This window comes from Rana temporaria, chromosome 3 (assembly GCF_905171775.1).
Source record: "Rana temporaria chromosome 3, aRanTem1.1, whole genome shotgun sequence".
In the NCBI taxonomy this organism is placed as follows: domain Eukaryota; kingdom Metazoa; phylum Chordata; class Amphibia; order Anura; family Ranidae; genus Rana; species Rana temporaria.
In genome coordinates this window covers 492964271-493073386 of record NC_053491.1, presented here as the reverse complement: position 1 = coordinate 493073386, position 109116 = coordinate 492964271, and the positions used below count along the sequence as shown (strand labels likewise).

The window sequence follows — 109116 nt, the reverse complement described above, 5'->3', positions numbered from 1 at the left end:
TGATGATCCTGCTCGTCAGACCTGCCTACTTAAGCCGTCCACCTCAGATGATCTCTGCCTTCACCTTGGTCAACATCACAGAGACTATCTCCTGCGTTCCTGTTGAAGACTTGCTTGGCTGACGTTCCTTCTGGCTCCAGATCCTGCTTGCTGTTCTACTACGTTCTTCTCTGGTTCCCTGACCTTTGGCTTGGATGACTATCCGATCTGGTTCCTGATCTCTGGCTATGTTTTGACTACGCTTACTCTGTTTATCTTTTTATTATTATTATTATTACTACTATTAAACAAGTGTAATTTAACTGTACTTCTGTCTCGGTCTGATTCATGTTTTTTTTTTTAAATAACTAACAAGTTATACTTACCTCCACTGTGCAGCTCGTTTTGCACAGAGGGGCCCCGAACCTGGTCTTCTGGGGTCCCTCGGCAGCTGTCTCTGGTCCTCCCCGCAAGAACTCCACACATTCATGCGAGCGAGCTCGCATTGTGTGGAATCCCTGCGGGAGGTCTCCCGTGATACAGCGAGCGGCCATAGCCGCTTACTGTATTACTCAGCCCCGCCCCTGGCGCGCCGCATCATTGGATGTGATTGACAGCAGTGCCAGCCAATGGCTGCGCTGCTTTCAATCCATTCACTCTAGCCAATCAACGGCCAGGCTGAGCGGCGAAGAGGATGTCGGGGTCGAGCGTGGGACTTTCGAGGAGCCAGGTAAGTAAAGTGGGGGGTGGGGGGGTGCGTTATTGTCTGAATTTTTTCATAGAATGCATTAAGGTGAAAATATTTTTACCTTTACAACCCCTTTACGTTTCTGAGCATGTGCAGTAACTCATAAAAAGGGTGTTTACGTGAAAGTTTCACAGTCATGCTGGCCACTTCTAACTTATTTATAGGTTGGACCACGTGGACAGTGGGTGGGACCTGGGTTGGGCTGACAAAAAAAGTGGATGTGTCAAGTGCGGGTTGTGGGTGGGAGTGACAGAGTCATTGGATTGGGACTAATATTTTGGTAAGAAAGGATCAATTAATAACTGTGAGAAGGTCTGTGGTTGGTTCAGAGAAAATTAAGGTTAGGAGGGAAGGTGCGCCAATTGCCGAAACAGGAAAAAACATACCATTTGGGTTGCGGATTCCATCTGTTAGTCTCCCCACTGCGGCCAAAATCCTCTGATTGTCGCTGGTAAGAGAACCTGTAATATGAACAACGAAAAGATCAATATGTCTGTTAACGAAAACCCATATTTTTCGGAATATTCGTAAATTTGTTAATTCGTAAATTTCTAAATTCGAAAATTCTAAGATTCGAAAATTCAAAAATCTGAAATAATAACAAACTATTAAATTATAGGTATTGGAATTTCCTTTCAAATTTGGCTGTTAGTGACCGTAACTAATACAAATTTATCCGAAGTTACAAATGATCAGAAATAACAAATGCCGCATCTAAACGAATGGAGTGTAACAAATTAATAATAATAAATAACCATAGTAATAATAAAAACTTTTTATTATTACTTTTTATTATTAATTTGTAGACATGTGCAGACAGGAATATTTTGTTTCGTTTTTTTCGTTTTCGTTTGGAAAATAAATGTATTTAGTTACTCCCGAAAATCGTTTTGATTTATTTCGTTTTTCGTTGGGGAATAGCTTTCGTCCGAAAATCCAATAATACTTGGTTTCTGTCGAATGGTCAAAAGAATATTCGACGGAACGTTGAATATTTGTAGTTTCCATCGATTGTTCAAAAACTAATATTCGACGGAATGTCGAATCTTTACGTTGCATCGTACATTTCCGTTATATTTGCCTACAAGAATTCTAATGTTGTATGACTAGTGATAATGTCGAATCTATTCTCTATAATGTCGAATCTATTTTCTCATAAATCGAAATCTATTCTCTGTAATGTCGAATCTATTATGTCTATAATGTCGGATCTTTTCTCTATGATGTCGGATCTTTTCTCTATGATGTCGAATCTCTCTATATCGAATTTTTACCGCAACGAAAACGAAAATAAAGCATTTTTTATGTCGGATCTTTCGGTTTTTTTCGTTTCTTGCACTTTCGTTATCGTTTGTTAAACGATAAAGAAAAAAACAGATTTTCAGACGAAAATGCATTCTAACGAAAACGAATGCACATGTCTATTAATTTGTTCCATTCCATTTGTTTAGATGTGGCATTCGTTAACTTGGATAATTCGTAACTTCGGATTTGTATTTGTTACGTTCACTAACAGCCAAATTTGAAAGGAAATCCAATACCTATAACTTAATCGTTTCTATACATCAGTAATTTAGTTATTATTTAGAATTTTCCGATTTATTTTCTTATTTTCCGATTTATGAATTTTCAAATTTACGAAATGCGAGCAGAACGAATGACCCGAAAAACAAAAACAAAAAATATTAAATATTATTTCGGATTTTCGTTCTTTTGTATTTTTTGTATTTATTTACTTATTTTCTGATTTACGAATTTACGAATTGACAAATTATTACAAATTTACAGATTTTCGAATTTATGAATTTTTGAAATTTACGAATTTATGAATTGCGATCATAAGGAATGGCCCGAAAAACGAGAAAAAAATAAAAAACAAATGAAATGAAAAACAAACACATTTTTTGGCAGTGCACATGTCTAGTAAATAGTCATTTATGAATTGCATAACTTTATACAGGCTTTGATCAAAATCATCTCATAGTCGGGAAACTAAAATGGGCCTGGTGTGGAATTTGGGGGGCCCCCATGCATTTTGGTTCGAGGTTACCCTTAACCACTTCCCGCCCGGTCAATAGTCAATTGATGTCCGGGAAGTGGTGGTGAAATCCTGACTGGACGTCTATCGATGTCCTGTAGGATGTCATGCCAGCGCACGCCCGTTGGGCCGCGGTGTGGCGATCGGTGATGCGGGGCGTCAATCTGACACCCTGCATCTCCGATCTCAGTAAAGAGCCTCCGGCGGAGGCTCTTTACCACGTGATCAGCCATGTGATCACGATGTAAACAGGAAGAGCCATTGATCGGCTCTTCCTCACTCGCGTCTGACAGACGCGAGTAGAGGAGAGCCGATCAGCGGCTCTCCTGACAGGGGGGGGGTTCGCGCTGATTGTTTATCAGCGCAGCCCCCCCCTCAGATGCCAACACTGGACCACCAGGGAGTGCCCCCCGGTGCTCAATAGAGCAAAAAAAAATTAACACAATCGATGCCAATCAGTGCCCACAAATGGGCACTGACTGGCAACATGGGCACTGGCTGGAATGATGCCCAGCAATGCCATCAGTGCCACCCCTCTGTGTCCATCAGTGCCACCCAGTGTCCATCAGTGCCACCTCTTAGTGCCCATCTATGCCCAGTGCCCACCTATCAGTGCCCATCTGTGCCACCCATAAGTACCCATCAGTGCCACCCATGAGTGCCCATCAGTGCCACCAAAAAGTGCCCATCAGTGCCGCCAAAGAGTGCCCATCAGTGCTGCCTATGAGTGCCCATCAGTGCAGCATACCAGCGCCGCCTATCAGTGCCCATCAGTGCTGCCTATCGGTGACCATTAGTGCCACCTCATCGGTTCCCATCAGTGCCACCTCATCGGTGCCCATAATTGAAGAAGAAAACGTACTTATTTACAAAACAATTAACAGAAAAAAATAAAAAATATATTTTTTTCAAACATTTCGGTCTTTATTTAGTTGTTGCGCAAAAAATAAAAATCGCAGAGGTGATCAAATACCACCAAAAGAAAGCTCTATTTGTGGGAACAAAATGATAAAAAAAATTCATTTGGGTACAGTGTAGCACGACCGCGCAATTGTCATTCAAATTGCGACAGCGCTGAAAGCTGAAAATTGGCCTGGGCGTAAGTGCCCCCCGGTATGTAAGTGGTTAATATTCATACCAGACCCAAATGGCCTGGTAATAGACTGGGGGGAACCCATGCCGTTTTTTTCCAATGACTTTTATCTGTATTGCCGGGACCCGACAATACATTGTAGCCGCGAGTAGTTTTAAATGACTTTTTGTCCTTTAGTAGACCTGGACACCAAACACCAAAGCATAGCCTGGAATACCGGGGGGCCTGGGAAGCTTGCATTGGACAGATCTAACCCAAGCCATTATTATTACAGTTACCTGAGATTTCATCCGACAGAAAAAGGTTCACCAGAGACTTGATATTCGTCACTTTACTCGTCACGTCGTGTTCTGAGGAGACAGGAAATCAATCTTTAGTCCGATAAACTGGACACATGTTCATCTTCTCAGATGTTTCTGCTGCCCACAAATACCCTTACCCAGGAGGGCTGACCCACATACAGACTCTTCCCATCTCCTCCTCCCCATAACATTGGGGAAGGGGTTCTGTAGTCCAGCAGAAGAATACTAGGCTGGGATGGCAACGTTACTTGGGATTTCAATATAGAAAAGTCACTGTGTTGTCAGATCTCTGTAGTAAGGAGCTCACTGGATTTCAAGGAGATCAAGAGGTTAAATGATACCTCGACATACAATATAGTTTAACTGAACATTGACCTTGGTGATCTCCAGGATGTGACCAACCGGTGTTTATGTTTTCGTAATTTTATACAGAATATTTCCCCAATTCTACTGTGGCCTGGAAGGATCTATATGATATAAGTGTAGCGGCCTGCTACTTTTCTAGCTGGCACTGCCTTAAATTTAGAGGGTAGTCAGAGAGTTAACTACCTCTGACTGTATTGTTTTGCCAAATTTGGTCTTCTGTTCCAGCCATGGCTGTACAGTAAAGCCCAGACCAGGGGAACGCAGTGTACTGTGTGAAGGGCTGGCGTGACTGACATCACAGGGGACAGAAAACAACCATTGGTTGGCTAGCACCTGGGGGGCGGAGAGAGGAGTTTACTTAAGGGAAGTTTCCCGCCCCCCGGCAAGCACAGCGCTTAGGAAAGTTCCCGCCCACCCTCCCCTTATTATTATTATTATTAGTATGGTATGTGTTGTATTTATGTGTTGGTTGTGTTTTTTCTGTTATTTTTCATTAGCAGGGTCAGGAATTGGATTGTCGTGGCAGCGTTGGTTGGTCTCTGCGGGTAAGGAGTAGACTTTAAGTGGAATTAATGACCTGTCGGTGACAGGGGATGATGATGGTGATGCCAGGAAGGCAATAAGGTTAATTGGTTAAGGACATCTGTTATACTAGAGTCATGTGAGTGACCACTATTGTTGTCTGGGGTGATGGTACCACCCTAGCAGGGGCGAACTGAACATTGAGGCACTCGGGCACTGCCCAAGGGCTCCATGCCACTAGGGGACCCCATCAGGGTTGCCAGGCTCATTAAAACAAGGGACAGAGGGCCAGATTCTTGTACTTTTTCCGCGGCCATAGCGTAAGCCATTTACACTACGCCGCCCCAACTTACTGGAGCAAGTGCCATATTCCTCAAGCACTTGCTCCGTAGTTTGCGGAGGCGTAGTGTAAAAGGCCCGGCGTATCCCCGCGTATTTCAAAGGGGGCGGCTTATATTTAAATTAAGCGCACCCCCGTTCCGATCGAACTGCGCATTCACCGGGCTAAAAATAGCCCAGTGCGCATGCTCCAGTTCTCGGCGGAAAACGTCAATGACGCCGACGTGTGCTTCATTGACGTAAAGTCGTATTCAAGAACGACTTACAAAAACGACGTACCCGACGGGAAAAGACGACGCGGACCCGACGCCATACTTAACATGGCATACGTGGGACTGGCGTAAGGTTACCCCTCATATAGCAGGGGTAACCTTACGCTTACGCAAACGACGTAAGCAACGGTTACTCAACGCGATTTCGTTCGGGAATCGGCGTAACAGGCTCATTTGCATAAACAAATGAGACCTGAACGTAAACGCCACCTAGCGGCCGGCAGCGAATTACATTTAAGATCCGACAGTGTAAGTGACTTACACATGTCGGATCTTCAGCGTATCTATGCGAAAATGATTCTAAGAATCACTCGCATAGATACCCGGGTCAAAAAAGAGAGATACGACGGAGTTTCCTGAGATACTCCGTCGTAACTCTTCTGAGAATATGGCCCAGATTGTCAAAATCTGTGGTTTTTTTTACATCTGTCCCTGATATGTCCAAAATCGACATGCTTTTGATGTGAAAATCCTGAGATTTTAGTTGCCCCGCCTCTGTAATGCCTCCTGGCTTGGTGGCCATCTGTAAGCCCGGGGGCCCCATAATCTTCTATTGCCCAGGGGCCCCATGAGTTGTCAGTCCGCCCCTGCACCCTAGGCCAAGGGTGGCAGCAGTCGAGTCAGGGTGTATTGGGTGTTCTTCCTTGGCAGCCAATCAGTGAGAGTTGATCATCTCGCTGTGCATGCTGGGGGATGGTACTTAAGAGACAGATGTCATTAGTTTGGGGTCGTCGTCCGTCCTGGTCAGTCATCCCACCACCCCCCGTGTGTGGCCCTCCTGGCCGGGGGTGCGTGTTCATGTGTTCCTGGCTCCGGGATCACGTTGGTCCGGGGTTGTGATCTACCAAGTAGGCCCGGTAGTCAGACTGGGTCTACGTTTGCAGAGTGGTCCTGTGCTGTCCGTCCTGGAGGGAGGAAGCCACTCTGTGAAGAACCTGTCTGGGGGAGCACCGAGCACGAGGCTGGTATGCTCAGGAGAGGCCTTGAACTTCATTGAAGGACGCACCATTACTGAGAGGCTGAGTGATGGTCGCCTGTCAGTTCTGAGTTCACAATAATTTATTCAAGAGAGATCCGAGTGCTTAATCCTGTGCTGAGAGGATTCTGGACTGAATATATATGGGAAGGTCTGTGGCAGAGACTCTACCAAGTTTCCGTGTGACACTCTGGCTGCTAGGCTAGTGAGAGAGGCCTATCCGGGGGCACAATACCCGCTCTGGCTAGAGTGGCGACAAAAGCTGTGTTGCTGGTGTTTCCGGACAAAGTTATACACCTGAACCTACTACCTGTTACCCTTCCACCTTTTCAACTACTTATTTTATTCTTTTAACTTTTTCCTGCTGCCTGCCCTGACCTCAGACTGTCTCTGGATTATGCTTTACCTGCTGCCTGCCCTGACCTCAGACTGTCTCTGGATTATGCTTTATCTGCTGCCTGCCCTGACCTCAGACTATCTATGGATTATGCTTTACCTGCTGCCTGCCCTGACCTCAGACTGTCTCTGGATTATGCTTTACCTGCTGCCTGCCCTGACCTCAGACTGTCTCTGGATTATGCTTTATCTGCTGCCTGCCCTGACCTCAGACTATTTATGAATTATGCTTTACCTGCTGCCTGCCCTGAGCTCAGACTGTCTCTGGATTATGCTTTACCTGCTGCCTGCCCTGACCTCAGACTATTTATGGATTATGCTTTACCTGCTGCCTGCCCTGACCTCAGACTATTTATGGATTATGCTTTACCTGCTGCCTGCCCCGATATCTGGTGGTTAAAGTAAAAAAAAATGATTGAAATTTTTTTTTTATTGCTTTTAAGTGTAAATATGAGATGTGACGTCTTTTTGACCCCCAGATCTCACATTTAAAGAGGACCTGCTTTTTTTCTATTACAAGGGGTGTTCACATTCCTGTTTACATCTGCCCTAGCTGGAGGTGACAAAAATATTTGTCGCTTGCAGTCTACTAGACCACAGAGGTGGGATTTTGTTTCCAGTCCCCTCTATTGTAAGCTGGCACAACTGCCAGATCAGATCCTGGGCTCCTTACCGGGACAGGAGGGTCCAGAGAGGCACCGGAGGGAGGCGTGGGGGGACCCCTTTCCATTTACTATAGAAGCGATCCAGTGGCAATTAGCCGCTAGGATTCTCTACACACAAAATATTCATCAGCACTCTGACCCCTCTACACCACAGATATCCCCCCAGCACTCTGACCCCTCTACACCACAGATATCCCCCCAGCACTGTGACCCCTCTACACCCCAGATATCCCCCCAGCACTGTGACCCCTCTACACCCCAGATATCCCCCCAGCATTCTGACCCCTCTACACCCCAGATATCCCCCCAGCACTCTGACCCCTCTACACCACAGATATCCCCCCAGCACTGTGACCCCTCTACACCCCAGATATCCCCCCGGCACTCTGACCCCTCTACACCCCAAATATCCCCCCAGCACTCTGACCCCTCTACACCCCAGATATCCCCCCAGCATTCTGACCCCTCTACACCCCAGATATCCCCCCAGCACTCTGACCCCTCTACACCCCAGATATCCCCCAGCACTCTGACCCCTCTACACCCCAGATATCCCCCCAGCACTGTGACCCCTCTACACCCCAGATATCCCCCCGGCACTCTGACCCCTCTACACCCCAAATATCCCCCCAGCACTCTGACCCCTCTACACCCCAGATATCCCCCCAGCATTCTGACCCCTCTACACCCCAGATATCCCCCCAGCACTCTGACCCCTCTACATCCCAGATATCCCCCCAGCACTCTGACCCCTCTACACCCCAGATATGCCCCCAGCACTCTGACCCCTCTACACCCCAGATATCCCCCCAGCACTCTGACCCCTCTACACCCCAGATATCCCCCCCAGCACTCTGACCCCTCTACACCCCAGATATCCCCCCAGCACTCTGACCCCTCTACACCCCAGATATCCCCCCAGCACTCTGACCCCTCTACACCCCAGATATCCCCCCAGCACTCTGACCCCTCTACACCCCAGATATCCCCCCAGCACTCTGACCCCTCTACACCCCAGATATCCCCCCAGCACTCTGACCCCTCTACACCCCAGATATCCCCCCAGCACTCTGACCCCTCTACTCCCCAGATATGCCCCCAGCACTCTGATCCCTCTACACACAAGAAATCCCTCAGCACTCTGACTCACAATTTTGGGGCAGCATGGGCTCAAGGACCAGCTGCTTCGGAGAAAGTGCAGGGGCCCTGCATGCAGCTGGGGCCCCTGGGCAGTGCCCAGGTGTGCCCTCTCATTAAGGCCTCATACACACAATAGGTTAACCAGAGGACAACAGTCTGATGGACCGTTGTCATAGGTTAACCGATGAAGCTGACTGATGGTCCGTCGTGCCTACACACCATTGGTTTAAAAAACGATCGTGTCAGAACGCGGTGACGTAAAACACAACAACGTGCTGAAAAAAATGAAGTTCAATGCTTCCAAGCATGCGTCGACTTGATTCTGAGCATGCGCAGGTTGTTTTTTTCCCATCGGTAGGAGTCCATAGGTTAAATTTAAAGCAAGTTGGCTTTTTTTTAACCTATGGTTAAATAACCTATGGGGCCCACACAAGGTCGGTCCATCAGACCGTTGTCCTATGGTTAACCTATTGTGTATACAAGGCCTAACACAGCCCTGCGATGCACAGACATTCGTCTGGAGGGGATATGTTCACTCTGCATGGACATTATCGGTTATAGGCGGATGTACGCTCTTGTCTTTGCTGTGTCTATTCAGCTCAGGTCGAGATTCGTGGCGTACACCGGCAGATAGCCTCCCATCCACAAGGAACGGTAGTATAATCCGGGTATGCGTTGTTCTCTGGAACAATGCAGAATAAGGATTCCTATCAGCGGTCTTTGAGTTGTTATGGTCAGAGACGGAGTCCATGTTTGTTTAGCCATGCGGCTTCTTTTGTTTATGTTTGTTTTCTTTTGTTAAGGTTGAGCAACATGGCTTCCAGGTAAGGCATGCACCCGTCTCTGCTCAGACACGCCCATTGGACTCCTTTAGCCATTATTCATTGGTTGCTTGTATTAACTCATCGTGTTGGAAGGATTTCCTGTTAGGTCATTTCCTGTGTGGAGGTTACTTCCTGTGAGGTCACTTCCCATGGAGGAAGCGATTGGCTGTTGGAGTCGTCACTTCCTGTTTGTGTTTTCTTTTGTGGTCTCGGAAAAAAAATGATTAGTTGATGAAAAGATAAGGAGACCACAGAGAGACGGGTCATGTAAGGTGTAGGGGGCCTTGGTGGTCTTTGCATCAATCTCCTCTATGTCCTGAGCATCTCATCAACTGATAGAACTTGCTGGGGTCCAACTGCCCTTTGTTTACATCCTGAACGTTATCACTACCCTTTGTTTACATCCTGAACGTTATCACTGCCCTTTGTTTACATCCTGAACGTTATCACTACCCTTTGTTTACATCCTGAACGTTATCACTGCCCTTTGTTTACATCCTGAACGTTATCACTGCCCTTTGTTTACATCCTGAACGTTATCACTGCCTTTTGTTTACATCCTGAATGTTATCACTGCCCTGTGTTTACATCCTGAACGTTATCACTGCCTTTTGTTTACATCCTGAATGTTATCACTGCACTTTGTTTACATCCTGAACGCTATCACTGCCCTTTGTTTACATCCTGAACGTTGTTTACATCCTGAACGTTATACTGCCCTTTGTTTACATCCTGAACGTTATCACTGCCCTTTGTTTACATCCTGAACGTTATCACTCCCCTTTGTTTACATCCTGAACGTTATCAATGCCCTTTGTTTACATCCTGAACGTTATCACTGCCCTGTGTTTACATCCTGAACTTTATCACTGCCCTTTGTTTACATCCTGAACGTTATCACTGCCCTTTGTTTACATCCTGAACGTTGTTTACATCCTGAACGTTATACTGCCATTTGTTTACATCCTGAACGTTATCACTGCCCTTTGTTTACATCCTGAACGTTATCACTGCCTTTTGTTTACATCCTGAATGTTATCACTGCACTTTGTTTACATCCTGAACGTTATCACTGCCCTTTGTTTACATCCTGAACGTTGTTTACATCCTGAACGTTATACTGCCCTTTGTTTACATCCTGAACGTTATCACTGCCCTTTGTTTACATCCTGAACGTTATCACTCCCCTTTGTTTACATCCTGAACGTTATCAATGCCCTTTGTTTACATCCTGAACGTTATCACTGCCCTGTGTTTACATCCTGAACTTTATCACTGCCCTTTGTTTACATCCTGAACGTTATCACTGCCCTGTGTTTACATCCTGAACTTTATCACTGCCTTTTGTTTACATCCTGAATGTTATCACTGCCATTTGTTTACATCCTGAATGTTATCACTGCCCTTTGTTTACATCCTGAACGTTATCACTGCCTTTTGTTTACATCCTGAACGTTATACTGCCCTTTGTTTACATCCTGAACGTTATCACTCCCCTTTGTTTACATCCTGAACGTTATCAATGCCCTTTGTTTAAATCCTGAACGTTATCACTGCCCTGTGTTTACATCCTGAACTTTATCACTGCCCTTTGTTTACATCCTGAATGTTATCACTGCCATTTGTTTACATCCTGAATGTTATCACTGCCCTTTGTTTACATCCTGAATGTTATCACTGCCATTTGTTTACATCCTGAATGTTATCACTGCCCCTTGTTTACATCCTGAACGTTATCACTGCATTTTGTTTACACCCTGAATGTTATCACTGCCCTTTGTTTACATCCTGAAAGTTATCACTGTTCCTTGTTTACATCCTGAACGTTATCACTGCCCTTTGTTTACATCCTGAACAATATCACTGCCCTTTGTTTACATCCTGAACAATATCACTGCCCAGATAGATCACAGGTGACAAACCCCCCAAACCTACCATTGAAATCATTCATGAAGCTTTCAATGGCTGTCAGTTTCTTCATCATCCGTGACTCTGGAAAAGAAGAACATTCACAGGGTGAGAAAACTAGAACCTTCCCACCCCCCCCCCCCCCCCCCCAGTGTCACCCTCCCCCCATAAAACCCAAAGTCCACACTTACTCTCTTCATATAGTTGGTCTACGCTGGAGTGCACCTCGATACTCATATTCCTCAGCTTCACCTCCAGGCTCTTCTCCGTCTCACCCACCCCCTGACCTGTTTATAAACATTGTTCAGACAGCAGATAGGGAGATACAAAGTAACATTGTTTATAAACATCTATCAGACAGCAGATAAATAAAATGCAAAGTAACGCTGTTTATAAACATTGATCAGTTAGGAGAAAGAGATACAACATAACATTGTTTATAAACATGAATCAGACAGGAGATAGAGAGATACAAAGTAACATTGTTTATAAACATTGATCAGACGGGAGATAGAGAGATACAAAGTAACATTGTTTATAAACATTGATCAGACAGGAGAGAGAGAGATACAAAGTAACATTGTTTATAAACATTGATCAGACAGGAGAAAGAGATACAACGTAACATTGTTTATAAACATGAATCAGACAGGAGATGGAGAAATACAAAGTAACATTGTTTATAAACATGAATCAGACAGGAGATGGAGAAATACAAAGTAACATTGTTTATAAACATTGATCAGACAGGAGATGGAGAGAGATACAAAGTAACATTGGGGTGGATTCAGGTAGGGGCGCGCACTACTATGGCGGCGCAGCGTACCGTTTTTACGCTACGCCTCCGTAAATTACTTGAGCTACGCTTCATTCACGAAGCATTTGCTCCGTAATTCGCGGGGGCGTTGCGTAAAAGTGGCCGGCGTAAGCACGCGTAATTTAAATGATCCCGTAGGGGGCGTGGATCATTTAAATTAGGTGCGTTCCCGCGCCGAACGTAGTGCGCATGCTCCGTCGGGAAACTTTCCCGACGTGCATTGCGGTAAATGACGTTGCAAGGACGTCATTTGCTTCGACGGGAACATAAATGGCGTCCAGCGCCATTCACGATCCACTTACGCAAACAACGCAAATTTCGAAAAACGCGACGCGGGAACGACGTCCATACTTAGCATTGGCTGCGCCTCCTAATAGCAGGAGCAGCCTTACGACGGAAGCGCCGTACGCAAACAACGTAAAACTCGAATCGGCGTGAGTATGCAATTTGCATACTCTACGCTGACCACTACGGGAACGCCACCTAGCGGCCAGCGTCAGAATGCAGCCTAAGATACGACGGCATAAGAGCCTTATGCCAGTCATATATTAGGCTATAGTCGGCGTATCGAGCTTTCTGAATACAGAAAGTCGATATGCCGGCGCTACTCTATGGATACGCAGGCGTAATTGCTACCTGAATCTACCCCATTGTTTTTAAATAAGTTCAGACTCTGTTAGCTAGATTCACGTAGGGTTACGCCGGCGTATCTGTAGATACGCCGTCGTAACTCTGAATCTACGCCGTCATAATTTTAAGCGTATTCTGGAAACCAGATACGCTTAAATTAGGCTAAGATACGAGCGGCGTAAGTCTCCTACGCCGTTGTATCTTAGGGTGCATATTTACGCTGGCCGCTAGGTGGCGCTTCCGTTGAGTTCGGAGTAGAATATGCAAATGACTAGATACACCGATTCACGAACGTACGTGCGCCCGTCGCAGTAAAGATACGCTGTTTCCGTAAGAGGTACGCCGGCGTAAAGATAAAGCTGCCCCCTAGGTGGCCTAGCCAATGTTAAGTATGGCCGTCGTTCCCGTGTCGAAATTTGAAAATTTTACGTCGTTTGCGTAAGTCGTCCGTGAATGGGGCTGGACGTAATTTACGTTCACGTCAAAAACCAATACGTCCTTGCGGCGTACTTTGGAGCAATGCACACTGGGATATGTACACGGACGGCGCATGCATGTGTTTTACATAAAACACGCCCCCCTCATCCTGATTTGAATTAGGCACGCTTGCGCCGGCCCCATTTACGCTACGCCGCCGTAACTTAGGAGGCAAGTGCTTTATGAATACAGCACTTGCCTCTCTGACTTATGGCGGCGTATCGTAAATACGATACGATACGCCGCCTGAAAGATGCACCCATCTACCTGAATCAAGGTATGTCTCTCTTTCTCTGGCCAAAGCCTAAGGCCCCGTACACACGACCAAACATGTACGCTGAAACTGGTCCGCGGGCCAGTTTCAGCATACATGTTTGGTCGTGTTTAGGCGCGAGCGGGCCGAATTCCAGCAAACATTTGCCCGCCGGGCCTTTTCCCAGCGGACAAATATTCCTGGACGTGTTTTAAAACCGTCCGCTGGAATCCTGCCCGCTCGGACATGTACGGTCGTCAGTACAGACCTACCGTACATGTCCGAGCGCCCGCCGTCCCTCGCATGCGTCGAATGACTTCGACGCATGCGTGGAAGCCTTTAAATGGCAGGCCCGCCCACGTCTCCGCGTCATCGCCGCGTCATCGTCGCGGCGACGACGCGGACACGCCCCGCGTATTGTTTACGCACGGACTTCTGTACGATGGTTAGTACAACCATCGTACAGAAGCCCTTTGGCAGGCATGTATGGTGGAAACGATCCGACGGACCGCTTTCACCGTACATGTTTGTTCGTGTGTACCGGGCCTTAAAGGGACACTAAAGGTTCCTGTTTTTTTTTTTTTTTTAAATAACAAACATAATGTGCCAGATTCAGGTAGATCAGCAGATCTTTAGATCTGCGTGATCTATCTGATTTAAGATACGCTGCCGCAAGTTTGAGAGGCAAGTGGGTAATTCACAAACCACTTACCTCCAAACTTGCGGCGGCGTCTCGCAAATCCCCCGGCGGAATTCAAATTCCGCGGCTAGGGGGAGTGTACTATTTAAATCAGGGGCGTTCCCGCGCCGATTTAAATGAGCATGCGCCGTCCGCGAAATTTCCCGGCGTGCATTGCTCCCACTGACGTAACTAGGACGTCAGTGGTTTCGACGTGAGCGTAACTTGCGACGCACAGGTTTCTGAATCGGCGTACGCAAACGACGTAAAAAAATTCTAAATCGACGCGGGAACGACGGCTATACTTAACATTGGCTGCGCTCCATAGAAGATGGGGTAAGTATATGCCGGGAAAACCGCTACGGAAACGTCGTAACAAACTGCATCGGGTCCGCGTACGTTTGTGAATTCGCGTATCTCGCTGATTTACATATTATTCAGCGTAAATCAGCGGGAACGCCCCCCGCGCCATTTTCAAATTGAAAATAAGATCCGACGGTGTAACACAGTTACACCTGTCGGATCTTAGCCATATCTATGCGTAACTGATTCTATGAATCAGGCGCATAGATAGGACCAGCCTAAGTCAGAGATACGATGGTGTATCAGGAGATTCACCATCGTATCTCTCTGTGAATCTGGCCCATAATACTTACCTCCACTGTTTACACACACCTCTCCCCGTTCTTCAGCTCCTGTGACTGATCGCGGGACATCGGCGGCGATCGTGTCCGCTGGTCCGGCGGCCGCGAAACTTCGAACCGGGTCACGCGCGACCCACAGCTCGGCTCTTAAAGGCGACGTACCTGTACGTGCCTGTGCCCATCCGTGCCATTCTGCCAACGTATATCGCCATTAGGCGGTCCTTAAACCCCCCCCCCCCCCCCCCGGATGCCCAGTCCAATTTTCAGCTTTCAGCGCTCTCACACTTTGAATGACTATTGCGCGGTCATACAACACTGTACCTGTAACGGGAGGGCCCGTGAAACCCAGAATCCCTTGGAATCCCTTGGAAAGTGTGATGGTGACAATGTGGGGGGAGGACGGTGGGAACTCACGTGTGATGGTGACAATGTGGGGGGGATGGTGGGAACTCACGTGTGATGGTGACAATGTGGGGGGGGGACGGTGGGAACTCACGTGTGATGGTGACGATGTGGGGGGAGGACGGTGGGAACTCACGTGTGATGGTGACAATGTGGGGGGAGGACGGTGGGAACTCACGTGTGATGGTGACGATGTGGGGGGAGGACGGTGGGAACTCACGTGTGATGGTGACAATGTGGGGGGAGGACGGTGGGAACTCACTTGTGATGGTGACAATGTGGGGGGAGGACGGTGGGAACTTACGTGTGATGGTGACAATGTGGGGGGAGGACGGTGGGAACTCACGTGTGATAGTGACAATGTGGGGGGAGGACGGTGGGAACTCACGTGTGATGGTGACAATGTGGGGGGAGGACGGTGGGAACTCACGTGTGATGGTGACAATGTGGGGGGGACGGTGGGAACTCACGTGTGATGGTGACAATGTGGGGGGAGGACGGTGGGAACTCACGTGTGATGGTGACAATGTGGGGGGAGGACGGTGGGAACTCATGTGTGATGGTGACGATGTGGGGGAGGACGGTGGGAACTCACGTGTGATGGTGACAATGTGGGGGGAGGACGGTGGGAACTCACGTGTGATAGTGACAATGTGGGGGGAGGACGGTGGGAACTCACGTGTGATGGTGACAATGTGGGGGGAGGACGGTGGGAACTCACGTGTGATGGTGACAATGTGGGGGGAGGACGGTGGGAACTCACGTGTGATGGTGACAATGTGGGGGGAGGACGGTGGGAACTCACGTGTGATGGTGACAATATGGGGGGGGGGCGGTGGGAACTCACGTGTGATGGTGACAATGTGGTGGGAGGACGGTGGGAACTCACGTGTGATGGTGACAATGTGGGGGGGGGGGGCGGTGGGAACTCACGTGTGATGGTGACAATGTGGGGGAGGACGGTGGGAACTCACGTGTGATGGTGACGATGTGAGGGGAGGACGGTGGGAACTCACGTGTGATGGTGACAATGTGGGGGGGGGGCGGTGGGAACTCACGTGTGATGGTGACAATGTGGGGGGGACGGTGGGAACTCACGTGTGATGGTGACAATGTGGGGGGAGGACGGTGGGAACTCACGTGTGATGATGACGATGTGGGGGGAGGACGGTGGGAACTCACGTGTGATGGTGACAATGTGGGGAGAGGATGGTGGGAACTCACGTGTGATGGTGACAATGTGGGGGGGGACGGTGGGAACTCACGTGTGATGATGACAATGTGGGGGGGGGGGGGGAGGTGGGAACTCACGTGTGATGGTGACAATGGTGGGGGAGGACGGTGGGAACTCACATGTGATGGTGACAATGTGGGGGGAGGACGGTGGGAACTCACGTGTGATGGTGACAATGTGGGGAGGACGGTGGGAACTCACGTGTGATGGTGACAATGTGGGGGGAGGACGGTGGGAACTCACGTGTGATGGTGACAATGTGGGGAGGACGGTGGGAACTCACGTGTGATGGTGACAATGTGGGGGGAGGACGGTGGGAACTCACATGTGATGGTGACAATGTGGGGGGAGGACGGTGGGAACTCACGTGTGATGGTGACAATGTGGGGGGAGGACGGTGGAAACTCACGTGTGATGGTGACAATGTGCGGGAGGACGGTGGGAACTCACGTGTGATGGTGACGATGTGGGGGGAGGACGGTGGGAACTCACGTGTGATGGTGACGATGTGGGGGGAGGTCGGTGGGAACTCACGTGTGATGGTGACAATGTGGGGGGAGGACGGTGGAAACTCACGTGTGATGGTGACGATGAGGATGATGATGATGAAGATGAGTCCGGTGCAGACTGCTGACAGGAAGCAGATGAGGGAGGAGGAAAGTTCCGGGACCCGTCTCTTCATCATGATTGCTGATAATGGAACAAAACAATCATCGTCCAATGCAAATATAATACCAAATACACACCAATCACATATCTACTACAGGACAACCCCCAACTACTGATCATCACAAAGTACCCAACTCTGCACAGTGCTACTTCTCCTGTCCTGTATGTCGGGTGTAATTCTCTGTATCAGATTTTCTTACCTTGACGAATCTGGTTGGTTGCTCCGGCTCCATTCGATTGTTTTGTGTCCTCCTGAAGAGTTTGGAAATCCTCGTATTCCACAGACATGATCTGAATGTGGAGGATGAAATATTAAATCGATTTTTAGATAGATAGATGGATAGATAGATAGATAGATAGATAGATAGATATTAGATACTGTAGATGGGGGATTTTCTCTCACCTCGTAGTGTTGGGTTGTGATGATAGAAAAAGTTCCTCCCCTGTAGATCTTTCCTCCGTATTTTTTCTCCTCCCACAGTCATTTCCAGTGAAACATTTCATCATCCCGGAGGTCACATGACTGATATTCTTTCTATGGTCATTCTTTATCTCACACAGCAGAAGTCTCCTGTTATTACACAACAATAATAGTGATAATCACACAAGTCTGGCCGCTGTGAGTCATGTTGGATAATTTCCAAGTGATAGGTGTGACAGACTCACCCGGGACAGGGACTTTTGGAGGGAACTGAATGCTAGCCTCTTGCCTTGCGATCATGGGCCCTGGCATTTGGGTGCTCTTTGTGAGCTGTATGCCTGGGGACCATGTATATGCCATAAGAGTGACTGAGTCATACTGTTGGGACATACAATGTAAGGAGATGCTCATGCCATCACCTCCAGCCATCTGTCTGTTCTCTGTGCTAATTGACCCTGCTATTGTGTGAAGATGTCCTGTGTTTACACTTATAATAATATATATTGTATAGCAGGTGAGCAAGGAGACGTGACGTCTACCCTGAAAGGTCACCTCAACTGTATAAATGATCTAGTTAATTAGCTCATGTTAATTTATATTCTGGTTACCTCCTCTTTAATTGTATAAAAGACTGGCATTTTGGTTCTAATAAACACTCCATGTTCAGCAGACAAACAAGTCTTGTCTCGTTGTGTGCTTGTGAGCAGCTGCAATATCTGATATCTATATCCAGACTAATAGGAAGCGGTATTTGACGGAAGCACTCAAGCGAAGTGTGGGACGTTCCGTTACAGTAAAGCTCCCCATTCCAGTTCCTGGAAATTCTTGGGCTGTCTTCCATGAAGGGCACGTTTGAGATCTCCCCAGAGGGTCTCAATGATATTGAGGTCAGGAGACTGAGATGGCCACTCCAGAACCTTCACTTTATTCTGCTGTAGCCAATGACAGGTGGACTTGGCCTTGTGTTGTGGATCATTGTCATGTTGGAATGTCCGTCCCATGCATGTGCAGCTTCCTGGCTGATGAATTAATTGTTCCTCCAGTATTTTTTGATAACTTTTTGCATTCATCTTGCCATCAATTTTGACCAAATTTCCTGTGCCTTTGTAGCAAAACATCAGCGACCCACCTCCGTGTTTCACAGTAGGAATGGTGGACCTTTCATCATAGGCCTTGTTGTCTCCTCTCCAAATCTAGTGTTTATGGTTGTGGCCAAAAAGCTCAACTTTGGTCTCATCACTCCAATTGACTTTGTGGCAGAAGATTTGAGTCTTGTCTCTGTGCTGTTTGGCGTATTGTAAGCTGATACTTTGTGACATTTGCGTAGTAATGACTTTCTTCTGGAGACTCGACCATGCAGCCCATCTTTCTTCACGTGCCTCCTTATTGTGAATCTTGTACAGCCACACCCCATGTTTTCAGAGAGTCCTGTATTTCCCCTGAAGTTATTTGTGGGTTTTCTTTGTATCCCAAACAATTTTTCTGGCAGTTGTGGCTGAAATTTTAGTTGGTCTTCCTGACGGTGGTTTGGTTTCACCAGAACCCCTTATTTTCCACTTCTTGATTAAGGTTTGAACACTGCTGATTGGCCTTCTCAATTCTTTGGATAACTTTTTATATCCCTTTCCTGTTTTATACAGTTCAACTACCTTTTCCCGCAGATCCTTTGACAATTCTTTTTCTTTCTTCCCCCCATGACTCAGAATCCAGAGAAGTCAGTGCAGCACTGGATGAAAGATGCAAGGGTCTGTCAGGAGTCCAGAAACTCATTGACCTTTTATACACACTAGACATGTGCACACTGAAATAATTTCATTTCAGTCTGAAAAATACATTTATTTAGTTACTCCCGAAAGTTGTTTTTATTTATTTTGTTTCGTTGAAAATGTATTCGTCCGAAAATCCGAATGAATTAAGGTCGAATCTGTCATTGAAGGCTTATGGTGTCTGTCGAATGTTCTAAGAAGATTCGATGAAGCAGCTGAACTGTATGGCGCCGCGATCGTACATTTCCAGTCAAATGTTCCGCCCACAAGCTATAGTAGAATTCTAATGTTGTATGACACTAGTAATAATTATATTTATTATTTATTATTACTAGTCACCCAACATTAGAATTCTTCTATAGCCTGTGGGCCGAGCATTTGACTGGAAATGTACGATCGCGGCGATCGTATGTTTTTAGCTGCTTCGTCAAATCTTCATGTCTCTATAATGTCGATTTTTTTCTCTCTATGTCGAATCTTTTCTCTCTATGTCGAATCTTTTCTCTCTATGTCGAATCTTTCCTCTCTATGTCGAATCTTCATGTCTCTATAATGTCAAATCTTTTCTCTCTATGTTGAACCTTCATGTCTCTATAATGTCGAATCTTTTTTTTCTATGTCAAATCTTTTCTCTTTATAATGTCAAAGCTTTTCTCCCTATGGTGAATCTTTTCTCTCTAGGTCGAATCTTCATGTCTCTATAATGTTGAATCTTTTTTCTCTATGTCAAATCTTTTCTCTCTAGGTCAAATCTTCATGTCTATAATGTTGATTCTTTTCTCTCTATAATGTCGAATCTTTTCTCTCTATAATGTAGAAACTTTTCTCTCTATAATGTGGAATCTTTCCTCTCTATAATGTCAAATCTTTTCTCTCTATAATGTCAAATCTTTTCTCTCTATAATGTCAAATCTTTTCTCTCTATAATGTCAAATCTTTTCTCTCTATAATGTCAAATCTTTTCTCTCTATAATGTCCAATCTTTTCTCTCTATAATGTCCAATCTTTTCTCTCTATAATGTCCAATCTTTTCTCTCTATAATGTCCAATCTTTTCTCTCTATGTCGAATCTTCATGTCTCTATAATGTGGAATCTTTCCTCTCTATAATGTCGAATCTTCATGTCTCTATAATGTGGAATCTTTCCTCTCTATAATGTCGAATCTTTTCTCTCTATAATGTCAAATCTTTTTTCTGTATGTCGAATCTTTTTTTCTCTATGTCAAATCTTCATGTCTCTATAATGTTGAATCTTTTCTCTTTATGTCAAATCTTTTCTCTCTATAATGTCGAATCTTCATGTCTCTATAATGTCGAATCTTCATGTCTCTATAATGTCGAATCTTTTCTCTCCATGTCAAATCTTCATGTCTCTATAAAGTACATTTTTTTCTCTCTATGTCGACTCTTTTCTCTCGATGTCGAATCTTCATGTCTCCATAATGTTGAATCTTTTCTCTCTATAATGTCGAAATCTTTTCTCTCTATGTTGAATCTTCATGTCTCTATAATGTGGAATCTTTCCTCTCTATAATGTCGAATCTTTCCTCTCTATAATGTCGAATCTTTTCTCTCTATAATGTCAAATCTTTTCTTTCTATGTCAAATCTTTTCTCTCTATGTCGAATCTTCATGTCTCTATAATGTCGAATCTTTTCTCTCTATAATGTCAAATCTTTTTTCTGTATGTCGAATCTTTTTTCTCTATGTCAAATCTTCATGTCTCTATAATGTTGAATCTTTTCTCTTTATGTCAAATCTTTTCTCTCTATGTCGAATCTTCATGTCTCTATAATGTCGAATCTTTTCTCTCTATGTCGAATCTTTTCTCTCTATGTCGAATCTTTTCTCTCTATGTCGAATCTTTTCTCTCTATGTCGAATCTTTTCTCTCTATGTCGAGTCTTTTCTCTCTATAATGTCGAATCTTTTCTCTCTATAATGTCGAATCTTTTCTCTCTATGTTAAATCTTTTATCTCTGTCAAATCTTCATGTCTCTATAATGTCGAATCTTTTCTCTCTATGTCGAATCTTTTCTCTTTATAATGTCAAATCTTTTCTCTCTATGTCAAATCTTTTCTCTCTATAATGTCGAATCTTCATGTCTCTATAATGTCGAATCTTCATGTCTCTATAATGTCGAATCTTTTCTCTCTGTGTCGAATCTTCATGTCTATATAATGTCAAATCTTTTCTCTATAATGTTGAATCTTTTCTTTCTATGTAGAATAATCTTGGACTAATAGACATTCAACCACAGGTTCGATAGACACAGATCACTATTGTCACCGTCAAGTCAAATCTCCTATCTATATCAAACTGTTGTTGCAACAAAACGAAAATAAAGCATTTTTTATGTCGGATCTTTCCGAATTCGGATTCTGCGCGTTCGTTATCATTTGTTAAAACAAACACGGCCCTTAAATGGTTAAGTTCACAGTCCGCAGAAGTATGTGGCCTTCACCCTCTCTTCCTGTATTGTCCTGTTGTGGGCTGATCAGCACTGCCAAGGAGGTTGGCGTCTTGACAGACAAAACACACAACAGGACGAGGGAAGAGGATGAAGGCCACTAGTGATGAGTCCCCCCCCCCCCCCCCCGGTTCGTTTTGCAGCAGAACATGGGAATAGGCAAAAACTTTTTTCAAAACACGCAAACCCTGTTAAAGTCTATGGGACACGAACATGAAAAATCAAAAGTGCTAATTTTAAAGGTTAATATGCAAGTTATTGTCATAAAAAGTGATTGGGGACCCGGGTCCTGCCCCAGGGGACATGTATCAATGCAAAAAAAGTTTTAAAAAAGGCAATTTTTTCGGGAGCAGTGATTTTATTAATGCTTAAAGTGAAACAATAAAAGTGAAATATTCCTTTACATTTTGTACCTGGGGGTGTCTATAGTATGCCTTTGAAGTAGCGCATGTTTCCTGTGTTTAGAACTGTCCCTGAACAAAATGAAATTTCTAAAGGAAAAAAAAGTCATTTAAAACTACTCGCGGCTATAATGAATTGTCGGGTCCCGGCAATACAGATAAAAGTCATTGAAAAAAACAGCATGAGATCCCCCCCAGTACATTACCAGGCCCTTTGGGTCTGGTATGAATATTAAGGGAAACCCCATAACCAAAATTAAAAAATAAAATTGCATCAGGGTCCCCCCAAATTCCAAACCAGGCATTTCAGGTCTGGTATGGATATTAAGGGGAACCCTGCACCAAAATAAAAAAATGGCGTGGGGTTTCCCCCAAAAATCCATACCAGACCCTTATCCGAGCACACAACCTGGTAGGCCACAAGAAAAGAGGGGGGGGGCGAGAGAGTGCCCCCCCCCTCCTGAACCGTACCAGGCCACATGCCACATTTTTTTTAAATAAAGGACTTGTCCCAAGCTGTCTCCTGTGTTTTTTTTTTTACCATTTTTGGCACTTTTTTGTGAAATGGTAAGGGTACAATGTACCCTGTTACAATCACAATGGGGGGGTTGGGATTCTTTTGGGTCCCCTTCTTAAAGGGGGCTTCCAGATTCCGATAAGCCCCCTGCCCACAGACCCCCACAACCACCAGGCAAGGGTTGTGGGCATGAGGCCCTTGTCCCCATCAACATGGGGGACATGGTGCTTTGAACACCAAAGTATCCTCTCCATGTTGAGGGCATGTGGCCTGATAATAATTAATTTAAGACCTGAAGGGCCTGGTATGGAAATTGGGGGGGACCCCCACGCAATTTCTTATTTTGGTTCGGGGTTCCCCTTAATATCCAAACCCCAGACCCAAAGGGCCTGGTAATGGACTGGGGGGGACCCATGCTGTTTTTTTCAATGACTTTTATCTGTATTGCCGGGACCCGACAATTCATTAATAGCTGCGATCAGTTTTAAATTACTTTTTTCCTTTAGAAATTACATTTTGTGCAGGGACTGTTCTAAACACGGGAAACATGCGCTACTTTGCAGGCATACTATAGACACCCCCCAGGTACGAAATTTGAAGGAATATTTCACTTTTATTGTTTCACTTTAAGCATTATTAAAATCACTTCTCCCGAAAAAAAAAAAATTGCATTAATACATGTCCCCTGGGGCAAGCCTTTAAAATTAGCACTTTTGATTTATCCCATAGACTTTTTAAAGGGTGTTCCACGGCTTTCAAAACTGCCGCAAACACCCCAAATTGTTTGCTATTCGGCGAACACCCAAACCCTACGATTAAGACTGGAATGCCATTAAAGTCCATGTGCGTGTAAAGGCAGGCGTCCCAATACTTTTGACTATATATATATATATATATATACTGTATCTATCAATCTATATATCTATCTATCTACACCAAGGATCCTCAAACTACGGCCCTCCAGCTTTTGCGGAACTACACATCCCATGAGGCATTGCAAGACTCTGACATTCACAGACTTGACTAGGCATGATGGGAATTGTAGTTCCTGAACAACTGGAGGGCCGTAGTTTGAAGACCCATGATCTACACACATATATCTATTATATATCTTTTGATTAGTATTAATATCTTTTGGAGGTGATGGATATATGGGTACGTTTTGGCTCTTGCAAGACAATTGGGGGATTCTTAGGGAGTGGCTTTTGTGGGCTGGTCTAAGTTTTGTATCATCTGACTGATTGGTTCTCCCCACATTCTCAGTGAGGGGGGGGATTTGCCGGAAATGGGGTTGGATTAGCTCTGAAGAAGAGGGCACAACCCCCGAAACTAATTAGTCTTTCAGTCATTCCATGTTTGGATGGACACCTTTGCCTCGAAGGCTGGGGTTGTCCTTTGATGCTCTTGTTTCTTACAATCCTTGTGAGTACACTAACAGATTTCTATTCAATACGTTTTAATGGTGGTAATGCACAAGCCATTTGCACCTTCCTGTACGTTTTTACAACTTGTTGAAGATTCCCCCATCTGAGGAGGTTTGCATTGGGCAAAGTATTACGGTGACACCATTGGATGCGTTGTTGGTTGAGCACTGGAGTGTTTTCTCTATAAAAGAAAAGAGTATCTGTGGTCTTCAGGAGTTTAAGATATGTACTCTAACCCAGCGTTCCCATAACAAAGTCCAAAGGTCCTGGGCAGGGCAGGGCAGGCAGCAGACAATAAGCATAATCCAGAGTCAGTGAAAGGTTGGGGCAGGCAGCAGGCAATAAGAATAATCCAGAGTCAGTCAAAGGTTGGGCAGGCAGCAGACAATAAGCATAATCCAGAGTCAGTCAAAGGTTGGGGCAGGCAGCAGACAATAAGCATAACCCAGAGTCAGTCAAAGGTTGGGGCAGGCAGCAGACAATAAGCATAATCCAAGGTCAGTCAAAGGTTGGGGCATGCAGCAGACAATAGGCATATTCCAGAGTCAGTCAAAGGTTGGGGCAGGCAGAAGACAATAGGCATATTCCAGAGTCAGCCAAAGGTTGGGGCAGGCAGCAGACAATAAGTATAATCCAGAGTCAGTCAAAGGTTGGGGCAGGCAGCAGACAATAGGCATAGTCCAGTGTCAGCCAAAGGTTGGGGCAGGCAGCAGACAATAAGCATAATCCAGAGACAAAAAACATGTTTTGTTTTTAACATGTCATGTCAACAATGTGAATTTTAAACATAAACAAAAGTTTATTTTGTACTTCAATGCTATGGATGTGCCTTTAAAGTCCATGTCTCCTTCTCTTGAAATTTTTTTGCAATAATCCAGAGACAGTCTGAGATCAGTGCAAGTGGTAGAAAGAGAGAAATCCAGAGACAGTCAGCAGCCAGGGCAGGCAGCAGGTAAAGCATAAGTCAGAGACAGTTTGAGGCCAGGGCAGGCGGCTGACAAATGCGTGGTCCAAAGACAGTCCAAGGTCAGGGCAGGTAGCAATTGAAGCACAGTCCAGAGACAGTGAGAGGTCAAGGCAGGCAGCAGGCAAAGCATAATCCAGAGACAGTCTGAGGTCAGGGCAGGTAGCAGATGGAGTATGATACAGAGACAGTCTGAGGTCAGGGCAGGTAGCAGATGGAGTATGATACAGAGACAGTCCAAGGTCGGGGCGGGTAGCAGGTAAAGGGTAATTCAGAGACAGTTTTGAGGCCGAGGCAGGCAGCTGACAAATGTGTGGTCCATAGACACTCCAAGGTCAGGGCAGGTAGCAATTGAAGCATAGTCTAGAGAAAATCTGAAGTCAGAGCAGACAGCAGACAAAACATGAACCAGACACAGTCTGAGGTTGGAACAGACAGCTTGACCAAGAGTAATTTAGACAGTCTGAGGTCTGGGCAGGCAGCAGGCAAAGTGTTATTTAGAGACAGTTTGAATCTAGAGCAGGCAGCAAATGATGTAGTAATTCAAGAAAATGCTAGGGTCAAAAGAAGGCTTCTATGGTCAGAATAAGATTCAGAGCATATAGTACAGGGCCAGTGTAGACAAAGCTATCACAAGCACTGAGCCTTGTGGTTTTGATGCCAAAATAAAGTGTCAGAGCCCACGTAGCCAAACAGACAAGAGGAAAAGAAACCGGCAGCACTAAGCTGCTGACTATAAACAGGGAGACACTGTGCAAGTAGAGCACCACTTCTGGCCAATGAGAGCAGAGGGGGGGCATTGTCACAAGAGGATTGTGTCCCAACCACAAACTTGTAAATAACCCTGACAGTGTTCGCAGTACACCAGGAACCCCTTCCATGTCCTCCCCAACCACCAGATCTAAACATCATAGAAGATATGGAGAGACAAGCATGTGGTAGGCTTCCATCTTCATCATCCTACAGAGAGCTGGAGGCTTTTCTTCTTGTTGAGGTGTAAAGCTTCCACATACAGTGATGAAAATAAGTATTTGAACACCCTGCTATTTTGCAAGTTCTCCCACTTGGAAATCATGGAGGGGTCTGAAATTGTTATCGTAGGTGCATGTCCACTGTGAGAGACATAATCAAAAAAAATAATCCAGAAATCACAATGTATGATTTTTTTAAACTATTTTTTGTATGATACAGCTGCAAATAAGTATTTGAACACCTGAGAAAATCAATGTTAATATTTGGTACAGTAGCCTTTGTTTGCAATTACAGAGGTCAAACGTTTCTTGTAGTTTTTTCACCAGGTTTGCACACACTGGAGGAGGGATTTTGGCCCACTCCTCCACACAGATCTTCTCTACATCAGTCAGGTTTCTGGGCTGTCGCTGAGAAACACGGAGTTTGAGCTCCCTCCAAAGATTCTCTATTGGGTTTAGGTCTGGAGACTGGCTAGGCCACGCCAGAACCTTGATATGCTTCTTACAGAGCCACTCCTTGGTTATCCTGGCTGTGTGCTTCGGGTCATTGTCATGTTGGAAGACCCAGCCTCGACCCATCTTCAAAGCTCTAACTGAGGGAAGGAGGTTGTTGCCCAAAATCTCGCAATACATGGCCCCGGTCATCCTCTCCTTAATACAGTGCAGTCGCCCTGTCCCATGTGCAGAAAAACACCCCCAAAGCATGATGCTACCACCCCCATGCTTCACAGTAGGGATGGTGTTCTTGGGATGGTACTCATCATTCTTCTTCCTCCAAACACGGTTAGTGGAATTAACCCCCCCCCCCCCCAGGCAGTCACATTTTTTTTTTAAACTGTCTCTTTAAGAAAAAAAATGAAAAAGGGTCCTTAAGTGCTCTGTTGCCGGACGCCGGACGCAGTGCCCTGTGGGAAATGCCACGGCTATGCAATGATGAGATTGCAGACGAGGCGCTTCATTTGCAGGCTTTAAACCCCGCCCTGAGGCGCATTCCATCACACCGATCAGCCTCCGCCCGGCGCCGTAGTATTACTATTTATTATTTTATTATAGTATTATTATTTTGTAGAAGCCTTTATTTGACCTATACTGTAGTATTTTAGTCAGAATGTCAGTGAAAGAAAACACAGACACTTTTTTTTCTGAATAAGAAGAAAATAGGAAGTGATCTGAATGAATTCCTCGTCACTGTTTTCAACAGAAGGTCCTAACACTTCCTGAGATCGTGCCCCCCCCCCCCCCCACTGACACATGGCTGGCTTGTGAAACTGCGTGCACATTGGTGGCTCAATTACTCATTTCATTGTGAAATAAAGAACTGAAAGTGACCCGCTCAAACCCAAAATAAAACATAAGCATGCCTCCATCCCTATATATATATATGTAAAAATAAAAAGGGTTTTGGGACTTTAAATGAGGCATGAATATGTGTATGTAACCATAATAAATGAATGATTATTAAATCCAATAGATTAAATATAATTAATGCATATACAGTTGCAATAAAAAGTATGTGAACCTCTTTAGAATGATATGGATTTCTCATAAAATGTGATCTGATCTTCATCTAAGTCACAACAATAGACAATCACAGTCGGCTTAAACTAATAACACACAGAGAATTAAATGTTACCGTGTTTTTATTGAACTCACCATGTAAACATTCACAGTGCAGGTGGAAAAAGTATGTGAACATCTCCAAAAGCTAATTGTAGTGAGGTGTCAGCCAACTGGAGTCCAATCAGTGAGATGAGATTGGAGGTGGTGGTTACAGCTGCCCTATAAAAAACGCACACCAGTTCTGGGTTTGCTTTTCACAAGAAGCATTGCCTGATGTGAATGATGCCTCGCACAAAAGAGCTCTCAGAAGACCTACGATTAAGAATCGTTGACTTGCATAAAGCCGGAAAGGGTTATAAAAGTATCTCCAAAAGCCTTGCTGTTCATCAGTCCACAGTAAGACAAATTGTCTATAAATGGTGAAAGTTCAGCACTGCTGCTCCTCTCCCTAGGAGTGACCCTCCTGTAAAGATGACTGTAAGAGCACAGCGCGGACTGACCAATGAGGTGAAGAAGAATCCTAGAGTGTCAGCTAAAGACTTACAAAAGTCTCTGGTATATGCTAACATCCCTGTTAGTGAATCTACGATACGTAAAACACTAAACAAGAATGGATTTCATGGGAGGATACCACAGAGGAAGCCACTGCTGTCCAAAAAAACCCATTGCTGCACGTTTACAGTTTGCACAAGAAGAGCACCTGGATTTGGTGCCACAGCAGTACTGGCAAAATATTCTGTGGACAGATGAAACCAAAGTTGAGTTGTTTGGAAGAAACACACAACACTATGTGTGGAGAAAAAGAGGCACAGCACACCAACATCAAAACCTCATCCCAACTGTGAAGTATGGTGGTGGGGGCATCATGGTTTGGGGCTGCTTTGCCGCGTTAGGGCCTTGACAGATTGCTATCATCGAAGGACAAATGAATTCCCAAGTTTATCAAGACATTTTGCAGGAGAACTTAAGGCCATCTGTCCACCAGCTGAAGCTCAACAGAAGATGGGTGTTGCAACAGGACAACGGCCCAAAGCATAGAAGTAAATCAACAACAGAATGGCTTAAACAGAAGAAAATACGCCTTCTGGAGTGGCCCAGTCAGAGTCCTGAGCTCAACCCCATTGAGATGCTGTGGCATGACCTCAAGAAAGTGATTCACACCAGACATTCCAAGAATATTGCTGAACTGAAACAGTTCTGTAAAGAGGAATGGTGAAGAATGACTCCTGACCGTTGTGCACGTCTGATCTGCAACTACAGGAAACGTTTGGGTGAAGTTATTGCTGCCAAAGGAGGTTCAACCAGTTATTAAATCCAAGGGTTCACATACTTTTTCCACCTGCACTGTGAATGTTTACATGGTGTGTTCAATAAAAAACATGCTAACATTTAATTCTCTGTGTGTTATTAGTGTAAGCCGACTGTGATTGTCTATTGTTGTGACTTAGATGAAGATCAGATCACATTTTATGAGAAATCCATATCATTCCAAAAGGGTTCACATACTTTTTATTGCAACTGTAATAATGAATATGATATCTAATGTATTTTATAAATGTATAAAACATGGGGTAAGTGAAAAAACTGTATATATACTCGAGTATAAGCCGAGTTTTTCACCCCTTTTTTAGGGCTGAAAATGCCCCCCTCGGCTTATACTCGAGTCAGTGTACCTGGAGGGCCGCGAGCGTCCATTGTTTAATAGTCGCGGCTTCCCCCTGGTCCCTTCTGTGATAGGCGTTTCCCAACAGACACTGTGTTCAGTGTTCCGCCTATCACGAACGCCTTTTCATCCTCGAACAAAAGAACGTCCATGATAGGTGGAACACTGAACACAGTGTCTGCTGGGAAACCGAGTACGAGGATGAGAAGAAGTCTGTGATAGGCTTCTGAGAAACGCCTATCACGGAATGGGACCAGGAGGAGTCAGTGACTTTTAACTGCTCAAGGACCGCCTCCTGCACATATACATTGGCAGAATGGCACGGCTGGGCACAAGCACGTACAGGTACGTCCTCTTTAAGTGCCCAGCCGTGGGTCATGGGCGCGCTCCCGTGACCCGGTCCGAAGCTCCGTGACCGCGGGACCCGTGGACCCGATCGCCGCTGGAGTCCCGCGATTGGTCCCCGGAGCTGAAGAACGGGGAGAGCTGTGTGTAAACACGGCTTCCCCGTTCTTCACTGTGGCGCCGTCATCGATCGTGTGTTCCCTTATATAGGGAACCACAATCAATGACATCACACCTACAGCCACACCCCCTACAGTTAGAAACAGACATGAGGTCACACATAACCCCTTCAGCGCCCCCTGTGGTTAACTCCCCTCCTGCTCGCCCCCTCTCTTGCTGTCCCCCCTCTCCTGCTCACCCCCTCTTTTGCTCACCCACTCTCTTGCTCACCCCCTCTCCTGCTCGCCCCCTCTCTTGCTTGCCCCCTCTCTTGCTCGCCCCCTCTCCTACTCGCCCCCCTCTCCTGCTCGCCCCCTCTCCTGCTCACCCCCTCTTCAGCTCGCCCTCCTCTCCTGCTCGCCCCTCCTCTCCTGCTCGTCCCCCTCTCCTGCTCGCCCCCTCTCCTGCTCGTCCCCCTCTCCTGCTCGCCCCCTCTCCTGCTCGCCCTCCTCTCCTGCTCGCCCCCTCTCCTGCCTCTCCTGCTCACCCTCCTCTCCTGCTCGCCCCCTCTCCTGCTCGCCCCCTCTCCTGCTCGCCCTCCTCTCCTGCTCGCCCCCTCTCCTGCCTCTCCTGCTCACCCTCCTCTCCTGCTGACCCCCCTCTCCTGCTCGCCCCCCTCTCCTGCTCAACCCCCTCTCCTGCTCGCCCCCCGTCTCCTGCTCTCTCACATAGATAGATTCATGCATTGCATGAATCTATCTATGGTAGTCGCTGCCGCCCCCTATTCACGTGCCCGGCCCCTTGTCGGGCGCTGGGCATATGAATCACAGCAGTGGGGTGTTTTGGAAGCGCCTGATTAGAGCCTGTGTAATAGGCTTCTAAAAGGGTAAACATCGGGTGCAATGCTGTGCGATCACTGATTACTCAGTCTTGTGTTAGGGAAGCAAATACATTGCTTCCCTAACACTGACCCGCCTCTCAGCCAAACAGGTGCATGAACGAGACATGAAGGACCCCAGTCGACGCCGTCACCTGCTGCCCCACCAAGACAGGGTAAGTGCCGGGCAGAGGGTGAGTGGGCGGGGGGGTCACACTGACTGCATTTAATGGGCACACTGGCAGCTTTTGAACCTTTGAGATTCATAGAACCCTGGTTTTGGGAGGCTGCCTTAGATTTTAAACAGTAAAAACAAATGCTTAAAATTATCCACCAAAAGAGGCTTTTCACTGATGAAGTCCATCGATGAAATGCGTTGAACAGGACCCACAGAAACACATTACACATCAGGCATTTGAATCATTGTACAGAACCATTATACCCCACCCTGTGTTATAAATTTCACTCAATACGGGTATATTTATCTCTGTAAAAAAAGCTATAGTAGAACAATTATCATCATTGAATCATTTTTAATATATTTCTTTATTTTATTATTTTTCATACATTTCGATTAGGTTCTGAATAAAGCAGTGTTTTCAGAGTCTTTGTAGGTAGACAGAAGATACATGGCTGCCCACTAGGTGTGGTCTCTGAAGAGCAGTGGTTGGCACCACTCTTGGCTTTGCTCTGACCACACCCGGGAGGTGATACTTCAATGCTATTTCAATAAGAGGGACTACATGCTCCCGGTGTATAGGCTTAGAGACACATAGGACACAAGGGACACATGGGACGCAAGGGGTGCAAGGGACACAAGGGATGCAAGGGACACAAGGGATGCAAGGGATGCATGGGATGCATGAGACACATGGGACACGAGGGACACAAGGGATGCAAGGGACACAAGGGACGCAAGGGATGCAAGGGAAACATGGGATGCAAGGGACACAAGGGGCGCAAGGGATGCAAGGGACACATGGGACGCAAGGGATACAAGGGATGCAAGGAATGCATTGGATGCATGGGACACATGGGACACAAGGGATGCAAGGGACACAAGGGACGCAAGGGATGCAAGGGAAACATGGGACACAAGGGACGCAAGGGATGCAAGGGACGCAAGGGACACATGGGACACGAGGGACACAAGGGACGCAAGGGATGCAAGGGATGCAAGGGACACAAGGGACGCAAGGGATGCAAGGGACACATGGGACATGAGGGACACAAGGGATGCAAGGGATGCAAGGGACACATGGGACGCAAGGGACGCAAGGGAAACATGGGATGCATGGGACACAAGGGATGCAAGGGACGCAAGGGATGCAAGGGAAACATGGGACGCAAGGGGTGCAAGGGACACAAGGGACGCAAGGGATGCAAGGGACACATGGGACATGAGGGACACAAGGGACACAAGGGATGCAAGGGACACATGGGACGCAAGGGACGCAAGGGACACATGGGACACAAGGGATGCAAGGGACACAAAGGATGCAAAGGGACACATGGGACAGGAGGGACACAAGGGACGCTAGGGATGCAAGGGACTAATGGGACGCAAGGGACAAATGGGACACAAGGGACACAAGAGACAAAAGGGGACACAAGGGACTAAAGGGACAAAGGGGACACAAGGGACAAAGGGGACACAAGGCACTAATGGGACACAAGGGACTAATGGGACACAAGGGTCACAAGGGACAAAGAGGGCACATGGTACACATGGGACAAAAGGTACAAAGGGGACACAAGGTACAAAGGGGACACAAGAGACTAATGGGACACAAGGGACTAATAGGACACAAGGGACACATGGGACACAAGGGACTAATGGGTTACATGGGACACAAGGGACACAAGGGTTACAAGGGACACAGGGGACAAAAGGGACACATGGGGGACATGGAACACAAGGAACACATGGGATACAAGGGACACATGGGACATAAGGGATACATGGGACGCATGGGAGACATGGGACACATGGGACATGAGGGACACAAGGGTCTGGGAACAAACTGCACTTTGACAACAGACAATTTAGTTCCTTCATGAGAAGAAGATTTCAGTTGTGGACACCAAGTCCATCCCATTCCCCAGATACTACAAATCCCAGCATGTCCTGCATGGTCAATGGATTGTCCTTCGCTGTTGATGGTGGAGGGGTCATGAGCAGAGGGAGACGTCAGATGCTTTCAGGAGTTTCGGCGGAGCAGGTTAGGACATTATCTTCTCGCATATATATCCATAACTCCGGGAACACTGAGTGTCATACCAGCTATCCGCATCAACCAGGTGAGCGCAGTCTTCACCTCCCACTTCATCTTCGTATTCATTAACATAATTATCAGGCTGACCGGGCTTCCAGAACCTGCGAGAAAAAAAGAGGAAACAGTGGCCGGGCCAAAGTACCGACTAGAACTGGTGATTTTTTATTTCTTTTTTAACCACTTCTATACCGGGCCTATTCCGGCACTTCTCTCCTCCATATAAAAATCATCATTTTTTTTTGCTAGAAAATTACTCAGAACCCCCAAACACTATTAGCTGGATTCATGTACAGTTCCGACGGCGTATCAGTAGATACGCCGTCGTAACTCCGAATCCGCGCCGTCGTACATTTAAGCGTATGCTCAAACTGAGATACGTTTAAATGTTGCAAAGATACGACCGGCGTAAGTCTCCTACGCCGTCGTATCTTAGCTGCCTATTTACGCGTGTACGCCGATTTACGCCTAGAATATGTAAATCAGCAGGATACGCCTATTCACGAACGTACGCACGCCCGTCGCAGTAAAGATACGCCGTTTACATAAGGCGTTTTCAGGCGTAAAGATAAACCACCAAAAAGATGTTAAGTATGGACGTCGGAACAGCGTCGTATTTTTCACGTTTTACGTCATTTGCGTAAGTCGTTTCAGAATAGGGCTGGGCGTAGGTTACGTTCACGTCGAAAGCATTGACTATTTGCGACGTGATTTGGAGCCGTTCGTTCGAAGCGTCATTTACGTGAGGTCACAAATAAGGCTAAAATGTCGCCAGATGGCTCCACCCCTAACAATTTAAGAACTGTCAGACGGCAGAGCAGGCAGTCAGTGGTTAGCCTTCATCATGGCTGGAGGTTTTTTTATTTTTGGGGGGTACGGCGGTGCGCCGGCCATCGTGACTGATGATGGATCTACATTTACATTTTTATTTTTAATAAAGGAATTTTCAAAAACTGTGTTTGTTTTTATTACTTTTTGACACTTTTTTTTTGGTGAATGCGTAGGGTTACTAATTACCCTATACTCAGTCACATGGGGGGGGACAGGATCTGGGAACCCCCTTGGTAAAGGGGCATCCAGATTCCATTAAGCCCCCTAGCCCGCAGACCCACCTTGTAGGGAAAAGGTTCTTGTCCCCATGAACATGAGTATGCGGTGCTTTGGGGTGGGGGAAGGCCAAAACCCCCTCCTGCCCCAAAGCACCCCATCATGTTAAGGGCACGTGGCCAGACATGGTATAGATTTTATGTCATTTTTTTTATGTCATTTTTTCTTAAAATTTGGGCATGGGGTTCCCCTTAAAATCCAAACCAGACTCAAACGGCCTGGAATGGATGGGGGGAGTGCCATCATTTTTAACATTTTTGTATTGCCGGCAATGGTCTTTTTTTCAATCTGCCATCAGTGGGGAAGCCCGCTGACAGCTGATGACTGATCCGTTGTTAAGGGCGTGGCAGCAGGCTTCCCAGCCCGCTCCTTAACAACCAGCTATCCACTGTGCGCTCGAGGGGCGAACAACCCGATTCTCGGGAGCTCTACTCTACTCTATAGAGAAGGGGTCTCCAAACTTTCTACTAGAAAATAAAATACTTTGCGTTGATGGAACATTCAGCTTGTGCAGCTATATAAGAGGTAGTCTGATATTTGGGGGGGGGGGTCATTGTCTTACTTTGGAGTCTTGTCCAAAGGAGTCCCGTCCACCCATTGCCAAGATCCATCTTGTTTTTTAAGACCGATCCACGAAGTCGATGAGCGTGATATTACACGTAGAAAATCCTTCAGAAAATAATATAGAAACGGTTACAATGTGACTTCTGATATTTTCTGTTTATTTTCTTATCAACCCTACAGTACTGCCCATCTCTGCACCGCAGGAGCTTACACTCCAATCTCCTCATCACAGTCAGTTGGATCCCACACACCAATCAGCAGGTCTGAACCCTGCCAGGCAAAACCAGGATTAGGTGCCCCAAAAGTTACAGCGGGACCGGCATTCTGAGCATATGTGCAATTAGTTTTGCTACAAATTGATGATCGAAAGTGTAACGGTCACCACCGTTTACGATTTTCCATTCCATCTCCCCACGACAGCTTATCCGACAATCCAGCCGGCAGGACCCATTGGATTTCCCCAGAATAACGCGACAGCACACAGCTCTGTTACTGGTTCCAAAAAGAATGACTACTTTTAATGGTAACTCAGCTTGTTATATACAGTTGAAACTAAGAGTGGACAATGACTCAGCTCCACCCACCACTTTACACATTCTTTTAGATAATGACATTCAGGTGAGTTAATTATCCCCCAGACGTCCTGACTCCGACAATAAGCCATTCACCTGCATAATACACATTCTTGTGTCAGACGTTCTGTCTCCGACAATAAGCTATTCACACCTGATACACAATACACAGACGTCTGACCTTTAGAGGGTGCTCAGTCACATTCCACATCTATCATCAATAGACTTTTCACACAAAACAGTGTCATTAGCATCACACAATGGAATGTCTTTGGAGCCCGACTCATTTAACACCTCAACAGTCTATTGACCTGTTCATAAGGAACAACTTGTAATATTCTAAGATATCCTGCAAAACATGAATTATCATTAATGTCCCATCTCATGTAATCCGAGATATCAGTTCTCAGTTATTCTATGCCCCTATCGGACATAGGATGACCCTAGACTCAAGAGTCATTGGTGAAGCTGGCACAGGAGTACCCCACATCCTTCAGAAGTCTCTGGGTGTTACGGGCCATTCCGTTAGAAAGAAAATTTGATTTCCTGAGATTTGCATGGACATGAATCCGAATGGACATAGTAACACCCAGGATATATGTAAAGACTATTCTTGGTTTGTTTGATTCTGAACCCAACATGTTAGTTGAGAGAGATGATCACATTGGCCTCTATACAATGTAGGAGACGGGCTGACTCCTGCTGGAGCTCCTGCTATTGTGAGAAGGTGTCCTGTGTTGTTGTTATGATAATGTATAATCTGCTGTGTGAAGCTTGGTGGCAACAAGTCTGACCTGTAGTGAAATCCTGATTTATGATAACAATGCCCAGGAGGGCCCAGAGTCACATCGGCTGCTTTAGGAGATTAGTTAATTAGCTCATGTTAATGTATGTTTCTGGTTACAGGTGTATTGTTAGAGTAATATGAGCAGGAGTGGGAACCTCCTCTTCTACTGTATATAAGACTTGTATTCTGGTTCTAATAAACAGTCCATGTTCAGCAACTAAACAAGTATCGTCTTGTTTGTTTGAAATCGGTGTAGAGTCCTCCCAGACTGATATACAGAGCTCTACTCTATAGAGCAGGGGTCTCCAAACTTTCTAAAGAAGGGGCCAGTTTACTGTTTTTCGGGCTTTAGGAGGCCCGGACTGTGCCCAGTGGGAGTAAACCATGCCCGATCTTTGGTATTAAGGGTGTAAAAAGTTGGGAGCAGTGGGAAGAATAGTGACCCATTTTTGTTTTCAGTAGAAGGAATTGTGCCCCATTGATGGTGTCAGTGGAAGGAATAGTGTTCCATTGTTGGTGTCAGTGGAAGGAATTGCGCCCCAATGTTGGTGTCAGTGCAAGGAATAGTGCTCCATTGCTGGTGTCAGTGGATGGAATAGTGCTCCATTGTTGGTGTCAGTGGAAGGAATTGCACCCCAATGTTGGTGTCAGTGCAAAGAATCGTGCTCCATTGTTGGTGTCAATGGAAGGAATAGTGTCCCATTGATGGTGTCAGTGGAAGGAATTATGTCCCATTGTTGGTGTCAGTGGATGGAATAGTGCTCCAATGTTGGTGCCAGTGGAAGGAATAGTGCTCCATTGATGGTGTCAGTGGAAGGAATTGTGTCCCATTGATGGTGTCAGTGGAAGGAATAGAGCTCCATTGTTGGTGTCAGCAGAAGGAATAGTGCTCCATTGTTGGTGTCAGTGGAAGGAATTGTGTACCATTGATGGTGCCAGTGGAAGGAATAGTGCTCCATTGTTGGTGTCAGTGGCAGGAATAATACATCAAGGGCCAGATAAAGTCAAGCAAAGGGCCACATCTGGCCCCAGGGCTGCAGTTTGGAGACCACTGCTATAGAGGGACTTTGTGTTCCTCTGTATGCAGGAAATCCGTTAACATCTTCAGTTCTTGTCCTTGTCCGCATGCACACCCTCTACCATTCATTACCACCTTATTACACATCTCAAAAAATATAAATATTCATTACATTCTCCTCCTGTCTACACTCACCATCTCTTCCTGGCTATTAATGACCACCAGGTGGGCTTTCTTGTCCTCACAGCTTTTCTTGGCATCCATCCATGGTTGTATTTTAGGGAACCGGTAGTAGCAGCTTGTGCCTTGGTGCAGCCAGCCTTTATCACACAATGGATCCACCGAACCTGAGAGAAAGGAGAATAACCGAGAAGGGAAGAGAGTTATATAGTTGGTAAGGTTGAATAAAGATATCGGTCCCTCCAGTTCAACATGTGTGTTTATATCACGACCATTTCCATATACCTGTACATTGAGTTCACTAAGGAAAAGTCTTATGAGTTTATCTACACTCCCCACTCACACTACCAACCCTACTACTATCCTTACCCCTCTGACAGTATCACTATTCACACCCCACCCCCAACTGAGGTCCCCATATTAGGAGTCCTTCATCTTTCATAGCTAAGGTCCTCAAGCCCTCATAACTTAGGTCCTCCAGCCCCCCTAACGGAACTCCTCAATCTTCCATAAATGAGATCCTCCATCCCCCAAAACTGAGGTCCTTCAACCCCCCTAACTGTGATCCTCCATCCCCCATAACTAAGTTCTTTCATCCCCCATAACATGGTCCTCCATCCCCCATAATGGAGGTCCCCCAGCCCTCCTAACTGAGATCCCCCCATCCTCCATAACTGAGGTCCTCCATCCCCCATAACTCAGGTCCTTCATTCCCAATGTAACATAAGGGCCCATGGGACCCAGAAGCTCCCCGATGCCTCTTACAGTTGTGTTCAAAATTATTCAACCCCCCAATGCTGTAAAGGGTTTTAGGGAATTTAGTGTACATTTGTAATTGTATTCAGAATTAAATCCTACAAGGACTTCTTAAAGAACCATATGCAACTAAAATGACATCAATTGGTTTTGTAATACAGTAGTAAATGTTTCTTTTGTGAATTCTTCATTTACACAATTATTCAACCCCTTAAAAAGACTACCACTCTGAAGAACAGAGGTTCATTGAAGTGTTTTCAATCAGATATTGAAAACACCTGTGGATGTCAGGGAGCAGCAATAAAGCCTAATAAGCACCAATTAGGCAGCTTTAAAATGACTGTGATACTCAGCTCCTTCTAGACATTTACTGGTGTGGTTACAAACATGGTGAAGTCAAGAGAATGGTCCAGGAAGACAAGAGAAGAGGTGATTACTCTTCACAGGAAGGGCAATGGCTATAAGAAGATTGCAAAGATGTTAAACATACCAAGAGACACCATAGGAAGCATCATTCGCAAATTCAAGGCAAAGGGCACTGTTGAAACGCTACCTGGTCGTGGCAGAAAGAAGATGCTGACTTCGACTGCTGTGCGCTACCTGAAGCGTAGAGTGGAGAAAAGTCCCCTTGTGACTGCTGAGGAACTGAGAAAAGATTTGTCAGATGTGGGTACTGAAGTCTCTGCTCAGACAATACGGCGCACACTGCATAATGAAGGCCTCCATGCCAGAACTCCCAGGCGCACCCCCTTGCTGTCTCCAAAGAATAAGAAGAGTCGACTGCAGTATGCCAAAAGTCATGTGGACAAACCACAGAAGTTTTGGGATTGTGTTCTGTGGACTGATGAAACAAAATTAGAAGTGTTTGGGCCCATGGATCAACGCTATGTTTGGAGGAGGAAGAACAAGGCCTATGATGAAAAGAACACCTTGCCTACTGTGAAGCATGGTGGGGGGTCAATCATGCTTTGGTGCTGTTTTGCTTCTGCAGGTACAGGGAAGCTTCAGCGTGTGCAAGGTACCATGAATTCTCTTCAGTACCAGGAGATATTGGATGACAATGTGATGCAGTCCGTCACAAACCTGAGGCTTGGGAGACGTTGGACCTTTCAACAGGACAATGATCCCAAGCATACCTCCAAGTCCACTAGAGCATGGTTGCAGATTAAAGGCTGGAACATTTTGGAGTGGCCATCACAGTCACCAGACTTAAATCCGATTGAGAACCTCTGGTGGGAATTAAAGAAAGCAGTTGCAGTGTGCAAGCCTAAGAATGTGACTGAACTGGAGGCTTTTGCCCATGACGAATGGGCGAAGATACCCGTAGATCGCTGCAAGACACTTGTGTCAAGCTATGCTTCAAGTTTAAAAGCTGTTATAACTGTAAAAGGATGTTGTACTAAGTACTAAGATTGAATGTCACTCGGGGGTTGAATAAAACTGATAATGATGTGAGCACAGAAAAGACATTTGTGGTTATTTCATTATAAATGTTATGTTATATTTGTCTGACCTACACGTGCCTCTTTGATGTAATTGTAAGCAGGATGACTGAATGATCAAAATCAATGTCAAACTGGGCAAAACAATCAATTTCAGTGGGGGTTGAATAATTTTGAATACAACTGTATGTGTAGATCACCCTGTGTCTCTAATAGGGGCACATGGTGAATGAGAACCCCACTCGGTATATATTGTATATATTTTTTATATATTGTGTGTTGGATGTAGCTGGAGATCGCCTACAGACAGCTGCTAGACTCTGCTCAGCAGCAGGGTGGGGCTCCCTTTGCCTGGGACTATCAGGAAATATCAGCTGACAACTCTGAAATTCTGGCTGATGAGTCGGCAGTGGAAAATCTGAAGATTCCCATCCCTAAAGCCGCAGCGAATGATGTGGAGTTCCAGGGGGCTGGGGCAGTTGGCTCATCTCCCCAGCCACATATTACAGAATGTATGGACTTAATGGACTGTTCAGAGGTTGTTATGGATTATGCATCGCCAGCTCAAGTACTGGCAACAGGGCAGAGTGCTGCCAATCTCTGCCCAGCACCCAACAAGCTGAGGTTGTAAAGCTTTTACTCCCAGATGAATCACTGGCAGCAGGGCAGTATGCTACTGGCCGCTGCACACAACTGCAGCTTAAGCTGATATCGGTGGATGGGACTGTGGTCTCCACTCACAGCAGCCCAGCAGAAGAGCTGGCAACAGAGCAGATTGCCACAGGCCTCTGCTCCTAACTAACAGAAGAGGAAGTTCCTGTGGTAGTGGATGGGACTTCGGTCTTCACTGACACAACCCCAGAAAATGGTGCGGCACTGAGACTGGAGGATGTCAGCATTGCTTTGCAAGCACCGGGGGATTTTCCCCTACCACATGTGGATGGAACTTCAGTCTCCACTTAAACACCCCAGGGATGGGGGGCAGTTGGCCCAGATCCCCAACAGCATGATATACTGAGCCCAGTCACCCTGTCTTCTCTCCAGCGGCTGAAAGGACTCCAGGGAGAAGGGCCAGTCCAGGCCTCTCCCCAGCGGCAGGCATGTTCTCTGAGAGAGGCAGAGGTTGGCTGGGTGAGTAATGCTCTGTTTGGAGCAATTTATTTGGGGTACTGTATGGATACCAGCATTGGAGGACTGGAACTATGGACTAACTTCGGAGTCTACCCGTCTGGGGTCTCCTCCTGTGTTAGTCTCCTGCCGAAAGGGGAGAGATGTAACGGAAGGGCCCATGGGACCCAGAATCTCCCCGATGCCTCTTATGTGTAGATCACCCTGTGTCTCTAATAGGGGCACAGGGTGAATGAGAACCCCACTCGTTATATATTGTATATATTGTATATATATTGTGTGTTGGATGTAGTGTACTATAAAGCTTGCTGTGATTGCATTCTATTGTCTATTGTGGTGATTAAGTCTGCTACTGTGAAATGTGTATTGAATCCAGACTAACTTCTAAGGATCTTTCATTGTGGCTTGTGCTAATTGACCCTGTATTGTGTGAAGGTCTATTGATGAAATGTGTATTGTGAGTTATTGTATTGTGCTAGAAAGAGAGGAGGAGAGGAGAGGTGGAACCTTGACCAATGTCCAACTTGGATTGGCAGGGGGCAGGCCTCCTTTAAATACCCAGGGTCAGCCAAGCTGGGGGGAAGTTGTCGGGTGGAAGAGCTGGAGTGGGAGAGTGTGGAGGCTGTTGGGGCCCATCGGGAGCTCCCCAATCTGGGGGGGGGGGGTGACCCTGGGCTGGGGCTCGGGTGCATCCAGGAGGATTCACAAGATCCTGGAAGGAGAGGCACATGCGAGTGCAAAGAGAGGGCAGCGGGAGAGAACACTGTTAAGAGACTCCAGGGAAGACAACTGGTCGCAGCCTAGAGGGCTGGTGAGTGAGCACAGTTGGGAGGACTGGGGGGGGGGGGGCAGGCCTGAGAGAACTGTGAGTTTGATGGTTGAGAGATGGGTGCAGGACCAGAAGAGAGGACTGTGGGAAGGGCAGTGGAAAGAGGCTGGCTGTCAGGGCCTGAAGAGAGCTATCTGGGATTGGTAGCTGAATAGAGGACAGTTAGCACCTGAACAATTTCTACACCACAGGGGCCCCTGCCCGCAAAAGGCAATCCACTAAGGCCTGGCTGAGTTAGTGTCAGGCCTAACCATGCAGTGCTAGCTAGTCTGGAGGAGTAACAGTCTGCAGCAAGCGAAGTGATGGAGGAGTAAGGGAAAGAGGTCTTAAGCAAGAGTTTGTGCTGGAGAGAAGACTGGAGTGTATATACAGGAGTGTCTATAGAAGTCCCAAGCAAGTTACACTAAATCTCCTGGACATCCCATAATTTCCCTTTCCCTTCCAAGATCAATGCCCTCAATAAAACAAAAAAAACAAAGCTTATGGACTGTTCTATGTCTCTGAGTGCCTGAGAGATTGAATGCCGGGATGGGCAGGGTGTCAGGTGAACCACAAAATTCAGCAACCCCTACGGGGGCGTGGCTACATCATATATCCCAGACCTGAAAAGGCCGGGCAGAGTGGAGCATTGTGACTTCATTGGCATTTGGGGAAATGATGGCTTGGTAGGTAAGATGTATAAGATACACTTACTGTTCCCTTTCCAGATCTCATCAGCCAGGTCACCCAGAGCTGCCAAAATCCTCTGATGATCATTGGATAAAGAACCTGAAATAAAAATAAATGAATATGTCAGCTTTTCCTTTACAGGGGAGGAGAGATGAGTTTTAGATGATTCTGATGGGGCTTTAATGTAAGGTGTGAAAAGATGGAGCAGACCCCAAAAGTAAGACCCCGGGAAAAGAGAGCGCTAGGAAGAAATGGACAACCGCTTCATTTGTAACCAGTTCAGCTAAAAATGGTTCGAAAAAATGATAGATTTTGCCATTAGTAACATTTTGATGGAATGGAAACTCTCAATTGCCTAAATAAAAATTGGCTTTAAAAAAAAAAAGCAACCTACCTTTTATTTCAATTGTGTTTTTGAGGGGGGAGGGGTTGTTTGAGATGTGTTTCATTTGTTTTTGTTTAGGGGTCTTGTAACGGAATGACCCATGACAAACAGAGACTTTGCAAGGATGAGGGGTACTCCTATACCGGCGTCACCAAGGAGTCTTATGTCTAGGGTCACCTTATGTCCGATAGGGCCATAGGGTGACTGAGAAATTATATGCTAAATTACAGGACAGGGGACATCACTGATAGCTCATATTTCAGGAAATATTGCGAAGTGTTGGTTTATTCTATGACTCATCTCTCTGTGTAGACTGTTGACATGCTAATTGAGTCTGGTCCAGGATCTCTCATGATGTATGCTAAATACTGTTGTGTGTGTGGAATGGAACTTGTCAAGCTGTATGCGGAGACAGAACGTCTGTCTAAAGATGTGGTTTGAGGGGAATGCATTGTGTGATGGTGTTTTGTTTGAATTCTGTTAATGAAGGAATGTGACTTCTCGGGTGCAGTGATTAGGTCATGATAATTATAGACCGGCGCCGGAATGACTGGAATGTTTAGCAATTAGCCCATCTGAAGGTGTATTGAAGCCCCCCCAGGGTGTGATGTGTGGGTGGAGAGTTTGATTGTTCCTTTCATGCTTGAACTGTATATAAACTTGAGAGCTAACCATTAAAATTGTCTTGCATTTGAAACCAGAACACAGAGCAAGTCTCATTATTCTGGGAAATGGGATGTCTGATGTCTGTTGGATGGTTGGAGTGTCAGATGAGCTGTCGTGGGTTGATGGAAGGTCGTAAACGGTGGTGACCGTTACAGGTCTATTTCTATTAAAAAGACGTTTCACTGTCCAAGTGGAACTGAAGAAAGCAAACCCTTCTCTCTACAGATTTGGGTTCTTCACATCTCCACCAGGAAAGCCTGATTCAGGTATTGGGAGATGGACATTTTAGGTTTGTAGGAAGGTTCAAGCATGTGCTAGTTAGGTGCTGACCGGACAGGAGAATAAGGGTTAATATTCTTCCTGGTTCTCTGGTTTTGGCAGGTTGCCTTTAGGTCTGACCCACTGGTCTTGTGATAATAAAGACAGTGGTCCGGAATGGAGAGTTCGGGCCTGAGAGTATCAGATCTCTGGCCTGAGAGTATCAGATCTCTGGCCTGAGAGTATCAGATCTCGGGCCTGAGAGTATCAGATCTTGGGCCTGAGAGTATCAGAGCTCGGGCCTGAGAGTATCAGAACTCGAGCCTGAGATTATCAGAGCTCGGGCCTGAGAGTATCAGGCCCCGTACACACGGCCGAGGAACTCGACGTGCCAAGCACGTCGAGTTCCTCGTCGAGTTCTGGGATGAAGCCGCCGAGGAGCTCGGCGGGCCGCCTTCTCCCATAGAACAACGAGAAAATAGAGAACATGTTCTCTATTTTCTCGACGAGCTCCTCGGCGGCTCCATCGAGCCAAAAGTGTACAGACGACAGAGTTTCTCGGCAGAATCCAGGTTTTGACCGAGTTTCTCGGTGAATTCTGCCGAGAAACTCTGTCGTGTGTACGAGGCCTCAGAGCTCGGGTCTGAGAGTATCAGAGCTCGGGCCTGAGAGTATCAGAGCTTGGGTCGGAGAGTATGAGAGCCCGGGCCTGAGAGTATGAGAGCCCGGGCCTGAGATTATTAGAGTCCGGGCCTGAGAGTATCAGAGCTCGGGCCTGAGAGTATCAGAGCTCGGGCCTGAGAGTATCAGAGTCTGGGCCTGAGAGTATCAGAGCTCGGGTCTGAGAGTATCAGAGCTCGGGCCTGAGAGTATCAGAGCTCGGGTCAGAGAATATGAGAGCCCGGGCCTGAGAGTATGAGAGCCCAGGCCTGAGATTATTAGAGTCCGGGCCTGAGAGTATCAGAGCTCGGGCCTGAGAGTATCAGAGTCTGGGCCTGAGAGTATCAGAGTCTGGGCCTGAGAGTATCAGAGTCTGGGCCTGAGAGTATCAGAGCTTGGGCCTAAGAGTATCAGAGCTCGGGCCTGAGTGTATCAGATCTCAGGCCTGAGAGTATCAGAGCTCGGGCCTGAGAGTATCAGAGCTTGGGCCAGAGAGTATGAGAGCCCGGGCCTGAGAGTATCAGAGCTCGGGCCTGAGTGTATCAGATCTCAGGCCTGAGAGTATCAGAGCTCGGGCCTGAGAGTATCAGAGCTTGGGCCAGAGAGTATGAGAGCCCGGGCCTGAGAGTATCAGAGCTCGGGCCTGAGTGTATCAGATCTCAGGCCTGAGAGTATCAGAGCTCGGGCCTGAGAGTATCAGAGCTCGGGCCAGAGAGTATGAGAGCCCGGGCCTGAGAGTATCAGAGCTCAGGCCTGAGTGTATCAGATCTCAGGCCTGAGAGTATCAGAGCTCGGGCCTGAGAGTATCAGAGCTCGGGCCAGAGAGTATGAGAGCCCGGGCCTGAGAGTATCAGAGCTTGGGCCAGAGAGTATGAGAGCCCGGGCCTGAGAGTATCAGAGCTCGGGTCAGAGATTATTAGAGTCTGGGCCTGAGAGTATCAGAGTCTGGGCCTGAGAGTATCAGAGTCTGGGCATGAGAGTATTAGAGCTTGGGCCTGAGAGTATCAGAGCCCAGGCCTGAGATTATTAGAGTCTGGGCCTGAGAGTATCAGAGTCTGGGCCTGAGAGTATCAGAGTCTGGGCATGAGAGTATCAGAGTCTGGGCCTGAGAGCATGAGACTTCCGGCCTGAGTGTATCAGATCTCAGGCCTGAGAGTATCAGAGCTCGGGCCTGAGAGTATCAGAGCTCGGGCCAGAGAGTATGAGAGCCCGGGCCTGAGAGTATCAGAACTTGGGCCAGAGAGTATGAGAGCCCAGGCCTGAGAGTATCAGAGCTCTCAAGTATACTCTAAAAATTTAAGCCACATGGGAACCCTGGGCACAACATGTAGGTGTCACAGATCAGCTGCGGAGCCGATCTGTGTCTTACCTTTACTGCTGTAGGTTCGGTTGGCACCTGTTGTTCCACATGCTTGTGTTCAGCTCTAGCTGCACTCAGCAGCAACTATGTGTGTCACCGGCTTCACCTGTTGTTTAATATATCCTTCCTTCCTGCTACTTCCTGTCCAGCCCCCCATGTGCCTCGCTATTTAAATTCCTCTCAGACCAGTTTCTGGTTGCTTGAGCAACATTTGTTTCTGAGCACCCTTCCTGTAACCTGCTTAACCTGACTTCTCGTGAACTGAACTCTTGTGTACCGACTCTGCGAGTTCTCCTGATTACGTTGTCTGCTGCCCACCCCGACCTTGGGTCGCTATCCGGCTCTCCTTTGCTTTATCCATCTATCCATGTTTCTTCTGGTACTCTCCTCGCAAGCAGGGTGAACACGGGGGTCGTGACATGGGGTCAGCACGTAGCTAAGCCCAAACCCTTGTGAGGGGGTCCCTGGCAGAATACCAGCTGGCCCTTAGATTCCACACCCTGGGGGATCCTGTGTCACCTGCTCGCCTGTGGGCTCACATCAGTACCATTGTGACAGTAGGCATCTCTCTCTACCATCTCTAGGCCAGACCAGGATCCCCCACAACCTAATGTTAGGCAATTCCTAATTCCCATTTCTCTCTCCACTCTCTACTTTTTCTCTCTTTTCTCTACCTTTATTTGACTTCTGAATACATTGGGTAACAGAAGTGTATAGGAACGTTTGAATTTTTTTCACGGTTGTATTATTGAAATATCCTGTCCATTGGAAGCTGACATGTATAGAAGGGCGGGGGGTGTAGGACCAGGCATGGAGACCCACACCTGGCACAGCTAGATCCCCTTGGGGTGCCGGGTGCTAAAGGGGTTCCCCCGGGAGCGCCCTACCCTGGCCAGACCTAGTCGTAATCTTTGGCTTCCTGTCGCCCAACATTCCCCGGAGTACGACTCCGGATAATGCTTCGGGCAAGGTTGACAATTTTCGAGTTTTTCAATTGTTTGCCGATGTCCTCGAAAGGCTCCTCGCCTCAGTTCCTCCTAGTAATTGTTAATTCCCCTGGACTTCCTCTTGGAATCCCCCTGTTTCTTATCCTGTGAGAACAAATTCATTTCCTGTTGTACCAATGTTCAGATTGCTTATTTATGTTATTCTTTTTAATAAAATTAAAACTTTTGAAATAAGACAAAAAAAAAAGAGCCCCTGAACGAATGTGAATGAGAGCACGTAATGGAGAGTATTGTGGAGTCGCACCCATGAGCTATAGTAGAATTCTTATGTTGTATGACACTAGTAATAATTATATTTATAAATTATTATTACTAGTCAACCAACATTCAAATTCTTCTATAGCCTATGGGCCGAGCATTTGACCGGGAAATGTACGATCGCGGCGTCGTAAAGTTTAGCTGCTTGTCGAATCTTCTTAGAACTTTTGACAGACACCATAAGCCTTCAATGACAGATGCAACATTTGTATGTTTTTCGCTGCTTCGTGTAATGCAAAAAAATAAATAAAATAAAAAAACGGGAGGGGACCAGCCGGGCCTGTAAGGGGCCCTGGGGACCATTGGGCCCCGTACAGGTGTTATGCAAAAATAAATAAATAATGTGACAGACTCAGCTGGGACAGAGGCTTTTGGAGGGGACTGAATGCTAGCCTATTGCCTTGCGATCATGGGCTCTGGCATTTGGGGGAACGGTGCTCTTTGTGAGCTGGGGACCCTGTATATGCCATTAGAGTGACTGATTCATACTGTTGGGACATACAGTGTAAGGAGATGCTAATGCCATCCTCTCCAGCCATCTGTCTGTTCTCTGTGCTAATTGACGCTGCTATTGTGTGAAGATGTCCTGTGTTTACACTTATGATAATGTGTATTGTATAGCAGGGTGAGCGAGGAGACGTGACGTCTACCGTGAAAGGTCACATCTATGAGTCGCCTAGTCTGAGTAAATGATTTAGTTAATTAGCTCATGTTAATTTATGTTCTGGTTACCTCCTCTTTAAACTGTATATAAGGTTGTATTCTTGATTCTATTACTCCATGTTCAGCAGACAAACAAGTCTCGTCTCGTTGTGTGCTTGAGAGCAGCTGGAATATCTGATATCTCTATACAGATTGATAGGAAGCGGTATATGACGGAAGCACTCAAGCGGAGTGTGGGACGTTATGTTACAAATAATAATAAAAAAAAACAGGAGGGGACCACCCGGGCCTGTAAGGGGCCTTGGGGACCATCAGGCCCCTTACAGGTGTATTGCAAAAAATTGATACATTTAAAAGAAAAACAGTAAGGGGCCCTGTGGACCATTGGGCCCCTTACAGGTGTAATGCAAAACAAAAAAAACGTGATAGTGTGTATTGTATAGCAGGTGAGCGAGGAGACGTGACATCTACCGTGAAAGGTCACATCTATGAGTCGCCTAGTTTGGGTAAATGATTAGTTAATTAGCTCATGTTAATTTATGTTCTGGTTACCTCCTCTTTAAACTGTATATAAGGTTGTATTCTTGGTTCTATTAAACACTCCATGTTCAGCAGACAAACAAGTCTTGTCTCGTTGTGTGCTTGAGAGCAGCTGGAATATCTGATATCTATATCCAGACTGATAGGAAGCGGTATATGATGGAAGCACTCAAGCGGAGTGTGGGACGTTATGTTACAAATAATAATAAAAAAAACCCGGGAGGGGACCACCCGGGCCTGTAAGGGGCCCTGGGGACCATCAGGCCCCTTACAGGTGTAATGCAAAAAAATTGATACATTTAAAATAAAAACAGTAGGGGGCCAGCTGGGCCTGTAAGGGGCCCGGGGGACCATCGGGCCCCTTACAAGTGTAATGCAAAAAAAAACATGATAATGTGTATTGTATAGCAGGTGAGCAAGGAGACGTGACGTCTACCGTGAAAGGTCACATCTATGAGTCGCCTAGTCTGGGTAAATGATTAGTTAATTAGCTCATGTTCATTTATGTTCTGGTTACCTCCTTTTTAAACGGTATATAAGGTTGTATTTTTGGTTCTATTAAACTCTCCATGTTCAGCAGACAAACAAGTCTTGTCTCGTTGTGTGCTTGTGAGCAGCTGGAATATCTGATATCTCTATCCAGACTGATAGGAAGCAGTATATGACGGAAGCACTCAAGTGGAGTGTGGGACGTTCCGTTACAAATAATAATAAAATAAAACGTGAGGGGACCACATTTGGGCCTGTAAGGGGCCCGGGGGACCATCGGGCCCCTTACAGGTGTAATGCAAAAAATCGATAAATTTAAAAGAAAAACAGTAGGGGGGCCATCTGGGCCTGTAAGGGGCCCTGGGGACCATTGGGCCCCTTACAGGTGTAATGCAAAAATAAATAAATAATAATTAAAAAAAAAAACGGGAGGGGACCAGCCAGCCTGTAAGGGGCCCTGGGGGCCATCGGGCCCCTTACAGGTGTAATGCAAAGAATACATTTAAAAAAACAGTAGGGGGGGCATCTGGGCCTGTAAGGGGCCCTGGGGACCATTGGGCCCCTTACAGGTGTAATGCAAAAATAAATAAATAATCATTTAAAAAAAAACGGGAGGGGACCAGCCGGCCTGTAAGGGGCCCTGGAGACCATCGGGCCCCTTACAGATGTAATGCAAAAAATCGATAAATTTAAAAGAAAAACAGTAGGGGGGCCAGCTGGGCCTGTAAGGGACCCTGGGGACCATTGGACCCCTTACAGGAGTAATGCAAAAAATCAATAAAAAAAAAACGGGAGGGGGGCCAGCTGGGCCTGTAAGGGGCCCTGGGGACCATCGGGTTCCTTACAGGTGTAATGCAAAAAATCGATACATTTAGAAGAAAAACAGTAGGGGGACCAGCTGGGCCTGTAAGGGGCCCTGGGGACCATCGAGCCCCTTACAGATGTAATGCAAAAAATTTATAAATTTAAACGAAAAACAGTAGGGGGGCCAGCTGGACCTGTAAGGGGCCCTGGGGACCATTGGGCCCCTTACAGGAGTAATGCAAAAAATCAATTTAAAAAAAGGGGAGGGGGGCCAGCTGGGCCTGTAAGGGGCCCTGGGGACCATCGGGCCCCTTACAGGTGTAATGCAAAAAATCGATACATTTAAAAGAAAACCAGTAGGGGGGCCAGCTGGACCTGTAAGGGACCCTGGGGACCATCGGGTCCCTTACAGGTGTAATGCAAAAATAAATAAATAATAATAAAAAAAAAACAGGAGGGGGCCAGCCGACCTGTAAGAGGCCCTGGGGACCATCGGGCCCCTTACAGGTGTAATGCAAACAAATAAATAAACGTGAGGGGGGCCAGTTAGGCCCCTTACAGGTGTAATGCCTGTACCCTCCCGATGGCGGCCCTGGGTCCGGTAATCAGGATCTGTTGGTATCGGGACAGCTGGAGGCTTTGATAGGGTCATCTACTGAGACCATTATAGGTCCCCCTTCATTATTAGAATCTGTAATTACCTGCTATTTCATCAGATAAGATACGTTTCATGGAAGACTCAATTTCCACCACTTTACTCATCACATCCGATTCTGCAGAAAAAGATACACCAATATCGGGTTATAAATACAATTTTCTCGTGTTCCTACATCCCCGTGAGCCCCACACATAGCACATCGGATTTATCCCGAGTGCGTTGAGGGGTCATAGCTCCCCACTCTCTACATAACCCCTCTTTACAACAACCCCCAACACCACCAACTCACTCCTAAGGTCCTTCACAAAGGTTTCCAAGGCCTTCAGTTTTTCCATCATCGAGGAATCTGGTGGAAGAGAACATATAAGTTGGTGAGCAGAGCAGACCCCCCCCCCCCATTGCCTAGAGTCACTCCCGTCACCACGTGGAGGTCCATCTTACCATGCTGGGACAGGTCCTTCACTCTGGATTGCACCCCTAGACTCAGATTCCTCAGCTTCACCTCCATGATGTAATCTGTCTGATCCACCCCCTCACCTGCCGGAGACAAAGTCAATCTTTCACATCGGACACCCCTGTCTACTTGTGCGGAGGTGCAGCGTGGTGCCGTGTCAGTGAACACTCATGGGTAGATTCACATACAAAGGCCTAAAATTAGGACGGCCTAGCCTAGTCTTTTTAGGCTACACCGCCGTAAATTATTTAGGCTAGTAGTGATTCTCAAACCACTTACCTTCAAATTTTCGGCGGCGTAGCCTAAAACGAGCGGGCGTAAGCGCGCCTAATTCAAATGACTGGGAGGGGGGCGTGTACGTTTTTCAACATTTTTGCGTACTGCGCATGCGCCGGGCGTCTACATTTCCCAGTGCGCATTGCGGCTAACTAGGTCGTACGGGCCTATTTATTTTGACGCGTACGTAAACGGCGTAAATCCCGATTCGCGGACGACTTGCGCAAACAACGTAAAAAAAATCGAACCTCGCGGCGGGAACGGCGGCCATACTTAACATTGTTATTCCACCTCATAGGTGGAATAACTTTAGGCGGCCTATCACGTACGGAAACTACGTAACTCGACGGTGTAGGCCCGGCGTGCGCTCGTAAATCGTCGGGAATCGGCGTATCCCCTCATTTACATAATCTACGCCGGCCGCAATGGAAGCGCCATCTAGCAGCCACCAGAAACATTGCAAGCTAAGATAGAACGGCGCAAGCCGGCCTATCTTAGCTTTGTTTAAGTGTATCTCTGTTAGAGAATACACTTAAACAAACGCCGGCGTAGATTCAGAGTTAGGTCGGCTTATCTGCAGACTCACTGTGCCCATCAAACACAGTCACTGTGCCATCATTTATCACCACTGTGCCATGCCATCAATTGTCACCACTGTGCCATCATTTATCACCACTGTGCCCATTGTCACCACTGTGCCATGCCATCAAATTCAGCCACTGTGCCATCAATTGTCACCACTGTGCCATGCCATCAATTGTCACCACTGTGCCATCATTTATCACCACTGTGCCATCATGTATCACCACTGTGCCCATTGTCACCACTGTGCCCATCAATTGTCACCACGGTGCCATGCCATCAATTGTCACCACTGTGCCATCATTTATCACCACTGTGCCCATTGTCACCACTGTGCCCATCAATTGTCACCACTGTGCCATCATTTATCACCACTGTGCCCATTGTCACCACTGTGCCCATCAATTGTCACCACTGTGCCATCATTTATCACCACTGTGCCCATTGTCACCACTGTGCCCATCAATTGTCACCACTGTGCCATCATTTATCACCACTGTGCCTATCAATTGTCACCACTGTGCCATGCCAAACACAGCCACTGTGTCATGCCATCAATCGGCGCAAATGCAGCCACTTTCCCTTGTAAAATGACCCATCCCGCCCGACACTTACCTTTCTGGGGTCAGCCACCCTGCTTCCACCGTCCCTCGATGTCTTCTCCCGCCCTTGATGACGCTTCAGCCAATCAGGCTACTGGTAACTAGAACCGGTGATTATGATTGGCTGAGACGCCTGTCAGTGTTAACCAGGGAACCCCCCGTGCGCCCCCTGGTTAACTATTTGGAAGCCGATTACAGCCTGATAGGCACTTCCAAAGCCAACCAGCTGCCGTTATTCAGATGGCCGGCGATCACCAGGGAGCCGGACATTTGAATTGTGGGCGGCAGCAACATTGAGATCGGAAGCGCCTAGGCAAAGGAAGTGCATTGAGATCGGGAGTGCCTAGGCAAGGGAAGTGCATTGAGATCGGGAGCGCCTAGGCAAAGGAAGTGTATTGAGATCGGGAGTGCCTAGGCAAAGGAAGTGTATTGAGATCGGGAGCGCCTAGGCAAGGGAAGTGTATTGAGATCGGGAGTGCCTAGGCAAGGGAAGTGCATTGAGATCGGGAGCGCCTAGGCAAAGGAAGTGCATTGAGATCGGGAGTGCCTAGGCAAGGGAAGTGCATTGAGATCGGGAGTGCCTAGGCAAAGGAAGTGCATTGAGATCGGGAGCGCCTAGGCAAAGGAAGTGCATTGAGATCGGGAGTGCCTAGGCAAAGGAAGTGTATTGAGATCGGGAGTGCCTAGGCAAGGGAAGTGCATTGAGATCGGGAGTGCCTAGGCAAGGGAAGTGCATTGAGATCGGGAGCGCCTAGGCAAAGGAAGTGCATTGAGATCGGGAGTGCCTAGGCAAGGGAAGTGCATTGAGATCGGGAGTGCCTAGGCAAAGGAAGTGCATTGAGATGGGGAGCGCCTAGGCAAAGGAAGTGCATTGAGATCGGGAGTGCCTAGGCAAAGGAAGTGCATTGAGATCGGGAGTGCCTAGGCAAAGGAAGTGTATTGAGATCGGGAGTGCCTAGGCAAGGGAAGTGTATTGAGATCGGGAGTGCCTAGGCAAAGGAAGTGCATTGAGATCGGGAGTGCCTAGGCAAGGGAAGTGTATTGAGATCGGGAGTGCCTAGGCAAAGGAAGTGCATTGAGATCGGGAGTGCCTAGGCAAAGGAAGTGTATTGAGATCGGGAGTGCCTAGGCAAAGGAAGTGTATTGAGATCGGGAGCGCCTAGGCAAGGGAAGTGCATTGAGATCGGGAGCGCCTAGGCAAGGGAAGTGCATTGAGATCGGGAGTGCCTAGGCAAAGGAAGTGTATTGAGATCGGGAGTGCCTAGGCAAAGGAAGTGTATTGAGATCGGGAGTGCCTAGGCAAAGGAAGTGTATTGAGATCGGGAGTGCCTAGGCAAGGGAAGTGCATTGAGATCGGGAGTGCCTAGGCAAGGGAAGTGCATTGAGATCGGGAGTGCCTAGGCAAAGGAAGTGCATTGAGATCGGGAGCGCCTAGGCAAAGGAAGTGCATTGAGATCGAGAGCGCCTAGGCAAAGGAAGTGTATTGAGATCGGGAGTGCCTAGGCAAGGGAAGTGCATTGAGATTGGGAGCGCCTAGGCAAAGGAAGTGTATTGAGATCGGGAGTGCCTAGGCAAGGGAAGTGCATTGAGATCGGGAGTGCCTAGGCAAGGGAAGTGCATTGAGATCGGGAGTGCCTAGGCAAAGGAAGTGCATTGAGATCGGGAGTGCCTAGGCAAAGGAAGTGCATTGAGATCGGGAGTGCCTAGGCAAAGGAAGTGCATTGAGATCGGGAGCGCCTAGGCAAAGGAAGTGCATTGAGATCGGGAGTGCCTAGGCAAGGGAAGTGCATTGAGATCGGGAGTGCCTAGGCAAAGGAAGTGCATTGAGATCGGGAGCGCCTAGGCAAAGGAAGTGCATTGAGATCGGGAGTGCCTAGGCAAGGGAAGTGCATTGAGATCGGGAGTGCCTAGGCAAAGGAAGTGCATTGAGATCGGGAGTGCCTAGGCAAAGGAAGTGTATTGAGATCGGGAGTGCCTAGGCAAGGGAAGTGCATTGAGATCGGGAGTGCCTAGGCAAAGGAAGTGCATTGAGATCGGGAGCGCCTAGGCAAAGGAAGTGCATTGAGATCGGGAGTGCCTAGGCAAAGGAAGTGCATTGAGATCGGGAGTGCCTAGGCAAAGGAAGTGCATTGAGATCGGGAGTGCCTAGGCAAAGGAAGTGTATTGAGATCGGGAGCGCCTAGGCAAAGGAAGTGTATTGAGATCGGGAGTGCCTAGGCAAAGGAAGTGTATTGAGATCGGGAGTGCCTAGGCAAAGGAAGTGTATTGAGATCGGGAGCGCCTAGGCAAAGGAAGTGCATTGAGATCGGGAGTGCCTAGGCAAGGGAAGTGCATTGAGATCGGGAGCGCCTAGGCAAAGGAAGTGTATTGAGATCGGGAGTGCCTAGGCAAAGGAAGTGTATTGAGATCGGGAGCGCCTAGGCAAAGGAAGTGCATTGAGATCGGGAGTGCCTAGGCAAGGGAAGTGCATTGAGATCGGGAGCGCCTAGGCAAAGGAAGTGCATTGAGATCGGGAGTGCCTAGGCAAAGGAAGTGCATTGAGATCGGGAGTGCCTAGGCAAAGGAAGTGCATTGAGATCGGGAGTGCCTAGGCAAGGGAAGTGCATTGAGATCGGGAGTGCCTAGGCAAAGGAAGTGTATTGAGATCGGGAGTGCCTAGGCAAAGGAAGTGTATTGAGATCGGGAGCGCCTAGGCAAAGGAAGTGCATTGAGATCGGGAGTGCCTAGGCAAAGGAAGTGTATTGAGATTGGGAGTGCCTAGGCAAAGGAAGTGCATTGAGATCGGGAGCGCCTAGGCAAAGGAAGTGCATTGAGATCGGGAGCGCCTAGGCAAGGGAAGTGCATTGAGATCGGGAGCGCCTAGGCAAAGGAAGTGCATTGAGATCGGGAGTGCCTAGGCAAAGGAAGTGTATTGAGATCGGGAGTGCCTAGGCAAAGGAAGTGCATTGAGATCGGGAGCGCCTAGGCAAGGGAAGTGCATTGAGATCGGGAGCGCCTAGGCAAGGGAAGTGTATTGAGATCGGGAGTGCCTAGGCAAAGGAAGTGTATTGAGATCGGGAGTGCCTAGGCAAGGGAAGTGCATTGAGATCGGGAGTGCCTAGGCAAGGGAAGTGCATTGAGATCGGGAGTGCCTAGGCAAGGGAAGTGCATTGAGATCGGGAGCGCCTAGGCAAAGGAAGTGCATTGAGATCGGGAGTGCCTAGGCAAGGGAAGTGCATTGAGATCGGGAGTGCCTAGGCAAAGGAAGTGCATTGAGATGGGGAGCGCCTAGGCAAAGGAAGTGCATTGAGATCGGGAGTGCCTAGGCAAAGGAAGTGCATTGAGATCGGGAGTGCCTAGGCAAAGGAAGTGTATTGAGATCGGGAGTGCCTAGGCAAGGGAAGTGCATTGAGATCGGGAGTGCCTAGGCAAGGGAAGTGTATTGAGATCGGGAGTGCCTAGGCAAAGGAAGTGCATTGAGATCGGGAGTGCCTAGGCAAAGGAAGTGCATTGAGATCGGGAGTGCCTAGGCAAGGGAAGTGCATTGAGATCGGGAGTGCCTAGGCAAAGGAAGTGCATTGAGATTGGGAGCGCCTAGGCAAAGGAAGTGCATTGAGATCGGGAGTGCCTAGGCAAAGGAAGTGTATTGAGATCGGGAGCGCCTAGGCAAAGGAAGTGTATTGAGATCGGGAGTGCCTAGGCAAAGGAAGTGTATTGAGATCGGGAGCGCCTAGGCAAAGGAAGTGCATTGAGATCGGGAGTGCCTAGGCAAAGGAAGTGCATTGAGATCGGGAGTGCCTAGGCAAAGGAAGTGTATTGAGATCGGGAGTGCCTAGGCAAAGGAAGTGTATTGAGATCGGGAGCGCCTAGGCAAGGGAAGTGCATTGAGATCGGGAGTGCCTAGGCAAAGGAAGTGTATTGAGATCGGGAGTGCCTAGGCAAAGGAAGTGTATTGAGATTGGGAGTGCCTAGGCAAAGGAAGTGTATTGAGATTGGGAGTGCCTAGGCAAAGGAAGTGCATTGAGATCGGGAGTGCCTAGGCAAAGGAAGTGCATTGAGATCGGGAGCGCCTAGGCAAAGGAAGTGTATTGAGATCGGGAGCGCCTAGGCAAAGGAAGTGTATTGAGATCGGGAGTGCCTAGGCAAAGGAAGTGTATTGAGATCGGGAGTGCCTAGGCAAAGGAAGTGCATTGAGATCGGGAGTGCCTAGGCAAAGGAAGTGTATTGAGATCGGGAGTGCCTAGGCAAGGGAAGTGCATTGAGATCGGGAGTGCCTAGGCAAAGGAAGTGTATTGAGATCGGGAGCGCCTAGGCAAAGGAAGTGCATTGAGATCGGGAGTGCCTAGGCAAAGGAAGTGCATTGAGATCGGGAGCGCCTAGGCAAGGGAAGTGCATTGAGATCGGGAGTGCCTAGGCAAAGGAAGTGTATTGAGATCGGGAGTGCCTAGGCAAAGGAAGTGCATTGAGATCGGGAGTGCCTAGGCAAAGGAAGTGCATTGAGATCGGGAGCGCCTAGGCAAAGGAAGTGCATTGAGATCGAGAGTGCCTAGGCAAAGGAAGTGTATTGAGATCGGGAGCGCCTAGGCAAAGGAAGTGCATTGAGATCGGGAGCGCCTAGGCAAAGGAAGTGCATTGAGATCGGGAGTGCCTAGGCAAAGGAAGTGCATTGAGATCGGGAGCGCCTAGGCAAAGGAAGTGTATTGAGATCGGGAGTGCCTAGGCAAAGGAAGTGTATTGAGATCGGGAGCGCCTAGGCAAAGGAAGTGCATTGAGATCGGGAGTGCCTAGGCAAGGGAAGTGCATTGAGATCGGGAGTGCCTAGGCAAAGGAAGTGCATTGAGATCGGGAGTGCCTAGGCAAAGGAAGTGCATTGAGATCGGGAGTGCCTAGGCAAAGGAAGTGTATTGAGATCGGGAGCGCCTAGGCAAGGGAAGTGCATTGAGATCGGGAGTGCCTAGGCAAAGGAAGTGCATTGAGATCGGGAGTGCCTAGGCAAAGGAAGTGTATTGAGATCGGGAGCGCCTAGGCAAAGGAAGTGTATTGAGATCGGGAGTGCCTAGGCAAGGGAAGTGCATTGAGATCGGGAGTGCCTAGGCAAAGGAAGTGCATTGAGATCGGGAGTGCCTAGGCAAAGGAAGTGTATTGAGATCGGGAGTGCCTAGGCAAAGGAAGTGTATTGAGATCGGGAGTGCCTAGGCAAAGGAAGTGTATTGAGATCGGGAGTGCCTAGGCAAGGGAAGTGCATTGAGATCGGGAGTGCCTAGGCAAAGGAAGTGCATTGAGATCGGGAGCGCCTAGGCAAAGGAAGTGTATTGAGATCGGGAGTGCCTAGGCAAAGGAAGTGTATTGAGATCGGGAGCGCCTAGGCAAAGGAAGTGCATTGAGATCGGGAGCGCCTAGGCAAGGGAAGTGCATTGAGATCGGGAGTGCCTAGGCAAAGGAAGTGTATTGAGATTGGGAGCGCCTAGGCAAAGGAAGTGCATTGAGATCGGGAGTGCCTAGGCAAAGGAAGTGCATTGAGATCGGGAGTGCCTAGGCAAAGGAAGTGCATTGAGATCGGGAGCGCCTAGGCAAAGGAAGTGTATTGAGATCGGGAGTGCCTAGGCAAAGGAAGTGCATTGAGATCGGGAGTGCCTAGGCAAAGGAAGTGTATTGAGATTGGGAGTGCCTAGGCAAAGGAAGTGTATTGAGATCGGGAGTGCCTAGGCAAAGGAAGTGCATTGAGATCGGGAGTGCCTAGGCAAAGGAAGTGTATTGAGATCGGGAGTGCCTAGGCAAAGGAAGTGTATTGAGATCGGGAGTGCCTAGGCAAAGGAAGTGTATTGAGATTGGGAGTGCCTAGGCAAAGGAAGTGCATTGAGATCGGGAGTGCCTAGGCAAAGGAAGTGTATTGAGATCGGGAGTGCCTAGGCAAAGGAAGTGTATTGAGATCGGGAGTGCCTAGGCAAGGGAAGTGCATTGAGATCGGGAGCGCCTAGGCAAAGGAAGTGTATTGAGATCGGGAGTGCCTAGGCAAAGGAAGTGTATTGAGATCGGGAGCGCCTAGGCAAAGGAAGTGCATTGAGATCGGGAGTGCCTAGGCAAAGGAAGTGCATTGAGATCGGGAGTGCCTAGGCAAAGGAAGTGTATTGAGATCGGGAGTGCCTAGGCAAAGGAAGTGTATTGAGATCGGGAGCGCCTAGGCAAAGGAAGTGTATTGAGATCGGGAGTGCCTAGGCAAAGGAAGTGTATTGAGATCGGGAGTGCCTAGGCAAAGGAAGTGTATTGAGATCGGGAGTGCCTAGGCAAAGGAAGTGCATTGAGATCGGGAGTGCCTAGGCAAGGGAAGTGCATTGAGATCGGGAGTGCCTAGGCAAAGGAAGTGTATTGAGATCGGGAGTGCCTAGGCAAAGGAAGTGTATTGAGATCGGGAGTGCCTAGGCAAAGGAAGTGTATTGAGATCGGGAGTGCCTAGGCAAAGGAAGTGCATTGAGATCGGGAGTGCCTAGGCAAAGGAAGTGTATTGAGATCGGGAGTGCCTAGGCAAGGGAAGTGCATTGAGATCGGGAGTGCCTAGGCAAAGGAAGTGCATTGAGATCGGGAGCGCCTAGGCAAAGGAAGTGCATTGAGATCGAGAGTGCCTAGGCAAAGGAAGTGTATTGAGATCGGGAGCGCCTAGGCAAAGGAAGTGCATTGAGATCGGGAGTGCCTAGGCAAAGGAAGTGCATTGAGATCGGGAGCGCCTAGGCAAAGGAAGTGTATTGAGATCGGGAGTGCCTAGGCAAAGGAAGTGTATTGAGATCGGGAGCGCCTAGGCAAAGGAAGTGCATTGAGATCGGGAGTGCCTAGGCAAGGGAAGTGCATTGAGATCGGGAGTGCCTAGGCAAAGGAAGTGCATTGAGATCGGGAGTGCCTAGGCAAAGGAAGTGCATTGAGATCGGGAGTGCCTAGGCAAAGGAAGTGTATTGAGATCGGGAGCGCCTAGGCAAAGGAAGTGTATTGAGATCGGGAGTGCCTAGGCAAGGGAAGTGCATTGAGATCGGGAGTGCCTAGGCAAAGGAAGTGCATTGAGATCGGGAGTGCCTAGGCAAAGGAAGTGTATTGAGATCGGGAGTGCCTAGGCAAAGGAAGTGTATTGAGATCGGGAGTGCCTAGGCAAAGGAAGTGCATTGAGATCGGGAGTGCCTAGGCAAAGGAAGTGCATTGAGATCGGGAGTGCCTAGGCAAGGGAAGTGCATTGAGATCGGGAGTGCCTAGGCAAAGGAAGTGCATTGAGATCGGGAGCGCCTAGGCAAAGGAAGTGTATTGAGATCGGGAGTGCCTAGGCAAAGGAAGTGTATTGAGATCGGGAGCGCCTAGGCAAAGGAAGTGCATTGAGATCGGGAGCGCCTAGGCAAGGGAAGTGCATTGAGATCGGGAGTGCCTAGGCAAAGGAAGTGTATTGAGATTGGGAGCGCCTAGGCAAAGGAAGTGCATTGAGATCGGGAGTGCCTAGGCAAAGGAAGTGCATTGAGATCGGGAGTGCCTAGGCAAAGGAAGTGCATTGAGATCGGGAGCGCCTAGGCAAAGGAAGTGTATTGAGATCGGGAGTGCCTAGGCAAAGGAAGTGCATTGAGATCGGGAGTGCCTAGGCAAAGGAAGTGTATTGAGATTGGGAGTGCCTAGGCAAAGGAAGTGTATTGAGATCGGGAGTGCCTAGGCAAAGGAAGTGCATTGAGATCGGGAGTGCCTAGGCAAAGGAAGTGTATTGAGATCGGGAGTGCCTAGGCAAAGGAAGTGTATTGAGATCGGGAGCGCCTAGGCAAAGGAAGTGCATTGAGATCGGGAGCGCCTAGGCAAAGGAAGTGCATTGAGATCGGGAGTGCCTAGGCAAGGGAAGTGCATTGAGATCGGGAGTGCCTAGGCAAAGGAAGTGCATTGAGATCGGGAGTGCCTAGGCAAAGGAAGTGCATTGAGATCGGGAGTGCCTAGGCAAAGGAAGTGTATTGAGATCGGGAGCGCCTAGGCAAAGGAAGTGTATTGAGATCGGGAGTGCCTAGGCAAGGGAAGTGCATTGAGATCGGGAGTGCCTAGGCAAAGGAAGTGCATTGAGATCGGGAGTGCCTAGGCAAAGGAAGTGTATTGAGATCGGGAGTGCCTAGGCAAAGGAAGTGTATTGAGATCGGGAGTGCCTAGGCAAAGGAAGTGCATTGAGATCGGGAGTGCCTAGGCAAAGGAAGTGCATTGAGATCGGGAGTGCCTAGGCAAGGGAAGTGCATTGAGATCGGGAGTGCCTAGGCAAAGGAAGTGCATTGAGATCGGGAGTGCCTAGGCAAAGGAAGTGCATTGAGATCGGGAGCGCCTAGGCAAAGGAAGTGTATTGAGATCGGGAGTGCCTAGGCAAAGGAAGTGCATTGAGATCGGGAGTGCCTAGGCAAAGGAAGTGTATTGAGATTGGGAGTGCCTAGGCAAAGGAAGTGTATTGAGATCGGGAGTGCCTAGGCAAAGGAAGTGCATTGAGATCGGGAGTGCCTAGGCAAAGGAAGTGTATTGAGATCGGGAGTGCCTAGGCAAAGGAAGTGTATTGAGATCGGGAGTGCCTAGGCAAAGGAAGTGTATTGAGATTGGGAGTGCCTAGGCAAAGGAAGTGCATTGAGATCGGGAGTGCCTAGGCAAAGGAAGTGCATTGAGATCGGGAGTGCCTAGGCAAAGGAAGTGTATTGAGATCGGGAGCGCCTAGGCAAAGGAAGTGCATTGAGATCGGGAGTGCCTAGGCAAAGGAAGTGCATTGAGATCGGGAGTGCCTAGGCAAAGGAAGTGTATTGAGATCGGGAGTGCCTAGGCAAAGGAAGTGTATTGAGATCGGGAGCGCCTAGGCAAAGGAAGTGCATTGAGATCGGGAGTGCCTAGGCAAAGGAAGTGCATTGAGATCGGGAGCGCCTAGGCAAGGGAAGTGCATTGAGATCGGGAGTGCCTAGGCAAGGGAAGTGCATTGAGATCGGGAGTGCCTAGGCAAAGGAAGTGTATTGAGATCGGGAGTGCCTAGGCAAAGGAAGTGTATTGAGATTGGGAGTGCCTAGGCAAAGGAAGTGTATTGAGATTGGGAGTGCCTAGGCAAAGGAAGTGCATTGAGATCGGGAGTGCCTAGGCAAAGGAAGTGCATTGAGATCGGGAGCGCCTAGGCAAAGGAAGTGTATTGAGATCGGGAGCGCCTAGGCAAAGGAAGTGTATTGAGATCGGGAGTGCCTAGGCAAAGGAAGTGCATTGAGATCGGGAGTGCCTAGGCAAAGGAAGTGTATTGACATCGGGAGTGCCTAGGCAAAGGAAGTGCATTGAGATCGGGAGTGCCTAGGCAAGGGAAGTGCATTGAGATCGGGAGTGCCTAGGCAAAGGAAGTGCATTGAGATCGGGAGCGCCTAGGCAAAGGAAGTGCATTGAGATCGAGAGTGCCTAGGCAAAGGAAGTGTATTGAGATCGGGAGCGCCTAGGCAAAGGAAGTGCATTGAGATCGGGAGTGCCTAGGCAAAGGAAGTGCATTGAGATCGGGAGCGCCTAGGCAAAGGAAGTGTATTGAGATCGGGAGTGCCTAGGCAAAGGAAGTGTATTGAGATCGGGAGCGCCTAGGCAAAGGAAGTGCATTGAGATCGGGAGTGCCTAGGCAAGGGAAGTGCATTGAGATCGGGAGTGCCTAGGCAAAGGAAGTGTATTGAGATCGGGAGTGCCTAGGCAAAGGAAGTGCATTGAGATCGGGAGTGCCTAGGCAAAGGAAGTGCATTGAGATCGGGAGTGCCTAGGCAAAGGAAGTGTATTGAGATCGGGAGCGCCTAGGCAAGGGAAGTGCATTGAGATCGGGAGTGCCTAGGCAAAGGAAGTGCATTGAGATCGGGAGTGCCTAGGCAAAGGAAGTGTATTGAGATCGGGAGCGCCTAGGCAAAGGAAGTGTATTGAGATCGGGAGTGCCTAGGCAAGGGAAGTGCATTGAGATCGGGAGTGCCTAGGCAAAGGAAGTGTATTGAGATCGGGAGCGCCTAGGCAAAGGAAGTGTATTGAGATCGGGAGTGCCTAGGCAAGGGAAGTGCATTGAGATCGGGAGTGCCTAGGCAAAGGAAGTGCATTGAGATCGGGAGTGCCTAGGCAAAGGAAGTGTATTGAGATCGGGAGTGCCTAGGCAAAGGAAGTGCATTGAGATCGGGAGTGCCTAGGCAAAGGAAGTGTATTGAGATTGGGAGTGCCTAGGCAAAGGAAGTGTATTGAGATCGGGAGTGCCTAGGCAAAGGAAGTGCATTGAGATCGGGAGTGCCTAGGCAAAGGAAGTGTATTGAGATCGGGAGTGCCTAGGCAAAGGAAGTGCATTGAGATCGGGAGTGCCTAGGCAAAGGAAGTGTATTGAGATTGGGAGTGCCTAGGCAAAGGAAGTGTATTGAGATCGGGAGTGCCTAGGCAAAGGAAGTGCATTGAGATCGGGAGTGCCTAGGCAAAGGAAGTGTATTGAGATCGGGAGTGCCTAGGCAAAGGAAGTGTATTGAGATCGGGAGTGCCTAGGCAAAGGAAGTGTATTGAGATTGGGAGTGCCTAGGCAAAGGAAGTGCATTGAGATCGGGAGTGCCTAGGCAAAGGAAGTGTATTGAGATCGGGAGTGCCTAGGCAAAGGAAGTGTATTGAGATCGGGAGTGCCTAGGCAAAGGAAGTGCATTGAGATCGGGAGCGCCTAGGCAAAGGAAGTGCATTGAGATCGGGAGTGCCTAGGCAAAGGAAGTGCATTGAGATCGGGAGCGCCTAGGCAAAGGAAGTGTATTGAGATCGGGAGTGCCTAGGCAAGGGAAGTGCATTGAGATCGGGAGTGCCTAGGCAAAGGAAGTGTATTGAGATCGGGAGTGCCTAGGCAAGGGAAGTGCATTGAGATCGGGAGCGCCTAGGCAAAGGAAGTGCATTGAGATCGGGAGCGCCTAGGCAAAGGAATTCTTTGAACCATTACAATTCGGTGTAAGTGTGTTCCTCCGAGCACCAAGAATTCTCTGGCCTTTGTGGCTGTGATTGGTGGAGAGATGAGCTCGGGGGCGTGTTATTTGTATCTATCTATCTGTAGATATATCTTTTGTGGCCCCAACCAATCCCCAAATGCCGCTCAGGACTACTGATGAGCTCAGGAGTGTTATCTGGATATACCGTATTTATCGGCAGATAACACTCACCACACCATGAATGCGGCCTCACCATTGCCATGAATGCAGCCCCACCATTGCCATGAATGCAGCCCCACCATTGCCATGAATGCAGCCCCACCATTGCCATGAATGCAGCCTTCCCATTGCCATGAATGCAGCCCCACCATTGCCATGAATGCAGCCCCACCATGAATGCAGCCCCACCATTGCCATGAATGCAGCCTCCCAATTTCCATGAATGCAGCCCCACCATTGCCATGAATGCAACCCCACCATTGCCATGAATGCAGCCTCCCAATTTCCATGAATGCAGCCCCACCATTTCCATGAATGCAGTCCCAACATTGCCATGAATGCAGCCCCACCATTGCCATGAATGCAGCCTCACCATTGGCATGCCTCCCCATTGCCATGAATGCAGCCTTCCCATTGCCATGAATGCAGCCTCCCCATTGCCATGAATGCAACCCCACCATTACCTTGAATTCAGCCACCCCATTGCCACGAATGCAGCCTCCTCATTGCCATGCATGCATCCTCCCCATTGCCATGAATGCAGCCTCCCCATTGCCATGAATGCATCCTCACCATTGCCATGAATGCAGCCTCCCCATTGCCATGAATGCATCCTCACCATTGCCATGAATGCATCCTCCCCATTGCCATGAATGCAGCCTCCCCATTGCCACGAATGCATCCTCCTCATTGCCATGCATGCATCCTCCCCATTGCCATGAATGCAGCCCCACCATTGCCTTGAATTCAGCCTTCCCATTGCCACGAATTCAGCCTCCCCATTGCCATGAATGCAGCCTCCCCATGGCCGTGAATGCAGCCTCCCCATTGCCATGAATGCATCCTCACCATTGCCATGAATGCAGCCTCCCCATTGCCATGAATGCATCCTCACCATTGCCATGAATGCAGCCTCACCATTGCCATAAATGCAGCCTCACCATTGCCATCAGTGCAGCCTGGTCCATGCCTATCTGCAACCGCGGAGGGGACAGGGAGGGGGCGGGACGAGCACCCACAGATTACATACAGGAGAATCTGTTTACTTGGCGGCCTCTTTAATAAAAAGCCCCGCCTCCTATGATAGACAGAACAGTCTTGGAGGACGAAGCTTCCCATCAATGTCACCCAGAAGATGGGAATGAGGGACACCTACTAACAAATAGGACACGCCCCCTGCCACACCCCCTTAAAGGAGAATTCACCATAAAGAAAGGGTAATCCAATCCAATCCAGGACAGTCCCTCCAAATCCGGGACAGTCCCTCCAAATCAAGGACAGTCACTCCAAATCCGGGATAGCCCGTCCAAATCCGGGACAGTCTCTCCAAATCAGGAACAGTCCCTCCAAATCCGGGACAGTCCCTCCAAATCTAGGACAGTCCCTCCAAATCCAGGACAGTCCCTCCAAATCAAGGACAGTCACTCCAAATCCGGGATAGCCCGTCCAAATCCGGGACAGTCTCTCCAAATCAGGAACAGTCCCTCCAAATCCGGGACAGTCCCTCCAAATCTAGGACAGTCCCTCCAAATCCAGGACAGTCCCTCCAAATCCGGGAAAGTCCCTCCAAATCCAGAACAGTCCCTCCAAATCCAGGACAGTCTCTCCAAATCTGGGACAGTCCCTCCAAATCTGGGACAGTCCCTCCTAACGGGACAGTCCCTCCAAATCCAGGACAGTCCCTCGAAATCAGGGACGTCCCTCCAAATCCGGGACAGTCCCTCCAAATCCAGGATAGTCCCTCCAAATCCAGGACAGTCCCTCCAAATCCAGGACAGCCCCTCCAAATCCAGGACAGCCCCTCCAAATCAGGGACAGCCCCTCCAAATCAGGGACGGTCCCTCCAAATCAGGGACGGTCCCTCCAAATCCGGAACGGTCCCTTCAAATCCGGGACATCCCTCCAAATCAGGGACAGCCCCTCCAAATCCAGGACAGCCCCTCCAAATCAGGGACAGCCCCTCCAAATCAGGGACAGCCCCTCCAAATCAGGGACGGTCCCTCCAAATCCGGAACGGTCCCTCCAAATCCGGGACATCCCTCCAAATCTGGAACAGTCCCTCCAAATCCAGGATAGTCCCTCCAAATCCAGGACAGTCCCTCCAAATCCAGGACAGCCCCTCCAAATCCAGGACAGCCCCTCCAAATCAGGGACGGTCCCTCCAAATCCGGGACGGTCCTTCCAAATCCGGGACGGTCCCTCCAAATCCTGGACAGTCTCTCCAAATCAGGGACAGTCCCTCCAAATCAGGGACAGTCCCTCCAAATCCGGGTGTCAGGTGACCTGTGGCCAGATGACAGATGCACCCCGTTGGAGTCAAGGTAGTGGACCCTATGGCAGACTGCTGCGGATGGACCACAGAGTGGATATGGAGGGAAGGTCCACTGGAGCACAAACAGGGATCCCACAGGATACTGGAGCCCATGATTCCCCAGGGGCGCGGAGTCTAAGATGCGGCTGGTATTCACCAGAGCCTCTAGTGGTGAGGATGGCCTTAGCTGCAACTGAATCCAGGTCACGGCCCCCAGAGTGCCCCAGCTCACGCTCCGTAGGGCATAGAGGAGAAAGGGGAAGCAGCCACTCAGGATACAAGAGATAGTGAGGGGTAAGCCGAGGTCGGGGCGACAAGCCGGCAAGGATAAACAAAGGACAGGCCAAAGGTCAGGATCACAGGCAAACAGGAATAGTCGGGGACAAGCCGAGATCGGTACAGTAGGCAGGCGCAGTCTGTTTTCTCCACTGCAGATGGCGCTCAGCTGTAGCGGTTCTGAGGAATGAGGAACAGGGTTCCTCTATGGTTTTCTGGGGAAACAATCCAGTTGGATGCTGTTGCCCCATGTGGCTCTGGCAGCCATCTTGTGTCAGTCAGAGCCTATTTACCCTCTCCTCTAAAAGTTTTGCACACTTTTACAGGAGAGGGTAGCACAGGGAAAGAGACCCCATTTCCTAGGGACATCACTAGTGATAGGAAAGGGTAGTGTTGCCCCGTGTGGGTCTGGTGGCCATCTTGGGTCAGGCAGAGCCTATTTGAGGCCCTGGTTCCCACACTTTTATAGGAGTGGGTAGCACAGGGAAAAAGACCCCATTTGCTAGGGACATCACTCGTGATAGGAAAAGATAGTGTTGCCCCATGTGGGTCTGGCAGCCATCTTGGGTCAGGCAGAGCCTATTTGAGGCCCTGGTTACCTAGTTTTGCACATTTTTATAGAAGTGGGTATTCTAAAGTGATGAAAGGTGAATAAGAAGCTTCTACGACTTCATGTGAGACACACACAATAAATAAAGAGAAATAAAAAAAATAAGCTGAGCTGATATATGATGCTGGTTTGATCATGTGACTTATAAACCATAAAGAACGTGTACAAAATATATAGCTATCAAAAGGCTATAAAAACACTCTGTGGGTCTAAATTGCTCAAATGCGATTCTGAAGAAAAAAATATGTAAACCAAAACAATAATCCATCTGGAATTCTTCAATGAATTCCTCCTCGGTGACATATGATCAAGACACCCAAGAAGAAGAAGTGAGAAGATATAATAGGAAAGGTCCTCCACCTTTAAAAATCTCTGCCGCTTACCAGCTAAGATGGATTCCTTATTATGGGAGATCAAAGAACGCCTGTGGCTTATCTCCCAGCCCTGGGTCTCTGTGCTTATCAGCAAGTCTCTCAGCATCTCCCTCTATGGATGTCCTCAATATTAGGAACAATCGATTGGTCCCCATGTAAGAACAGAAGGCTTGCATAGCGTAAATCCTTAACAATTTATTGGGTTAAAAGACAAGATTACACTTCTAATTGGCGTAGATTAAAAATAGCATGTATAAATAGTCGAGAAGGCCGGCTTCCAGGACTTGCATTTACGCGGTGATGTCAGCACGCCGCTCCTCCCTACGCGTTTCGTCACAACTGGCGTTGTCCTGTCCCAGGATGACGTCAATTGTGACGAAACGTGTAGGGAGGAGCGGCGTGCTGACTATTGCTGCTGTGTTTTATACTGTACCTGACTGTATGAGTTATTTTCGCCAAATCACACTGCACCCCCCCTATAAGCTATTGAGAAGGGGTGTCGTTTACAATTCTTACAGCATAGATAGAATGTGACTGTAGTGTCTGTGTCGAGAGACAGCAAGCATGGACTCACGTGTGATGGTGACGAGGAGGATTATGGTGATGAAGAGGAGTCCGGTGCAGAGAGATGACAGCAAGCAGATCAGGGTGGAGGAGGGTTGGGGGATCCACCACCTGGCCATGATGACTCCTGATAGGTAAGGGAGAGAGAAGTACGATAATAAGGATTTGGAATTCCCTCAGATCTGTGCCTTAGGGTAACATGAATATCACAATGCATGGCGACGTGCGTGCCGCCTTGTGCTGCAGTGCCATTTATTATCACAATGCATGGCGACGTGCGTGCCGCCCTGTGCTGCAGTGCCATTTATTATCACAATGCATGGCGACGTGCGTGCCGCCCTGTGCTGCAGTGCCATTTATTATCACAATGCATGGCGACGTGCGTGCCGCCCTGTGCTGCAGGGCCATTTATTATCACAATGCATGGCGACGTGCGTGCCGCCCTGTGCTGCAGGGCCATTTATTTAACCCCATTCACATTAATACAGAAGCGGCCAGAGATGGATTGTCACATTAGACATGAATCATAGTTCCCAATGCAAAGTGTATTGAGGCGCCATTCTAGAGCTGTACTACGGTACAGCAATTTTTTTTTGGGGGGGGGGGCAGTTCTAAGGGGACAGAGTTGTACCAGAGGGGGGCAGAGCTGTACTGAGGGGTACGAGCTGTATGGAGGGGGAAGAGCTGTACTGAGGGGTAAGAGCTGTACTGAGGGGGAAGAGCTGTACTGAGGGGTAAGAGCTGTACTGAGGGGTAAGAGCTGTATTGAGGGGGCAGAGCTGTACTGAGGGGGAAGAGCTGTACTGAGGGGTAAGAGCTGTACTGAGGGGTAAGAGCTGTACTGAGGGGTAAGAGCTGTATTGAGGGGGCAGAGCTGTACTGAGGGGGAAGAGCTGTACTGAGGGGTAAGAGCTGTACTGAGGGGGCAGAGCTGTACTGAGGGGGAAGAGCTGTACTGAGGGGTAAGAGCTGTACTGAGGGGACAGAGCTGTACTGAGGGGGAAGAGATGTACTGAGGGGGAAGAGCTGTACTGAAGGAGGAAAGCTGTAATGGGGTGTGGGTGTACTGGAGGTAAATCTGTACTTGTGGAGAGAGCTGCACTGAGGGGGAAGAGCTGAGCTCACCCCCCTAGAGGAACCCATAAAACATTTATTGGTCTTGGGGAAACCCTACTGACACCAATTCATTTAGGTTAAGGAGAAAAATGCATCCTACATTGGTGGCCACATAGAAGACTTTCCCTTACATTGGTGATCAGTGGGAAGAATGTCCCTTACATTGGTGATCAGTGGGAAGAATGTCCCTTACATTGGTGATCAGTGAGAAGAATGTTCCTTACATTGGTGATCAGTGAGAAGAATGTCCCTTACATTGGTGATCAGTGAGAAGAATGTTCCTTACATTGGTGATCAGTGAGAAGAATGGTCCTTACATTGGTGATCAGTGAGAGGAGTGTCCCTTACATTGGTGATCAGTGAGAAGAATGTTCCTTACATTGGTGATCAGTGAGAAGAATGTCCCTTACATTGGTGATCAGTGAGAAGAATGTTCCTTACATTGGTGATCAGTGAGAAGAATGTCCCTTACATTGGTGATCAGTGAGAAGAATGTTCCTTACATTGGTGATCAGTGAGAAGAATGTTCCTTACATTGGTGATCAGTGGGAAGAATGTCCCTTACATTGGTGATCAGTGGGAAGAATGTCCCTTACATTGGTGATCAGTGAGAAGAATGTCCCTTACATTGGTGATCAGTGAGAAGAATGTTCCTTACATTGGTGATCAGTGGGAAGAATGTTCCTTACATTGGTGATCAGTGAGAAGAATGTCCCTTACATTGGTGATCAGTGAGAAGAATGTTCCTTACATTGGTGATCAGTGAGAAGAATGTTCCTTACATTGGTGATCAGTGGGAAGAATGTTCCTTACATTGGTGATCAGTGAGAAGAATGTCCCTTACATTGGTGATCAGTGAGAAGAATGTTCCTTACATTGGTGATCAGTGGGAAGAATGTCCCTTACATTGGTGATCAGTGGGAAGAATGTTCCTTACATTGGTGATCAGTGAGAAGAATGTTCCTTACATTGGTGATCAGTGAGAAGAATGTCCCTTACATTGGTGATCAGTGAGAAGAATGTTCCTTACATTGGTGATCAGTGAGAAGAATGTTCCTTACATTGGTGATCAGTGGGAAGAATGTCCCTTACATTGGTGATCAGTGAGAAGAATGTCCCTTACATTGGTGATCAGTGGGAAGAATGTCCCTTACATTGGTGATCAGTGAGAAGAATGTCCCTTACATTGGTGATCAGTGAGAAGAATGTTCCTTACATTGGTGATCAGTGGGAAGAATGTTCCTTACATTGGTGATCAGTGAGAAGAATGTCCCTTACATTGGTGATCAGTGAGAAGAATGTCCCTTACATTGGTGATCAGTGAGAAGAATGTTCCTTACATTGGTGATCAGTGAGAAGAATGTTCCTTACATTGGTGATCAGTGGGAAGAATGTTCCTTACATTGGTGATCAGTGAGAAGAATGTCCCTTACATTGGTGATCAGTGAGAAGAATGTTCCTTACATTGGTGATCAGTGAGAAGGAATGTTCCTTACATTGGTGATCAGTGAGAAGAATGTTCCTTACATTGGTGATCAGTGAGAAGAATGTTCCTTACATTGGTGGCCACATAGAAGAATTTCCCTTACATTGGTGATCAGTGAGAAGAATGTCCCTTACATTGGTGATCAGTGGGAAGAATGTCCCTTACATTGGTGATCAGTGGGAAGAATGTTCCTTACATTGGTGATCAGTGAGAAGAATGTTCCTTACATTGGTGATCAGTGGGAAGAATGTTCCTTACATTGGTGATCAGTGAGAAGAATGTCCCTTACATTGGTGATCAGTGAGAAGAATGTCCCTTACATTGGTGATCAGTGAGAAGAATATTCCTTACATTGGTGATCAGTGGGAAGAATGTCCCTTACATTGGTGATCAGTGGGAAGAATGTTCCTTACATTGGTGATCAGTGGGAAGAATGTCCCTTACATTGGTGATCAGTGGGAAGAATGTCCCTTACATTGGTGATCAGTGGGAAGAATGTTCCTTACATTGGTGATCAGTGGGAAGAATGTTCCTTACATTGGTGATCAGTGGGAAGAATGTCCTTACATTGGTGATCAGTGGGAAGAATGTTCCTTACATTGGTGATCAGTGGGAAGAATGTCCTTACATTGGTGATCAGTGAGAAGAATGTCCCTTACATTGGTGATCAGTGGGAAGAATGTCCCTTACATTGGTGATCAGTGGGAAGAATGTCCCTTACATTGGTGATCAGTGAGAAGAATGTCACTTACATTGGTGATCAGTGAGAAGAATGTCCCTTACATTGGTGATCAGTGGGAAGAATGTCCCTTACATTGGTGATCAGTGAGAAGAATGTCCCTTACATTGGTGATCAGTGGGAAGAATTTCCCTTACATTGGTGATCAGTGAGAAGAATGTCCCTTACATTGGTGATCAGTGGGAAGAATGTCCCTTACATTGGTGATCAGTGGGAAGAATGTTCCTTACATTGGTGATCAGTGAGAAGAATGTTCCTTACATTGGTGATCAGTGGGAAGAATGTCCCTTACATTGGTGATCAGTGGGAAGAATGTCCCTTTCCATTGGTGATCAGTGGGAAGAATGTTCCTTACATTGGTGATCAGTGAGAAGAATGTTCCTTACATTGGTGATCAGTGGGAAGAATTCTCCTTACATTGGTGATCAGTGGGAAGAATGTCCCTTACATTGGTGATCAGTGGGAAGAATGTCCCTTACATTGGTGATCAGTGGGAAGAATGTTCCTTACATTGGTGATCAGTGAGAAGAATGTCCCTTACATTGGTGATCAGTGAGAAGAATGTCCCTTACATTGGTGATCAGTGAGAAGAATATTCCTTACATTGGTGATCAGTGGGAAGAATGTCCTTACATTGGTGATCAGTGGGAAGAATGTTCCTTACATTGGTGATCAGTGGGAAGAATGTCCTTACATTGGTGATCAGTGAGAAGAATGTCCCTTACATTGGTGATCAGTGGGAAGAATGTCCCTTACATTGGTGATCAGTGGGAAGAATGTCCCTTACATTGGTGATCAGTGAGAAGAATGTCACTTACATTGGTGATCAGTGAGAAGAATGTCCCTTACATTGGTGATCAGTGAGAAGAATGTTCCTTACATTGGTGATCAGTGAGAAGAATGTTCCTTACATTGGTGATCAGTGAGAAGAATGTCCCTTACATTGGTGATCAGTGAGAAGAATGTCCCTTACATTGGTGATCAGTGAGAAGAATGTCCTTACATTGGTGATCAGTGGGAAGAATGTCCTTACATTGGTGATCAGTGAGAAGAATGTTCCTTACATTGGTGATCAGTGAGAAGAATGTCCCTTACATTGGTGATCAGTGAGAAGAATGTCCCTTACATTGGTGATCAGTGGGAAGAAGGAGGAGGACACACCCAAGGAGCTCTCTGAGAGATCCAACCTTTTCCAAGCCTGGGCCTTGCCTGCTAGCTTGGCCCAGGAATAATGCCTGATCCTGGGGGAGGCCCCGGGACGGATCCCCCTGATGATACGGGGCCTAGTGAGGAGGAGGTGGAGGATCTGTCTGTAGATCCAGGCCCTGCTGTGGATGCAAATGTCTTCAGTCAGAAGAGCATTGATCGTTTTAGGGCGATTGGAAGAGCTGAAGAAAAACTTAAAATTTTGAAGGCTGAACACAAATCTTTCAAAATCAAGTACTTCCAGGCCTGGAGTAAAAATCGTTTGGCCATGAAGCCTGAGTTGCAGGAATTGGAGGAAAAGGTAAAGGAACAATCTTTATTATTGGAAAAGCTGAAAGATAAAAGTGGAGAAAAGTTTGATAATGAGAGGAGATTTGCCAGCCAGACAGCAAGTTCCAGGGACCAGCGAGAGCCTCAGATAATGGATGACCCGGGTCCATCTGCCTCTGCACCTCTCCCTCCATGTCAGGGCTTGGAATCGCCGATGGCAACCAGCCAGGGGGTTGAGAGTGGGCATGGCACCCTGAAATGTATCCAGGAGATGGAGTCACCCCTAAGAGCAAACAAGCCTGCTAATACAGAAGTCCCTGAAGCCAAGCCAGTACAGGTGGAGAAATCTCAGCACGCCGCACTGTCTTCCAAGATGTCTGCCCAACCTGCTGTGGTGGACGGTGTCCTGACTGAGGAGCAGAAAGGGAAGGCCTTGTGCAGAGCGCTGCCTGGAGTTTCTGCTGGGACCTGTAGTTCCTCTGTACAAGGTATGCCTGTTACTAGCAATGAGATTGCCTCACCTGAGCCTCCCTGTGGTGGGGGAGGGGATCAGCATATTGCACCATGTGTAGTGGAAGAAGCAATGGAGGTTTCACCTGTTGCAGTGTCAGACCAGCCTGCACTATCCCCTGATGACAACCCTGTCCTGACAGAAGAGAACCGACCAGCTGAAGCTTCTACAAGCACAGCAGTGGGAACTGACACTGCTGGGAAGCCTGCAGGAACTGTGAATATTCCAGCAAGTTCTAAGAATGACAGTAATGATAAAACAATGGATGTGGTGGGTGGTGAAGGGGTTAATACTGCTGGGAAAAATAAAAATGACATTCCTCCCCCTGCTCAGCAGAGGAAAGACTCACCGATTGTTCAGACCAAATCTGTGCAATCGATATCTGCTGCAAATGTGTCAGATGGTTCAAAACAAACCAATGGTTTATCTGCTGGGAGTTACGCGTCGGTTTTGGGGAATCGCACCAGGGAGGGTGGGGGGAATGGTGCAAATGTTGGTGGTCACAATTTGGGGGGGTTTAGTGGTGGGATGGTTGGTGGGTATAAGCGGAGAAATGTGGTCCAGTTGAAGTGGGAGGGGGAGGGGACCCCACCAGTAAGGGGGAGGGTGGCAGAGTTGATCCTGGAAATGGGGTTCAAAGTCGCAGACATTTTTGCTTTGATTTGTCCCGTTGGGAGTTGGGAATTTGATTTGTCCTTTGTAAAGCCTGAGGGTCTGGATTTATTTTGGGAACGTTTTAGGGGGCGCAGGGACCTTCCGCAGTGGAATGGTTGGATGCCAAAGGTGGTTTCCAGGCAGCCTCTAATAAAATCAGTGACGATCCTCGTGCGTAACGAATCCATCCCAGAGGCTGATTTGGTAGTATGGTTACGCCGATATGGTGAGGTCCTCGCTCCACTGCGGAAGGTCCTTGATCAGCATGGGATATGGACAGGGGCCTGGACAGTGTCACTAAAATTGGGGGTGCAGGGAAATGTTGTTCAACATCTGCCCTGTTCAGCCTTTCTGGGGAGGGACAGGCTGACCATTTTTTACCAGGGTCAGCCTAAGGTGTGCAATAAATGTGGTGACAAGGGCCATTTTGCCTCCACCTGCACCCGCAAGAAATGTTCTTTGTGCCAGGAGCTTGGCCATTTGGCTAAAGACTGTACTGACATTCGGTGCAATTTGTGCCAAAAACTTGGTCACCCGTACAGTCAATGCCCGGAGGCATTACATAACCTGCCAGGGTTGGAGGCTGAGCTGCAGAGGCTGGATAAGGAGGATGAGGCCACTGAAACTGTTGTTGTCCCTCCTGTGTCTGTGACATCTGTTTCTGTTCCCCCTAGTGATGTGGTCCCTGAGTCTGTCCCTCCTGTGTCTGTGACATCTGTTTCTGTTCCCCTTAGTGATGTGGTCCCTGAGTCTGTCCCTTCTGTGTCTGTGACATCTGTTTCTGTTCCCCCTAGAGATGTGGTCCCTAAATCTGTCCCTCCTGTCCCTAGTCCATCTATTCGTAGATCCTCCAGACTGGCGGAGGCTGCTGGGGGGGCAGGTTTAGCGGATCTTCCCACTCAGCCTCCAGTCCCTGCCCCTCGGCAGCGCAAGCGTGGTCAGGGGAATGTGGGGGTGCTGGATGGGGGTGGGGCTGATGGAAGGGTGTCCGTACCCCATGTTTCACATTCCATTGATGGGGATTCGGATGAGGAGGGGTGGGAGAAGATTAGGAGGAGGAAAAAAATGAAGAGAAAGACAAGAAAACTGGTCGTCTCTTCCTCAGAGTCGGATCCAGGAGGGGTTCCCCTTGGTAACACCTTTAATGTGTTGTCAGGTGAAAAGATGTCTTTGTCTTCTTCTTTTTCATCTATGGATGAGGGGGAGTCACGTTGTTTGAAGAGAGCGGTTTCTGGTGATGAGAGTGTGGTGAAGGTCAAGAAACGACTACCCCAATCATCCTGATGGCAGTTCCCCCTCCGATAAAGGTGGCGACCATTAATGTCGCCAGCATTAAATCTGCAAGAGCTCGTGATATGGCCTTATTTTTGCTCAGCGAGTTTGATGCCGAGATTTTATTTTTGCAAGAGACCTGGCTCCATACTTTGGCCGATGTCCACCTGGCAAAAAGGGAGTGGAGAGGCGGTCCCTCCTTTTGGTCTCTTGCGGCTGAGCCCTGCAGCGGAGTTGCGGTACTTTTTGAAACCGATATGGTAACGCGCCGGCGGGTAATTGAGGTAGAAATAGGTGGATGCATGGTGTTGGACGTTTCTTAGAAGGGCTGCATGCATAATGGGTGCGGGTTTGTTTCTTGACCTTGCAGGTTTGTCTGGTGTAGTGGTGTGAGTTTGTATTAAGATTTATTTTCCCAATGATTACATGATTTTTGCTTTGCTGTAAAGTCTTTTGTTTGAGAGCAGATTTGCTATATTTATTTTCATTTATGTAAATATGTGTATATTTATGTATATCTTATAGTGATTTTATGCTTTTTGTTTGCAAGACTTTTAATAAACAAAATTGGGAAGAATGTTCCTTACATTGGTGATCAGTGAGAAGAATGTCTCTTACATTGGTGATCAGTGAGAAGAATGTCCCTTACATTGGTGATCAGTGAGAAGAATGTCCCTTACATTGGTGATCAGTGGGAAGAATGTCCCTTACATTGGTGATCAGCGGGAAGAATGTCCCTTACATTGGTGATCAGTGAGAAGAATGTTCCTTACATTGGTGATCAATGAGAAGAATATTCCTTACATTGGTGATCAGTGAGAAGAATGTCTCTTACATTGGTGATCAGTGAGAAGAATGTCCCTTACATTGGTGATCAGTGAGAAGAATGTCCCTTACATTGGTGATCAGTGGGAAGAATGTCCCTTACATTGGTGATCAGCGGGAAGAATGTCCCTTACATTGGTGATCAGTGAGAAGAATGTTCCTTACATTGGTGATCAGTGAGAAGAATATTCCTTACATTGGTGATCAGTGAGAAGAATGTCCCTTACATTGGTGATCAGTGAGAAGAATGTCCCTTACATTGGTGATCAGTGGGAAGAATGTCCCTTACATTGGTGATCAGTGGGAAGAATGTCCCCTTACATTGGTGATCAGTGGAAGAATGTCCCCTTACATTGGTGATCAGTGGGAAGAATGTCCCTTACATTGGTGATCAGTGAGAAGAATGTCCCTTACATTGGTGATCAGTGAGAAGAATGTTCCTTACATTGGTGATCAGTGAGAAGAATGTCCCTTACATTGGTGATCAGTGGGAAGAATGTCCCTTACATTGGTGATCAGTGAGAAGAATGTCCCTTACATTGGTGATCAGTGAGAAGAATATTCCTTACATTGGTGATCAGTGAGAAGAATGTCCCTTACATTGGTGATCAGTGGGAAGAATGTCCCTTACATTGGTGATCAGTGAGAAGAATGTCCCTTACATTGGTGATCAGTGAGAAGAATTTCCTTACATTGGTGATCAGTGAGAAGAATGTCCCTTACATTGGTGATCAGTGAGAAGAATGTCCCTTACATTGGTGATCAGTGGGAAGAATGTCCCTTACATTGGTGATCAGTGGGAAGAATGTCCCCCTTACATTGGTGATCAGTGGGAAGAATGTCCCTTACATTGGTGATCAGTGAGAAGAATGTTCCTTACATTGGTGATCAGTGGGAAGAATGCCCCTTACATTGGTGATCAGTGGGAAGAATGTCCCTTACATTGGTGATCAGTGGGAAGAATGTCCCTTACATTGGTGATCAGTGGGAAGAATGTCCCTTACATTGGTGATCAGTGAGAAGAATGTCCCTTACATTGGTGATCAGTGAGAAAAATGTCCCTTACATTGGTGATCAGTGAGAAGAATGCTCCTTACATTGGTGATCAGTGAGAAGAATGTCCCTTACATTGGTGATCAGTGGGAAGAATGTCCCTTACATTGGTGATCAGTGAGAAGAATGTCCCTTACATTGGTGATCAGTGAGAAGAATGTCCCTTACATTGGTGATCAGTGGGAAGAATGTCCCTTACATTGGTGATCAGTGGGAAGAATGTCCCTTACATTGGTGATCAGTGAGAAGAATGTTCCTTACATTGGTGATCAGTGAGAAGAATGTCCCTTACATTGGTGATCAGTGGGAAGAATGTTCCTTACATTGGTGATCAGTGAGAAGAATGTCCCTTACATTGGTGATCAGTGAGAAGAATGTCCCTTACATTGGTGATCAGTGAGAAGAATGTCCCTTACATTGGTGATCAGTGGGAAGAATGTCCCTTACATTGGTGATCAGTGAGAAGAATGTTCCTTACATTGGTGATCAGGGGGAAGAATGTCCTTACATTGGTGATCAGTGAGAAGAATGTTCCTTACATTGGTGATCAGTGAGAAGAATGTCCCTTACATTGGTGATCAGTGAGAAGAATGTCCCTTACATTGGTGATCAGTGAGAAGAATGTCCCTTACATTGGTGATCAGTGGGAAGAATGTCCCTTACATTGGTGATCAGTGAGAAGAATGTCCCTTACATTGGTGATCAGTGGGAAGAATGTTCCTTACATTGGTGATCAGTGGGAAGAATGTTCCTTACATTGGTGATCAGTGAGAAGAATGTCCCTTACATTGGTGATCAGTGAGAAGAATGTCCCTTACATTGGTGATCAGTGAGAAGAATGTCCCTTACATTGGTGATCAGTGGGAAGAATGTCCCTTACATTGGTGATCAGTGGGAAGAATGTTCCTTACATTGGTGATCAGTGGAAGAATGTCCCTTACATTGGTGATCAGTGGGAAGAATGTTCCTTACATTGGTGATCAGTGGGAAGAATGTCCTTACATTGGTGATCAGTGGGAAGAATGTCCTTACATTGGTGATCAGTGAGAAGAATGTCCCTTACATTGGTGATCAGTGGGAAGAATGTCCCTTACATTGGTGATCAGTGGGAAGAATGTCCCTTACATTGGTGATCAGTGGAAGAATGTCCTTACATTGGTGATCAGTGAGAAGAATGTCCCTTACATTGGTGATCAGTGAGAAGAATGTCCCTTACATTGGTGATCAGTGAGAAGAATGTCCCTTACATTGGTGATCAGTGAGAAGAATGTCCCTTACATTGGTGATCAGTGAGAAGAATGTCCCTTACATTGGTGATCAGTGGGAAGAATGTCCCTTACATTGGTGATCAGTGAGAAGAATGTCCCTTACATTGGTGATCAGTGAGAAGAATGTCCCTTACATTGGTGATCAGTGAGAAGAATGTTCCTTACATTGGTGATCAGTGGGAAGAATGTCCCTTACATTGGTGATCAGTGGAAGAATGTCCCTTACATTGGTGATCAGTGAGAAGAATGTTCCTTACATTGGTGATCAGTGAGAAGAATGTCCCTTACATTGGTGATCAGTGAGAAGAATGTCCCTTACATTGGTGATCAGTGAGAAGAATGTCCTTACATTGGTGATCAGTGAGAAGAATGTCCTTACATTGGTGATCAGTGAGAAGAATGTCCCTTACATTGGTGATCAGTGGGAAGAATGTCCCTTACATTGGTGATCGTGAGAAGAATGTCCCTTACATTGGTGATCAGTGGGAAGAATGTCCCTTACATTGGTGATCAGTGAGAAGAATGTCCCTTACATTGGTGATCAGTGAGAAGAATGTCCCTTACATTGGTGATCAGTGAGAAGAATGTCCCTTACATTGGTGATCGGTGAGAAGAATGTCCCTTACATTGGTGATCAGTGAGAAGAATGTCCCTTACATTGGTGATCAGTGAGAAGAATGTCCCTTACATTGGTGATCAGTGGGAAGAATGTCCCTTACATTGGTGATCAGTGGAAGAATGTCCCTTACATTGGTGATCAGTGGAAGAATGTCCCTTACATTGGTGATCAGTGAGAAGAATGTCCCTTACATTGGTGATCAGTGGGAAGAATGTCCCTTACATTGGTGATCAGTGAGAAGAATGTCCCTTACATTGGTGATCAGTGAGAAGAATGTCCCTTACATTGGTGATCAGTGGGAAGAATGTCCCTTACATTGGTGATCAGTGAGAAGAATGTCCCTTACATTGGTGATCAGTGGAAGAATGTCCCTTACATTGGTGATCAGTGAGAAGAATGTCCTTACATTGGTGATCAGTGGGAAGAATGTTCCTTACATTGGTGATCAGTGGGAAGAATGTTCCTTACATTGGTGATCAGTGAGAAGAATGTCCCTTACATTGGTGATCAGTGGGAAGAATGTTCCTTACATTGGTGATCAGTGAGAAGAATGTCCCTTACATTGGTGATCAGTGAGAAGAATGTCCCTTACATTGGTGATCAGTGGGAAGAATGTTCCTTACATTGGTGATCAGTGAGAAGAATGTTCCTTACATTGGTGATCAGTGAGAAGAATGTTCCTTACATTGGTGATCAGTGGGAAGAATGTCCCTTACATTGGTGATCAGTGGGAAGAATGTTCCTTACATTGGTGATCAGTGAGAAGAATGTCCTTACATTGGTGATCAGTGAGAAGAATGTCCCTTACATTGGTGATCAGTGAGAAGAATGTCCTTACATTGGTGATCAGTGAGAAGAATGTCCCTTACATTGGTGATCAGTGAGAAGAATGTCCCTTACATTGGTGATCAGTGAGAAGAATGTCCCTTACATTGGTGATCAGTGAGAAGAATGTCCCTTACATTGGTGATCAGTGAGAAGAATGTCCCTTACATTGGTGATCAGTGAGAAGAATGTCCCTTACATTGGTGATCAGTGAGAAGAATGCTCCTTACATTGGTGATCAGTGAGAAGAATGTCCCTTACATTGGTGATCAGTGGGAAGAATGTCCCTTACATTGGTGATCAGTGAGAAGAATGTCCCTTACATTGGTGATCAGTGAGAAGAATGTCCCTTACATTGGTGATCAGTGGGAAGAATGTCCCTTACATTGGTGATCAGTGGGAAGAATGTCCCTTACATTGGTGATCAGTGAGAAGAATGTTCCTTACATTGGTGATCAGTGAGAAGAATGTCCCTTACATTGGTGATCAGTGAGAAGAATGTCCCTTACATTGGTGATCAGTGAGAAGAATGTCCTTACATTGGTGATCAGTGAGAAGAATGTCCCTTACATTGGTGATCAGTGAGAAGAATGTCCCTTACATTGGTGATCAGTGAGAAGAATGTCCCTTACATTGGTGATCAGTGGGAAGAATGTCCCTTACATTGGTGATCAGTGAGAAGAATGTCCCTTACATTGGTGATCAGTGGAAGAATGTCCCTTACATTGGTGATCAGTGAGAAGAATGTCCCTTACATTGGTGATCAGTGAGAAGAATGTCCCTTACATTGGTGATCAGTGAGAAGAATGTCCCTTACATTGGTGATCAGTGAGAAGAATGTCCCTTACATTGGTGATCAGTGGAAGAATGTCCCTTACATTGGTGATCAGTGAGAAGAATGTCCCTTACATTGGTGATCAGTGAGAAGAATGTCCTTACATTGGTGATCAGTGAGAAGAATGTCCCTTACATTGGTGATCAGTGGAAGAATGTCCCTTACATTGGTGATCAGTGAGAAGAATGTCCCTTACATTGGTGATCAGTGGAAGAATGTCCCTTACATTGGTGATCAGTGAGAAGAATGTCCCTTACATTGGTGATCAGTGAGAAGAATGTCCCTTACATTGGTGATCAGTGGGAAGAATGTCCCTTACATTGGTGATCAGTGGGAAGAATGTCCCTTACATTGGTGATCAGTGAGAAGAATGTCCCTTACATTGGTGATCAGTGAGAAGAATGTCCCTTACATTGGTGATCAGTGAGAAGAATGTCCCTTACATTGGTGATCAGTGAGAAGAATGTCCCTTACATTGGTGATCAGTGAGAAGAATGTCCCTTACATTGGTGATCAGTGAGAAGAATGTCCCTTACATTGGTGATCAGTGAGAAGAATGTCCCTTACATTGGTGATCAGTGAGAAGAATGTCCCTTACATTGGTGATCAGTGAGAAGAATGTCCCTTACATTGGTGATCAGTGGGAAGAATGTCCCTTACATTGGTGATCAGTGAGAAGAATGTCCCTTACATTGGTGATCAGTGAGAAGAATGTTCCTTACATTGGTGATCAGTGAGAAGAATGTCCCTTACATTGGTGATCAGTGAGAAGAATGTCCCTTACATTGGTGATCAGTGAGAAGAATGTTCCTTACATTGGTGATCAGTGAGAAGAATGTCCCTTACATTGGTGATCAGTGAGAAGAATGTCCCTTACATTGGTGATCAGTGGGAAGAATGTCCCTTACATTGGTGATCAGTGAGAAGAATGTCCTTACATTGGTGATCAGTGGAAGAATGTCCCTTACATTGGTGATCAGTGAGAAGAATGTCCCTTACATTGGTGATCAGTGAGAAGAATGTCCCTTACATTGGTGATCAGTGAGAAGAATGTCCTTACATTGGTGATCAGTGAGAAGAATGTCCCTTACATTGGTGATCAGTGAGAAGAATGTCCCTTACATTGGTGATCAGTGGAAGAATGTCCCTTACATTGGTGATCAGTGGGAAGAATGTCCCTTACATTGGTGATCAGTGGGAAGAATGTCCCTTACATTGGTGATCAGTGGGAAGAATGTCCCTTACATTGGTGATCAGTGAGAAGAATGTCCCTTACATTGGTGATCAGTGGGAAGAATGTCCTTACATTGGTGATCAGTGAGAAGAATGTTCCTTACATTGGTGATCAGTGGGAAGAATGTCCCTTACATTGGTGATCAGTGAGAAGAATGTCCCTTACATTGGTGATCAGTGAGAAGAATGTCCCTTACATTGGTGATCAGTGGAAGAATGTCCCTTACATTGGTGATCAGTGGGAAGAATGTCCCTTACATTGGTGATCAGTGAGAAGAATGTTCCTTACATTGGTGATCAGTGGAAGAATGTCCCTTACATTGGTGATCAGTGGAAGAATGTCCCTTACATTGGTGATCAGTGGGAAGAATGTCCCTTACATTGGTGATCAGTGGGAAGAATGTCCCTTACATTGGTGATCAGTGAGAAGAATGTCCCTTACATTGGTGATCAGTGAGAAGAATGTCCCTTACATTGGTGATCAGTGGGAAGAATGTCCCTTACATTGGTGATCAGTGAGAAGAATGTCCTTACATTGGTGATCAGTGAGAAGAATGTCCTTACATTGGTGATCAGTGGGAAGAATGTCCCTTACATTGGTGATCAGTGAGAAGAATGTCCTTACATTGGTGATCAGTGGGAAGAATGTCCCTTACATTGGTGATCAGTGAGAAGAATGTCCCTTACATTGGTGATCAGTGAGAAGAATGTCCCTTACATTGGTGATCAGTGAGAAGAATGTCCTTACATTGGTGATCAGTGAGAAGAATGTTCCTTACATTGGTGATCAGTGGGAAGAATGTCCCTTACATTGGTGATCAGTGAGAAGAATGTCCCTTACATTGGTGATCAGTGAGAAGAATGTCCCTTACATTGGTGATCAGTGAGAAGAATGTCCCTTACATTGGTGATCAGTGAGAAGAATGTCCTTACATTGGTGATCAGTGGGAAGAATGTCCCTTACATTGGTGATCAGTGAGAAGAATGTCCCTTACATTGGTGATCAGTGGGAAGAATGTCCTTACATTGGTGATCAGTGAGAAGAATGTCCCTTACATTGGTGATCAGTGGGAAGAATGTCCCTTACATTGGTGATCAGTGAGAAGAATGTCCCTTACATTGGTGATCAGTGGGAAGAATGTCCCTTACATTGGTGATCAGTGAGAAGAATGTTCCCTTACATTGGTGATCAGTGAGAAGAATGTCCCTTACATTGGTGATCAGTGAGAAGAATGTCCTTACATGGTGATCAGTGGGAAGAATGTCCTTACATTGGTGATCAGTGGGAAGAATGTCCCTTACATTGGTGATCAGTGAGAAGAATGTTCCTTACATTGGTGATCAGTGAGAAGAATGTCCCTTACATTGGTGATCAGTGAGAAGAATGTCCCTTACATTGGTGATCAGTGAGAAGAATGTCCCTTACATTGGTGATCAGTGAGAAGAATGTCCCTTACATTGGTGATCAGTGAGAAGAATGTCCCTTACATTGGTGATCAGTGAGAAGAATGTCCCTTACATTGGTGATCAGTGGGAAGAATGTCCTTACATTGGTGATCAGTGAGAAGAATGTCCCTTACATTGGTGATCAGTGGGAAGAATGTCCCTTACATTGGTGATCAGTGAGAAGAATGTCCTTACATTGGTGATCAGTGGGAAGAATGTCCCTTACATTGGTGATCAGTGAGAAGAATGTCCCTTACATTGGTGATCAGTGAGAAGAATGTCCCTTACATTGGTGATCAGTGAGAAGAATGTCCCTTACATTGGTGATCAGTGAGAAGAATGTCCCTTACATTGGTGATCAGTGAGAAGAATGTCCTTACATTGGTGATCAGTGAGAAGAATGTCCCTTACATTGGTGATCAGTGAGAAGAATGTCCCTTACATTGGTGATCAGTGGAAGAATGTCCCTTACATTGGTGATCAGTGAGAAGAATGTCCCTTACATTGGTGATCAGTGAGAAGAATGTTCCTTACATTGGTGATCAGTGAGAAGAATATTCCTTACATTGGTGATCAGTGAGAAGAATGTCCCTTACATTGGTGATCAGTGAGAAGAATGTCCTTACATTGGTGATCAGTGAGAAGAATGTCCCTTACATTGGTGATCAGTGGAAGAATGTCCCTTACATTGGTGATCAGTGGGAAGAATGTCCCTTACATTGGTGATCAGTGAGAAGAATGTTCCCTTACATTGGTGATCAGTGAGAAGAATGTCCCTTACATTGGTGATCAGTGAGAAGAATGTCCCTTACATTGGTGATCAGTGAGAAGAATGTCCCTTACATTGGTGATCAGTGAGAAGAATGTCCCTTACATTGGTGATCAGTGGGAAGAATGTCCCTTACATTGGTGATCAGTGAGAAGAATGTCCCTTACATTGGTGATCAGTGGGAAGAATGTCCCTTACATTGGTGATCAGTGAGAAGAATGTCCCTTACATTGGTGATCAGTGAGAAGAATGTCCTTACATTGGTGATCAGTGAGAAGAATGTCCCTTACATTGGTGATCAGTGAGAAGAATGTCCCTTACATTGGTGATCAGTGAGAAGAATGTCCCTTACATTGGTGATCAGTGAGAAGAATGTTCCTTACATTGGTGATCAGTGAGAAGAATGTCCCTTACATTGGTGATCAGTGGGAAGAATGTCCTTACATTGGTGATCAGTGAGAAGAATGTCCCTTACATTGGTGATCAGTGAGAAGAATGTCCCTTACATTGGTGATCAGTGAGAAGAATGTCCCTTACATTGGTGATCAGTGAGAAGAATGTCCCTTACATTGGTGATCAGTGAGAAGAATGTCCCTTACATTGGTGATCAGTGAGAAGAATGTCCCCTTACATTGGTGATCAGTGAGAAGAATGTCCTTACATTGGTGATCAGTGAGAAGAATGTCCTTACATTGGTGATCAGTGAGAAGAATGTCCCTTACATTGGTGATCAGTGGGAAGAATGTCCTTACATTGGTGATCAGTGAGAAGAATGTCCCTTACATTGGTGATCAGTGGGAAGAATGTCCTTACATTGGTGATCAGTGGGAAGAATGTCCCTTACATTGGTGATCAGTGAGAAGAATGTCCCTTACATTGGTGATCAGTGAGAAGAATGTCCTTACATTGGTGATCAGTGAGAAGAATGTCCTTACATTGGTGATCAGTGGGAAGAATGTCCCTTACATTGGTGATCAGTGAGAAGAATGTCCCTTACATTGGTGATCAGTGGGAAGAATGTCCCTTACATTGGTGATCAGTGAGAAGAATGTCCTTACATTGGTGATCAGTGAGAAGAATGTCCCTTACATTGGTGATCAGTGAGAAGAATGTTCCTTACATTGGTGATCAGTGAGAAGAATGTCCCTTACATTGGTGATCAGTGAGAAGAATGTCCCTTACATTGGTGATCAGTGAGAAGAATGTCCCTTACATTGGTGATCAGTGAGAAGAATGTCCTTACATTGGTGATCAGTGAGAAGAATGTCCTTACATTGGTGATCAGTGAGAAGAATGTCCCTTACATTGGTGATCAGTGGAAGAATGTCCTTACATTGGTGATCAGTGAGAAGAATGTCCCTTACATTGGTGATCAGTGAGAAGAATGTCCTTACATTGGTGATCAGTGAGAAGAATGTCCCTTACATTGGTGATCAGTGAGAAGAATGTCCCTTACATTGGTGATCAGTGAGAAGAATGTCCCTTACATTGGTGATCAGTGGAAGAATGCTCCTTACATTGGTGATCAGTGAGAAGAATGTCCTTACATTGGTGATCAGTGAGAAGAATGTTCCTTACATTGGTGATCAGTGAGAAGAATGTCCTTACATTGGTGATCAGTGAGAAGAATGTCCCTTACATTGGTGATCAGTGAGAAGAATGTCCCTTACATTGGTGATCAGTGAGAAGAATGTCCCTTACATTGGTGATCAGTGGGAAGAATGTCCCTTACATTGGTGATCAGTGGGAAGAATGTCCTTAAATTGGTGATCAGTGGGAAGAATGTCCCTTACATTGGTGATCAGTGGAAGAATGTTCCTTACATTGGTGATCAGTGAGAAGAATGTCCCTTACATTGGTGATCAGTGAGAAGAATGTTCCTTACATTGGTGATCAGTGAGAAGAATGTCCCTTACATTGGTGATCAGTGAGAAGAATGTCCCTTACATTGGTGATCAGTGAGAAGAATGTCCCTTACATTGGTGATCAGTGGGAAGAATGTTCCTTACATTGGTGATCAGTGAGAAGAATGTCCCTTACATTGGTGATCAGTGAGAAGAATGTCCCTTACATTGGTGATCAGTGGGAAGAATGTCCCTTACATTGGTGATCAGTGAGAAGAATGTCCCTTACATTGGTGATCAGTGAGAAGAATGTTCCTTACATTGGTGATCAGTGAGAAGAATGTCCCTTACATTGGTGATCAGTGAGAAGAATGTCCCTTACATTGGTGATCAGTGAGAAGAATGTCCCTTACATTGGTGATCAGTGAGAAGAATGTTCCTTACATTGGTGATCAGTGGGAAGAATGTCCCTTACATTGGTGATCAGTGAGGAAGAATGTCCCTTACATTGGTGATCAGTGAGAAGAATGTTCCTTACATTGGTGATCAGTGAGAAGAATGTCCCTTACATTGGTGATCAGTGAGAAGAATGTCCCTTACATTGGTGATCAGTGAGAAGAATGTTCCTTACATTGGTGATCAGTGAGAAGAATGTCCCTTACATTGGTGATCAGTGAGAAGAATGTCCCTTACATTGGTGATCAGTGGAAGAATGTCCCTTACATTGGTGATCAGTGAGAAGAATGTTCCTTACATTGGTGATCAGTGGGAAGAATGTCCCTTACATTGGTGATCAGTGAGAAGAATGTCCCTTACATTGGTGATCAGTGAGAAGAATGTCCCTTACATTGGTGATCAGTGAGAAGAATGTCCCTTACATTGGTGATCAGTGAGAAGAATGTCCCTTACATTGGTGATCAGTGGGAAGAATGTCCCTTACATTGGTGATCAGTGAGAAGAATGTCCCTTACATTGGTGATCAGTGGAAGAATGTCCCTTACATTGGTGATCAGTGGGAAGAATGTCCCTTACATTGGTGATCAGTGGGAAGAATGTCCCTTACATTGGTGATCAGTGAGAAGAATGTTCCTTACATTGGTGATCAGTGGGAAGAATGTCCCTTACATTGGTGATCAGTGAGAAGAATGTCCTTACATTGGTGATCAGTGAGAAGAATGTCCCTTACATTGGTGATCAGTGGGAAGAATGTCCCTTACATTGGTGATCAGTGGGAAGAATGTCCCTTACATTGGTGATCAGTGGAAGAATGTCCTTACATTGGTGATCAGTGAGAAGAATGTCCCTTACATGGTGATCAGTGGGAAGAATGTTCCTTACATTGGTGATCAGTGGAGAAGAATGTCCTTACATTGGTGATCAGTGGAAGAATGTCCTTACATTGGTGATCAGTGAGAAGAATGTTCCTTACATTGGTGATCAGTGAGAAGAATGTCCCTTACATTGGTGATCAGTGAGAAGAATGTCCTTACATTGGTGATCAGTGGGAAGAATGTTCCTTACATTGGTGATCAGTGAGAAGAATGTTCCTTACATTGGTGATCAGTGAGAAGAATGTTCCTTACATTGGTGATCAGTGGGAAGAATGTCCCTTACATTGGTGATCAGTGGGAAGAATGTTCCTTACATTGGTGATCAGTGGAAGAATGTCCTTACATTGGTGATCAGTGAGAAGAATGTCCCTTACATTGGTGATCAGTGAGAAGAATGTCCCTTACATTGGTGATCAGTGAGGAAGAATGTCCCTTACATTGGTGATCAGTGGAGAAGAATGTCCCTTACATTGGTGATCAGTGAGAAGAATGTCCTTACATTGGTGATCAGTGAGAAGAATGTCCCTTACATTGGTGATCAGTGGAGAAGAATGTCCCTTACATTGGTGATCTGTGAGAAGAATGTCCCTTACATTGGTGATCAGTGAGAAGAATGCTCCTTACATTGGTGATCAGTGAGAAGAATGTCCCTTACATTGGTGATCAGTGGGAAGAATGTCCCTTACATTGGTGATCAGTGAGAAGAATGTCCCTTACATTGGTGATCAGTGGGAAGAATGTCCCTTACATTGGTGATCAGTGGGAAGAATGTCCCTTACATTGGTGATCAGTGAGAAGAATGTCCTTACATTGGTGATCAGTGAGAAGAATGTTCCTTACATTGGTGATCAGTGAGAAGAATGTCCCTTACATTGGTGATCAGTGGGAAGAATGTCCTTACATTGGTGATCAGTGAGAAGAATGTTCCTTACATTGGTGATCAGTGAGAAGAATGTCCCTTACATTGGTGATCAGTGGGAAGAATGTCCCTTACATTGGTGATCAGTGAGGAAGAATGTCCCTTACATTGGTGATCAGTGAGAAGAATGTCCCTTACATTGGTGATCAGTGAGAAGAATGTCCCTTACATTGGTGATCAGTGGGAAGAATGTCCCTTACATTGGTGATCAGTGGAAGAATGTTCCTTACATTGGTGATCAGTGAGAAGAATGTCCCTTACATTGGTGATCAGTGAGAAGAATGTCCCTTACATTGGTGATCAGTGAGAAGAATGTCCCTTACATTGGTGATCAGTGGGAAGAATGTCCCTTACATTGGTGATCAGTGAGAAGAATGTCCCTTACATTGGTGATCAGTGAGAAGAATGTTCCTTACATTGGTGATCAGTGGGAAGAATGTTCCTTACATTGGTGATCAGTGGAAGAATGTCCCTTACATTGGTGATCAGTGAGAAGAATGTCCCTTACATTGGTGATCAGTGGGAAGAATGTCCCTTACATTGGTGATCAGTGAGAAGAATGTCCCTTACATTGGTGATCAGTGAGAAGAATGCTCCTTACATTGGTGATCAGTGGGAAGAATGTCCCTTACATTGGTGATCAGTGAGAAGAATGTCCCTTACATTGGTGATCAGTGAGAAGAATGTCCCTTACATTGGTGATCAGTGAGAAGAATGTCCCTTACATTGGTGATCAGTGAGAAGAATGTCCCTTACATTGGTGATCAGTGAGAAGAATGTTCCCTTACATTGGTGATCAGTGAGAAGAATGTTCCTTACATTGGTGATCAGTGAGAAGAATGTCCCCTTACATTGGTGATCAGTGAGAAGAATGTCCCTTACATTGGTGATCAGTGAGAAGAATGTTCCTTACATTGGTGATCAGTGAGAAGAATGTTCCTTACATTGGTGATCAGTGAGAAGAATGTCCCTACATTGGTGATCGGTAGGAAGAATGTCCCTTACATTGGTGATCAGTGAGAAGAATGTTCCTTACATTGGTGATCAGTGAGAAGAATGTCCCTTACATTGGTGATCAGTGAGAAGAATGTCCCTTACATTGGTGATCAGTGAGAAGAATGTCCCTTACATTGGTGATCAGTGAGAAGAATGTCCTTACATTGGTGATCAGTGAGAAGAATGTCCCTTACATTGGTGATCAGTGGGAAGAATGTCCCTTACATGGTGATCAGTGAGAAGAATGTCCTTACATTGGTGATCAGTGGGAAGAATGTCCCTTACATTGGTGATCAGTGGAGAAGAATGTCCCCTTACATTGGTGATCAGTGAGAAGAATGTCCCTTACATTGGTGATCAGTGAGAAGAATGTCCCTTACATTGGTGATCAGTGAGAAGAATGTCCCTTACATTGGTGATCAGTGAGAAGAATGTCCCTTACATTGGTGATCAGTGAGAAGAATGTCCCTTACATTGGTGATCAGTGGGAAGAATGTCCCTTACATTGGTGATCAGTGAGAAGAATGTCCCTTACATTGGTGATCAGTGGGAAGAATGTCCCTTACATTGGTGATCAGTGGGAAGAATGTCCCTTACATTGGTGATCAGTGGGAAGAATGTCCCTTACATTGGTGATCAGTGAGAAGAATGTTCCTTACATTGGTGATCAGTGGGAAGAATGTCCCTTACATTGGTGATCAGTGGAAGAATGTCCCTTACATTGGTGATCAGTGAGAAGAATGTCCCTTACATTGGTGATCAGTGGAAGAATGTTCCTTACATTGGTGATCAGTGGAAGAATGTTCCCTTACATTGGTGATCAGTGAGAAGAAAGTTCCTTACATTGGTGATCAGTGGAAGAATGTTCCTTACATTGGTGATCAGTGGAAGAATATTCCTTACATTGGTGATCAGTGGGAAGAATGTTCCTTACATTGGTGATCAGTGGGAAGAATGTTCCTTACATTGGTGATCAGTGAGAAGAATGTCCCTTACATTGGTGATCAGTGAGAAGAATGTTCCTTACATTGGTGATCAGTGGGAAGAATTTCCTTACATTGGTGGTCAGTGAGAAGAATGTTCCTTACATTGGTGATCAGTGAGAAGAATGTCCCTTACATTGGTGATCAGTGGAAGAATGTCCTTACATTGGTGATCAGTGGGAAGAATGTCCCTTACATTGGTGATCAGTGAGAAGAATGTCCTTACATTGGTGATCAGTGAGAAGAATGTCCCTTACATTGGTGATCAGTGGAAGGAATGTCCCTTACATTGGTGATCAGTGAGAAGAATGTCCCTTACATTGGTGATCAGTGAGAAAATGTCCTTACATTGGTGATCAGTGAGAAGAATGCTCCTTACATTGGTGATCAGTGAGAAGAATGTCCCTTACATTGGTGATCAGTGGGAAGAATGTCCCTTACATTGGTGATCAGTGAGAAGAATGTCCCTTACATTGGTGATCAGTGAGAAGAATGTCCCTTACATTGGTGATCAGTGGGAAGAATGTCCCTTACATTGGTGATCAGTGAGAAGAATGTCCCTTACATTGGTGATCAGTGAGAAGAATGTTCCTTACATTGGTGATCAGTGAGAAGAATGTCCCTTACATTGGTGATCAGTGGGAAGAATGTCCTTACATTGGTGATCAGTGAGAAGAATGTCCCTTACATTGGTGATCAGTGAGAAGAATATTCCTTACATTGGTGATCAGTGAGAAGAATGTCCCTTACATTGGTGATCAGTGAGAAGAATGTCCCTTACATTGGTGATCAGTGAGAAGAATGTCCTTACATTGGTGATCAGTGGGAAGATGTTCCTTACATTGGTGATCAGTGGAAGAATGTCCTTACATTGGTGATCAGTGGAAGAATGTTCCTTACATTGGTGATCAGTGTGAAGAATGTTCCTTACATTGGTGATCAGTGAGAAGAATGTCCTTACATTGGTGATCAGTGAGAAGAATGTCCCTTACATTGGTGATCAGTGGAAGAATGTCCCTTACATTGGTGATCAGTGGGAAGAATGTCCCTTACATTGGTGATCAGTGGAAGAATGTCCCTTACATTGGTGATCAGTGGGAAGAATGTTCCTTACATTGGTGATCAGTGGGAAGAATGTTCCTTACATTGGTGATCAGTGGGAAGAATGTTCCTTACATTGGTGATCAGTGAGAAGAATGTCCTTACATTGGTGATCAGTGAGAAGAATGTCCCTTACATTGGTGATCAGTGGGAAGAATGTCCCTTACATTGGTGATCAGTGGGAAGAATGTCCTTACATTGGTGATCAGTGAGAAGAATGTCCCTTACATTGGTGATCAGTGAGAAGAATGTCCCTTACATTGGTGATCAGTGAGAAGAATGTCCCTTACATTGGTGATCAGTGAGAAGAATGTCCCTTACATTGGTGATCAGGTGAGAAGAATGTCCCTTACATTGGTGATCAGTGGAAGAATGTCCCTTACATTGGTGATCAGTGGGAAGAATGTCCCTTACATTGGTGATCAGTGGGAAGAATGTCCCTTACATTGGTGATCAGTGAGAAGAATGTCCCTTACATTGGTGATCAGTGGGAAGAATGTCCCTTACATTGGTGATCAGTGAGAAGAATGTTCCTTACATTGGTGATCAGTGGGAAGAATGTTCCCTTACATTGGTGATCAGTAGGAAGAATGTCCCTTACATTGGTGGTCAGTGAGAAGAATGTCCCTTACATTGGTGATCAGTGGGAAGAATGTCCCTTACATTGGTGATCAGTGGGAAGAATGTCCCATACATTGGTGATCAGTGGGAAGAATGTCCCTTACATTGGTGATCAGTGAGAAGAATATTCCTTACATTGGTGATCAGTGGGAAGAATGTTCCTTACATTGGTGATCAGTGGGAAGAATATTCCTTACATTGGTGATCAGTGGGAAGAATGTTCCTTACATTGGTGATCAGTGGGAAGAATGTTCCTTACATTGGTGATCAGTGAGAAGAATGTCCCTTACATTGGTGATCAGTGAGAAGAATGTTCCTTACATTGGTGATCAGTGGGAAGAATATTCCTTACATTGGTGGTCAGTGAGAAGAATGTTCCTTACATTGGTGATCAGTGAGAAGAATGTTCCTTACATTGGTGATCAGTGAGAAGAATGTCCCTTACATTGGTGATCAGTGAGAAGAATGTCCCTTACATTGGTGATCAGTGGGAAGAATGTTCCTTACATTGGTGATCAGTGAGAAGAATGTCCCTTACATTGGTGATCAGTGGGAAGAATGTTCCTTACATTGGTGATCAGTGAGAAGAATATTCCTTACATTGGTGATCAGTGGGAAGAATGTTCCTTACATTGGTGATCAGTGGGAAGAATGTCCCTTACATTGGTGATCAGTGGGAAGAATGTCCCTTACATTGGTGATCAGTGAGAAGAATGTCCCTTACATTGGTGATCAGTGGGAAGAATGTTCCTTACATTGGTGATCAGTGGGAAGAATGTTCCTTACATTGGTGATCAGTGAGAAGAATGTTCCTTACATTGGTGATCAGTGAGAAGAATGTCCCTTACATTGGTGATCAGTGAGAAGAATGTCCCTTACATTGGTGATCAGTGGGAAGAATGTCCCTTACATTGGTGATCAGTGGGAAGAATGTTCCTTACATTGGTGATCAGTGGGAAGAATGTCCCTTACATTGGTGATCAGTGGGAAGAATGTTCCTTACATTGGTGATCAGTGGGAAGAATGTCCCTTACATTGGTGATCAGTGGGAAGAATGTTCCTTACATTGGTGATCAGTGGGAAGAATGTCCCTTACATTGGTGATCAGTGAGAAGAATGTCCCTTACATTGGTGATCAGTGAGAAGAATGTCCCTTACATTGGTGATCAGTGAGAAGAATGTTCCTTACATTGGTGATCAGTGGGAAGAATGTCCCTTACATTGGTGATCAGTGAGAAGAATGTCCCTTACATTGGTGATCAGTGGGAAGGAGGAGGAGGACACACCCAAGGAGCTCTCTGAGAGATCCAACCTTTTTTCAAGCCTGGGCCTTGCCTGCTAGCTTGGCCCAGGAATAATGCCTGATCCTGGGGGAGGCCCTGGGACGGATGCCCCTGATGATACGGGGCCTAGTGAGGAGGAGGAGGTGGTGCAGGATCTGACTGTGGGTCCAGGCCCTGGTGAGAATACGGATGTATTCAGACAAAAGGTAATTGATCGTTTTCGGGCGATCGGAAGAGCGGAGGAGAAACTTAAAAGTTTGAAAGCTGAACATAAAAACTTCAAAACTAAGTACTTCCAGGCCTGGAGTAAGAACCGTTCAGCCATGAAGCCTGAGCTACAAGAGATGGAGGAGAAAGTGAAGGTACAATCTTTACTATTGGAGAAGTTAAAAGATAAAAGTGGAGCTTTTTCAGAAAAATTTAAAAATGAGAGGAGATTTGCCAGCCAGACCTCTGTGGATCAGCGGCAGTCGCAAGTTACAGACAACCCGGGTCCATCTGCCTCTGCGCCTCTCCCCCCATGTCAGGCTGGGGAATCGCCAGCGGCAACCAGCCAGGGGGTTGAGGGTCAACATGGCACCTTACGTTTCATCCAGCAGATGGAGTCACCCCTAAGGGCAGACAGGTCTGCTGGTGAGGCATCAGAAGTCGCTGTGGAGTCGCAGAGGGGTCGCAGACCAGCACTGGTGGAGAAATCCCAGTGTACTGTGCAGCCGCTTTCCAACATGTCTGCCCCTCCAGCTGCAGTGAGTGGTGTCCCGGCTCAAGTGGATGGTGTCCCGGCTAAAGCGAGTGGTGTTTCTGCTGTGGAGAAATCCTCTGCAGACATGAAGGGAAAACCCCTGGCAGAGGTGTCACCAGCCCACCAGAGCAGTATGGATGGATCTACATCATGCGCCCTGCAAATGGATTCTGTTGTGACTGCTGGGATCTCTGGTTCTACAACCAAGATGGCTGCCAGCTCCAAAGAGCCAGTTTCAGCCTCACCTGGGCTGACTGATGCAGGTGGGGGAGGGGAGCAGCACAGTGCAGCAAGTGGAGTGGAAGCAGCGATGGAAGCCTCCTGCACTGGTTCACCTGGTACTGGATTACAACAACCTTCACCCTGCTCAGTTGACAATCCTGCCCTGATGGAGAAGAGTCTGCCTGGAGGTGAAGTATGTGTGGATACCGCTGTGAATGTGGACACGGCAGGAATTATTAATGTGCCAGGAAATAATGACCGTAATATTATTGATGAAGCAATGGATGTGGTGGGTGGTGGTGAAGGGGTTAACAATGACATTTTTCCTCCTGCTCAGCAGAGGAAAGACTCGGCTGTGCAATCATCTGCCAAACGCACAACTGGACCCTCTGCAGGGAGGTTTGTGAACAACGGCAGCTATGCAGCAGTTTTGGGGAATCGCACCAAGGAGGGTGGGGGGAATGGTGCAAATGTTGGTGGTCACAATTTGGGGGGGTTTAGTGGTGGGATGGTTGGTGGGTATAAGAGAAGAAATGTGGTCCAGTTGAAGTGGGAGGGGGAGGGGACCCCACCAGTAAGGGGGAGGGTGGCAGAGTTGATCCTGGAAATGGGGTTCAAAGTCGCTGACATTTTTGCTTTGATTTGTCCTGTTGGCAGTTGGGAATTTGATTTATCCTTTGTAAAACCTGAGGGTCTGGATTTATTTTGGGAACGTTTTAGGGGGCGCAGGGACCTTCCGCAGTGGAATGGTTGGATGCCAAAGGTGGTTTCCAGGCAGCCTCTAATAAAATCAGTGACGATCCTTGTGCGTAACGAATCCATCCCAGAGGCTGATTTGGTAGTATGGTTACGCCGATATGGTGAGGTCCTCGCTCCACTGCGGAAGGTCCTTGATCAGCATGGGATATGGACAGGGGCCTGGACAGTGTCACTAAAATTGGGGGTACAGGGAAATGTTGTTCAACATCTGCCCTGTTCAGCCTTTCTGGGGAGGGACAGGCTGACCATTTTTTACCAGGGTCAGCCTAAGGTGTGCAATAAATGTGGTGACAAGGGCCATTTTGCCTCCACCTGCACCCGCAAGAAATGCTCTTTGTGCCAGGAGCTCGGCCATTTGGCTAAAGACTGCACTGACATTCGGTGCAATTTGTGCCAAAAACTTGGTCACCCCTACAGTCAATGCCCGGAGGCATTACATAACCTGCCAGGGTTGGAGGCTGAGCTGCAGAGGCTGGATAAGGAGGATGAGGCCACTGAAACCCTTGTTGTCCCTCCTGTGTCTGTGACACCTGTTTCTGTTCCCCCTAGTGATGTGGTCCCTGAGTCTGTCCCTTCTGTGTCTGTGACATCTGTTTCTGTTCCCCCTAGTGATGTGGTCCCTGAGTCTGTCCCTTCTGTGTCATCTGTTTCTGTTCCCCATAGAGATGTGGTCCCTAAATCTGTCCCTCCTGTCCCTAATCCATCTATTCGTAGATCCTCCAGACTGGCGGAGGCTGCTGGGGGGGCAGGTTTAGCGGATCTTCCCACTCAGCCTCCAGTCCCTGCCCCTCGGCAGCGCAAGCGTGGTCAGGGGAATGTGGGGGTGCTGGATGGGGGTGGGGCCGATGGAGGGGTGTCCATACCCCATGTCTCACATTCAGTTGATGGGGATTCGGATGAGGAGGGGTGGGAGACGATCAGGAGGAAGAAAAAAAAGAAGAGAAAGGCTAGAAAACCAGTCGTCTCTTCCTCAGAGTCGGATCCAAGAGGGGTTCCCCTTGGTAACACCTTTTCTGTGTTGTCGGGTGATGAGATGTCTTTGTCTTCCTCTTTTTCATCTATGGATGAGGGGGAGTCACGTAGTTTGAAGAGAGCGGTTTCTGGTGATGAGAGTGTGGTGAAGGTCAAGAAACGACTACCCCAATCATCCTGATGGCAGTTCCCCCTCCGATAAAGGTGGCGACCATTAATGTCGCCAGCATTAAATCTGCAAGAGCTCGTGATATGGCCTTATTTTTGCTCAGCGAGTTTGATGCCGAGATTTTATTTTTGCAAGAGACCTGGCTCCATACTTTGGCCGATGTCCATCTGGCAAAAAGGGAGTGGAGATGCGGTCCCTCCTTTTGGTCTCTTGCGGCTGAGCCCTGCAGCGGAGTTGCGGTACTTTTTAAAACCGATATGGTAACGTGCCGGCGGGTAATTGAGGTAGAAATAGGTAGATGCATGGTGTTGGACGTTTCTGTTAGGGGGCATGACCTGCGCCTGATCAATATCTATGGGCCGCAGTCAAGGTGGGGCAGGAAATGCCTCCTCACAGAGATCAAGCCCTTCCTTTTTACGTCCCAGCAGGTTGTCTTTGGAGGTGACTTTAACACCATCATTAGGCCTGAAGACAGGAGAGGCTCCATAGACAGGCTGGGATACGATAGCGTTTTTCTTAGAGATATGGTGAGACAAGCAGGCCTGGTAGATGTGCATATTAAGCAATGCCCTGGCTGCACGGGATTCACATTTCAGAGAGGGAATAGTCAGAGTAGGATAGATAGGTTTTTTTTAAAGGAGAACTCTGCTTTCTCGGCTCCTGAGTTGAGGGCGGTGGAGTTCTCTGACCACTGTATGCTGTCTGTGACTCTGAATGCCTCGGACACTCCACCCAGGGGAAGGGGTACCTGGAAACTGAATTCGGCTCTCCTGGAAGATGTAGAGGTAAGACAATCCTTTGAGGATTTTTTTCAGGCACAGGTTTCTATTCTGGACTTTTGCAGCAGTAAGTCAGAGTGGTGGGAGCTTGTGAAACAAAGGGCAATTGGACTTTTCAAGGCCATAGGTAAGAAGAAGCAGCTTGGTATGTACATTGCCTACCAGCATTTGCGGAGGAAGCTTGATCGTCTTGTCTCGTATGGAGGAGATCCAGGGGAGATCTCTGAGGTGAAGTTTCTTCTTAGGAAGTGTCAATACGACCGGCGTGCCTCCTTGGTTCTGGAGAGGGATTATGGAAAATATCACTCGCCTGATCCTTACCAGAACTGTAAGCAAGGCATAGCAGTTAAGACGGTCATAGGCCTGCGGGATGGTACGGGTTCCCTGGTGAAGTCCAGATCAGGGATCCTGGAGATCTTCAGATCATATTACGCTGACCTTCTGGGAAGAAAGGACCTTTGTCGGGACAAGATGGAAAGCTTTCTGGATTCTACTCCAGGATTGGGAAATGGTACATTGCCTTTGATGGATTTGACAGAACCAATTTCAGCGGATGAGGTAGTTCATGCTATAGACAAGCTGGCTACCAAAAAATCGCCTGGGCCAGATGGGTTGACAGCTGAATTCTACAAGTGTTTTAAGTCCATTCTGGCTCCTTTTTTAGCAGAGGTTTATAACAGCTGTCTAGAAGAGGGTTCGCTCCCTCCCTCCATGAGGCAATCCGCTGTGATTCTTCTGTCAAAAGGTAAAGACCCCTCAATGATTGAGAACTGGCGCCCCATCAGTCTTCTCAATGTTGATAGAAAGATCTTGGCGAAGATTCTTTTTTGGCGCTTGTCGTCAGTGGCAGGCGATTTGTTGTCCAGTCATCAGCACTGCTCAGTCCAAGGTAGAAGCACCTTTTCAGCGATTTTAGCTGTCCGGGAGGCTTTGGAACGATGCAGGGCTGCTGGATGGAGAAAGTACTTGCTGGCACTTGATCAGGCGAAGGCTTTTGATAGAGTCAATCACGAGTACCTGTATTTGCTACTTGGTAGATACGGCCTGCAGGGGAGGTTTATAGATTGGCTGAAGACATTATATAGAGGGGCTGAGAGCTTCCCACTGGTTAATGGTTGGGTTGGACGGCCTTTTGGGGTTGGCTCTGGTGTGCACCAGGGATGTCCTCTGAGCCCCCTGCTATATGTATTCGCAATCGACCCCTTCATAAAAAGGCTAGAGTGTGGATCGTTGTGCGGGGTGCCTTTGGGCATTGCTGGTGTGCCGCCCTTGAAGGTCGTGGCCTACGCCGATGATGTGTCTGTTATTGTCTCTGGGACGGAGGAGGCGCAGGAGGTGGTCTCTATGATAGAGCAGTACACGGAGGCCTCTGGTTCTAAAGTCAACCATGAAAAGAGTGAAGTTTTCTGGATGGGTGAGGAGGGTGAAAGCTTCGAACTTCCGGATGCCTTCCCAGAGCCCCAGCAGGAAATTAAAGTGTTGGGCATCAAATTTGGTCCTGGTGACTATGGTCATCGAAATTGGGAAAGCAGGTTGGTGTGTGCCAATGCCAAAGTAGCAAGCTGGAAGAAATGGAGGCTTTCCTTGAGGGAGAGGGTTGACTTGATCAAAACGTACCTGGTCCCAATCTTTTTATATGTCAGCTTCGTCTGTATCTTGCCATCATCTCTCTATGCAAGGGTGTACAGCTGTTTTTTCCAACTGTTATGGGGAAATAGGCTAAACCTGATTAAACGCAATGTAACTTACCTGTCTAGGCGGGAGGGTGGCCTAGGAATGGTCAACCCAATAGTTTTCTTTTCTCTGCTCTTTTTAAAGTACAATCTTGGTAACATGCTAGCAGAGAACCCGCCGGGATGGGTGGGTATTTTTCAGTCTTGTTTTAGGCCTTTTCTGCGATGCTGGGAAGATGGCGGGCCAGTGAAAAGTCTGAGAGTCCAACATGGCAAGCTCCCGGCTTATGTTGCCCCGTGTCTGAAAATACTTCGACAGTGGCAGGTGACAGCGGAGGATATCAAGTCCCTCCCCAGGAAGCTTCTGGAGAAGAGAATTTTGAGCTCGGCTTTCAGTGTGTCACTGGCCTTAAGGGATTGCCCAGGCTCTGTAATGAGGGAGGGATTGCGTTTAATCAATTTAGAAAGAATCCCTCTGAAGTTTAGGGATCAAGCTTGGCTCGCTTTCCATGGAAGGCTCTATGTGAGAGGGAACCTGAAGAATCGCTCTGTGGATGATCGGGATTGTCCGAGAGCAGAGTGTGTTGGTAAAGTGGAGTCTATGGACCACTTTTTGCTGCAGTGTCCCTTTAACATAGAGGTGTATAAAAGGGTGGGGAGGGCTCTAGGCATTCCCTTTTTCTATCGCATGAGTTATGCGGAGTGGGTGTATGGGGCATTCCCGACTCACTGGGATTTTGATTTCAATACACTTTTTCTAGTTAGTATAGTTGTCCGTTACTTCACATGGAATGCACGGTGTCAGATTACCCTGCGGAAGAAAGTCCTCTCTGTCGAGGTGGTGGTGCACGATATTCTGGGTGAGGTTGGGAAAATTCGGGGTCTTGAGAAGGGCAGGGAACCTAGGGCGGTCTGGAAAAGGGCGTGGAGGAATATCAGACCTGCCTTTGGTGAGCTGCCCGTCTCTGAGTGAGGAGTTCTTTTCCCTTTCTGTCTCTTTCACTCCCTTAGCTTTTGTTGGTTAGTATCTTTTTGAAGAAGGGCTGCATGCATAATGGGTGCGGGTTTGTTTCTTGACCTTGTAGGTTTGTCTGGTGTAGTGGTGTGTGTTGTAGTAGGATTTATTTCACCAGTGGTTACATGATTTTTGCTTTGCTGTAAAGTCTTTTGTTTGAGAGCAGATTTGCTATATTTATTTTTATTTATGTAAATATGTATATATTTATGTATTTTTTATATATAGTGATTTTATGCTTTTTGTTTGCAAGACTTTTAATAAACAAAATTGGGAAGAATGTCCCTTACATTGGTGATCAGTGAGAAGAATGTTCCTTACATTGGTGATCAGTGGGAAGAATGTCCCTTACATTGGTGATCGGTAGGAAGAATGTCCCTTACATTGGTGATCAGTGAGAAGAATGTTCCTTACATTGGTGATCAGTGAGAAGAATGTCCCTTACATTGGTGATCAGTGAGAAGAATGTCCCTTACATTGGTGATCAGTGGGAAGAATGTCCCTTACATTGGTGATCAGTGAGAAGAATGTTCCTTACATTGGTGATCAGTGAGAAGAATGTTCCTTACATTGGTGATCAGTGAGAAGAATGTCCCTTACATTGGTGATCAGTGAGAAGAATGTCCCTTACATTGGTGATCAGTGGGAAGAATGTCCCTTACATTGGTGATCAGTGAGAAGAATGTTCCTTACATTGGTGATCAGTGAGAAGAATGTTCCTTACATTGGTGATCAGTGAGAAGAATGTCCCTTACATTGGTGATCAGTGAGAAGAATGTTCCTTACATTGGTGATCAGTGAGAAGAATGTTCCTTACATTGGTGATCAGTGAGAAGAATGTTCCTTACATTGGTGATCAGTGAGAAGAATGTCCCTTACATTGGTGATCAGTGGGAAGAATGTCCCTTACATTGGTGATCAGTGAGAAGAATGTCCCTTACATTGGTGATCAGTGGAAGAATGTCCCTTACATTGGTGATCAGTGGGAAGAATGTCCCTTACATTGGTGATCAGTGAGAAGAATGTTCCTTACATTGGTGATCAGTGAGAAGAATGTTCCTTACATTGGTGATCAGTGAGAAGAATGTCCCTTACATTGGTGATCAGTGAGAAGAATGTCCCTTACATTGGTGATCAGTGAGAAGAATGTTCCTTACATTGGTGATCAGTGGGAAGAATGTTCCTTACATTGGTGATCAGTGAGAAGAATGTCCCTTACATTGGTGATCAGTGAGAAGAATGTTCCTTACATTGGTGATCAGTGGGAAGAATGTTCCTTACATTGGTGATCAGTGGGAAGAATGTCCCTTACATTGGTGATCAGTGGGAAGAATGTCCCTTACATTGGTGATCAGTGAGAAGAATGTCCCTTACATTGGTGATCAGTGGGAAGAATGTTCCTTACATTGGTGATCAGTGGGAAGAATGTTCCTTACATTGGTGATCAGTGGGAAGAATGTTCCTTACATTGGTGATCAGTGGGAAGAATGTTCCTTACATTGGTGATCAGTGAGAAGAATGTTCCTTACATTGGTGATCAGTGGGAAGAATGTCCCTTACATTGGTGATCAGTGGGAAGAATGTTCCTTACATTGGTGATCAGTGGGAAGAATGTCCCTTACATTGGTGATCAGTGAGAAGAATGTTCCTTACATTGGTGATCAGTGGGAAGAATGTTCCTTACATTGGTGATCAGTGGGAAGAATGTTCCTTACATTGGTGATCAGTGGGAAGAATGTTCCTTACATTGGTGATCAGTGGGAAGAATGTTCCTTACATTGGTGATCAGGGAGAAGAATGTTCCTTACATTGGTGATCAGTGAGAAGAATGTTCCTTACATTGGTGATCAGTAAGAAGAATGTTCCTTACATTGGTGATCAGTGGGAAGAATGTCCCTTACATTGGTGATCAGTGAGAAGAATGTCCCTTACATTGGTGATCAGTGAGAAGAATGTCCCTTACATTGGTGATCAGTGGGAAGAATGTTCCTTACATTGGTGATCAGTGGGAAGAATGTTCCTTACATTGGTGATCAGTGAGAAGAATGTCCCTTACATTGGTGATCAGTGAGAAGAATGTCCCTTACATTGGTGATCAGTGAGAAGAATGTCCCTTACATTGGTGATCAGTGGGAAGAATGTTCCTTACATTGGTGATCAGTGGGAAGAATGTTCCTTACATTGGTGATCAGTGAGAAGAATGTTCATTACATTGGTGATCAGTGAGAAGAATGCTCCTTACATTGGTGATCAGTGAGAAGAATGTTCCTTACATTGGTGATCAGTGGGAAGAATGTCCCTTACATTGGTGATCAGTGGGAAGAATGTTCCTTACATTGGTGATCAGTGAGAAGAATGTCCCTTACATTGGTGATCAGTGAGAAGAATGTTCCTTAAATTGGTGATCAGTGAGAAGAATGTTCCTTACATTGGTGATCAGTGGGAAGAATGTCCCTTACATTGGTGATCAGTGAGAAGAATGCTCCTTACATTGGTGATCAGTGAGAAGAATGTCCCTTACATTGGTGATCAGTGAGAAGAATGTCCCTTACATTGGTGATCAGTGAGAAGAATGTCCCTTACATTGGTGATCAGTGAGAAGAATGTTCCTTACATTGGTGATCAGTGGGAAGAATGTTCCTTACATTGGTGATCAGTGGGAAGAATGTTCCTTACATTGGTGATCAGTGGGAAGAATGTTCCTTACATTGGTGATCAGTGAGAAGAATGTTCCTTACATTGGTGATCAGTGGGAAGAATGTCCCTTACATTGGTGATCAGTGGGAAGAATGTTCCTTACATTGGTGATCAGTGGGAAGAATGTCCCTTACATTGGTGATCAGTGAGAAGAATGTCCCTTACGTTGGTGATCAGTGAGAAGAATGTCCCTTACATTGGTGATCAGTGGGAAGAATGTTCCTTACATTGGTGATCAGTGAGAAGAATGTCCCTTACGTTGGTGATCAGTGAGAAGAATGTCCCTTTACATTGGTGATCAGTGAGAAGAATGTCCCTTACATTGGTGATCAGTGGGAAGAATGTTCCTTACATTGGTGATCAGTGAGAAGAATGTCCCTTACATTGGTGATCAGTGAGAAGAATGTTCCTTACATTGGTGATCAGTGGGAAGAATGTCCCTTACATTGGTGATCAGTGGGAAGAATGTCCCTTACATTGGTGATCAGTGAGAAGAATGTTCCTTACATTGGTGATCAGTGGGAAGAATGTCCCTTACATTGGTGATCAGTGGGAAGAATGTCCCTTACATTGGTGATCAGTGAGAAGAATGTCCCTTACATTGGTGATCAGTGGGAAGAATGTCCCTTACAAATATAGTAGATAGAAAAGAGATTGCACTGACATTGTACAATCAGATTGTAGAGTGTGTGACAGATTGTGTCCCTCACCTTGTGTCCTCGGAGTCCTCGGAGTCCTCGGAGATATTATAGTTTGCTGTCCTCTGATTCCTGGTGTCTGTCCCCCCGGCTCGTCTCGTGAAGTGAGCCGTCACCCTCCCTCCTCCTCCTCCTTCCTTCCTCATCCAGAGATATTTCATCATCACTCTCACTAGTATGAAAGCCACAAATTCCCATCACCCCCCCCCAGTGTGAGCATCGGGGCGGGGGGGGGGGGTTTATTTACATCTATAAAATGTATAACATGAGTAATGGAAGCAAAGATTTCCCGATGCCTTTCCCGATCATCCGACCAATAGTATAAAATTACTAGGGGAGTGTTTGGGGACCCGGGTCCTGCCCCCGGGGAGTGTTTGGGGACCCGGGTCCTGCCCCAGGGGAGTGTTTGGGGACCCGGGTCCTGCACCAGCGGAGTGTTAGGGGACCCGGGTCCTGCCCCAGGGGAGTGTTAGGGGACCCAGGTCCTGCCCCAGGGGAGTGTTAGGGGACCCGGGTCCTGCACTAGGGGAGTGTTTGGGGACCCGGGTCCTGCCCCAGGGGAGTGTTAGGGGACCCTGGTCCTGCCCCAGGGGAGTGTTTGGGGACCCGGTTCCTGCACTAGGGGAGTGTTTGGGGACCCGGGTCCTGTCCCAGGGGAGTTTTTGGGGACCCGGGTCCTGCCCCAGTGGAGTGTTTGGGGACCCGGGTCCTGCCTCAGGGGAGTGTTTGGGGACCCGGGTCCTGCCCCAGGGGAGTGTTTGGGGACCCGGGTCCTGCCCCAGGGGAGTGTTTGGGGACCTGGATCCTGCCCCAGGGGAGTGTTACGGGACCTGCGTCCTGCACAAGCGGAGTGTTAGGGGACCCGGGTCCTGCCCCAGGGGAGTGTTAGGGGACCCAGGTCCTGCCCCAGGGGAGTGTTAGGGGACCCGGGTCCTGCACTAGGGGAGTGTTTGGGGACCCGGGTCCTGCCCCAGGGGAGTGTTAGGGGACCCTGGTCCTGCCCCAGGGGAGTGTTTGGGGACCCGGGTCCTGCCCCAGGGGAGTGTTAGGGGACCCTGGTCCTGCCCCAGGGGAGTGTTTGGGGACCCGGGTCCTGTCCCAGGGGAGTGTTTGGGGACCCGGGTCCTGCCCCAGGGGAGTGTTAGGGGACCCTGGTCCTGTCCCAGGGGAGTGTTTGGGGACCCGGGTCCTGCCTCAGGGGAGTGTTTGGGGACCCGGGTCCTGCACCATTGGTGGCGGGTATACCACTAGTGTGCATCACGTTCAAGAGTGGATCACCGTTGGTCTGGGAATTCTCACCCAGTTTATACATCAATCAAGTTTTTTCACTAAGTCGCGCCCGCATATGTAAAAGGTGTTCAAACCACACATGTGAGGTATCGCCGCGTACGTCAGAGCGAGAGCAATAATTCTAGCATTGGACCTCCTCTGTTACTCTAACTTGGAAACCTGTAAAAAAAAAGTTTAACCACTTAAGACCCAGACCATTATGCAGGTAAAGGACCCGGCCGTTTTTTGCGATTCGGCACTGCGTCGTTTTAACTGACAATTGCGCGGTAGTGCGACGTGGCTCCCCAACTAAATTGGGGTCCTTTTTTTTTCCCCACAAATAGAGATTTCTTTTGGTGGTATTTGATCACCTCTGCGATTTTTATTTTTTGCGCTATAAACAAAAATAGAGCGACAATTTTGAAAAAAATTCAATATTTTTTACTTTTTGCTATAATAAATATCCCCCAAAAATATATAATTTTTTTTCCTCAGTTTAGGCCGATACGTATTCTACTACCTATTTTTGGTAAAAGAAATCACAATAAGAATTTATCGATCGGTTTGTGCAAACTTTATAGCGTTTACAAAATAGGGGATAGTTTTATGGCATTTTTATATATATATATTTTTACTGCTAATGGCGGCGATCAGCGATTTTTTTTCATGACTGCGACATTATGGCCATTGTCATTTTCACAGCAAAAAATGCTATAAAAATGCACTGATTACTGTGAAAATGACAATTGCAGTTTGGGAGTTAGCCACAGGGGGCGCTGTAGGGGTTATGTGAAAGTGGTGGTGTCTGCACTGTGAAGTAAAATCGTATAAATATACAACATAAGGTAATGTTGTATATAACGCTGTAGGGGTTATGTGTGACCTCATATGTTTTTCTAACTGTAGGGGGGCGGGGCTGGACGTGTGACATCATTGATCGTCTTTCCCTATATCAGGGAACACACGATCAATGATTCTGCCACTGTGAAGAACGGGGAAGGTGTGTTTACACTCACCTCTCCCCGTTCTTCAGCTTCGGGGACCGATCACGGGACTCCGGCGGCGATCAGATCCGTGGGTCCCGCGGCCCCAGTCACGGAGCGTGCCCGCGACCCATGGCTGGGCACTTAAAGAGGACGTACAGGTACAAATATAAAGTGTGACATGTTTGGTATCTATTTACTCGGCGTAACATCATCTTCCACATTATATAAAAAAATTGGGCTAACAGCACTTTTTCATTTTTTTTAATTCATGAAATTAAATTTTTCCCAACAAGTTATATATATAGGGCTGGATTCAGAAAGAATTTACGTTGGCGTATCTCTTGATACGCCGCGTAACTTCTAGGATGCTCCGGCGTATCTTCTTTCTGTATTCAGAAAGCAAGATACGCCGAAATTAGGCTAAGATCCGACTGGCGTAAGTCTCTTACGCCGTCGTATCTTAGTTACATATTTACGCTGGCCGCTAGGTGGCGCTTCCGTCGATTTGCGCAAGGAATATGCTAATTAGGTAGATACGCCGATTCAGAAACGTACGTCCGCCCGGCGCATTTTTTTACGTCGTTTACGTTCGAGTTTTTTCCGGCGTAAAGTTACCCCTGCTATATGAGGTATACACAATGTTAAGTCTGGACGTCGTTCCCGCGTCGAATTTTGAAAATTTTACGTCGTTTGCGTAAGTCGTTCGCGAATAGGGCTGTACGTAAGTTACGTTCACGTCTAAAGCACTGACGATTTGCGGTGTAATTTCGAGCATGCGCACTGGGATTTTTTCACGGACGGCGAATGCGCCGTTCGTAAAAAAACGTCAAATACGTGGGGTCACACTAAATTTGAATAAAACACGCCCACATCATCCACATTTGAATTAGGCGGGCTTACGCCGGACCTCATACGCTACGCCGCCGTAACTTAGGGCGCAAGTTCTTTATGAATATGGAACTTGCGCCCTAAGTTACGGCGGCGTAACGTATCGGAGATACGTTACGCCAGCAGAAAAATACGCCGGGCTTTCTGAATCTAGCCCATAAGGCCAAAAGGTCAGGAGGAAACTCAGAAAAACGGATGATATGGTGTAACCATAGAGGGTGGTATATGGAAGAGACCACTCAAGGGACTGGGGGGTAGTAAGGAATCCACCTATGCACAAAAGGAAATGGAAGGTGACTTAATATAAGACCAATAAATAAAGTTTATAAAGGAATTTCCGCGACTCTCCAAGTATAAATAAATAAACAAACAATTTGGGAAAACTCCCTGGAATAGGCTGAATATTGCTGATTCACTTCACATAAATGGATATCCAAACCTCCTAAAGGGAGCGACTCGTTCTCAGAGAAAACCCCTTTGATTACTAGTCGCTCCCTTTAGGAGGTTTTGGATCTTTTCTTTTTCTATTTTTCAGTAAATAGTGCCTGACAAATGTAATTCTCCTGAGGAAGCTACTAACAGTGGTGAAACATGTTGAGAGTTTTGTTTTTGTCATTCTGCAGACTCTGAAATGGTTTTGTATATTTTAAGATGGATTTTATTCTGTCCGTTTTTAACTCTTATAAATATATATATATATATTTTTATATCTGTTTGTGTAATTTGCACCTTCAAAATCCCATTTCTTCTTTTCCAGTATTGTTACCGATTAAGGGGATGTGGTGCCAATAACTTATAGATGATCAGCAATTAACCCCACGCCGACTGCCGCACGGAGATATACGTCGGAAGAATGGCACGGACAGGCACAAGGACGTATATATATATATATACGTCCCCTTTAAGAAGTGGCATTGCGGACGCGCATGCACACGCCCATCCAACGTGACTCCAACTGTGGGTCCCACTGACTCGATGTCCGTGGGCATACCTGCGATCGTGTCATGGTGAGCAGGGCAGCCATCAGGGGGGTACAGGCATTACACCTGTAAGGGGCCTGATGGTCCCCAGGGGCCCAGCTGGCCACCCTCCCGTTTTTTTTTTTTTACATATTTTTTTTTGCATTACACCTGTAAGGGGCCCGATGGTCCCCAGGGCTCCTTACAGGCCCCCCTCCCATTTTTATTTTTTTGCATTACACCTGTAGGGGCCCGATGGTCCCCAGGGCTCCTTACAGGCCCCCCTCCCATTTTTATTTTTTGCATTACACCTGTAAGGGGCCCAATGGTCCCCAGGGCTCTTTACAGGCCCCCCTCCCATTTTTATTTTTTTGCATTACACCTGTAGGGGCCCGATGGTCCCCAGGGCTCCTTTCCGGCCCCCCTCCCATTTTTATTTTTTTGCATTACACCTGTAAGGGGCCCGATGGTCCTCAGGCCCCCCCCCCCCCCTCCCGCATTTAATCTCACGTCAGGAGAGAAGAGATTATACTTGTTTTTTTCATCAGCACCCCCCCCCCCCCGGTCCTTCAGGGGGGCCCTGCTTAAAGCTGTGTAGGGGGCCCCAAAATTTGTGATGGCTGCCCTGATGGTGAGAAAGAAGGGGGAAATGCTGATGTAAACAAGGCATTCTTCCTAGTGACAGGACACTGATCGTCTGTTCCCTGTAATCGGAAGCTGTGATCAGTGTCTTGTCACACACAGCCCATCCCCCCTGCAGTTAGAATCACTCCCTAGGACACACTTAACCCCTTCAGCGCCCCCTACTGGTTAACCCCTTCACTGCCAGTCACATTTTTACAGTAATCACTGCATTTTTTTAGCACTGAAATCCCAAAAATGTGTCAAAAGTGTCCGATGTGTCCGCCGCAATGTCGCAGTCGCGATAAAAAACGCAGATCGCCGCCATTACTACTAAAAAAAAAATAATAATAAAAATGCCATCAAACTATCCTTATTTTGTAGACGCTATGGCCTAGATTCACGTACGGCCGTTCTACGTAGCGCGGGCGTAGCGTATCGTATTTACGATACGCCTCCGCAACTTAGAGAGGCAAGTGCTGTATTCACAAAGCACTTGCGTCCTAAGTTACGGTGGCGTAGCGTAAATGGGCCGGCGTAAGCGCGCGTAATTCAAAGTAGGCTGTAGGGGGCGCGTTGTATTTAAATGAGGCTTGACCCCATGTAGATGCATGGCCGAACGAACGGCGCATGCGCGCGCATGCTCAGTATCACGTCGTATTTACGCCCAAAGATACGTCGGCTCAATGCCTGTGACGTGAACGTAACTTACGCACAGCCCCGTTCGCGTACGACTTACGCAAACGACGTAAAAAGATACGCGTGTTTTGACGTCCATACTTTGCATGGGCTGCGCCACCTAGAGACCTGCTTTATCTTTACGCCGGCGTATGTCTTACGTAAACGGCGTAACTAATTGCGACGGGCGTACGTACGTTCCTGAATCGGCGTATCTTGCTCATTTACATATTCGATGCGGAAATCAAGGAAGCGCCACCTAGCGGCCAGCGTATTTAATGCAACCCAAGATACGACGGCGTAGGAGACTTACGCCGCTCGTATCTTGGCCAAATCTAGGCGTAACTGAATCAGGCGCATAGATACGACGGCGGCCATTCGGACTTACGACGGCGTATCTGGAGATACGCCGTCGTAAGTCTTTGTGAATCTGGGCCATGTAACTTTTGCGCAAACCAATCAATAAACGCTTATTGCGTTTTTTTTTTTGTTTGTTTTTACCAAAAATATGTAGAAGAATACGTATCGGCCTAAACTGAGGGAAAAAAATGTATATATATTTTTTGGGGATATTTATTATAGCAAAAAGTAAAAAAATATTGGGCCAGATTCACGTAGAATCGCGGCGGCGTATCTTATCCTAGATAAGTTACACCGCCGCAATTTTTCATCGTAAGTGCCTGTTTCACCAAGCACTTGCGATGAAAACTACGCCCGCGGCCTCCGGAGTAAGGCGGGCCAATTTAAATGGGCGTGTGCCATTTAAATTAGGCGCGCTCCCGCGCCGGACCTACCGCGCATGCTCCGTTTCCAAACTCCCGCCGTGCTTTGCGCGCCGTGACGTCATTTTTTTGAACGGCGACGCGCGTAGCGTACTTCCGTATTCCCGGACGGCTTACGCAAACGACGTTGATTTTTAAATTTCGACGCGGGAACGACGGCCATACTTTAGACAGCAATACGATTGCTGACTAAAGTTAAGGCACCAAAAAAAAAAGTGTAACTTTGCGACGGGAAACTTGTCTAGCGGCGACGTAGCGAACGCGAAAAACCGTCGTGGATCCGCCGTAACTCCTAATTTGCATACCCGACGCTGGTTTACGACGCAAACTCCCCCCAGCGGCGGCCGAGGTATTGCATCCTAAGATCCGACAGTGTAAAACAATTACACCTGCCGGATCTTAGGGATATCTATGCGTAACTGATTCTATGAATCAGTCGCATAGATAGAAACAGAGATACGACGGCGTATCAGGAGAAACGCCGTCGTATCTCATTTGTGAATCTGGCCCTTTGAATTTTTTTCACCAGTCCCCAAATCAGTGTGCGTCACGCCTCCTCAGGTTCTCGGACGTCCTTTTGCTTATCCTGCGCTATGTTTGCCAATTTTCCGCGGAATATCATTCAGGAGATTCTGTTTTTAGTCGTGTCAGTGTTTATCCTGGAGGATTTCCGAGGTCTTGTGACAGAGATTTGTGGTAAAAAAAAGAAAAAGAAAAAAAAAGAAAAAGATAAATGTTTGGGAGCTTTAGAATAAGGCTGAGCCAGCAAGTTTGGGGACATTAACCTCTCGCTTACCGGAGCACTTAAACCCCGCCTCCTGCCCAGACCAATTTTCAGCTTTCGGCGCTGACGCACTTTGAATGACAATTGCGCGGTCGTACAACGCTGAACACATGTGACATTTTTATAAT

General features: G+C 46.9%; 1 protein-coding gene across 1 annotated transcript; it reads right to left on the bottom strand.

The window, feature by feature from the left end:
- Window positions 1-31378: 31378 nt before the first annotated feature.
- Window positions 31379-102137, bottom strand: LOC120933816 (asialoglycoprotein receptor 1-like). The gene is made up of 9 exons (XM_040347214.1): window positions 102034-102137; window positions 67101-67217; window positions 50366-50461; window positions 50214-50270; window positions 49968-50039; window positions 42201-42275; window positions 37368-37519; window positions 34794-34900; window positions 31379-33228 (listed from the first exon to the last, which is right to left on the bottom strand). Exons 2-9 carry the CDS (start codon window positions 67207-67209, stop codon window positions 33075-33077), a joined length of 822 nt encoding a protein of 273 aa, XP_040203148.1. The 5' UTR covers window positions 67210-67217; window positions 102034-102137; the 3' UTR covers window positions 31379-33074.
- Between the last annotated feature and the right edge of the window lie 6979 nt (window positions 102138-109116).

Bases quoted from the DNA above. Each gene is read 5' to 3' on its own strand.
- LOC120933816 (XM_040347214.1), bottom strand. From the start codon at position 67,209: ATGGCCAGGTGGTGGATCCCCCAACCCTCCTCCACCCTGATCTGCTTG. The intron at 50,462-67,100 runs GTGAGTCCATGC...TGTCTCCGGCAG, and splicing joins CCTCCTCGTCACCATCACAC to GTGAGGGGGTGGATCAGACA. The intron at 37,520-42,200 runs GTAAGTGTATCT...CCTTTCTCTCAG, and splicing joins TGAGATCTGGAAAGGGAACA to GTTCGGTGGATCCATTGTGT.